Source organism: Aquarana catesbeiana, linkage group LG05, assembly GCF_042186555.1.
Source record: "Aquarana catesbeiana isolate 2022-GZ linkage group LG05, ASM4218655v1, whole genome shotgun sequence".
Classification (NCBI taxonomy): Eukaryota; Metazoa; Chordata; class Amphibia; order Anura; family Ranidae; genus Aquarana; species Aquarana catesbeiana.
This window is the reverse complement of record NC_133328.1, coordinates 372,489,867-372,620,453: the sequence shown is the minus strand read 5'-3', so window position 1 is coordinate 372,620,453 and position 130,587 is coordinate 372,489,867. Positions and strand designations below refer to the sequence as shown.

The 130,587-nt window shown below is 44.0% G+C and overlaps 2 protein-coding genes across 2 annotated transcripts in view; both read right to left on the bottom strand.

Moving 5' to 3' along the window:
* Window positions 1-15,369: 15,369 nt before the first annotated feature.
* LOC141144882 (valacyclovir hydrolase-like) lies at window positions 15,370-87,624 on the bottom strand. The gene is made up of 7 exons (XM_073630969.1): window positions 87,467-87,624; window positions 83,097-83,200; window positions 80,169-80,335; window positions 48,227-48,380; window positions 38,945-39,076; window positions 30,495-30,618; window positions 15,370-16,417 (listed from the first exon to the last, which is right to left on the bottom strand). Exons 1-7 carry the CDS (start codon window positions 87,559-87,561, stop codon window positions 16,324-16,326), a joined length of 870 nt encoding a protein of 289 aa, XP_073487070.1. The 5' UTR covers window positions 87,562-87,624; the 3' UTR covers window positions 15,370-16,323.
* Window positions 87,625-107,870: 20,246 nt separating this feature from the next.
* RIPK1 (receptor interacting serine/threonine kinase 1) overlaps window positions 107,871-130,587 on the bottom strand; it is a 63,197-nt gene continuing 40,480 nt past the window's right edge. The window contains exons 8-12 of the mRNA XM_073630968.1: window positions 124,665-124,755; window positions 117,209-117,760; window positions 113,011-113,085; window positions 111,761-111,901; window positions 107,871-110,682 (exon numbers count right to left, since the gene is read on the bottom strand). Coding sequence (XP_073487069.1) covers window positions 110,402-110,682; window positions 111,761-111,901; window positions 113,011-113,085; window positions 117,209-117,760; window positions 124,665-124,755 — 1,140 coding nt within the window. The 3' untranslated portion in view covers window positions 107,871-110,401. The remainder of the gene's footprint in view (window positions 110,683-111,760; window positions 111,902-113,010; window positions 113,086-117,208; window positions 117,761-124,664; window positions 124,756-130,587) is intronic.

Here is a 130,587-nt window from a genome sequence, read left to right as displayed (position 1 = left end):
GCAAAAGTATTCACCCCCCTTGGCATTTTTCGTGTTTTGTTGCCTCACAACCTGGAATTAGCATGGATTGTTTGAGGATTTGCATCATTTAATTTACAGAACATGCCCACAACTTTGAAGATGTTTTTTTTTTATTGTGAAGCAAACAACAAATAGGACAAAATAACAGAAAAAGTCAATGTGCATAACTATTCACCCCCCTAAAGTCAATACTTTGTAGAGCCACCTTTTGCAGGTATCACAGCTCCAAGTCGCTTTGGATAAGTCTCTATGAGCCAAGAAGTAGCAGCACTAAACCTACTAAAATTATACAGTACAAACCAATATAATTAAACAACGTGCAATAAGTGAAATAAAAGGATTAAATGATTAAATAAAAGTCCATCTTCATAAATACACAATGCTCAAACAATTGACCGGACTGTGAGTGTGATTCAATTGGTTGATTATATCCTCCACTGCACCACCAGTGCTGAACACACAAAATGCTCGCTTACCAGACGGCAAGCTGTAAAAGCTTGCGACCTATACCCGGCCAGGGCTTTTATCCAATGTAGAGCCAAACGAGTGGATTCCAGGAAAAACCCTCAAGATGGTCGTCATACAAGGTAAGGGGCCACTGCTTACATTAGTGTTTTATGCACGAAGAGGACACTGAGTGAATTGCATCCCAGACACCCCACTGTTGTTTTATTGAATACACCAGAACTTGCTTTTGCACCTTCAATGACTCTTACACTGGCACTTTAAGTTTGCTGCACTTACTGGCATGTCATTGGTCATTTGTTTTGCAGGCCAGCACAATATATTTTATATCACTATTATTGGGACATTTATTTATATTATTTATTATCCATATTGCGTTGGATTGATGTGTTTTATTTGCGATATCTAGATCACCTTTAAGCACTGGCACTTTGTACGTTTTGCACCATTTATAAGGATATGTTTTTGATGGTTATTTCTGATTTATTCTATGTATTTTTATTTAGAATTATTCACATGAAGTAGTGTTTATGTCCCTTTGTGCACCAACACATGATTATCTCAATTTATATGTTTTTAGTGTCAACACTTATTTATGCGATTTAACATGCGATTTTTTTGTCATTTAGTATATACCAATTGAAAAGGATTTTTTATGCACTTTTTTTTACATACACATGATGCTGATTATTAAGACTTTAATGTTTTTTAGTGTCAACACTTATTTATGCAATTTATTATGCGATGATGTCATCGTATGACGAAACACGCGTTGGGAGGAGCTGACATGCTGACGTCTTGCGTGTGCCGTTCGAGGGACGGGTGTTTGTATGAGCCGGCCGGCTGACTTGCTTTTAACCATTTGAAACTTTGTAAGTGACTTTCTTCTTATAAAATAAACCATGTTTATCAGTATTACACTATGGTGCCCCTTTTCTGTTTTGGGATACATCTGAATACCACCACATTCTGCCTATACTTATAATCTGTGATTGATGAGTTTGGCGGTCCCTGCCTTGTATGCCGACCATCTTGAGGGTTTTTCCTGGAATCCACTCGTTTGGCTCTCCATTGGATAAAGGCCCTGGCCGGGTATAGGATGCAAGCTTTTACAGCTTGCCGTCTGTTTGTTCAGCACTGGTGGTGCGGTGGAGGATATAATCAACCAATTGAATCACACTCACAGTCCGGTCAATTGTTTGAGCATTGTGTATTTATGAAGATGGACTTTTATTTAATCATTTAATCCTTTTATTTCACTTATTGCACTTTGTTTAATTATATTGGTTTGTACTGTATAATTTTAGTAGGTTTAGCGCTGCTACTTCTTGGCTTATTTATTGTTGTGTGTATCTCACTTTTAGCAGCAGCTTTTTTGATTTCCTTTTTACTATATATAATCAGCTTTCCTTCAGTTTACTCACAGCGTGGTATTTTTTGTTTTATAAGTCTCTATGAGCTTGCCACATGTTACCACTGGGATTTTTGCCCATTCCTCCTTGCATAACTGCCCCAGCTCCTTCAAGTTGGATGGTTTGCGCTTGTGAACAGCAATCTTTAAGTCTGACCACAGATTTTCTATTGTATTGAGGTCTGGGCGTTGACTAGGCCATACCAACACATTTACATGTTTCCCCTAAACCACTCAAGTGTTGCTTTAGCAGTGTGTTTGGGGTCATTTTCCCGCTGGAAGATTTTGCTCAAGAATATCCCTGTATTTAGCACCATCCATCTTTCCCTCAAATCTGACCAGTTTCCCAGTCCCGACTGCTGAAAAACATCCCCACAGCATGATGCTGCCACAACCATGTTTCACTGTGGGGATGGTGTTCTTTGGGTGATGTGATGTGTTGAGTTTGCGCCAGACATAGCATTTTCTTTAATGGCCAAAAAGTTCAATTTTAGTCTCATCAGACCAGAGCACCTTCCCCCATACATTTTGGGAGTCTCCCACATGCCTTTTCGCAAACTCAAAACGTGCTATTTTGTTTTTTGCTGAAAGTAATTCCTTTCTTCTGGCCACTCTGCAATAAAGCCCAACTCTATATATAATCTATATTTGATTATGATAGATTTGATGGTGCTCCTAGGGATCATCAAAGATTTGGATTTTTTTTTATAACCTAACCCTGACTTGTACTTCTCAACAACATTGTCCCTTACTTGTTTGGAGATTTTTCTTGGTCTTCATGGCAGTGTTTGGTTAGTGGTGCCTCTTGCTTAGGTGTTGCAGCCTCTGGGGCCTTTCCAAAAGGTGTGTATATGTAATGACAGATCATGTGACACTTAGATTGCACACAGGTGGACATCATTTCACTAATTATGTGACTTCTGAAGGTAATTGGTTGCACCAGAGCTTTTCATGCGCTTCATAACAAAGGGGGTGAATACATACGCACATGCCAATTATCAGTTTTTTATTTCTGAAAAATAGTTTTATGTATATATTTTTTTAATTTTACTTCACCAACTTAGACTATTGTGTTCTGATCCATCACATATAATTCAGATTAAAAAAACATTGAACTAAAGACTGTAATGTAACAAAATAGGTAAAAAGCCAAGGGGGGTGAATACTTTTGCAAGGCACTGTATAGTGTAATAAACAAGTTTACTTACCAATATACTGGAAGATGACCACTACAGACACACAGAGGCATAGACCTAGATATCTGGCACTGTGCATGTGAAATAATAACAAGAGGAAAGAGATATGCTATCTGTCACAGTGATTTAGATATACACTCAGCAACTGCAGGAACTTATTAGAACATAGGAATACTAGCATAATAGTCCCTTCTGGCTTGGAGTTTAGTAGCATGGACAGGACATGTGGCTAGGGTAGCCACCTGTCCGGGATTCACCCGGATAGTCCAGGTTCTGAATCATCTGCCCGGGCGGGGCTGATATGCATTTCAGGGGCTCTGCCTCCTTTGTCAAACAACCCGTTCATAGCTGGCATTTATACAGTGCCAGCTGGGAATAAGGTGGCAAGGTGCAAGACCAATTGGAACTACTGCATGTGCACCCGCAGCAGTGAATAATTCAGGTTTATTATACACCGATGTGGGTCAGGGCCGAATCTAGCCTGTCCAATGTGGGGGGGGGGGGGTAGTAAAAAATGTCAGGGGGCAAAGAATGGGAGGTCAGCAGGGCAGTGTACAGGGCGTCAGCAGAGCAGAAGATAAGGTCCGCAGTTTGTAGGGCAGTGTAGAGATGCTAATGGTTTTTAGGGCAGTGTACAGGAAGTCAGCAGGTCAAAGGATGGAAGGTCAGCGGGGGACGAGCTGAGGACAGGGGTAAGCAGGGTGGGGGACTGGGGTCAGTGTTGGCACGGCAGTGGACAGGGGTAACGGCTGGCAGGGAAGAAGACAGGGGTCACCCCTGCAGAGGCAGATGACGGGGATTACTGATGGAGAAGCAGAGGACAGGGATCACCATTGGCAGGATGGGGGCTACCGCTGGCAAGGCAGAGGACAGGGGTCACCACGGGAGAGGCAGGGGACAGGGAACGCCGCTGGCAGGGAAGAGGACAGGGATCACTGCTGGAGAGGCAGAGGACGGGGGTTATCGCTGGCAGGGCAGAAGACGGGGATTAGGCTGGAGAGTCAGAAGGCAGGGATCGACGCTGGAGAATCAGGGGATAGGGGTCACTGTTGGAGAGTCAGAAGACAGGGAACACCGCTGTCACGGCACTTGGCAGAGCTCCTTTCCCATCCCAGCATTGTACACAGCTCCTCCCCCCAACACTACACAGAGCTGAAATCACATTCTTTTACCTACAGCCCTGACCTTCACAGGGTGTAGCTGGCCACTATTTTGCCATTCTGACCTGTGAAATTCCCTGGTCGGAACAGCAGTGTAGCTGCAGTAGCCAGATACACCCTGCGAAGATCAAGGCTGTAAGTAAAAGAATATGATTTCAGCTCTGTGTAGTGTGGGGGAGGAGCTGTGTACAGTCCTGGGATGGGAAAGGAGCTCAGCGGCCGGGCAGAGCCAGAGTGGAGGGGGGTGGTCAGGGGGCTTTGGGGGGCGCAACTGAGATCTGGGGGGCGCAGCCGCCCCTAGATCCGACTATGCTGTAGGTCCACATGCAGTAGTTGCACTTGATCCTGCCCTTTGCTGCCTTCCTCCCCGGCCAGCAATGTATAAATGCTGGCTGTTTGTCTATGCACTGGTTGCTTGACAAAGGGGCAGAGCCCCTGAAATGCATTTCAGCCTTGCCCATCCCCAACATCACAGGTTGGATTTGACAGGGGCATGCTCTCTCTCATTGCAGCCGTACCCCCGCCAGCTTGCCCCGTCAATCCCTGACTATGCTGGATGTTCACACTGCTGCAGGTCCTGCTAGGCCATTAGCATATAATGGAGTAAAGCCCCTGTAGAACAAAATGTCAGCCAAAGAGTTCTCCTCATGTACACAGATAAGAGACCTGTTCTGGATATGAGACGTACAATATCCATAAGCCTGGGTTAACACTAGCACGATCTCAGAGATCGCATGTGATTCGCACCCGCACTGCAGGGTTGCCCCCCAGGGAGCAACAAGGGGGCAAGGTGCTTTGGGGTGGGGGTGTAGAGCCCCTCTGCCCAAAGCACCCACCCCCCGTGTTGAGGGCATGCGGTCTGGTATGGTTCAGGAGGGGGGGCCATTGGCTCGTCCCCTCCCTTTCCTGACCTGCCGGGCTGCATGCTCGCATAAGGGTCTGGTATGGTTTTTGGGGGGACCCCAGACAATAGATAACGTCGCCATCTAGTGGTGAAATAGGAAACCTATGTAATTTAGGTGGATACCGAACACAGATGGCGACGTTATCTATTGTCTCTATTCCCCTATTCCTATTAGTAGCCAATACTTAAGATGGAGTCACCACTATTTATTGTCTATGATATTGCCCTGGTTGCCAGTAGTCAAAATGGCGCTGTAGGTATATATACACCTCCACAGTGATGACACATCCATTCGGCCAATCCCCAGAAGACGTCCGCTCGTGACGAAGCACGTAGGTTGGAGCCTCTGACGATGACATCATCACGCTAGCCTTCCGCGACCGTGGTGAGACGAATGCTCTAGGAATAGGGAGAAGCGAATAAAGACACTGCAGCTTTTATGTGACACAACCGCTTATGATGACACATCGTTCCTGTAAGTGCAAACTCTTTCTTATCTTAATAAATTATACTGAACAGACATATTGCACTATGGAAGTTTCTATTTTTTATCTTTGAGCAACATTAGAAAGATCGGCTGGTCCAGATGATCATTTTAACACACGAATATGCTTTGATCTAAGCCATTCCATTGTAGCTCTGGCTGTATGTTTAGGGTCATTGTCCTGCTTGAAGGTGAACCTCTGCCCCAGTCTCACGTTTTTTGCAGACTCTAACAGGTTTTCTTCTAATGCTGCGTACACACGGTTGGACATTGCATCAGGCAAAACTCCGTTGGCATCTCCGACGGAAAAATTTAAAACAGGCTCTATATCTAAGTCCGTCGGAAATGCCGACAGAAAAAGTCAGATGGGACATACACACGGTCGGAATGTCCGATGAAAAGCTCCCATCTGACTTTTTCTGCCGGAAAGTCCGACCGTGTGTACGCGGCATAAGATTGCCCTGTGATTGCCCTGTAATTGGCTCCATCCATCTTTCCATCAACTCTGACCAGCTTCCCTGTCCCTGCTGAAGAAAAGCATCCCCACAACATGATGCTGCCACCACCATGTTTCATGGTGGGGATGGTGTGTTCAGGGTGATGTGCAGTCTTAGGTTTCAGCCACACATGCTGTTTTGCTTTTTGGCCTCATCTGACCAGAGCACCTTCTTCCACATGTTTGCTGTGTCCCCCACATGGCTTCTTGCAAACTGCAAACAGGACTTCTTATGGCTTTCTTTCAACAATGGGTTTCTTTTTGCCACTCTTCCATAAAGGCCAGATTTGTGGAGTGCACAACTAATAGTTGTCTTGTGGACAGATTCTCCCACCTGAGCTGTGGATCTCTGCAGCTCCTCCAGAGTTACCATGGGCCTCTTGGCTGCTTCTCTGATTAATGCTCTCCTTGCCCGGCGTGTCAGTTTAAGACAGCAATGTCTTGGTGGGTTTGCAGTTGTGCCATACTCTTTCCATTTTCGGGTGATAGATTTAACAGTGCTCTGTGAGATTTTCAAAGCTTGGGATATTTTTTTATAACCTAACCCTGGTTTAAACGTCTCCACAACTTTATCCCTGGCCTGTCTGGTGTGTTTCTTGGCCTTCATGATGCTGTTTGTTCACGAAGGTTCTCTAACAAACCTCTGAGGGCTTCACAGAACAGCTGTATTTACACTGAGAATAAATTACACACAGGTGGACTCTATTTACTAATTAGGTGACTTCTGAAGGCAATTGGTTCCACTAGATTTTAGTTAGGAGTATCAGAGTAAAGGGGGCTGAATACAAATGTTTGCCACACTTTTCAGATATTTATTTGTAAAAAATGTTGAAAACCATTTATCATTTTCCTTCCACTTCACAATTATGTGCCACTTTGTGTTGGTCTATCACATAAAATCCCAATAAAATACATTTACGTTTTTGGCTGTAACATGACAAAATGTGGAAAATTTCAAGGGGTATGAATTTTTTTTCAAGGCACTGTACACTGATTCCTTCTTTATAGGGCTAGATAGGTTAGGCTTATATTGTGGATGTTTGTAGATGTAGCGAGTTTAGCGTTAGGGTGGACTTATCCTTTAATGCATTCCTTGCAATAAGGTAAAAAATGTATAGGCATCAGCATCCCCCCCTCACTCCACTCTTTTATTTACCCAGGCCCTCATTCAATCCAGCGCTATGCACGTCTGCAGCTCTTTTCTCCCCTCACTTCTGGGTCTCACTTCCCGTGGGGGCACTGGACAGAGTAGAGGCTAAGAGCACCAGTGGGTGATCCGAAAAGAGGAGGTTTGCGGCCGCTTTGTGCAATTCCTTTATTCCATATACAGTAGACATGTTTATTTTTATTTTATTTTTTTTCCTTTACAATCTCTAATGCCGCATACACACAAGCGGAATGTCCATCAGAAAAAGTCCGATGGGAGCTTTTCATCGTATATTCCGACCGTGTGTATTTTTTCTGTCGAAAATTCAGAAGGACTTAGATAGAGAATATGTTCTAAATTTTTCCGACGGAACTAATTACTATCGGGAAACCCGCTCGTCTGTATGCTGTTCCGACATACCAAAAACGGCGCATGCTCTGAAGCAAGTACGAGATGGAAGTTATTGGCTACTGGATATTGAACTTCCTTTTTCTAGTGCCGTCATACATGTTGTGCGTCACCTCGTTCTGGATGGTCGGACTTTGGTGTGACCGTGTGTATGCAAGACAGCTTGAACGGAATTCCATCGGAAAAACCTTCAGAGTTTATTCCGACGACAAATCCAGTCGTGTGTACAGGGCATAAGTGTACCCTTTAACCCTGGGGGTTACATGTTCCTGCCTAGTATAGTGGCTGTGAACTTATTTGTCCCCTCAAGAAGTTGAACGCCTGTACACAATTTCAGTCGTCTCCCTTATGTACTTGGAGATAGCGTTGTCTCCCATCAGCAGGTCCTAGTATGTCCCAGTGAATTTGATAAACTTTTCTAAAATGGTTGTAAACCTAAATCCTAAAAACAACACTCTTTTGCACAATTAAGTAGATAATACTGTTATAACCTAAATTGCATGGTGTGTACTTCTTAAAAATTCCTCCTCATTCATTTATAGCTCTCATAAATCTGCTGGTCTGTGAGTCTGTCATAGCACTGGAGTTTTGAGATTGGAGACATGATGTCACACTATCCCCCTGCCAGTTATACATGAAGCGGTACCCTTGTAAGGGCTGCTGAGTGTTGTGGTCCGCCTGTCACCCTGCCCAGCCAGGCACAGGTGACAGGCCGGCCAGCCAGTCACGGTATATACAATCTCCTCTCTTTCTCCAGCACATCACTTGCTTGCAGACTATCTCTCCTCAACACCTCCAGCACGTCACTTGCTTGCACTTCCCGGACCAGCTAGTACTGATAGATAGGCCTGACACTGGCTTAGCCAGGCCCAAAGCAAATGCCATTTGCAGGCAGGGACCGCGGGCCCCTATGGTGTAGCAGAAATATGGTAGTCCTTGGTGCTAGCTGTCCTACATGTGACTACTGCTACCAGCCTCACCTCTTCAGGCACTGCCAGCCCTCCTGGCTGCAGCTACCATTTTCCACTGCCCGTGTCACCCCAATCTTCCTGACTGGCTCTGCACCCATCCCAGACTGCTCTATCCCAGTCCTCTCAGGCGTGCCTCCCACTCCTCCTGACTGTGTGAACACTCACCAACCCTCTTGTCTGCCTTTGTGGATCTCCTGGAGACCTGCTAGGCAGTGCTCTCCTGCTGTCCACTCTTGCTCCTCCTGTGCCTCCTCGTTAGGACACCTCTGTGGGTTGTAAGAGTGGGTCCCGTCCGCACCCCAGCCCAGGCCCAAGGTCACCCCCCCAGACTGGGGAGCGTCCTCCAAGGCCATGACAGCCTAACACTCTATCTCCATCTTCCACCTGATACTAACTCCTCCACAGCTAGACTGACCCTGGGTATTTAGGGAGGCCTGCCCCCTGCCAATCCAGGTTGGGGATTGTTAAGGGCTCCCCAAAACACCACAGACAGCTTCACCCTACTTCTCGTCAATCCTTTCCAGAAAACACTAGAACAATCTGGAAAGAAGTAGGAGGTCTTGGTGATGCTGCCTGTGAATCACCCAGCTCTACTCTGAGTCACTCCCAACCCAGATCAAAACACACCAGCCAAGCCTGGAAATGTACCTACTCTCACAAAACTCCAGCCATTCCACTTCTAGCACATTAGAGGGTGCTACACTCATGATCTCTCTTTTTCAGCTCTCTGTCTCTGTTTCATTTCTTGCTGTCTAACTGTGTGTCTGTCTGAATCATTGCCCACATTTACAACAGAAGGTAGAATGAGTAGAATTCATACACACACTGACAGGCTGGTAGCAGGCAAAGAAACACAACATATCTGCAAATACTGTATGTCATTATTTCCATATAAAATTATTTTAATAAACTTTTGACCTTTAGATCAGTCCAAAAGTGACACAAAGGAAGCCGAATCACCGGCTGTAATAGATTTTATTCAGGGGAAAGAAATAAGGAGCAGCAGGGACAAACTTACTTTTACACAGCTTTAATTCATGGCTCATGCACCTGTCTACCTGTCTCCTCCGCACAGTCTTTCACTCAAAGGAGAAGGGGAGGGCTGTCCCCATATATTTTCTGGTGTCAGCTTTAGTCTATTCACAAGCGCAGGGAGGATTGCAGGCGACAGGGAGTGCTTATACATACCATACTAAGCACAAATGATTAGTGCTGGTGATCTTTATTTAATTTAATGTTCAGAATTTTTCTTTTGTTTTTCAGATTTACAACCACTTTAAGAATTGTTCTACTGTAAGCCCCTACCAGTAGCCATGTTTGAAGTAAATTGGGCTGATGTTTGCTATTCTCATTGCTAGAACAGTTCCAACAAAGTTGGATATATTGTCCATATGATATACAAGGTATTAGAGTCCATGGATGTGAGCTACATGCGTGCAGTATTGTATTCACAACATTCTCAACATTGAAAAAGGGAATTCTGGCCTTGTCACTCTGCACAGTAAACTTAAGGTTGAAAGCGCCGTTACTAATTTCTACCATAAATTAAATTCCTTGATTGTGCCTGTCTTTATGAGGAATATATCATCAGTATATCTGTACCCACAGTGTCTGGGAAAGCTACTGGGACAGAACTTCATTGGCAAATAATCCCCCCCCCCCCCCGGTATAGATTGGTGCATGAGAATGCGCACAACGTCCCAGTGGGTTTTAAGGAAAGTAAAATATTTCTGAGTAAAAGTTATAAATGTAAAGAAATAGAAAAAAAAGGCTCTATAAAATGCCTAATATAAAAAAACTGAGCAGCAATTCTCTTGTATGACATAATCACATAATAAAAAAATATAGAATCGCACTACATAATCATAACAAGAAATGAATATGAAAAAACAAATTGTCCATTAGTGAATCCACAGTTTTTTGTGACAATGGTGTCATTCTCCACCATCCACCACCTTGTGAAGCAATGTCTCCACCAAAAGCTGAAAAACCTGCTTACCAGCTTCTGTAGACCCCTTATTATAGGGGGTCACTCTGCGCTTATGGCTTATAACAAAGCCCGGGCCTTTCTCCACATTGCATGGTCTTTTCCTCTCCCTGAACCCCGTTTGCAACACGGACCCATTGCAACACATTGGAAACACAGCAATACATAGAAGCCTGATTGACCTTCCTCGTAGTATACTTAGGGGGTCCATACTGGCAGGTGAGTGCATACCCTGGTGGGGGCACAGGGGTATTGCAGTTGTGCACTAGTGGATGCAGGGAGCACATATTTGAATAATATTGTGTAGATGTACAGATATTTTGGGGATCATTTTATAACCTCTTTGGATGGAGTTACAGTATCTTACAAAAGTGAGTACGCCCCTCACATTTTTGTAAATATGTTATTATATCTTTTCATGTGACAACACTGAAGAAGTGACACTTTGCTACAATGTAAAGAAGTGAGTGTACAGCTTGTATAACTGTTTCATTTTTCTGTCCTCTTAAAATAATTCAACACACAGCCATTAATGTCTAAACCACTGGCAACAAAAGTGAGTACACCCCTAAGTGAAAATGTCCAGATTGGGTCCAAAGTAATAATATTTTGTGTGGCCACTATTATTTTCCAGCACTGCCTTAACCCTCTTGGGCATGGAGTTCACCAGTGCTTCACAGGTTGCCTCTGGAGTCCTCTTCCACTCCTCCATGACGATATCATGGAGCTGTTGAATATTAGAGACCTTGCACTCCTCCACCTTCCTTTTCAGGATGCCCCACAGATGCTCAATAGGTTTTAGGTCTGAAGACATGCTTGGCCAGTCTATCACCTTCACTCTCAGGTTCTTTAGCAAAGCAGTGGTGTGTTGTGGTCGTTATGTTGAAATCCTGCCCTGCGGCCTAGTCTCCAAACGGAGGGGATCATACTCTGCTTCAGTATGTCACAGTACATGTTGGCATTCATGGTTTCCTCAATGAACTGTAGCTCCCCAGTGTCGGCAGCACTCATGCAGCTCCAGACCATGACACTCCCACCACCATGCTTGACTGTAGGCAAGACAGACTTGTCTTTGTACTCCTCGCCTGGATGCAGCCACATATGCTTGACACCATCTGAACCAAATAAGTTTATCTTGGTCTCATCAGATCACAGGACATGGTTTGGGTAATCCATGTCCTTAGTCTGTTTTCAGCAAACTGTTTGCAGGCTTTCTTGTGCATCATCTTTAGAAGATGCTTCCTTCTGGGACGACAGCCATGCAGACCAATTTGATGCAGTGTGCAGCGTATGGTCTGAGCACTGACAGGCTGACCCCCCACCCCTTCAATCTCTGCAGCATTGCTGGCAGCACTCATATGTCTATTTCTCAAAGACAACCTCTGGATATGACGCTGAGCACGTGCACTCAACTTCTTTGGTCGACTACGGCGAGGCCTGTTCTGAGTGGAACCTGTCCGGTTAAACCGCTGTATGGTCTTGGCCACCGTGCCGAAGCTCAGTTTCGCGGTCTTAGCAATCTTCTTATAGCCATCTTTATGTAGAGCAACAATTCTTTTTTTCAGATCCTCAGAGAGTTCTTTGCCATGAGGTGCCATGTTGAACTTCCAGTGACCAGTATGAGAGAGTGAGAGCGATAACACCAAATTTAAACACACCTGCTACCATAGGCGTGCGCAGCCTATGGCATTAGGGTGTGCACCCCAAAGCTTAAGCACACACCACCGATTATTTATGATGTTCATTCAGAAAAGGAAAGGGCTAGTAAATTACATTTTTACTGGCCCCTTCCCCCACTCATCCTAAAACATCCCGCAGCAACAGCCGGCGGGAGAGGTGGGAAGCTGGCAGTGCTGCGGGGGGAAGGAGGGGGAGCCAGATCAGTAGGGGGAATCTGTTCTGCACAGGGTGATTTGGGTGTGCCTGGGCACACCTGGCACACCCTGTACGCACACATATGCCTGCTACCCATTCACACCTGAGACCTTGTAACACTAACGAGTCACATGACACCAGGAAGGGAAAATGGCTAATTGGCCCCAATTTGGACATTTTCACTTAGGGGTAAACTCACTTTTGTTGCCAGCAGTTTAGACATTAATGGCTGCGTGTTGAGTTATTTTGAGGGGCAGCAAATTTACACTGTTATACAAGCTGTACACTCACTACTTTACATTGTAGCAAAGTGTAATTTCTTCAGTGTTGTCACATGAAAAGATATAATAAAATATTTACAAAAATGTGAAGGGTGTACTCACTTTTGTGAGATACTGTACATGCACTTTAGTTTTGAACGTATTTTATACACCTTATTTTGTTACTTTTTTGTATGGATTTAATGCACTTTATTTGTATTTATTGTTTGATTTATGAATTGAGCACACAGCACTGTCAGAACTTTACTTATATATTGTTTAAAAAACATAGAATTGATATGTTTGATTTGTGAGCTGAACATACAGCACTATAGCACTAGTAGCACTTTTTTTACACATAATACAGAATTGATTTGTGGAAAGGGAGCACAGCCTTTTTAAATATTTACCATTAAACAGATTGTGCCTGTGCTGTTGGGGAGCGAGGATGTTCATGAGTGGGAGTGTGCACGTGGAGATGAACTTATTGGTGAGTTGGAGCATGTGCATGGAGCTGAGCGTGTTGTTGAGTGTGAGCATGTAGAGGAGCATGGAGGTGAGTTGGAGGGTGGGGGTATAGTGTAGGTTTTATTGATATATTAGTGGGGACAGAAAGTATTCAGACCCTCTTACATTTTTCACTCTTTGTTATATTGCAGCCATTTGCTAAAATCATTTAAGTTCATTTTTTTCCTCATTAATGTACACACAGCACCCCATATTGACAGAATAAAACAGAATTGACATTTTTGCAGATTTATTAGAAATGAAAAACTGAAATATTACATGGTCCTAAGTATTCAGACCGTTTGTTCAGTATTTAGTAGAAGCACCCTTTTGATCTAATACAGCCATGAGTCTTTTTGGGAAAGATGCAACAAGTTTTTCACACCTGGATTTGGGGATCCTCTGCCATTCCTCCTTGCAGATCCTCTCCAGTTCTGTCAGGTTGGATGGTAAACATTGGTGGACAGCCATTTTTAGGTCTCTCCAGAGATGCTCAATTGGGTTTAAGTCAGGGCATTGGCTGGGCCATTCAAGAACAGTCACGGAGTTGTTGTGAAGCCACTCCTTTGTTATTTTAGTTGTGTGCTTAGGGTCATTGTCTTGTTGGAAGGTAAACCTTCGGCCCAGTCTGAGGTCCTGAGCACTCTGGAGAAGGTTTTCGTCCAGGATATCCCTGTACTTGGCCGCATTCATCTTTCCCTCGATTGCAACCAGTCGTCCTGTCCCTGCAGCTGAAAAACACCCCCACAGCATGATGCTGCCACCACCATGTTTCACTGTTGGGACTGTATTGGACAGGTGATGAGCAGTGCCTGGTTTTCTCTACACATACCACTTAGAATTAAGGCCAAAAAGTTCTATCTTGGTCTCCTCAGACCAGAGAATCTTATTTCTCGCCATCTTGCAGTCCTTCAGGTTTTTTTTAGCAAACTCCATGCGGGCTTTCATGTGTCTTGCACCAAGGAGAGGCTTCCGTCAGGCCACTTTGCCATAATGCCCGACTGGTGGAGGGCTGCAGTGATGGTTGACTTTCTACAACTTTCTTCCATCTCCCGACTACATCTCTGGAGCTCAGCCACAGTGATCTTTGGGTTCTTCTTTACCTCTCTCACCAAGGCTCTTCTCCCCCTCAATTTGGCCAGACTGCCAGCTCTAGGAAGGGTTCTGGTCATCCCAAACGTCTTCCATTTAAGGATTATGGAGGCCACTGTGCTCTTAGGAACCTTAAGTGCAGCAGAATTTTTTTGTAACCTTGGCCAGATCTGTGCTTGCCACAATTCTGTCTCTGAGCTCTTCAGGCAGTTCCTTTGACCTCATGATTCTCATTTGCTCTGACATGCACTGTGAGCTGTAAGGTCTTATATAGACAGGTGTGTGGCTTTCCTAATCAAGTCCAATCAGTATAATCAAACACAGCTGGACTCAAATGAAGGTGTAGAACCATCTCAAGGATGATCAGGAGAAATGGACAGCAATTGGGTTAAATATATGAGTGTCACAGCAAAGGGTCTGAATACTTAGGACCATGTGATATTTCAGTTTTTCTTTTTTAATAAATCTGCAAAAATGTCAAGAATTCTGTGTTTTTCTGTCAATATGGGGTGCTGTGTGTACATTAATGAGGAAAACAATGAACTTAAATGATTTTAGCAAATGGCTGCAATATAACAAAGAGTGATAAATTTAAGGGGGTCTGAATACTTTCCGCCCCCACTGTATGTGCTGTGCTGCTGTGTCAAATTCTAATTATATAGTTTTAATAAAATAAAACAAAAATTACTGGCAAAGAAAAGTGAATATTGATGCCTAAATATATCTTGGCGTGTTAATATTCTGAAAATTAGCATATATAGTGTCCACTGTCCATGCATAAACAAAATTTCATACATAATACATATTGTTCGATTTCAAACTTCACACTGGTTGGTGAAACCAAAATTCCAGTGCAAACAGTCATATTTGCTGGATTTACATGGACACTATAGATGCTAATTTTCAGATTATAACACGCCAAGATATATTTAGGAATTGATATTAGACTTCACTTTTCTATGTCTGTTTCATGCATTTAACACCTATATATATAATTAGCATTTGGCACATCGGGGGGGGGGGGTCTAATCACACACTGACCTGCTGCAGTGGTGCTGGCTGTGTGTCTGTGCCTCTGCTTGCTGAAGAGGGGGGCTCCACCAGGCTGAGTACGGACACACAGGGCACGGGAGAAATCTCAATGTGTGCAGAGCCGTGCAGCTGACAAGGAAAAGTCAGATCTGTGTGGAGGTCACACAGGACTCACTCCTGCCCACCGGACTGTGACAGAAATAGCGGAGCCGCGATGAGCAGAGCTGAATGTGTGAGCTGCACCCGGCAGAAGGGGGAGGAGGACAGTGGGATGGGGGGAGCTGGGCTTGCTCACCTCCAATGCAGGAAGTTTCCACAAACATGTGGTCCCGAGCCTGGCGATAGCTGACGAGAGGGGAGGAGGAGGCAGGGAGGGAAATCCCGAGGACACATGATTGGTTGTTAAGGACGCGGCGGCCCCGTTCCTTAACAACCAATAATTGCCATAATTTTTTTCTTTACTTTTCAGCTGTTAGCGGGGAATTCCTGCTGACAGCTGAAAGTACCAAGCACGAAGGTATTGGTTTCTCATCCCCACCCCCTTTCCTGACCTGTGGGGCTGAATGCTCAGAGAAGGGTCTGGTATGGTCTTTGACCCTGGTATGACACGAGAGCCATATGACTGTGGATCCAACTTTGCCCTGCAACTTTTATTTTTATCCCCCCCCCCCCCCAAAAATGATTTCAGTTTGTTTTTCAATTGAGTTGTACAGTTTATATGTCACATTATAGGTTCTAAAATGACTTATCTTTGTCTCATTTTTTTTATATCACAGAAACCTGACATTTTAAAAGGGGTGTGTAGAATTTTATATCCATTGTATTTGCGGATCATGTTTTTTAATTACTAATTAAGTTCATCATAGATAAGCAGTCGTTCCATCGAAGACCCGTCCTTCCCCATATATCATGATGAGAGCAGGAACTGTTCAACTAAACTGTTAAACTCTTCAGCATATCTCAGGTGAAGATTATGTTTGCCTTTTGGCATCAGATGTAATCTGAAATATATAAAAATAATTTTTTTTCAGTAATACTTCTCTTTTAGTAGCTAGGATACCAACAGAGCTTGGCAACAACTTTTCCCTAACATTCAATACAAAACTTCCAATTGACATGTTTTTTCACAATAGTACTTGATCTAGTAAATTGATTCTCACCTAAACAACAACTAGCATGTTCCCTTGATTTTAGCCTACAAACAATTGGACCTGCAAATCTCACATTTGTTCTTATTTTGCTACGCCTGTGTGGATAGAACCATTTCTGACTTTTGGAACCACCCTTTAGAGTTGTGCTCTGGCACACACGTGTAAGAAAAGGGATGCATGTTTACACACTAAATGTGTCACAGTGTTTCTCTTATGCTAGTTAAAGTATATCCAAAACCAAAACTGTATTATGACGCAGCTTACTAGTCTTTAATTTGGTGGTTGCATTCATTTTCTTTTTTCAAGCTTCTTTTGCTCTATTTTCACCTGGTAATCCTGCAAATAACACACCCTCCTGTCAATGGGTGGATACATCACTCCTCCACTGTATCGATGGAGAGAGCCATGGCTGTCACCTCAGGCTGCTTTCCTGATATGGATTCCATGTCTGTATCATCTTGATTACATGGTGACAGGGCAATTGGTAGGTTACAGAGGATAGCTAGAAGGGAAGATATTCTTCAGTGCAGGTCACAGGAAGCGACAGACACAGCATTTTGGGCAATATGAACAGGTATATTGTATTTGCTGAAAATGTTCTGAGCTTGAAATAAGGAAAATGAATGCAGCCATCATATCTAAGGACTGTAAGCTACAACGTATTGAATTTGTTTTTTCTGTTTTAGCTATCCTTTAACTGTACTGTAATGCAAGTAACATAGGTATGGAGCAGTGTAAGAATGTATCTCTTCCACCCCCAGAAGGTTCTGTCTGAGAAAAGGATTCCTACCTTCCCTAGGTCATTCCTGCAAGCACATAAAGAACTAAAAAAAAAATGTAAAAAAAAAGTACCAATTACACTTAACGGTTCCCCTTGATCCTCAGTTTGCAGAGAAGTAACTCCTGAACCTGGTACACAAGGGAAATCATTCCTCGAAAGCACTCACCTTCTAGCGTTCTATAATTTTCCCTCTTCCAACGGAGGGGAAGTAGGCCTGCCGTCCTGGAAGAATTCCTAGAAAGGTAGTTAACAGTAAGTATAACTGGTACTTTTCTTTAGTCATCTTCCAGGACGGCACACCTGAGAGGATAAGCAAGTACCTCAGGGCTTACCTTAGGGTGGGACCACTGCCTGCAAGACCCTATTGGCGAACCTCAGTTCTGCAGTGAACTTTACCTCCACTCCATATGCTTGATAAAGGTATCTTAGCTGGATCATGTGGCTGATCTGCAGGTCTGCTCCACCAATGTCCCTGCCTTCTCCGCTTCAGATGCAGGATCTAGGTGGAGTGGGCTCTTAAAGATGGAATCAGAAAACATGTTAAACTTGTAGGTTAGCAACGTTGCCTGTCTCACACGTCTAACAACCATAGCCTATTGTGCCTGTAGGTGCTACTTAGAATCACTAAAAAGATTAATCAGAGACCCGTCTTGTGGGGGCTAAGGGGCTAAGGCTTTTTAACATGTGACATCTCAAGCCAGAACTCCTGTCCCCCTCCATGGAGAAGAAGGTCTGAAATAAAAAAGGTGATATATGCATTACTAATATCACAAATTTAAAAGGCCATAGATTGTGGGCACAGCACAATAAATAGAGTTAGACAAAAGGGACACATGCATAGACAATGTTGTGTATCTGAGTGCGGCTAGCTAAACCAACATATCAAATATGGGAAGAAACCCAAATCTGAACCTTAATGTAGACAAACAGTCTTCACCGTTTGGATTTCTGATGTGCGGCCAAGATGTAAAAACAGAAAGACCCAAGCAAACCCTACATGCTGCGTATTTCTGAAGTGCAGCTAGCTAGGTCATAACTGATATAAATACAGAAAGGATGGAAAAAAAAAAAAACACACCAACTCCCATGTTGTGCATTTCTGCTGTGCCACAGGGTAAAATAATATGGAACACAAGACAATCTTTTCTGTTAAGCAGTCAGATAGAACCAAACACTGAGAAAGGACACAAGCACCTGCAGCATTGTGTTTTTCTGAAGTGCGGTAAGGCAATATGAAACTGAAGCTTGTTGGTGCTTTCTAAGTTGAGTATTTCTGCAGCAACATAAAAACAGAAAAAAACAGACAGCCTTCACAGCTGCGATCTTTCTGGTGTACTGCAAAATAAGGCAATAACTCCATGATGTGTATTCATGCTGTGTAGCAAAACCTCACCCAGAACGGACAGATAAGGTTATGGCTCCTACACCCGTGCGACCCGACCTGCAACTTGGGACTGCAAGATGCATGAGAAGTTATACACCATGGCTTCCAATGGGTACCATTCGTGTCTGTGCAACTCCAGGTCGCAACGCCTCCAAGAAATCCCTGCTCTCTGGAGCCACAGACCTAAAGATTACACAAGTCGCAGGGAAAAACTTGCAAGTTTCAGGTCGAACAAGCGAGGGTTCCCCAATGCCGTGTCTCCCTGGAGGAGTGCAGCCAACAACCCCCTGCTGTGTATCCCTAAGAAGCAGCAAGGTGAGACAATGAGAAACAGAAAAAACACCCCTCACTGCTGTGTCTTTCTGATATGCAGACGATAAGGCAGTAAATATAGGACATACAGGACACAAACAATCTTCAATCTTTGTATGTCTGTTGTGTAGCATTATAACTATTCTGAACAGAGATAGCACAACCCTAAGCCTAGGTCCATATTGAAGCGATTTGGCATGCAAAGCAACATGTCAAATCACATGCCTAAAATCGGCAGCCATTGCCGTTAATAGCACTGTCTAAATCGGCACAACACCACTTTGCGGTGCCGCACCGAATACCAAAGGCAGAATATGTACTACCCCTGGCCCAGGTTCAATGTGTATTTCTGCTGTGTAGACCAAAAACCAGGACCATCAATCTTCACTGCTGCCTGATATGCAACCAATAAGGCAGTAAATACAGGACACAAAAAAAACACACAGACCTCAATCTTGTGTATGTCTGATGTGCGGCAATATAACAATTATGAGCAGAGATGTCACAAGACACAATGATGTGCATTTCTGCCATGTGGCACAAAACCAGAAAGTACAGAGCACCTTCGCTGTTGTATTTCTCTGATCTGTAGCCAAATAAAGTAGTACATTTCGGATGTAAAAGCAAAAACAATCAATCAATCCTCAGTGTAGTGCATTTCTGATGTACAGTAATATACCCCTTATGAGCAGAGATTTCACGAATTTCAATGTGTATTTCTGATGTGCCACAACACATCCCAGCAAAGACAAACCTTCACTACTAAGCTCTACTGGTGTGCAGCCAAGAAGGAGTCATGGTGTATCCCTTTATGAAATAACCAAACAGGGGCACATTATTTCATAGGCATAGCCTGGGCTGTAGATACTAACCCTTCACCACCAGTGAAGGAACAAATTCTAAAATGAAAGTCTAAAGTGGTTGAACACCCCTCTACTATAGTAGCTGTTGTCCTACTTTACCTCCGCTCCCTGAATTTGAGCAAACGTAGCCAGCTCATACACAGGTGGGGCTAATCAAACCCTTCCAGCATCTAAGGTCTTAATGAGCCTTTAAACAAGCAATCATTAACTACCGGTTTACATATGTAGCTCTTACAGAGGTTTGCACAGAAAATCCTCAATTAAAGGTTGTAGGAAGCGATTTATGGTAAATCGCTTCTAGTTCTGCCACTGGGTGGACTGTAGTACAAACCAACAAAAAGGTTTTTCTTAACCTCCTGCAATGTAAATATATCCGCAATGTAAAGGTGGAGTGGGAGGTTAGAGCTTATGAAATGTTACCCATAGCAAGCAACCTCCAAAAGGAGAATTTGTTCACAAGGGAACCCCTAGGCTCGTTCACACAGGGGCAACACGACTTGCAGGCCGACTCTGTGAGGCGACCTGCACACGACTTCAGCTGCGACTTTCAAAACGACTTCTGTATAGAAGTCAATGCAAGTCGCCCCAAAAGTAGTACAGGAACCTTTTTCTAAGTCGGAGTGACTTGAGTCGCTCCTATTAGAACGGTTCCATAGTACAGAACGGGACGCGACTTGTCAGGAGGATAAGTCGCCTGACAAGCCCCCCCTGTGTGAACCGGGGCTTACTGTGCCTTCCCCATGCATTTTTGCTGTGCCGCACAGAAGCTTGATTTCTGCCATATCATTGAAATTTAGAAGGTCAGCTTTTAAGCATCTTGGAGCAACTTCAGATTCCTAGCAGCTGGGCTAATAGAGCCAGATTACCTAGTGCACCTGCTGACCAGGGGAGCTTACTCCTGAACCCTCCAGGTTCCTGCAAACCATTGCACAATCAACCCTACTTTAATCATTTGTTCAGTGGTATACCTGGCCTGTAAAAAAACTCTTTGTATCTACCAGGTCTCCCCTCTTCACTATATTCACCCCTACTAATGTACTACAATCGGGTTTATAGGGAGAGGCTGGCAACCTACTGTTGTGATAACCACAGCGTCTCTGATGTAAGAGGGAGCTGTGGCTGGTGGTTTTAGCAGAAGCTTCTGGGCTATCTGTATCCAGACACCAGGGGAGATTATCTCAAATGCCCAGAAACCATCTGGCTGGTATTAGGGATGTTGCAGCTAAATTCCCAAGGCAAAGGGAAGTAGTCACCGTTGTCGTCTTCCCCCTTTGCCACAGCCACTGGGCTCACTTTTCCATCCTTATGGTCCACACGCAAGGAATATAGCCGCCAAAGTGCCCCCCCACCCCTCAACTGCTGTCCCTCATAGGGAGCTGCAAGATTAGGCTGTGTCCTGCACTGCACCAGTCAGTAACTACACAAAGGGGTGAAGGGGGTAATGCCTTACCTTCCTCTTTCCCATCTGAGGTGGTTTAGGCAGACACTCGCTCCTCTGCACCACCTGTCCAGCGTAGTGAACTGGTGCCTCCTTGGGCTCTCTCTTTAGCCTCCACACTGGTCAGCATCTCCTCCAGCGCTTACCCTTCCCGGGGTTGCACCGTTGTCCTCCACTTAGAGAGGTAGACAGAAGGAGTCTGAGAGACAGAGCTGTTGAGCGGTGTATAACAGTGGCAGATTCTCACCCCAGTGACTGAATCGCTGATACAGTTTCTGGGCCACCTGTGAGAAGGCCGGAGCCTACAGGATATATTTCAGCCCCAGGCTTGCCTATACCTGCCTCACAGGGTTACCATTCGACCCTCGGTCATCTGGTTTGGAGGAAAAAAAAAAAAAAGTTTCGCTGTGTAGGGAGAAACACAATCAAAGACTCAGGATCAAGGGGAAGGGTGGGGACTTAAAAATGTCAATTGATTATGTTTCCTGTTTTCCTGTAGGGAGGAGCCTTATCTCTCATGTGTGCCATCCTGGAAAATGACTAGAGAAAATATGATAGATATACAGTGTGTATGTATATATATATATATATATATTAGTTGTGGCCCTATGATCGAGAGATGTGGATCACAAACACGCAACAAGACATACAGTGCCTTGCAAAACTATTCACCCCCCTTGGCTTTTTACCTATTTTGTTACATTACAGCCTTTAGTTCAATGCTTTTTTAATCTGAATTATATGGGATGAATCAGAACACAATAGTCTAAGTTGGTGAAGTAAAATTTGAAAAATATATACATAAAATGTTTTCAGAAATAAAAAAACTGATAATTGGCATGTGCGTATGTATTCACCCCCTTTGTTATGAAGCCCATAAAAAGCTCTGGCGCAACAAATTACCTTCAGAAGTCATATAATTAGTGAAATGATGTCACCTGTGTGTAATCCACGTGTCACATGATCTGTCATTACATATACACACCTTTTTGAAAGGCTCCAGAGGCTGCAACACCTAAGCAAGAGGCACCAAAACACTGCCATGAAGACCAAGGAACTCTCCAAACAAGTAAGGGACAATGTTCTTGAGAGGTACAAGTCAGGGTTAGGTTATAAAAAAAAATATCCAAATCTTTGATAATTACTAGGAGCACCATCAAATCTATCATAACCAAATGGAAAGAACATGGCACAACAGCAAACCTGCCAAGAGACGGCAGCACACCAAAACTCACGGACCAGGCAAGGAGGGCATTAATCAGAGAGGCAGCACAGAGACCTAAGGTAACCCTGGAGGAGCTGCAGAGTTCCACAGCAGAGACTGGAGTATCTGTACATAGGATGACAATAAGCCGTATGCTCCATAGAGTTGGGCTTTATGGCAGAGTGGCCAGAAGAAAGCCATTACTTTCAGCAAAAAACAAAATGGTACGTTTTGAGTTTGCGAAAAAGGCATGTGGGAGACTCACAAATTGTATGGAGGAAGGTCTGATGAGACTAAAATTTAACTTTTTGGCCATCAAAGAAAACGCTATGTCTGGCGCAAACCCAACACATCACATCACCCAAAGAACAACATCCCCACAGTGAAACATGGTGGTGGCAGCATGCTGTGGGGATGTTTTTCAGCAGTCGGGACTGGGAAACTGGTCGAAGTTGAGGAAAAGATGGATGGTGCTAAATACAGGGATATTCTTGAGCAAAACCTGTACCACTCTGTGTGTGATTTGAGGCGACTTGGAGCTGTGATAGCCGCAAAAGGTGGCTCTACAAAGTATTGACTTTAGGGGGGGGTGAATATTTATGCACATTGACTTTTTCTGTTATTTTCTATTTCCTATTTGTTGTTTGCTTCATAAAAAAAAAAAAAAAAAAAATCTTCAAAGTTGGGGGCATGTTCTGTAAATTAAATGATGCAAATCCTCAAACAATCCATGTTAATTCCAGGTTGTGAGGCAACAAAACATGAAAAATGCCAAGGGGGGGTGAATACTTTTGAAAGGCACTGTACAACATAAATAGACCTGAAGTGTGCCTTGGTGGTCTGGTTGGTATGCCAAGAAAAGGGGGGATACCCAAGGTAAGTAATGGGTAGTTTATGAAACAGGATGTGCTGAGAAGTGCCCTGAAAAAGGGAAAAGCGGGAGGAAATTCAGGCCACCATACTGGCCTTCTTATAATATAATATATATATATATATATATATATATATATATATTAAGTTGGGAGAGTGTTTTCGGATTTCTATTGGTTGCCAGGGTCCATAAAACAGAAATATTCAGATTCAGAATACTTTATTAATCCCAAGATATGCATCCTGTTCTCAAGAAAAGTTTGATCAAAACAAATCTACGCAACAGAGGGTAACTGTATTTGCAATATTTTCAAAGACTACACCACACCAGGGCTGGACTGGCACAAAAATGTGGCCCTGGACTTCATCCAGACCGGCCCAGGGCAAAACACATCAGGGCACGGTACAGAGCCCAGCACATCAGGGTACAGCACATCAGGGTACAGAGCCCAGCACATCAGGGCACAGCACATCAGGCCACAGCACATCAGGGTACAGAGCCCAGCACATCAGGGCACAGCACATCAGGGCACAGCACATCAGGGTACAGAGCCCAGCACATCAGGGAACAAGGCACATCAGGGCACAACACATCAGGGTACAGGACATCAGGGTACAGAGCCCAGCACATCAGCGTACAGGGCACATCAGGGCACGACACATCAGGGTACAGTGCACAGCACATCAGGGTACAGCACATTACGGCACGTCAGGGCACAGTACATCAGGGTACAGGACACAGCACATCAGGGTACAGGACACAGCACATCAGGGTACAGGACACAGCACATCAGGGTACAGCACATCAGGGCACGTCAGGGCACAGCACATCAGGGTACAGGGCACAGCACATCAGGGTACAGAGCCCAGCACATCAGGGCACAGCACATCAGGCCACAGCACATCAGGGTACAGAGCCCAGCACATCAGGGCACAGCACATCAGGGCACAGAGCCCAGCACATCAGGGAACAAGGCACATCAGGGCACAACACATTAGGGTACAGGGCACAGCACATCAGGGTACAGGACATCAGGGTACAGAGCCCAGCACATCAGCGTACAGGGCACATCAGGGCACGACACATCAGGGTACAGTGCACAGCACATCAGGGTACAGCACATTACGGCACGTCAGGGTACAGGACATCAGGGTACAGGACACAGCACATCAGGGTACAGGACACAGCACATCAGGGTACAGGACACAGCACATCAGGGTACAGGACACAGCACATCAGGGTACAGGACACAGCACATCAGGGTACAGGACACAGCACATCAGGGCACAGGACACAGCACATCAGGGCACAGGACACAGCACATCAGGGTACAGGACACAGCACATCAGGGCACAGGACACAGCACATCAGGGCACAGGACACAGCACATCAGGGCACAGTACATCAGGGTACAGTACATCAGGGTACAGGGCACAGCACATCAGGGTACAGGGCACATCAGGGCACGACACATCAGGGTACAGTGCACAGCACATCAGGGTACAGCACATTACGGCACGTCAGGGCACAGTACATCAGGGTACAGGACACAGCACATCAGGGTACAGGACACAGCACATCAGGGTACAGGACACAGCACATCAGGGTACAGGACACAGCACATCAGGGTACAGCACATCAGGGCACGTCAGGGCACAGTACATCAGGGTACAGGACACAGCACATCAGGGTACAGGGCACAGGGCACAGCACATCAGGGTACAGGGCACAGCACATCAGGGTACAGAGCCCAGCACATCAGGGCACAGCACATCAGGCCACAGCACATCAGGGTACAGAGCCCAGCACATCAGGGCACAGCACATCAGGGCACAGAGCCCAGCACATCAGGGAACAAGGCACATCAGGGCACAACACATTAGGGTACAGGGCACAGCACATCAGGGTACAGGACATCAGGGTACAGAGCCCAGCACATCAGCGTACAGGGCACATCAGGGCACGACACATCAGGGTACAGTGCACAGCACATCAGGGTACAGCACATTACGGCACGTCAGGGTACAGGACACAGCACATCAGGGTACAGGACACAGCACATCAGGGTACAGGACACAGCACATCAGGGTACAGGACACAGCACATCAGGGTACAGGACACAGCACATCAGGGTACAGGACACAGCACATCAGGGCACAGTACACAGCACATCAGGGCACAGTACATCAGGGTACAGTACATCAGGGTACAGGGCACAGCACATCAGGGTACAGTGCACAGCACATCAGGGTACAGCACATCAGGGCACGTCAGGGCACAGTACATCAGGGTACAGGACACAGCACATCAGGGTACAGGACACAGCACATCAGGGTACAGGACATCAGGGTACAGAGCCCAGCACATCAGGGCACAGCACATCAGGGTACAGAGCCCAGCACATCAGGGCACAGCACATCAGGGCACAGCACATCAGGGAACAAGGCACATCAGAGCACAACACATTAGGGTACAGGGCACAGCACATCAGGGTACAGGACATCAGGGTACAGAGCCCAGCACATCAGCGTACAGGGCACATCAGGGTACAGTGCACAGCACATCAGGGTACAGCACATTACGGCACGTCAGGGCACAGTACATCAGGGTACAGGACACAGCACATCAGGGCACAGTACATCAGGGTACAGGGCACAGCACATCAGGGTACAGGACTTAGCAAATCAGGGTACAGCACATCAGGGCACGTTAGGGCACAGTACATCAGGGTACAGGACACAGCACATCAGGGTACAGGACACAGCACATCAGGGTACAGGACACAGCACATCAGGGTACAGCACATCAGGGTACAGCACATCAGGGTACAGGGCACAGCACATCACGGTACAGGTCACAGCACATCAGGGTACAGGGCACAGCACATCAGGGTACAGGGCACAGCACATCAGGGTATAGCACATCAGGACATAACACATCAGGGTACAGGACATCAAGGCACAGGTCACAGTACATCAGGGCACATGACATTGAGGCACAGCACACCGGGGCACAGGACATGAGGGCACAGGACATCGGGGCACAGCACATCAGGGCACAAGATACATCAGGGCACGGGACACATCAGAGCATAGGACATCAGGGCACGGGACACATATCACATCAGGGTACATAGCACATCAGGGCACGGGGCACATAGCACATCAGGGCACGGGGCACATCAGGGCACATAACACATCAAGGCACGGGGCACATCAGGGCACATAGCACATCAGGGCATGGGGCACATCAGGACACGGGGCACATGGCACATCAGGGAATGGGGCACATCAGGGCACATAGCACATCAGGGCACGGGGCACATAGCACATCAGGGAATGGGGCACATCAGAGCACATAGCACATCAGGGCACACAGCATATCAGCGCACGGGGCACATCAGCGCACGGGGCACATCAGCGCACGGGGCACATCAGCGCACGGGGCACATCAGCGCACGGGGCACATCAGCGCACGGGGCACATCAGGGCACGGGGCACATCAGGGCAAGGGGCACATCAGGGCACATGGCACATCAGGGCACATCGGGCCCCAGGCACATCAGGGCACGGGGCACATCAGGGCACATGGCACATCAGGGCACATGGCACATCAGGGCATATAGCACATCAGGGCACATAGCACATCAGGGCACATAGCACATCAGGGCACATAGCACATCAGGGCACATAGCACATCAGGGCATATAGCACATTAGGGCACAGGGCACATAGCACATTAGGGCACATAGCACATCAGGGCATGGGGCACATCAGGGCACATAGCACATCAGCGCACGGGGCACATAGCACATCAGGGCACGGGGCACATAGCACATCGGGGCACATGGCACATGGGGGCACATGGCACATCAGGGCACAGGGCACATTATGGGGCACATCATCAGGGCACATGGCACAACATGGGGCACATTATGGGATTGTTTACTAGCCTGGCCAGCTTGCAGGAAGCGTCTGTCTGTAAGTTCTCTCTCTCATGTCATGCAGCGCTGCTCGCTCCCCGGCGGCCCCTCCTCTCTTCTCGTCTATCCCCATTGGCTTGTGACATCATCTGGGATAGACGAGAAGAGAGGAGGGGCCGCCGGGGAGCGAGCAGCGCTGCATGACATGAGAGAGAGAACTTACAGACAGACGCTTCCTGCGCTACTCTGCATTCTGGGCTACATCTCGATCTATCCGTCAGGCACCAGCTGTCGGCGATTGACGGGTAGATCGCCCTGGACCTTCGAGGCAATAGGAGGCTACTGAATCCGGCAGTTCCGATGGCCAGTCCATCCCTGCACCACACTGGTGTATTGTGCAAAAAGGATATCCACACATTTTAGTTTATTCAACTCCAAGACCACAGGCAGGGGAAGTAGATCTGTTAAAGTGGTATATGTGCACATAGTTCCTTTCAGACATACTTGGTAGCGCTAAGTGGCAGGTCTCCAGTTGGGTATGATTGCTGTGCTATGTTATTTGACCGCAACACCCATATTGCAAGAACATATTTTATGCTATTCTTATTGGATGCCTAGGATGAGGATGATTGCCGCATGATATAAATGTATAATGTAACTTACTAATACATAACATAGGGAACTCCTTTATTTAATAATGACTCACTAAGGAGTGATTCTAAGCCATGAAGATTGCATTATCATAATACAGTGGAACCTTGGTTTACGAGTAACGCGGTTAACGAGTGTTTTAAAAGACAAGCAACTTTTTTAAAAAAAAATCCTGACTCAGTTTGCTAGTGTTCTCTCGCAAAATGAGCAGGATTCAAGCCAATGGGGTGTGCACTACCGCATTTGGCCAGAGGTGATGGGGCGCCGGTGAACGGTTTGGAGCCTTTCGGAAATACTCCCGAGCTGTCCCCGAGTATTTCAGAGTCTCTCTGGCGCCCCCCCATCTCTGGCCACATGCGGTATTGCATGCAATAGAAGTCAATGAGGAACTAATTATCATCGTTTCTATTGACTTCTCTGGGGAAACTTGCTTTGATATGTGAGTGCGTTGGATTACAAGCATTCTCCTGAACGGATTATGCTCATAATCCAAGGTTCCACTGTAGAGCAAAGCAATTACAGCTGCAAGTCTTTTGGGGATGTCTCTGCACATCTAGAGTGACATTTTTGCCCATTCTTTGCAAAATAGCTCAAGCTCTGTCAGATTGGATGGAGAGCATCTATGAATGAACATAGTCCCCCTCATGGCTTCTCACAAATTGCAAATGGGACTTCTTATGGCTTTCTTTCAACAATCTCTTTCTTCTTGCCACTCTTTCATAAAGGCCAGATTTGTGGCATGCTCAACTAATATTTGTCCTGTGGACAGATTCTCCAACCTGAGCTGTGGATCTCTGCAGCTCCTCCAGAGTTACCATGGGCCTCTTGGCTGCTTCTCGGATTAATGCTCTCCTTGCCCGGCCTGTCAGTTTAGGTGGACGGCCATGTCTTGGTAGGTTTGCAGTTGTGCCATACTCTTTTACATTTTCAGATGATGGATTGAACAGTGCTCCGTGAGATGTTCAAAGCTTGGGATATTTTTTTTTTATAACCTAACCCTACTTTAAACTTCTCCATACTTTATCCCTGATCTGTCTGGCGTGTTCCTTGGCATTCATCATGCTGTTTGTTCACTAAGGTTCTCTAACAAACCACTGAGGGCTCCACAGAACAGCTGCATTTATACTGAGATTAGACTATTTACTAATTTGTTGGCTTCTGAAGGCAATTGGTTACACTAGATTTTAGTTAGGGGTTTCAGAGTAAAGGGGGCTGAATACACATGCACACCACACTTTTCAGATAAACATTTGTAAAAAAAAGTTTGAAAACCCTTTATCATTTTCCTTCCACTTCACAATTATGTGCCACTTTGTGTTAGTCTATCACATACAATTCCAATAAAATACATTTAAGTTTTTGGTTGTGACATGAAGAAAATTGAAAAATTTCAAAGGGTATGAATACTTTTTCAAGGCACTGTAGCTTAAACTATGGTTGCCACCTCATCCCATTAAACCCGAACACACATGAATTACACAGGTTCTGTGGCTGATTAAGATGGTAATTAAACTCACTTGGTGCCTTATCTGCATTTAATTAGCCTCAGAACCTGTGTAATTCAAAGGTGTTCGGGTTTAAAGAGATGAGGTGGCAACTCTAGCTTAAACACTGAAGTGAAATTTTGTGATGGCCTACAAAGGCATGCATCAGTGAGAGAAGGGTGGGCTAAGGCCCCATTCACACAGGGCTCATTCTATGTGGAATCCGTTCCGATCAGCAGGGGATCAGCTCATAGATCCCCTGCTTATCAGAACAGAGGGGGCAGGTAACACATCCATGTCTGCACAGTTTCTGCAGAGTGGACAAGGACAGAACCCGATCTGCTTTATGGGCAGACCGGGAGTAAGCAGACTATGCCTGTCCATTTACCCCTGCAATCCGATCTGCATGAACGAAAGTGGATGGATCCCCTTCTGTTTTTTTTATGAGCAAGCCGGATCAGACCCTGGGGTAGGCAGGTGTAAATGGACACAAGTCCATTTACACCCACCTGTCCATAGGGGTGAATAAACCATCAGATCAAGTCAGCCTGAAAAACTGACAGGTGGACCTGTTTAGACCTCCCATATAAAAGGAGCCTCATGGTTTGGTTTAGTTAATTGTTGCTCCAGGAGACTCAAAAGCATAGAAGGAATTATGTATCCTACTAGATTTATTTTGTATTCATCTCCAAGATCCTAATTCTCCCTGAGTCAGTACGGAGTCAAAAAAGGTCCTTAGCACTTAAGCCCTATCAATTACCTATGCTTCTAAAACTTATCAAACCTTGAGTAGCATGTCTGTCTGGTTATGAAAAGTCATTCTTATGGCCCCCCCCCCCCCCAGACACGCACGTGAAATTAAACGGTGCTGCAGCATGTGGCGTGTTTTTAAAAAAGGGTTGGGGACTTCTTTTCCCATGTTTCTGGCAGTACAGCAGCCCATTCAAATGTGTGCACACAAATGCACATGCACATATGTGAACCTAGCCTAGGATAGAACTTGAGTTTATTTCTTACCTTGAGTTTTTAATGTGCTGGTGAAGATAATCTGGATGAAATGATGGAACCATTGGGTCTTTAACACCATGAATAATTAATGTTGGACAATCAATTAATGGTAGCAAGTGCTGACATATATTACCTACAAGAAAAATAAATGACATCAATCTTGGGGATGGTACAGGAGGCTCTTATAACATCCGCTAATAAACCAAATATTTCAATACCGGGCACTCTTCCTGCCCAGTCCAATTTTCAGCGCTGTTGCACTTTGAATGACAAATGCGCAGTCAAACAACACCGTACCCAAACTAAATTTTTATAACTTTGTTCACACAAATAAAGCTTTCTTTTGGTGGTATTTAATCACCACTGGGTTTTTTATTTTTTGCTAAATAAATGAAAAAGACTGAAAATTTTTAATACAAAATGCGTTTGTTTCGGTTATAAAATTTTGCAAATAAATAATTGTACTTCATAAATTTGGCCCAAAATGTATTCTTCTTCATTTCTTTAGTGAAGACAACCCAAATCAGTGTATATTATTTAGACTGTATGAAAGTTATAGATGGTATATATCTGAAAATTGATCACTCCTTATGTACTGATCTAATTTCTTGAGGACCTAAAATGCCAGGACAGTAGAAATACCCCTCAAATAACCCTTTTTGGAGTAGACAGTCCAATTTACTAGAGGCATGGCGGGTTTTTTGAAGTTGTAATTTTTTTTGTCATAATTATTGGGAAAAAGAAGACATCACTTTTTTTTTTTTTTTTTTTTTTACATACTGTCACCAGTGCAGTACACCCTCATCATTTAACTGGTGTGGCAGTGATCAGGGACACTGACTGGCAGGGGCGTTGCTAGGTCTACAAAAGATCTGGGGCTAGAGCCCATAGCAGCGTACTAAAGAAAGTCATATGCTTGGGTGGGCATACACATGTATATACAGTAATATACATGTGTGTGTGTATATATATCCCCAGAGAGCCCCCCCACTTACATCAGGGTTCCCAAAGAGTCCCCCTTACATCAGGGTCCCCAGAGAGCCCCTCCTTACATCAGAGTCCTCAGAGAGCCTCTCCCTTGCATCAGGGTCCCCAGAGAGCCTCTACCTTGCATCAGGGTCCCTAGAGAGCCCCCCACTTACATTAGGGTCCCCAGAGAGCCTCCCCTTAAATCAGGGTCCCCAGAGAACCTCCCCCTTGCATCAGGGTCCCCAGAGAGCCTCCACCCTGCATCAGGGTCCCCAGAGAGCCCCCCGACTTACATCAGGGTCCCCAGAGAGCCTCCCCTCCCCTTGGAGACCCCTGCAAAGACTCAGGGCTATGGGCCCCAGATTCGGGGCTATAGCCCCAAAAGCCACCCCCCTAGCGACGCCACTGCTGACAGTACAAAAAAACACACACCATATATACTATTTTTTTTTTATTATATTACATTTTTTTAATTTTTTTTTTTTTTAACACACTGTGACCAGAGCAATATAATGTTACCATAGTAACATTGCACTGCTCTAGGGAAGTGATAAGGATGTTTTTTTTTAGTTTTTTTTACACATTATGTTTGCTTATAGCACTGTATTACATTGCTATAAGCAAGCATTTTACTGAATTAAACTGAATCATTCAGTCTGTTTTGTTGTGATTGGTCAAAGCTAATCACATGGTACAGATGGGCTGCGATTGGCCCTGTCTGTACCATGTGATCAAATTGACCAATCACAGCTAGCAATACAGTTGTACAGAATGGATGGCATGAAAGGAAGCCATCCATTGTGTACAACGGTCATGTGACCTGCTGTGATTGGTCACAGCGGCCACATAGTAGCGGCAATGACCCAGGTATGCTGATAGGTCATCGACCGTATCCCGTGTACACGGCCAGTGACAGATCATGCCACTTTTTGGACGATAATCGGCACTTTTGGTTCTGACAGCGACTCGCACATCAAATTCACGTAGTTTTAAAATGTGCCATTTCCACATTGTGTTGCATTAATGTGCTCTTTCTACATTTTGTCTCTTTATGCACCAAAATCAAAAGTGGTGCTAATTAGGACCAACTTTCTCTTGGCGTACAGAGAGAAAAACCAACAGATTTTTTAAAAGTGTTTTGAGTGCATTGTAAAAATGGCGCACCGTGAGCCAAATTCAAGTACAATTCTAGACAGGTATATGAATTTGGCGCATTTTTCACCACTTTGGGAGACACTTTTGCGAAATCTGTCTGAGCCAGTCTGAATTCCAGGAAATCTTCTGCTAAACAAACAAAATTCTTTTAGCAGTGTTTCTGACAAGAACATGATCATCTCTTGGAGTTCACTCTCCCATGAAAACAATACATCTTCCACTATTACAAGGAACTACCTACCGCGTTTCCCCGAAAATGAGACCGGCTCTTATATTATTTTGGCTACAAAAAGCACACTAGGGCTTATTTTAAGGGGATGTCTTATTTATTTGCGGTATGTATAAAAAAGGTCCTGTGTCCCCTGTTTTCTCTCCCCTCTCCCTCTGTCAGCATTATGAAATTCTGTAATCCCAAAAAATAAACCTTAAAGTCATTGTAAAATCATGTAACCCGTTCTGTAAAAAGATTATATAATGTGCAGTGTGTCTCCTTGTGTAACTTTATTGTGGAATATACCTTATTTAAAGCGCCACTGGGCACTCACGTGACCTGCCGGAGCTCTTCTTCCCTGCTCCCAATAATGCAGAGGGAGGGGCCGAAATCCCTGCTGACGTCAGCCCGCTCCAATCACTGCATAGGGAGGAGCTGCTGATGTCAGCCGGGAGGAGAGGAGCTCCGGCAGGTCATGTGAGTGCCCAGAAGCGTTGTAAATACAGTATTTTCCACAATACAGTTACACAAGGAGACACACTGCACATTATATAATCTTCTTACAGAGCCGATTACATGATTTTACAAGGACTTTAACTAGGGCTTTTTTGGGGGGTAGGGCTTATATTGCAGCCATCCCAAAAACTCACGCTAGGTCTTATTTTGGAGGTAGGGCTTATTTTTGGGGAAAAAAGGGTAGAGCACCGTGGTAGTTCATTAAGAAATACAAGCCGACAGGTGCAAGGATCCCCAGCTCGCTGTCAAAACAGGAGTTTTGGAAAGGGGGGAGGGTGGCGCGGGGGCCGATGCATCTGTAACATGTTACACCCTGAATATGGGTGTAACATGTTTCAAAAGGTGAACTTATCCTTTAACATTTGCATATAATTTTGGCTACCTTTATCTTTACTGCCCTTTACCAATGGTTTCACTGGCAGTAATCATACACTCAGTTTTGCCTAGATCTGTTAGAGCTTTACTTTAAAGTGGTTGTAAACCCTCTTGTGACAACTTTCACCTACAGGTAAGCCTAGATTAAGGCTTACCTGTAGGTGCTTGCAATATCTCCTTAACCCACAACGGCGCAGGCGCACTGAGCATGCCGTTAGTGAAGGCGAGCATGCCATCACTGATGGCTCCCGTGCGCATGCGCCGGAGTGGCGTCATCGCTGCTCCGGCCACTCACAGCGCCGGATCAGCGATACCCGGAAGTCACTCCGGGTATCATGGCGCCGAGGAAGGACATGAACGAGGGTTGCTTCGGCGGCTTCGATCTCAGGTAAGTAATTCATAATGAGCTAGTATGCTATGCATACTAGCTCAATATGCCTTTGTCTTGCAGGTTGCATGTTTTTTTTTTTCTTTAGAGGCTTTACTTCCTCTTTAATGCTTCATGCTTACTGAGCAGACCACACACACACACACACATTTCTTTTTGATTGCACAATCCACTAAGATTAGATTGAGCGATTAAAAAATACAAGTATTGTTTCTGCCAAAATACAGTATTACAATTTACTTAGCCCTAACAACTTTCATATCTCATTACCATCCTCTTTAACCCCTTGCCGACCAGCCGTGGTCATTATACTGCGGCAGGCTGTCGCGGCTGCGCGAATCGCTGCAGGTGTACGTCGGCCGCTTTAAGAGCGATAGGGGGCACGTGCGTGCCTGCGGCACGGCGCTGGAGCCGATGCGCATGGCCGCAATGTCGGCTGACCACCTGTGATCACTCCTCAGACAGCCATAACTGGGATTTGTCAATGTAAAGAGACAGATCACCGTTCTGACAGGGGAGTAGAGAGAGATCTGCTGTTCCTAGTGATCAGAAACAGCGATCTCTCTCCTCCTCTAGTCAGTACACTGCCTCCACAGTTAGAAACACCCCTCTAGGGAACACTTAACCCCTTGATCGCCCCCTAGTGTTAACCCCCTTCCCTGCCAGTGATATTTATACAGTAAAAAGTGGCTATTTTTAGCTCTGATTGCTGAATAAAGGTCACTGGTCCCAAAAAAGTGTCAAAAGCGTCCGATCTGTCCGCCGTAATGTCGCATTCCCGCTAATAATCGCAGATCGCCGCCATTACTAGTAAACAATAAATAATAAAAATGCCATAAATCTAACCCCTTATTTCATAGACACTTTTGCACAAACCAATCAATATATGCTTATTGTGATTTTTTTTACCAAAAATTTGTTTAATAAAAAAACTGCTTACATCAAGTAAGGTGGAGCCCTGGGTGGAGCCGTGTGACGTCACTTCCAGTGCTTATTGAGAGCGGAAGCGTGGTGAGGAGGCGAGTGTGTCACTACCCTCATTTTTATATTGCGGATTTTGTTTTTACTTGATATAAGCAGTTTTTTATTAAACAAGTTTTACTTTATTTGGCAATATTGCACTATGGTTGTTTTTTGTTTTCTCTGAGTGCCATCTATACAAGAAGTGGTAGTTTTTTGGAGTGAGTTTTTCTCTACATATGGAACTATCCAGGGGTGAGTGTAGGATGTATATAATAAAATCCGCGCTTAGGAAAATAGGTTGCAGCCTCCCCTAATAGGTTCCCAAGGGAACTTACAAGAGTGGATAAAAGAAATTGGGGAAATGGCGCTACCCTGTATGGCACTAAATGGTTGAAGGAAGTATGTAAATTAATTAGACTATACTCCTAAACCTGACGTAAATTATATATGGAATAGCTATGTGCGTAGTCCCAAAACTTATGAGATAAAAGTGGACGTGTAGAAAATGTACAAACCATAAAAAATGCTTAGACCGCCTTTGAGAACGTCCAGTGACGAAACACGTAAGGCGGAGCCACGCTCTTACGTCACACCCGGAAGCATCCAGCTTGGAACGCAGATGGTACGTACGCCATGGACCGGCTTCCTGCTTACCTTATCCTATGCGGTTCCTCGCTCTAGTCTACCATCGCTAGTTAGCGATTGTGTTTTAAATACTTATATTTTTTAAATAAATCTTTTTAATACTACACTATGGGAGCCCCTTGTTTTTTTTTTTCCGTGAGGATCGTGCCGCTTGCTGCGGTGGAGGAATCTAAGAAGCCCTGGTTGGAGCACACCTCGGAGTTCTATTGAACAAGGGAACAGGCTGATGGAGGTACAGATGATGTAACACAGCTATCCAAGGTGGAGATCCATACACAGTTGCCCACTCTATGCCTACTACCCCTGCAGGGGTAACTACCTTCGGTGAGTGGGGACCCATTGGGGGAGCACCAAGTCACCATACCTGCTGTGCACCGAAGTCACCTGATTTTTTGGAATTGGGGAACACATTTCTTTTTTCACTGATTGTTTTTTATACATAATTTTTTTTTTTTTATATGTCCACGTTTGTCCAGGGACTTGGACTATACATTGAACACTTATTTTTATTATGTAATTGCTGTGGACTTTATTTGCATGTCCTTTAGGATGCGTTTATAGAAATAGCGTTCACATTAATCAGGTGTGGAGAGATCTGCACTTTATTATACATTCACGTTTTCATTTATGTCTATTGGATTGGTTTATGTATGGTACAATTATAGCCTTTGGGTTGGACGGGTGAGGGTGGGTGTGCATCTCATTACTCAAGTTGAGCTGCATCCTAACCTCACTCAGACATACCCCCAACACTTATTCACTTAACAGGTATAACCCACATACCTAGTGATCTTTTAAGCATTTTTTATGGTTTGTACATTTTCTACACGTCCACTTTTATCTCATAATTTTTGGGACTACGCACATAGCTATTCCATATATAATTTACGTCAGGTTTAGGAGTATAGTCTAATTTACATACTTCCTTCAACTATTTAGTGCCATACTGAGTGCAGGATGTGTTGGTGCTAAGATTCCATTCAGCATTTCGTCTTTGCTTGGGACCGAAATGTCTCCGCTGATCCACCAGCAGGATACCCCATTTGCTATCTGATGAGCCTTGTTTGACCTTTTGGTCATTGTTGGAGGTGAGCGGCCAATCTATAAATTTTACAATCGGTGTTGGACTGATGCTTTGTTTTCCTTCTATCAAGCTACTGTTCTATGAGACTACCATTTGTTTTTACTTGGACTTTTTTTGCACTTTATTTTATTTTTGGGTTTTATGTTAACGGCACATTATATTGAATAAGCGCACCACTCCCCCCTTCTTTTTCATTTGTTTATGCAGTGATTTTGAGCACACTCCTAAGTGGTTGCAGCTGTTCATATTCATTGTTTTTCTGAGTTTATTCTGAGTTCGCTATATTCATTGTAGTTTGATGTTCTATAACATAATTTTATATATATATATATATATATATATATATATATATATATATATATATACACACATACACACACACACACACACACACACACACACACACACACACACACACACACACACTTGTCTATAAACCATAACCACAAACCTTTTTTGTAAAATGCATATATAAAAACCAAAATCATACATACACACATTCTTTTACATGCATATAATATAAAGAGAGACTGCAATATTTTGTTTTCATACCCACCATGCAATACAATTTAAACCAAGACACTACACCATGTACTCCAATGTATACAGTATATACACCCCAATATTCACAGCACTGTGCACCCCAATACACACAACAGCCCCCCACCCCAACCCTAGCACCTGCTACTGTGCAGTTAAGCTGACAATACCAGCTCACCCAACTGATTGCATCTCCATCCTTTCACCGGGTGCACGGGTCAGGATCCTCAGCTTACGTCTGACTTTGTCCAAAACACAAAGCTGTTGTCCATGCTTTCAGAGTAGCTTAAAGAAGTACTGTTTTAGTACTTGCTGGAGTGCTGATTACTTTAATTTCTAAGGTGCAGCAGAGTTGCAAGGGAGAACCAACTGCACTGCAGCCATGGAGTAGGGAATGAGGACCTTGAGCAGCTACCCAATACCCCTACTGTGGCCCTGATTATCAATGGAGTGCTTATCAGGAAGCAAATGCAATGCAGATGCTCAGTCACCCACAGGCGACTAATCACAAAAAAATATATTGCAGCTTACCAATTATTAGATGTGGTTTCTGCATTAGTTTTCTTTTGTTTGGCTTTTTCCTCTCTGTTTTCACGTGGTGATCTGGCCAGTGACACACTTTCTAAATTAGTGAGACAGATCTTTGGAGGATTGAGCATAGGAGGCACAGCAGACAGCCTCATTATCAGTCTTGGGGGAGTGGAGTGTTAAATGTGTTAGCAGATTTAGAACCACTAACAAATTGAGGCCAAACTCCAGCTCACATTTTATAATCAGTTACACTACAGCATAAAGCTATTTTCCTTTTGAGATAAAGGTGTTACATGAATAAACAAAAGCCGATCACCCCTGCTAGTGTTAGGTGGTTTGTCTCATCCATGTAAACTGATACATCCTGCTAAAGAGTTTGTGCAGTGAAAATAATAGATTTGCTGGTTGGATTACCAGATGAAAATAGAGGACAGAAAGCCTAAAAAGGAAACTAATACAGCCATCACATCTTATGCCCTGTACACGCGATCGGACATTCCGACAACAAAATCCATGGATTTTTTCCGACGGATGTTGGCTCAAACTTGTCTTGCATACACACGGTCACACAAAGTTGTCAAAAAAATCAGATCGTTCTGAACGCGGTGACGTAAAACACGTACGTCGGGACTATAAACGAGGCAGTAGCCAATAGCTTTCGGCTCTTAATTTATTCTGAGCATGCGTGACACTTTGTGCGTCAGATTTGTGTACACACGATCGGAATTTCCGACAACGGATTTTGTTGTCGGAAAATTTTATAGCAAGCTCTCAAACTTTGTATGTCGGAAATTTCCGATGGAAAATGTGTGATGGAGCCCACACACGGTCGGAATTTCCGACAACAAGGTCCTATCACACATTTTCCGTCAATAAATCCGACCGTGTGTACAGGGCATAAAAATTGTTAACTGCAATATAATAAATGTTTGCTTTTGGGTTTAATACTGCTTTAAAAAAAAGAGGATTGAGAGTGATACATCAGATCTTGTACTTCTATGATACACTAGTATCAGATATAGACAAGATGGCAAAATGACAAGCCATTTATTGACATACTTGTCATTAATGAACAAACTTACCATTCGATACATTAGGAAACTGACTGATAGCTTCAACCCAAGCAGAAAACGTGTTTGCAAAATACTCCTTTCCATACAACTCTTCCATGGGCTGTCTCATCTTTTGACTCCAGTTTGACACATCCTTTACAGCTAAATAGGTTGAAAGACAGGTTAGTGTGTTTATTGCTGTTTTGACTATCACACAGTTCATGTACCACATGTCTATATTTACAATGACAATTGCAATTAGGGTGACATTTTAAAGGGGAACTTCATCTTTACAATACATATTGCATACCACACCAACAAAAATGAAAATGGCAGAGAAGTTATATAATTTAATAATATAGCTACTATATGAACAAAAAGTTTGAAGTTACACCAGCTATATTGTGGATAATAACCTATTTAAATTATTAAAATACACATTACCATGTCATATGCATTGTATATTTTGTTCACATATGGATTGTGCACTTTTGTATACCTCTCTGCCCATGCCACTATTGTTGGTCACTTGTTTTATTACAAGTTATGCATCTTTTATCTTCTGGGGACTATAGGCATATCGCACAAACATGTATTTGACTTGACTGTTTGTGTATTTGGTCCTTTATACACAGAGGCTCTTCAGGAGTCAATATATTGTTGTGTTCAAAAGTTTGCATACCCTGGCAATACCAGCTCACAATAGGGCGGCACAGTGGTGTAGTGGGTAGCACTCTTGCCTAGCAGTTAAAAGGGTCGCTGGTTCGAATCCCAACCACACTACCGGCCTGGAGTTTGCATGTTCTCCCTGTGCCTGTGTGGGTTTCCTCTGGGTACGCCAGTTTTCCCATGTGGCCTCAGAATCTTCAAGGTGCATTTAAGGTGGTCATATGAGACTAAAATTGAATTATTTGGCCTTAACACCAGACGATATGCCTGGCGAAAATCCAATACAGCTCACCATCCAAAAAACAGCATTCCTACAGTAAACCACGGAGGTGGTAATATCATGTTATGAATGTTTTTCTCTGCAGCAAGGACTGGAGCATTTGTCAGGATAGAAGGAACAATGGATGGTGCAAAATACCATCAAATTCTTGAGGAAATCTGCTGCCCTCTGCCATAAAGTTGTCAATGGGAAAAAGGTTTACCTTCCAACATGACAATGACCCAAAGCACACAGCAATAGGTGGTTGAAGGAGAAAATGTGAATGTCCTTGCAAGGCTTAGTCAGAGCCCAGACCTAAACCCCATTGAAAACCTGTGAAATTACTTGAAGACTGCAGTCCACAAATGGTTACCATCAAATTTAACTGACCTTGAGCAGTCCTGCAAAGAATAGTGGGCAAATATTGCAGTCTAGATGTGCAAAGTTGGTAGAGATATATCCCAACAGACTAAAGGCTGTAATTAAAGTAAATTAAATATGGTCCAACAAAATACTGACATAAGAGGGGTGATCCTTTTTCCAGCTCAGTGATTCTGCTTTATTTTCTCTGACATGTTGGTGTTATATCTTTCACTTGGATGTTAGAAGTTGCACAAGTAAAGACAGCTGGATAAAACAAAAACTTTGTGTCTTCCTTTCAGGCTGCAAAGCAACAAAATGTGACTTTTTTAAAAAGAGGGATGATTCTTTTCTATTCCCACTGTATATGTGTATATGCGGTTACCTAAATGAGGTTGTAAGAAGATAATTATACAACAGAAGGGTATGTATTATTTTTCTACATTGTAGGTGAACAACCTACATGCTCTGCCTTTTCCATTCTCTTTGGTCTCACCAGATATCTAGGCTTTCAAGGAGGCAGGACTCTCATTGCTGAACTCAATGGGAATTGAGTCATTTTGCTGCCACTATTTTTACCATTATTAAATGCACTTGTTTTGATTTCAATAAAAGTCTGTAAACATTTTAGCAAAATCTTAAAGGATAACTAAATTCAAGAACAAAAAGCTTACCAGTCCTTAGATGTGGTGACTGCATATGTTTTATTTTTTTAAGCTAACAGTAACAGCAACTACACATAATAATTTCATTAGAAATCCAATGTGCTTGTCACTTTCTTTGTAATAAATGTGAAGACAGACATGTTTGAGGTCCAGCCTGGGAGGCAATCATGGGTCACTCCATAGATATAGTGGGAGAGTGAGTGTAGCCACCCAGGGACAGGAAGTGTGTTATTTGCAGGATTACCAGATGAAAACAAAGTGGGGGGCGTGCAGACGTTGATAATGCTATTTCCTGTCGCATCATGGCAGCATACACCTATGGGTTGTGGCTCCGCCCCCACAACCTGATAGGACCGCGTAGCTATTAAACTCTGAGAGAGCCCCTGCCCCAGCATTCTCCTTTTTTTCCTCACCTGTCAAGGACCGAACATGCATCCCTTACCACACTCGCCCCAGCCAGGTTCTAGCCTCTTCTGGGTGGAAGTCCTCTCCTGTACAGCCTCTAAATGAGCTTAACGGAAGGAACCCCACTCTGATGGTCTCAGGGGTATGTTATTATGCATTACAAACCTTAAATAGGTTTCTGGCTTGCAGTGGTCTCCATCTCCTCTCATGTGCACTTGTGGGTAACTTCCCCTTCTCTCTGTCTCCATAGCATCCAGCTTTGTGTCTCCTCTCCGCTCTCTGTGCTTAGCGCCCAGCGTCTCAGCTCTTCGCGCATGCGCAGACAGCGGTATCTCGTCCAGGGCATCCCCTTTCCAGCTTCCAAGATGGCGTTGAACACCTCGGAGCGCTTCTGCGCATGCGCAAGCGTGACGTCATCACTGCCGCGACGGCGGCAAGTTTAAAAACCCTGTAATGTCAGTTTTTTCTTGTCTCTTCTCTCCTGAGCCTGCAAGGAGGAATTCTGACCGGATTTTTTTGCTACACTATCCAGCTGCACTGCCCTGTCTCTTTCTTACTCTCTCCACGTCCAGGTAAGCTCTCTGGGTTCTTTTGCTTGCTCACTAACTGCTATATCTCATGCATGCTAAACTACCTATATGTTATAGGTTGGTTCATCACCTTTCATGGAGACCGCTGCCCTAGTAGACCATCGCCAGCCTACTAGGTAAGAGGGGATGATGGGTAAGTATGAAGAAAGGAAAAAGAGAGCTTTCACTAATGCTGTTTAAATTGAACAGCCCCACCAGGTCTTCCAGATCGTCATATTCAAGACGAGGGGAGCCTTCAAGAAGGAGCCGCTCAAGCCACAGGCAGAGTCGCTCAGAGCGTGGCAGAAGTCGCAGAAGCCGCTCAAGTCGCAGGAAGAGCAGATCACGCAGGAGAAGCCGATCAAAATCAAGGCATAGTCACTCCCATCACAAGAAATCCCCTGCACGCAGGAAATCTCCTGTCACCCAGTCTTCCCGTCCGCCCCGGAACTCCTGCTGGATTTGCCTTTGCTACAGCACTTCCAGACAAACTAGCCTGTCGCACGTGCTTCATTGAGGCAACTAAAGACAGAGAAACAGACACAAGGGAACTGAACGAACCATCCCTACAAATCGCAGGGCCAGAAACCAGCAGACCCATACAAAATACCTCATCCGCTGCTCCATCATCATCAAAGACGTCAGACCCTCTCTCTGACATTGATGATCTAGAGGCATCCACCGGCTTTGATTTTTCACTAATCGATCCATTTGTGAAGTCAGTAAAGGAGGCGATCGACTGGGTGGAGGAAAAAGAAACTCCTCAAAAAGTGAGGAAATACTTTCCAAACCTTAAAAAAGACCCGGAGACCTTCCCGTTCATTGACGAACTTGAGGATCTAATTAAGGATGAGTGGCAAAAGCCAGAGAAAAAAAACGGCCTCAGCAGCAGATTAGCAAAGCTCTATCCACTTAAAGAGCCTAACGTCAACCCACTAATATCTCCTCCAATGGTCGACTCCTCTCTGATGCGCCTCGCTAGGCACGTAACACTCCCAATAGAGGATGCAGTCACATTCAAAGATGTCCTGGATAGAAAGATCGATCTGGATCTTAAGAGAACCTACCTCTCGGCAGGTGGCGCTTGCAGGCCAGCAATAGCACTGGCTGCTGTCGGCAAGGCTATCTCAAGCTGGTCCACGATGGCCGAGAAGCTGGTGTCAGAAGGAGTGGAACAAGAGAAAGTCATCTCAGCCCTCCAAGAACTTAGTCTTGCAGGCGACTTTGTCGCAGAAGCCTCTGTGGATATAATTAAAACCACTTCAAGAGCAATGTTAAGCTCAGTAATGGCCAGAAGGGCGCTTTGGTTAAAACCCTGGTCGGCAGATCCCTCCTCAAAGTCCAACTGGTGTAAAATACCCTTTGATGGCATAAATCTTTTTGGAGAAAAACTGGACTCGGCCATTTCTAAAGTCACCGGAGGGAAATCGGGACTCATTCCTTCAGATAGGAGGCCCAGACAGCAGAGACCACCTGTTTCTAGAAGAAATCTCCTGGATAAATACAGGGAGGCAAGATTCTACAGGCCGGGGAAAGAGTATAGGAGGAACTGGAAGAATCCCCAGTCATCATTCCTCAAGCTCCAAAAGTCTAAGAACCCCTACCACAGGGGACCAAAAGTCTTTTTGAAGGTGCGTCCGCCCAACCAGCTATAGTGGGGTCCAGACTCATGAGATACAAGCAGGTCTGGGCGGATACAATAAAGGACCCATGGACGATAGACACTGTCCAGTTCGGGCACAAATGGAAATTCAAGACACGGTCTCCAAGAGACCAATTCTCTGTAACCAGATTACCGGCATCTTGGGAAAAAAGGACGCTACTAACAAGATACGTCCAAGATCTGTTACAAAAGGAAGCCATAGTGGAAGTCCCACTATCCCAAAGATCAACGGGATTCTACTCCCCGTTGTTTCTAGTGAAGAAAAAAACAGGGGATCTCCGTCCTGTTCTAGACTTAAAGAATCTCAATCGCTCAATCTTAGTCGAGACATTCAAAATGGAGAGCCTCCAGTCAATTCTTCGGGCCATGAATATTGGGGATTGGATGCTTTCCGTCGATTTACAAGACGCCTATCTGCCCGTCCCCATTCATATCTCATTTCAAAAGTTTCTCCGCTTTGCGGTAGGTCTTCATCATTTTCCATTCCGAAGTCTTCCGTTCGGGATCTCCACCGCTCCAAGGACATTCACAAAAGTCTTACTGCCAGTAATAGCCTTACTGAGAGAACAAGGATTGAGAGTCCATCATTACCTGGACAACATCCTCTTGCTAGCAGACAATCAGGATTCCCTTCTACGGCATCGATCCATTCTGATTACCACCCTACAAAACTTCGGCTGGATCATAAACTGGGGGAAAAGCAACTTACAGCCCACTCAGAGAATGATATTCCTGGGGGCGGAACTAGACACCCGTCTCAACACGATAGAACTTCCGCAGGGAAAAATTCCCATCTCATTCAGAAGGCAAGAAAGTTATTAGCTTCTACCACACTACCAGCCCGGGAGTACCTCAGCATACTGGGGTCATTCTCAGCAACCATCCCGATGGTACAATGGGCCCAATGGAACACCAGACCCCTGCAAGCATCACTGTTAAGACAGTGGAACGGGTGTCATTGTCTCAGCCAATCATAATCCTGAAAGAAGTAAAACAATCACTCTGGTGGTGGACCAGATTGAACAATCTGAAGAGATGCAGGCATATAGTCCCTCTTCCTCAAGAAATAATCACTTCAGATGCCAGCCTGAAGGGCTGGGGGGCACATTACCGCCATCACGCAGTCCAGGGCCTTTGGACATTCAGGACACAGAACGTGGTTTCAAATATATTGGAGATGAAAGCAGCATTCCAAGCTCTGTTAGCCTTCAGCCCCCTCCTCAGGGGGAAAGAAGTCGTGCTAAAATTGGACAACAGGGTGGCAGTTGCCTATATCAACAGGCAAGGGGGCACCAGGAGTCCCTCCATGATGCAGGAAGTCCGTCCAGTCTTCGAGTGGGAACAGCTGAACCTGTCGGGATTAACGGCAACGTATGTCCCAGGAGTTCAAAACCAACTAGCCGACTCTCTAAGTCGGACCTTTGTATCAAACAACAAGTGGGCTTTAAGTCACCAAGCCTTTACCCTCATAACCCAAACCTGGGGCATACCGAATATAGACCTGGCAGCAACACCGGTCAACACGAAATGCCAGAGGTATCTAGCCAGAATTCCTTTCCCATCGGCAGAAGGCGCGGATTGCCTACAGCACGACTGGAACTTCCGTTTGGGGTACATCTTTCCGCCAACGCCACTCATTCCAAGATTCTTACTCAGACTCAAGAGGTCGAAATCCACAGTGTTAGCAGTCCTCCCATTTTGGCCGAGACGACCATGGTTTACGACGCTCCTCCAATTGAGCACATCAGAACCACTGACACTCCCAATGACAGGGGATATACTGTTGCAGGGGCAACTCCTTCAACCATTTCCGGAGAGATTTCATCTAACAGCCTGGAGAATGAAAGGACTAGGTTCTTAGTCCAATGATGCTCCCAGAAAGTGGTAGACACTCTCCTTCAGCCAGAAAATCCATGACCAATAAAACCTATAAAAGGATCTGGGAGAGTTTTCTCTCAATCGCACAACGGCAATCCTGGAACCCGGCATCTCCATCAGTTGCTCAGATCCTCGAGTTTCTCCAGCTAGGACTAGATAAAGGTCTTATGCCGCGTACACACGGTCGGACTTTTCGTCTACAAAAGTCCAATGGACGCCGACGGACTAAAGCTGGCTGGTAATCCGTTCGTGTGTGGGCTTCTCCGGACTTTCAGCAGACTTTTTCAGCCTCAAATCCGACGGACTTTAGATTTGAAACATGCTTCAAATCTTTACGTCGTAACTACGACGGACCCGAAATCCGCTCGTCTGTGTGCTAGTCCGACGGACAAAAACCCATGCTAGGGAAGCTATTGGCTACTGGCTATGAACTTCCTTATTTTAGTCCGGTGTACGTCATCACGTACGAATCCGTCGGACTTTTGTGTGGTCGTGTGTAGGCAAGTCCGTTCGTTAGAAAGTCTGCTGCAAGTCCGCCGAAAGTCCGCCGGAAGTCTGTCGGACAGGCTGTCGGACTTTTGTAGACGAAAAGTCCGACCGTGTGTACGCGGCATAAGGTCTAGTACCCTGAAGGTACATGTATCAGCCCTGTCCGCCATGACAGGAGTGAAATGGGCTCAAGAACCTCTAATCATCCAATTTCAGAAGGCCGGCCTAAAGTTGAGGCCACCTAGAAAACCTTCCTTCCCGACATGGGATCTTTCGGTAGTGTCGGAAGCCTTATCCCATGAGCCATTTTTTCCGTTAGAGGACGTTTCCCTGTGGGACCTAACTCTCAAGGTCACCTTCCTAATAGCAATTACATCAGCCAAAAGGGTATCGGAAATTCAGGTCTTACAGGCTAAGGAACTATACCTAATGTTCTATCCAGACAAAGTAGTCTTAAAACCATCGGATCGCTTCATTCCGAAGGTGTCATCGTCTTTCCACTTTAACCAAGAGCTATGTCTCCCCACCCTCTCCACAGAACAGGGTGATCCACACCCACTTGATATAAAGACTAATATCCAGGCCTACCTCTTGGCAACCAGCGATCTGAGGAAGACAGAGAACCTACTAGTCATTCCTCATGGCTTTAGAAGAGGACAAGCAGCAACCTCTCGCACCATCGCAGCATGGTTGGTGAAGATCATTAAAAGAGCTTACGCATCTAACAACACACAAGTACCTGAGGGCTTAAGGGCACACTCCACAAGGGCAATGGCGACCTCCTGGGCGGCCTACTGCAGGGTATCAGCCGAAACCATCTGTAAAGCAGCCACTTGGTCTTCAAAAACCACCTTTATTTCTCATTATAAAGTGGACTCCGCTAGATTGTCCAATTTGGGAGAGCAATTATTCAGGCTAACTCCTCAATACCTTCTAAATAAAACTTATCTTTTGCTCATACCCACCCAGTTTGCGAGTTATTCCCCATAGGTGTATGCTGCCATGATGCGACAGGAAAACGGAAAATTGTATACTCACCTTTCCGTAATTTTCCTTTCCTGTCGCATCTCATGGCAGCATACAAATGCCCACCCATCTGAGGTGAGTTATATATATACGGAGAATGCTGGGGCAGAGGCTCTCTCAGAGTTTAATAGCTACGCGGTCCTATCAGGTTGCGGGGGCGGAGCCACAACCCATAGGTGTATGCTGCCATGAGATGCGACAGGAAAGGAAAATTACGGAAAGGTGAGTATACAATTTTCCGTATTATAGTCTATGAGGAAATTACCATTTTCCCAGGGAGCTACACTGGAAGTATATTCAGATGCAAGAGTGTATCCTCCCTGCAACATGGAGAAAGTTTAAATGAACCTTCACTGCCAGGATCGACAGGTACTTTTATGAAATAAAATACCCTACAATACACTACTTGGTAATTTTAATTTTTGGCCAGACATACTTTTTAACCTTTTTTTTAACTGTTTCACTTCTGTATCATCAGCCACGTGCATTTTCCTATTATACACATGGAACCTACCAGACACAAATTCCCAGACAGTGTTTGTTGAACATCTTTATGTTTGCATCAGTCTTGCAGTATACTGTGTTATATTGGGATTTCTGCAATTCCTCATGCGCATTGTGTGCTTTTATTATTTTCCTTCCCAATTACCCCACCCCATTTTTTTATTAATTCTCCACACTTCCACATATAGTCTTGCTTACTGTAAAACAGCAGGTTCTGTCTGCATGTACAGCCAGGGTATCATGAGTGAGGACAGAACTCCTACCATTCAAACAAATGCCATACATCCTTTTACGTGGAAGTGTGCATGACAGCCTTATCTAACTAATAAAAATATTTATAGTGACAAATTGGTGCAATGAAAGGGAAAGGATTGACTATTTTTAAATCACATGCGGCCCCTGTGGCTAGGGATTTAACTCTCCTGAAGCAGTCAAATATACTACCAATTTCAGAGGCATAATGCAAGTAAATAAAAATAAAAAGAATGTATCGAAAGTAAGTAAGCATTTACAAAATGTGACTGTGTTGTGCTTTTACCTGCCTTATGTGAAGTTTGTAGCAGAGCTCAAGGCAATTGTAGCCACAATACCACTGCAACAAAACATTATATAACAAAACATTGGAGTGCTGGGAACATTCTAGTGATCTGCCCCAATCATATTTAGTCCTCTTCCAGTATTATGCCTGATTATATCAGGCTGGTGGGCCCCATACACTGTGAAACACTACTCTAAGGGGTGTGAATGTATCCCTATATGAATACATTAGGTTGGTATATAACATCATAAAAAGATATTGGCCGTAATATTGTTTTTTAACTTTACCATTATACATTTTCAGATCTTCTTCAGTCACATAGGCATTGGCTCCCCAGATAACAAGTTTATTGATTAGAGATGGGTAAATTCCCGCAGCAATCAATGCAGTTATGCCTCCATCACTCCATCCTAGCAATGAAAATTTCTTGAATTGTAGGTACTACAACAAAAAATATGTGTTCACAAGTTCAGTACAGAAATATAGTATATACACCATATACAGGTACAGTCAGGTCCATAAATATTGGGACATCGACACAATTCTAATCTTTTTAGCTTTATACACCACCACAATGGATTTGAAATGAAACAAACAGGATGTGCTTTAACTGCAGACTTTCAGCTTTAATTTGAGGGTATTTACATCCGATTCAGCTGAAGGGTGTAGGAATTACAACAGTTTGTATATGCGCCTCCCACTTTTTAAAGGGACCAAAAGTAATGGGACAATTGGCTGCTCAGCTGTTACATGGCCAGGTGTGTGTTATTCCCTCATTATCCCATTTACAAGGAGCAGATAAAAGGTCCAGAGTTCATTTCAAGTGTGCTATTTGCATTTGGAATCGGTTGCTGTCAACTCTCAATATGAGATCCAAAGAGCTGTCACTATCAGTGAAGCAAGCCATCATTAGGCTGAAAAAACAAAACAAACCCATCAGAGAGATAGCAAAAACATTAGGTGTGGCCAAATCAACTGTTTGGAACATCCTCAAAAAGAAAGAACGCACCGGTGAGCTCAGCAACACCAAAAGACCCAGAAGACCACGGAAAACAACTGTGGTGGATGACCGAGAATTCTTTCTCTGGTGAAGAAAACACCCTTCACAACAGTTGGCCAGATCAAGAACACTCTCCAGGAGGTAGGTGTATGTGTGTCAAAGTCAACAATCAAGAGAAGACTTCACCAGAGTGAATACAGAGGGTTCACCACAAGATATAAACCATTGGTGAACCTCAAAAACAGGAAGGCCAAATTAGAGTTTGCCAAACAACATCTAAAAAGCCTTCACAGTTCTGGAACAACATCCTATGGACAGATGAGACCAAGATCAACTTGTACCAGAGTGATGGGAAGAGAAGAGTATGGAGAAGGAAAGGAACTGCTCATGATCCAAAGCATACCACCTCATCAGTGAAGCATGGTGGTGGTAGTGTCATGGCGTGGGCATGTATGGCTGCCAATGGAACTGGTTCTGTTGTATTTATTGATGATGTGACTGCTGACAAAAGCAGCAGGATGAATTCTGAAGTGTTTCGGGCAATATTATCTGCTCATATTCAGCAAAATGCTTCAGAACTCTTTTGGAAGGCGCTTCACAGTGCAGATGGACAATGACCCGAAGCATACTGCGAAAGCAATCAAAGAGGTTTTTTTAAGGGAAAGAAGTGGAATGTTATGCAATGGCCAAGTCAATCACCTGACCTGAATCCGACTGGGCATGCATTTCACTTGCTGAAGACAAAACTGAAGAGGCCTAGCAGAGCATCACCAGGGATGAAACCCAGCATCTGGTGATGTCTATGCGTTCCAGACTTCAGGCTGTAATTGACTGCAAAGGATTTGCAACCAAGTATTGGTCCCTTAAAAAAGGGGAGGCACATATACAAACTGTTGTAATTCCTACACTGTTCACCTGATTTGGATGTAAATACCCTCAAATTAAAGCTGAAAGTCTGCAGTTAAAGCACATCTTGTTCGTTTCATTTCAAATCCATTGTGGTGGTGTATAGAGCCAAAAAGATTAGAATTGTGTCAAAGTCCCAATATTTATGGACTTGACTGTATATATTTGAACACAGGCACAATTTTAGTTTTTTTCAGTTATTTACCAAAACATATTCAAGCTATAATTATATAATGGATATGGGTTGAAAGCGCAAATAATTTTATGTTATTTTCATCCAAATCGAAGGAAGGGTTTGGGAGTTACAGCCCTTAAGAATAGCCAACCCCCTTTTTCAAGGGACCAAAAGTAATTGGACAATTGAATCAAAAGCTGTTTCATGGCCAGATGTGGGCTACTTTTTTGTTATTTCTTCAATTAAGCGGGTAAAAGGTCTGGAGTTCATTGTAAGTGTGGTATTTGCATTTGGAATCTATTGCTGTGAATCTACATCATGCGTTCAAAGGAGCTGTTTATGCAAGTGAAACAGGCCATTGTAAGGCTTCAAAAATGAAACAAATCCATCAGAGAGATAGCAGCAACATAAGTGGTGGCCAAATCAACAGTTTGGTACATTCTGTGGAAAAAAGAACACACTGGTGAGCTCAGCAACATAAAAAGGCCTGGACGTCCACAGAAGACAACAGTGGTGGGTGATCGTAGGATCCTCTCTATGGTAAAGAAAAACCCATTTACAACAGCCAGACAAGTGAAGGACACTCTCCAGGAGGTGGGTGTATCATTGTCAAAGTCTACAATCAAGAGAAGACTTCACGAGCGCAAATATAAAGGGTTCTCTACAAGGTGTAAACCATTCAGAAGCCTAAAGAATTGAAAAGCCAGATTAGACTTTGCCAAAAAAAATAAAAAAAAGCCATACCAGTTCTGGAAAAGCATTCTTTGGACAGATTAAACCAAGAATAATCTGTACCAGAATGACGGTAAGAAAAAAGTGTGGAGAAGGCTTGGAACAGCTCATGATCCAAAGTACACAACGTCATCTGTAAAACATGGTGGAGGCAGCGTGATGGCATAGACATGCATGGCTTCCAGTGGCACTGGGTCATTGGTCTTTATTGATGATTTGACAGAAGACAGAAGCAGCCGGATGAATTCTGCATTGTTTAGAGATATACTATCAGCCCAGATTCAACCAAATGCAGCAAAGTTGATTGTATGGTGATTCACAGTACAGATGGACAATGATCAGTGGCGGTGCATCCATAAGGGTGCACGGGCACCGCCCCCTCTCTCCAGCCACCTCCTCTATGACCAATGGATAGATTCATGCATAGCATAAATCTATCCATGGCTGCCGCTGGCACCCCCTATTCAGGCGCCTGGCCCCTTTTCGGCACCTGAATTACAGCAGCAGGGGGGTGTTTTTGAAGCACATAAGCTCTAATAGGCGTCAAAAAAAGGTGACCTGCGAGCGCGATGCTTGGCGCTCGCAGTTCACACAGGTGTGTTAGAACAGCGAATGAATATTCGCTTTCCTAACACTGAACCGCCTCTCCGCCAATCAGGTGCTCGGGTCTGTTACCGTCACCTGATTGGCTTAAACGACAGGCGCTGTGATTTGACACCTGACTGGAGAAGAAGAAGGCAGAAGAGAACGGGAGAGACGCATGGAGGACACCGCTCGCCGTCACCCGCTGCCCCACTGAGACAGGGTAAGTGGTGGGCAGACGGCGAGCAGGTGGGGGGGTCACAGTGGCGACATTCGATGGCACAGTGGCAGCATTTGATGGGCACAGTGACAGCATTTGATGGCACAGTGGCTGCGTTTGATGGGCACAGTGGCTGCATTTGATGAGCACAGTGGCAGCATTTGAAGGGCACAGTGTCAGCATATGATGGGCACAATGGCAGCATTTGATGGGAACAGTGGCTGCGTTTGATGGCACAGTGGCTGCGTTTGATGGCACAGTGGCGGCGATTAATGTTTTTTTTTCAGTATTTTTCAGTTTGTTTGCACCCCCCAGAAATTTTGAGCACCAGGCGCCACTGACAATGATCCAAAACACACTGCAAAAGCAACCCAGGAGCTTTTGAAGGAAAAGAAGTGGAATATTCTGCAATGGCCGAGTCAATCACCTGATCTCCACCCAATTGAGCATGCATTTCACTTGCTGAAGGCAAAACTAAAAGGAAGAAAGACCCACAAAGAACAACTGAAGACAGCTGCAGTTAGAGCCTGGCAAAGCATCAGAAAGGAGGAAACCCAGTCTTTGGTAATGTTCATGGGTTCCAGACTCCAGGACTCATTGCCAGTAAAGTATTCTCAACAAAATAATAAAAATTAACATTTTATTTATGATTATATTCATTTTTCCAAGTACATTTGAGCCATGAAAATGGGGAGACTGTGTATACAAATGGTTGCAGTTCCTAAAATAGTTATTTGATATTTATGTTCAACCCCTTGAATTAAAGATGAAAGTCTTCACTTTAAATTAACTTGGATTGTTTCCTTTTCATTTTATTCTGGTGGCATACAGAGCCAAAGGTATAAAAATTGTGCCTGTGTCCAAATATATATAGACCTAACTGTCTGTGAACTGCTTACCTTCCAAACAGTTAATAATTCTGGTCACTACTGCCAGACAGCATAGCCAAGTCAGTGACCTCCCTTTTCTCTACTGTACTTAAAGCTAACTACAGGGAGATTCAAAAAATACACAAATAATGTGGTTCTGCATGCACGAATACATCCTGAAATGTATATATTTTTTTTTTATGGTAAGCAGTGTAGGTTTCTGTAATTTGACTAAGTATCAGCTTCCCGCAGTCCCTCTACAGCATGTGTGTAGAATCCAGCATGTGTTTTTATTCATTCTGATCACCATAAAGTATATATTCATTATCTCACTGTTGCTTTAAATTGGTATCCATTACTGACAGGAACTTTAGCATATTACGCCCACTTCCTGCCCAGCAGACATTTTGCCTAATACTTTCTGCAGTGAAGAAGTATGAGAATAGCTCCACTATTTCTTTGAAGCATAAGTCTTTTTACTGTTCTGCCCTCACTATGTGTTTAAAGTACAAGGCTTGGCAGACGGCTAACAGCTTCCCAATAAAAACTTAGGAAGAAGGGCTAAATAATCTTTACTGAAAATTAGCTTTTTGCAGTTTTACAAAAAAAAAAAATCTAATTCTCAGTAAAGATTACAACTGTTAGCCCTTCCTCCTGAGTCTTTATGAGGAAGCTGTTTGAAGTACAAGGCTTGGCAGACAGCTAACACATAGTGAGGGCCGAACACATCAAAATACATCTATAACATCTGTGGGTGAACTGACCTGTTAGCTTTTATTTTCTAGATCTAGAGTGCCTGTCATACTAGATAATAATAAGGGGGTGGGCTGCCAATATTGACCTCCTCCTCCAAATTCTACCTGCAATGCTGTAATTCTGAACCTCTGGCTTTAATACTTTGACTCAGAAGTATGTCAATAACGAGAGTTGGAGAAAAGTCTGAATTCTTTATTTACATACTTGTTCCAGCTCTTCTCTAAAGCCCCATACACACTATTAGATTTTCTGCAGATTTTTGTCTTCAGATTTACCAAAACCATGTAGTGCAAGGGCCTGCCAGATTGCATACAAATTGAAACTCCTAAGGTTTCACCTCTTATTATATGGTTTTGGTAAATCTGAAGACAAAAATCTGCAGAAAATCTAATAGTGTGTATGGGGCTTAAGGGCTGGTTCACACCACAAAAACGAATTCTGGATGTGTCTTTGCTTACAGTTCACACCGCAAAGACTCACTCCAGATGCGTTTCTGCATAAGCATTTTCGATGAGTTCCAGTGCATTTTTTCCCCATCTTGTTTTTTCTGTTTTTTCCCCAAGGTTTCCTGGGGATTTTTTTCACGTTATGCATTCCAGTTTGTTTTTGATGCGTTTTGCAGTTCCAATACAGTTCCGTGCAGAAAAAATGCTGCATGTTCTACTTTTTTTTTCCTGCACTGGAACTGACTGCACTGGTGTGAACTATGCCATTGGAATGCATATAATATACTGATCATGTGTCTTTGATGCAAAAAAAAATGCAGTGGGCTGCATCTGGCGTGAACTGGCCCTTAATATTGAATAATAATAGGCATCGTGATAACCAGGCACCAAACATCTTCAGAAGCAGAGGTCAGTAATGGCAGCTTACACTTTTTCTCATGACATGTATTCTCAAAGTACTTACATTTCCATTGTATTGTATATGGCAACCAAAACTAACATGTCATTTGGTGCTTAGGATATAATTAATAATTTAACTGAACTTAAAGCAGAAAGGTAGGCAAAACTTTTTTTTTTCCATTTTGGATAGAGTAAGGGAGGGTTATAACCCCTGTCAGATTTTTTTTTTTCGCCATCTGTGTCCCATTGCAGAGATTTCCCTTTACCTACTGTCCCATAGCCAAACAGGAAGTGAGAGGAAATCCCTGCAAAGTAAAGGAATTCCTTGGGGGCCCCCAGGTCACCAGAACTAGTCTCCCCATTGGAAGATTACTTTTCTGGGGACAACCAAAAATTTTAGCTTTTTTTTTCCTTTCAATTTCAAAGATAATGGTAAACAGGACAAATAGAGAGGTGAATCTCCTTAATGGGGGTATTTCATCAGATTTGGCGACCCGTCAGAATGTGTAACGGAAGTGACGTTACGTCGCCGCCATTTTGCTATCTTGCTACACCCCGCACTCGCCCACAGTAAGGATAGAGTGAGAAGGGGGCAAGTGGACATCTTGTTACACCCACCGTAGTTTGGCATTTTACACTTATTTTTAACAGTAAACTGAGGTTATATGTTGAAATACAGTACTTAGAACTACGTTTGACTGTTTAGATGTTGAATTTTTTTTTTTTTTTTTAAACAATAATGTTTATTCAGTTTTGGATTTACAGAAAATAAGACAAAAACCAGGAACATTATTTAGCATACTTCTACCGATATTATTGACTATGATAAAAATTAAGGAAAGAAAAACAAACAAAAGAAAAAGAGGGGAGGGAAAAGGTAAGTAAAACAAAAGGGGAGAATAACAACTCTCAGGGTAGTACTTTAACTTACAGTTACATTGTCCCAGCCTGGTTCATAGGAACTATACCTTATGCAGATGGCACTGTTTTCCTCCGCCCGTCACCCCCTTGGGAGCTTGCTGTGACTGGGCGGAGGTGCAGTTCCTACAATGCAATATTTATTTGTTTGCTTTTAACGTTTTTGTTCCTGTTATCAGCTAAACCCTCGAACCAGACTAGGAAAAGGAAGTGTCAATGTTCATTATCAGTATGAGGACTTTTAGTAACTGTATAGGACTCTACTGTTAAGTTATGATATTATTATAGCATGTGTACTACCCGACTTATATAATATTTTACACAACTATATGGGTTAAGTTCAAAACGAGTCATCAGTCCGTTAAAGGAAAACAGTCGTAGCAAAGAACCTGAGAAGAGAAAGAGAAAAGAGAAATAGAAAGGAAAAAAGGGGGGAAAGTGAGACCGTGGGAGGGGGTAAGGGATGAGGAGGTGGTGTGGATGCGCTCCTGCACGCCGCGGATGCTATAATGGTCCGGCATCCTACGTATTAGTAAGGTACCTTATCCAGGGATCCCATATTTTATTAAATCCAGTAATCCTATCCTTCAAGATTGCCGTAAGGCGTTCATTTACCATTATCCATGATAGTTTGGCTTTTAGTAAGTAAAAGGGGACTGTGTGGGACCTCCAAGACTTGGCTATTGAAATCCTGGCCGCCACAAATATGAATGTGATTAGTCTGCACATTGACTTTGATGCCCCCTCCACTGGGCGTCCCAGCAGCGCGTGCAGAGGTGATTTAACTAGATTCACTTGCGTGAGGGAGTATATAAGATTATACGTGCGTATCCAAAATCTCCTCACTTTGGGGCACGTCCACCAAGTGTGGAACATAGTGCCGTTTACATTACATCCTCTGAAGCACTGGGGAGACGCCCCCGGAACGAAAGTTGCTATCCTCTCTGGGACCATGTACCATCACATCATTACTTTATAGTTTGCCTCTATCAGGGAGGTATTAACAAGCGACTTAGATGCATTCTGTATTATTTTGCTCCATTCTTTCATATCCAGATCCATATCCATGTCTTGCTCCCATTTATGCATATAGTACAGTTTAGAGGTAGATAAAGTCAAGATGTTGTATATCTGTGATATGTGACCAGTGTGCTTATCAAAATTCCTACAGAGGCTTTCCATTGGGGTGAATGTGGTGAGATCAGAAGTGCGATTCAATGTCGCCAAGAAATGCCTTATCTGGGTAAAGCGAAAAAGTTCTGAATTTGGAAAGTTATATTTCTCCTGTAACGTTGATTTCGACAAAGCACCCCTGTGGTCACAAAAATCTGCAATGCGCATTAAACCTTTATTGGTCCACCACAAAAAATTTTGGGGTTGGAGACCCGGAGTGAACAGTGCATTTCCAAATAGAGAGGCCAATGGGGTGTGTTGGGACTTAAACCTGTGGGCTGTCAACAGTCTGTCCCACAAGTTCAGGGAGAACGATAAGCTCGGGCACATCATGACCGGCCTGTCCTTCGCCTTCATCCACATTAAATGGCTAATCTCTCTATCAGGGTACAGAGAAGATTCGATTGACATCCAGAGCGGTCTAGGCTGTTTTGTGTGGAATTTGATTAATTGGGACAGTTGTGCTGCTTGAAAGTATTTAAGTAAATCGGGCATTCCCAGGCCCCCTCTCAGCTTTGGTGTATATAGTGTACGCCTGTTCACTCTGGGTCTCTTGTGTCCCCACACATAGTCCAACAATCTCCTCTGGAATTTCTGTAAGTCTTTCCTTACTATTGCTATTGGGAGAGTCCTAAACAGGTATAGCACCTTCGGTAAGACCGTCATTTTAATCGAGCACAGCCTTCCAAACCATGACGGAGGGTTATTCGACCATTTTTTGAGATCATCTAGTATTTTCCGAAATAGTGGGGCATAGTTATGTTTGTACAGTGTAGTGAGGGTAGGAGTGAGGAAGATGCCCAAATATGGCATTGTCTCCTTCTGCCATTTAAAAGGGTAGGATTGTTGCAAGGCTTGAATTATGTGTGTTTGTAGAGAGACGTTAAGCGCCTGAGTTTTAGAGTGATTCACTTTGAGTCCCGAGAATTCTGTGAAGTGTCGCAATACTACCTGTAGATTGGGTAAGGAGGTGACCGGGGAGGAGAGAAGTAGTAAGATGTCGTCCGCGAACATTGCACATTTGTGCTCGCGGTCGCCACATCTCACCCCCAGTATATCCTGATGTTCCCGGATTTTAATGGCCAGTGGCTCCAGGGCTAAAATAAATAATAGATGTTGAATTTTAAAAGCAGCGGCAAGCCTGCTGATCTCACAGGTTTTCTAATCTGACAGAAGTTCACTGCTTTTAAAATTCGACATCTAAACTGTCAGACGGAGTTCTAAGTACTGTATTTCTCTATATAACCTCAGTTTACAGTTAAAAATATGTGTAAGATGCAAAACTCCAGTGGGTGTAACAAGATGTCTGCTTCCCCCCTTCTCAGAGTATCCTTACTGTGGGCGAGTGCGGGGTGTAGCAAGATGGCGGTGACGAAACGTCACTTCCGTTACACATTCTGACGGGTTGCCAAATCTGATGAAACAGGGGCACGGACAGAAAAAAAAAAAAACTGACAAGCATTCTAATCTCTCTCAACTCTATCCAAAACTAAAAAAAAAAAAAAAAAGGTTTGCTTTTAGTTATACATTAACAATGAAAGGCTATTTTGCAAAATACAATACAGACAGTTCTTCCATCAGACACACATGCACAATATTAGTGCCCATGCATTTTTTATAATCTGAATACTATAAACTGTGCATTATCTAAGACTCTCATGCATATGGTCATAATTAAGCATAAAATATACATAGCATATATGCATACAACATATTTTACCAAACATGGAAATGTTGATGCATAAAGGCATCAGCGTTTATATGAGTACAGGAGTGTACAGCCATTCACTTCTATGGCCGGCTGTACGCTCCATCTGCAGCTACACAGTCATGGGAAATCAACATGTTTTTTATGATAGATACATTTTATTTACATCTGTGCATGAGGCCCTAACGGTGTATTTGGCAGTAAGTACCACATTTCATTGTTCAGTAATCCAAGTTTAACAACTCATACAGTTTTTATAATTATTTGCAAATATATGTATTTTTTATTGTCACTCTTAATATTATATTATATTAACAGATAATGCTTCATTTTACGAGACACTTGTGTAAGAACGCCACCCTTTATATTGGTATTGAAAGAACGCTTAGCAGGATGCCATGCCCAGCAACATTCATGTATGGTATATGTCTTCTGCTTCAAGGGATTCATGACTTTACAGACTCACTGACCTACTGCCTGGTACACCCAACCAATGGCTATCTAATTTTAAACACACAGTACAACTGTAAAGGTGGTTAGGGTCGTTTGGAGGACTGGCATACGATATTGTTACTAGAATAGTAATGTAGGTACTGGCAATATTTTCTTTCAATATATTTGTTCAGCTAGAATGGTGGGAACTTATTAGAATGTCATTTGATCATCATGTGCTGTGCGCTTTGTTTGGACTTTACAAGTCTATTTAATGAGACAAAAAGCAAAGCCTGGAACAGATCACAAATCATCTTTCAGTCATCTAACTAAAATGAAAATTTGTCTGTTATGGGTTACTGCCCTTTTGATTACAATTTTCTTCTCTGCATTAATATTAGTAAATCTGCATTGTGGTTTATTCTCAAATGTTAACAGTTCCCGCAGAAGTGTGCTGTCATCACATCACGCTTATTGTCAAATAAGTTATTCAAGATGGTAGCTCTGCAATAGAGAGCCCAACATTTAGGATGTAAGGGTCACCATGTTAAGGGGCAATTTAAAGCAGAAATGTAGGTATGGCAATTTTTACATCATCTTGGACCAATGTAACAATGTATGTGCCACACCTGTGGCATTCCTGTGGAAACTGGAAATTACTGTGGTAGGCACCGCTACTCCCTTAGGTTCCAGGTCCTGTGCAGAGAGACTGCCTGCTGCATTCTGAACACAGGTCAGCATTCAGAGAACACTTTGCATTCTTCAAAGCTATGCAAAGCATTCTCTGAATGGACAAGGTGGAGATTGTGATGTCACTGTCCAACTCGTCCAATGAGAGAATGCTTTGCATTCACTGAGAAAATGCAATGTGTTTCCTAAATGATGCCCGTGCCGAGCGGCCAACCTCCTGTGTTCATTAAGGAGAATGGCAGCGGCTCTGCATGGGACCAGAAAGCTAGTGTTGATTACTGTAGTAGCTGTGCCTAGTACAGTGATTTCCAGATTCCACAGGGATCCCACAGGTATGGCACAAACATACTTAAATCTGTCAAAGCTGGACAAATGCAACTATTTAAAAATTGCCATACCTAAACTTTAAAAACTGGAACAGGGGTGGGGACTCAGAATAATGCAAAATATTCTTACCCTGCAATATAGTGGATAAACTGACAAAATGTATACTCAAACATGAATATGATTACCGTTAACCTGATGCTGTTAGAGCAATAGAGAATTACAATCTACCAGCATTTCAGAAGACACATGTCACCTGACAGCGGACACATTGGTGCCATGCCTGGCTCCCTCTCTCTCTTGATACAAGCAATGGGGGGAAAAGCAAACTTAGGACTTTAATTGGGACGCAAGTGAAAGTTTGCGCCCCCATCCTTAATATCATGAAAAAGAGGGGGGGTTGGGACTTTAAATGAGGTGCGCATGATGCAATCCAATCACACTCACAGAGGTGCAAACATATGTATGTTTATTAAGGACCTATGATCAACATGGCATAAAAACGCATTGCATACATCAGACGTAAAATAATCGCATATAGACAATAAATCTATGTATATACAACCATGGGACATGGGTAGGTACAATTATGCATCTTAATCCCCCAAGCAAGATAAAAGTCATGTGAAGTAAAAAACATCTGAAAATTGGTCAATGTGTGTTTGATGCATCAAAGGTAGGCCCGACGCTGCGTTTCATGGACTTCAATCCACTCTTCAGGAGCCAGATCATCTAAATTCTATAAAAAATGTATGAAAAGCAATATAGTTTCATGGGTCTAACAAAATCAGCAGAAAAGGGGGAAATTTGGGCATAATGGGCCATGCCAAAAAGGTTACTCACATGATAGCCAAAACTGGGACCATGCGACAAAACAAACCCAGGGGTAAGCCATGGAGCCTGGCCCAGGAGCTGAGAGGGGGACCTCAACGAGGAACACCGGACCGCACACACCAACACCCCGCAGTGGAGGGGACTTCTATAATGTAGGAAATATATAAAATCTATCTATGATGATACAAGTAACAAAAAACAAGATGATATAAGCTGCAGATATCACCAAGGTGATTGAAAAAAGCACCCGGAAGATTACCTTGAAAAATACATGTGATGTTTGAAGCCACATAGATAGGAGAGGATCAGGGTGTGCATAGGTTGTATCAGCACCATCTCTGAATACCATGAAGCAGGGAGTGAGATGAAGCCCCAGCATGGAACGCCAGCTCCCCCTCAGCGTCACGCAGGCACGACACAGTGGAGCAAAACCTCGGTGAACACCAGAGAAGCTCACCGCATGTCAGCCCAGCTGATATACCGGATGTCTGTGTGTGCGACGCCCAACCAAGGAAGTCACATGCAGAGTGCCGGGGGCGTGGCGCCGATGCACGGAGGAAAGATCCGCCCAGCCACTCACCCCCAACCCTGTAGAGGGGAGGTAGGAGGGCGGACACCAGCATGCATCGCAGCTCCCGGGAAACAGGACATCTGCCCACCCACCGAAAATGAGTCACACAAACCCTGTCTGGCCACAGGGAGTAAAAAATGTATAAGATAGTGAAAGATCAAAGTATGTGAACTGTCAGTGCAATGAACGTTCCATATAAAGCATGCTGAATTAGGGCCGTACCCGGTAGGAATCCGCCATAAGAGAGCGATGGGCTACAATCATGAGCACCTCCATCCCTAATCAATCTCTCTCTTGATAGAACACAATGAAATAACTTCCCTGGCAAAAAAATCCAACTAAAGAAATAAAGACACGTGGGGACATCTAGTGGTGAAAAGTAAATAAAAAAAAAAAGGCACTACATGCCTAACACCTCACTATACTGACATGCAATCTACATTTACAAACTGTGCACAAAGGCAGCTCCCAAAACATCGATTGGCGAGTTTGAAGTGGAGGGACTTGAGTGGCGAGCACAGAGCCCTGACCTCAAAGCTACTGAACTCCTGTGAGATGAATTAGAATTTTAGACTGAAAGAAAGGTCTTCTAGGCCAACATCTGCACCTGACCAAAATGCTATGTATGGGCACTAGGGCTGCAAATAACGATTATTTTCATAATCTATTAGTTGGCTGCTTATTGTTTCGATTAATCAATTAATAACCTTAAAAAAGTGTGGTGTATAATTGAGTTAATATGTAAAGTTTAAAAAAAAGGCAATTTATTCTTAAATATTAATAACCAACTATATGGTTAGGGAGCAAAATCTTTAATCCACTCTGAGAATAACAGACAGAAGAGATATACTGTATAAACACTATTAGAGATTGAAGCTGGTAAATATCATCAGACTCAGATCAAATTTTTTCATTTAAAGAAAAAAAAAAAAAGTTAAAGACTGTTTTGCAGATTTTCAAAGAGAACTGTAATATATTATATGCTGGCCATACAAAAACAATGTCTTCACTCAAAAAAAAAAAAAAAGGATTTTAAGAACTTTTGTTCGATTATCTAATCAACGTTTGTTTTCAACCACAGTGACGAGAAAATTTAGAAATAATAGAAATAATAGAAAATGTTAAAAGCAAGTGAGATTTTCAAACAACATTCTTTCATTCAGCGAATGTACAAAAATTTTTCGTATGAATATTCTCGTCTGAAAATTGTTCCGTGTGGCCAGCATAAGGCACGGTGCACATCTATGCAGCTTGCTTTTGATCTGTTTCTGCAGTGCTTTTTGCTGTGCGTTTTGATTTTTGCAAACGTGATTTTGCGTTTTTGCAATTTTTTTAAGCTTTTTTTTGGCCAATTTGTTGTGGGTCAGATAAAAAAAAACACAAATTGCTGCAAAAACACACTACATGCTTTTCTGCAGCTTCTCCATTAAAGTGTATTCAACCACAAAAGCACCGTTTTGCTTTAAAAAAAGTCCTTGACCCTTTCCAAATACGCAGCGGCTGAAAAAAAAGCATAGATGTGAATGTGTCCCATAGGAAACCATGTTAAATGAACTGTAGTGTGTTTCTGCAAAAAGCACCAAAAAACACAAAGGTGTGAACCAGGCCTAAGACGTTTAGTAAAAAATTGGGGTTAAAAAAAATAAAATTAACCCTTTATAGTAGAAAAAGAGCAAATCGCTACTGTAAGGGGTTCATATTTTTTTACTGTGGAACAGTGAAAGTAGTATTTACAGTAGTGATTATTTGCTCTTTTTGTACTATAAAGGGCTAATTTTAGTTTTTTTAACCCCATTATGTTACTGAAATTAAAGCGGATATGTCCTTCGCGCTACTGTTGAGTAAATACAGTAAGAGTGCACAAAGTAAAAATGTGTGATGATATCTATAAAGATAGCAGCAAAATCTAAAAAGTGTTCACACTACACCAATATGAAATGTAAGATAAAAGTGATCTCGCGCGGTCAAATCTATTCACACATAATAAAGTGACTTAAACGTATATAAAGTGCATAGCAATAAATGACATCACAATAAAATGTGTATAATATAATAAAGGATAAATAGATATAAAGGTGCTCTCTATTTGTGCAATAAAAGTGAAAAATCGGAAATGGATAGGTAAAGGGCTCAGTTCAAGCAGTAAGAACTGCATAAAGTGACTTAGTGAACACTAAAATGGGCTGGCCAAAGTTCATGTATGTCTTCATAGATGATCTCCTATTAGCATCAGTCTCTCAGAACTCTCACCTTAGTGTGTGTTGAAACAAGCATTGTTTGTTGGCATCAAATTGTAGATCTGTGTACAGCGTCAGAGTGAAGCCCAGATGGTCCTCATCCATTCACCCCGGCTTGGACAATTTCCTCTCTGCTCCCAATACAGCTCACTTGCCTGTCACAATATATACCACCGAGGCACAAATTGCCCGGTGGTACAAGAGGAAAAAAGAAAGCCTCCAATAGTGTAGTATGTAAGGTAAATAAAGGTGAATTTATTTTATTCAGATGAAGTCACGAGCAGTGACGTAACGCGTAGGGAGTGGCCGTGGACAGACGTAAACCGTAAGTCACGTGAGGAGGCGCTCTAGAACGCCGCTGTATCTGTATTTTCCTTGTTTTTAACTGATTTCATGTGAGAGTACATTAAAAAACAAAAATTCTGCGCTTACTCAGTTAAGATAGCAGCTCACACAACAAAAAAGAAAATTTGTAAAGGAAACAGGTGCATAAAGAGTGTAGCGCTACTTATAATGAAAGTATTTACAGTTGTAATGTTACATACAGCATAAACATTGGAAACAGATAAATGCATATGTCACACACTTCGTACAACACCAAGTGTGAAATACCCTGGCAGATATCTGTTAGATGTGAATCAAGTTGTAAAGAAAAAGATTATATAGTCCCATGCTGTGGATACAATAATTCCATTCACCACGTGAGTAGCTGGTGAGACAACGAACAAATATGGTGGATCCCCCACGTGGAAGCAATGCAGGCTTACCAGATAAGTTGGACTCATACAAACATATGTTTAATGAGTCGATAAGGCTTATATTACCAACCGGCAATAGAGTAGAGTAGTTCAGCCAAACAGTGATGTGGTCCGGATTGGAACAAGGACATTACTAAGGACTCTCCAACATATAGCTTGGTCTCTGTGAAGATAGCCCATAAAGAAAAAAAGGGGGCCATATAGTGTAATAACGTTTGGTATAACCAATTTATTAAAAGGTAAAACACTTAAATTTTCCAAGATAAAAAAGCGCTTGTAATAAAATTGTGGCAGGCAGTGGAGTCTCCCGACGCGTTTCGTCTAATCAGACTTCATCTGGGGTACCCTACCACTGCTGCCATACTCCTTTATAAAGGTACTGTGACCCCCCATAATGAGAATCCAGCTCGTGTCCATTAATTGAGTGCACTTCCGGGTATCGCCAAAATGGCGGACCCGCGTGCGTTTCAAGCCTCTTTCTTAGTGTATAGTGTGCGTTCCAGCACTCCTATCTTAATACTGAGTAGTAATATGTATGTCATTTTCCCACATGAATAACATTTAGAAGACTCCTTGTATTTAGAAAAAAGAAGGTGCATGTAAAGTGTCATAAGTAAAGCAAAAGGGGCATTATTTAAATCCATCTACGAAGATCCGTTCCGGATCATACGCAGGAAGTAGATGGAGCTGGGCGGTCCGTTCCGGATGACGTAAAGAACGTCACGCTCCGCCGCGTCTTCCGCCTGCATGGAACGCAAGTGAAGTCGCCGTCAGTCACGTGTATACCCCGCCCCCTTACCAAGGGAGACGTGGCGCGATGTGGTCACGTGCGCTCAGCATGACAGCGCGTCCCTGTCATATTGTGATATCCACATAACACTGTATGCAAGGGATGGGCACAGACTGACCCCACAAGAGAAAGCAGTTTTGTGTGTGTGAAGTGATCCTTTAGTGTTGCCTCAATGTTGAAACACCGAGACAGAACAACTTAAGTGGCCAGTTGTGATAAAATTAACAAAAGAAGTCTTAAATTTAAAGACTACTAGGGCGTACACACGGTCGGACTTTGTTCGGACATTCCGACAACAAAATCCTAGGATTTTTTCCGACGGATGTTGGCTCAAACTTGTTTTGCCTACACATGGTCGCACAAAGTTGTCGGAATTTCCGATCGACAACCACGCGGTCACGTACACCACGTACGACGAGACTAGAAAAGGCCGGTTCAGAACCAAGCGCGGCACCCTTTGGGCTCCTTTTGCTAATCTCGTGTTAGTAAAAGTTTGGTGAGAGACGATTCGCGCTTTTTCAGATTTGTGGCTTTCAGATCGTTTTCTGCCGTTCAGTTTGTGCTTGTGGGTTTGTATCTGCTCTTCAGTGCGTGCAGTCAGTTCGTATCAGAGTTTTCTGTGTGATCTTGCCTGCTCGTTGCTATTTTTCAGGTCGCTCTTCACAGGCCTTGCTGTTCTTCAGTGCGTTCTGTTACTTCGTTCTGAGCAGCCGACCGTTTTCTAGCCATGTTTCGTATGCGTACTCCTCATAGGGTTCGTGCTGTGCGGGGGCTTGGTGTTGGGGTCCTGACCTTGACACAAGTCCAGTCCATGAACAGGGTGGGGAGGAGTTCATGGACCAAGAATTGGTTGCTTCAGCGTGACCAGTTCTGTCATATGCCTTTGCTCCGTGAGATCCGTGAGAATAATCCTGATGATTTCAGGAACTTTCTCAGGATGACGGACCCCGTGTTTCACCGTTTGTTGGCTTCGCTGACCCCCTATATTAGCAGGCAGGATACCTGCATGAGGCAAGCCATCACTGCAGAGCAGAGGTTGGTCGCTACCTTGTGGTATTTGGCCACAGGGAGAAGCCTGCAGGACCTCAAGTTCTCGACAGGCATCTCCCCCCAGGCTCTGGGGATCATTATCCCAGAGACCTGTTCTGCCATCATCCAGGTCCTGCAGAAGGAGTATATGAAGGTAAGATTTTTTTCCTTTTATATCACATTTTATTGTATTGAATGTTTGCTAATATATTGTATTTCTTTCCTCATTCCCTAATTACCATGATTGTAATATGCTGTGAATGTCCCCTTTGTTCTCATGCATGCTGGATTTTTATGTAATTATTATTTTATGTCCTTCATACATATTTGCCCTTCAATAACCTCTCCAGCATGGTGTCTCCTGCCCCTATATTCACCTCATGTAGTCACTTAACAATGTATTTTATCAGCTCTATAGTAGTGCTTTACCCCAAACACCCCCTAAAATGTTTGGAAATGTTATTTTTGATTTAAATTCAGGCAGAGTGCCAGAGGCTTTTTTTTGTGGTGTCCCCAAATTTTTTGTAACCCTCCCTCCCCCAACTGCTAAATCAGCTGATCCCAATTCTCTATCCTCAATCATCTATCTGCTGACTTTGCCAAACCCATACACACTATACCCACCTCTTTACTGGTCAGATTTATGGATGAATTCCCCAAAGCATGTAGTGCAAGGGCCTGCCTGTATACTTTCCAATGGTACTGTTTAAAGTTTTTGTATCCTATTATTATCTTGATAGGTAATAGCAGAATGTTCAAATGTGCTCAAATGTGTACAGTGTGTATTTATATCTTTGTATTATGACACTTCTTACCTGTCCAGTGGTCTGCCAATAGTGTAACTAAGGAGGGGCTGTTCCAAGTAATACCCTGTATTTAGGCATTCATCTCTCAATGAAGTGAAGAGGGTAACCTGTCCAAGAGTTCCCCCCCTATAATGTTAGAAATGGCCCATGGGGGGGGGGGGGGGGGGATATGATAGGTGTACCTTATACTTTGTTGTTGTTAAATTCCCCTTAATAAATGCTATATGGAGGTTGCCCCATAATGTTTGTGTATAATCTGCTTGCCATGTTTCTGTGAAAAAATAGTAATGTTTATTGTTTTTTCCTCAACAGTTTCCTTCAACGCCACAGGAATGGCAGACTGTGGCCTCCCACTTTTCCCAGCGGTGGGACTTTCCTAACTGCGGAGGGGCAATTGATGGGAAACACGTCCACATCGTCCCACCACCCAACTCGGGGTCATACTATTATAATTACAAGGGGTTTAATAGTATAGTGATGTTGGCGGTGGTGTCGGCTAATTACGAGTTCTTGTATGTGGACGTGGGGAAGAATGGCCGGATGTCCGATGGTGGAGTCATCGCCCAGACGGAGTTCTACAGGTGTCTCCAGAATGGCAGCTTGGACTTGCCACCTCCAGAGGACAATGTTGAAGGTCTCCCATTTGTGTTCGTTGCTGATGAAGCATTTGCGCTGGGGGACCACCTGATGCGGCCATTCCCGATGAGGACCCTCACCCCGGAACAGAGGGTTTTTAATTACCGGCTGGCCAGAGCCCGAAGAGTGGTGGAGAACACATTTGGAATCCTGGCCAGCCGGTTCCGATTATTTCTGACACCCATCCATATGGCGGAGTATAAACTGAACCATATAATACTTGCCTGCTGTGTTCTCCATAATTTTTTAAGAAAACATTCAGCCAACTATGCTGGCTCAGTTGGGCCTGAGGCCGGAATCCCAAATCCATCAACACTGACGGCTTGAAAGTGGCCGTCCTGGCTTGCCCTCCCTGAGTGCCCGTGATGTCCGGTTACGATACCTGGAGTTCTTTGTGGGTAGGGGGGCTATCAATATGCCAGACAATCTGTGAAACCTTTTTCAAATAAAAAACAACCAAAAGAAATTCTTTGTGGACATTTACTGCTTGTGTTTGTTTTAGCTGACCCTGACAGAAATGTGTTGAGTGCAGAAAATGTCGTGATTGGGTAACCTTATAAAAAACAGTGTTGGCTGGTACTTCCTAAATGCAAAAACACATTTCACTACAAGTGCACTTGCAACTGCACTGAACCTGCACTTGTAGTGCAAAGTGGATTTGCCCTTAGGAAATAACCCCCATTTTTGCATAAAACAGCAATTACATCACCCCAAAAGTGTTGTAGTGTTGAGACAATAATCCACACATTCTTGAGTAAGCCACTTTTTTATACCTGCACAATCACATGTGCATTTACGAAAGGTTTTTAAAACAAACCAACATGTTTGTTGTATAACAATTTTTGCAGTAGCATTATCAAAAATCGAAATATCCATTTCAGATAAAACAGGCCTGTGTAAAACCAACAAGAAAGCCAAAAAACTTGAACTTACAAAGTTCACATTAGGTAAAACCTGAAGGCTATATCAGACATCAGTATTTAGGAACTGGGTTTGATATAGCGTTCAGATGGGTGGAAATCACCCCTGGAAAAGCCAAATTTGGAAGATGCACACCAATTTACGAATGTCAACATGTGCTATCTGCCATCAGGGGGGACCAAGGGACGTGTTTTGGGGGAGCAAGCCCTTCCTCAACGCGACTTTATTATTGAGGAAGGGGTTGCACCCCCAAAACGCGTCCATTGATCTCCCGTGATGGCAGATAGCACATGTTGGCACACTGTGTGCGTCCTCCAAATTTGGCTTTTCTAAACATTGAAAAAATTTTTGGAAGATTGGACCACAATAAAACAGGTGATTTTGTGGGGTTTCAATTCGCCCCAAAACATCAATGATGTTATTATTTTTTTTAATAACATCACTGATTTGTTGCTGTATGTTGTGCAATTCGAGATTACACCCCATGATCTCCGCGATCAGTATCTGGGCACTTTCAGATGTGAAACGTTCTCTCTCCCTCACATCACGATCACCTAAAAAAAGCTAAAGAACAAAAAAAAAGGTCTCAAAAATCTGCCAACATCCATCTCTTTTACCTGAGCCTGTGGTCGCAGACACTCACCTGTTGTGGTGCCAATCTCCACCACATCTTCTTCTTCCTCCTGCTCAGCTTCTTGTGTTGGTGTTATTTCCCCTTCTTCCAGAGGTGGGGGGTCTGTGTTCTCCTGGGATGAGGGGTGTCCTCCGAGTCTTTTCTCCCCTATGTAAAACAAAAATGGTATACTTAGCACACAGATATTTGATGGCAGAACTAGAAATAGGAAACATTGCTTGGAAGTGGGGTACAATTGTCTATTTTAGCCGAGTTCCAAGATGTATATTTTTTATTGCCCTTTGTCAAGCTGCAATACTTTACCTGTTTGGTACAAGCTTCACAGATGTAGCCCCCCTATAGTATACACTGGAGCACCTGTGTGCCCCCCCTAATAAAAACGGTGTTCTTGTGTCCCACACTAGTGCTCCAGTGTCCAGATGTGAAAACAGCTGCTCAGTGTCCTCTCCTTACACACAATCTAGTTGGCATTTCATTCTAGTAACAAACCCATCTACACAAACAAATATTTGGCATCCAAGTAGGCCCCAAAAAATGTGTGAAAATGCATATGGCCTAAACAATGGTGTTCTAGAGGCCGAAAGAAAAATGTTTGATACGAACGAATAATGGGCCCATGAACATTAAAGTTGCCCTTTTAAACGTTACAATTAATAAAAGCATATGGAGCAGAATGAACGGAATAAAGACAGAAAGAATAGGAACACAGCACAACTACTTACTTTTTTGCAGCACTCTCCGGATCTTTCGGTACTGCTCTGGCTCTCTCAACTTCAGGTCCGACCACCGCTTCCTGAGCTGATCTTTAGATCTTCGTACCCCGAAATTCCTGTGAAGGCTTTTGATCACTTTAGCAATGATTTTGGCCTTTCGGATGTTGGGGTGGGAGTAAGGCCCATATTTTCCATCATAGTCGGACTTCCTCATGATGTCGACCATCTCCAACATCTCCCCAAACGACATATTTGTGGCCTTAAAACGTCTCCTTCTGGATCGGGACGTGCCTGGATCCAGGCTTTCCCCCTCCTCCTCCTCGTTGCTAGAATTAGCATGCACCTGCTGTAACTCCGCCATCATGCTCTTCACCCACTGCGCCGAACGAAAAGGGGCGGGGAATAGACTAGAAAGAACGTCTGGGGCGGGCGGAGTTACACGCATGCGCAGTGTGTATAAAGCGTAACACGCGTGCGTATTACGTACGATCTGTGAGCGGAGGAAGGAGCATTGGACGCGCCGATCGTAAGAACGAAGGTAAGAGACAAACTTGTGCCTATACTGCTTCTAGATTGAGGCCTATATTGTAACAAGATTAGGAGAGTTTTGTGTGACATTAGGCTTTGTCTTGTGTTGTGTCTTGCAGTGAACATGGATATCTTAATGAAAGACAATGACTTCATGTCAGTATTCGTAGAGATGCTAAGTGAGCTGCCCTGTCTGTGGGAGATTACCCACCCCCATTTCAAGAACCAAGCAAAGAGGAAGGCAGCACTGGAGCAATTGTGTGCAATTGTGAAGCAGGTGATCCCCACGGCAGACATCACCTATTTAAAGATTTTCATTGGTGGCCTGAGGAGCACATATCTGGGGGAGCGCAAGAAAGTCCTGGATTCGCAGAGATCCGGAGCAGCAGATGACATCTATGTCCCCAGGATGTTGTACTACGACAGGCTGCACTTTCTGGCAGGCCAGACTGAACCCAGGCCATCCCTCTCCAGTCTTCCTTCCACGCTTCCTTCCCCCCTGGCTGAGGCTTCTGACGCCCAACTTGAGGAGCCCAGCTTGAGCCAGGTATAGCATTCCTCTAAATATTTCTGCTTGTCCAATCAATGATGTTAACTAGATGTTAGTTTGGAGTACTAATTTAGGATTGTGATTGATGAAGCAAAACATTACAACTATGTCCCTTTTTCATACACAGGGAAGTCTCAGCCAGGAGGTGGCCGGGCCGAGCCGGCTGGCTGATCTGCAGGTCCCTCCACCCCCCCTGAAAAGAGAAAGTGGCAGTATGAGGAATACCCTAGAGGAGGCTGCTATAGCATTCTTTTGGAGGGCTACAGAGGTCCTGGGAGCACCCAACACCATGGAGGAGAACATTGCTGCCTTCATAGCCTATAAAATGCAGAGGATGGAGGAGGGCCAAAAAGTCTGGTGTGAGGCCCTCATATCGGAGGCTCTGGAGAAAGGTATGAGGGGCCAAATTACACCTCAGACACATCTTTGGGATGGTCCTCGTTCCTCCTCCTGCAGGTCCTCCTCCTCCTCCTCCCTCTCCTCCAGGTCCTCCCAGTCCTCCTCCAGGTCCCCCCAGTCCTCCTCCAGGTCCCCCCAGTCCTCCTCCTCCTCCAGGTCCTACTCCTCCTCCTGCCACATCTCCAACTGCACAGCCACAGCCCGGAAGGAAGCGTGGAAGGAAGACCAGACAGTGATTGCCCTGGGTTCAGTCTGGTCAGCCAAAAAATGCAGCCTCTTGTGGTACCACAGCCTGGGGACACAGATGTCATCTGCTGCTATCCAGATCTCTGCGAATCCCGGACCAGACTGCCCTCCCTTAGATATGGACTCCTCAGGCCACCAATTTTGATGTTGAAGAATTTTTGTCTGCCGTGGGGGTCCCAGGCTTCGCTAATTTATGCTGTTGATCCAGTGTTGCCTCCCTCTTTGTTTGGTTCTGATCCCTTAATAAAGGATTTTTGTTTTGAATTATACTCTCCTATGTGTTTTACTTCAAAAATGACAGCTTGTTTGTGAGGATTCAGGTACATTTCTAATATACAATGTGAAATGAACAAGGGACACCAACACCAAACAATCTTCTTGAGATTAAGTAATAAAAGATATCAATGGTGTTGGGGTAACTTGACACACAAAACACACACAAAAATATTCTGGAGTAAAAATAAAAATAACATTGAACAAAGATCAGCCTTGGAAAAAATCCAAACATTAAAGAAAAAAAAAAGGCTTAAAATCCAAAAAAAAAAAAAAATAAAAAATATAAAACTGTCAGATGTGACAACTAATAACAATATATTCAGGGAATCCCACTAAAAAAACACAAATAAAAGTTTGTGAGAAGTGTGTGTGAATATGAGCAGCAAAACTACTTAATTCTTGTCACATTATAAAGAAGAAGAGAGTGCGCTGTATTAAACCATTTTTAACATTGCAGCGTGACGAAAGTGCTGTATCCATTGCGAACGCTAAGTTTACCAGAACGAGCTGTCCCGTGTCGGAATTTCTTCTGAGCATGCGTGGCACTTTGTGCGTCGGAACAGGCCACACACGGTCGGAATTGACGCGATCGGATTTTGTTGTCGGAAAATTTTATCTCCTGCTCTCCAACTTTGTGTGTCGGAAAATCCGATGGAAAATGTCCGATGGCGCCCACACACGATCGGAATTTCCGACAACACGCTCCGATCGGACATTGTCCATCGGAAAATCCGACCGTGTGTACGGGGCATTACAGTGATATAAAAAAACGAATATTGTGTGTATGTATTATCATAATTTGATTATAAGTGTATTACATATACATATAAGGTTTCCATAGAATGTGAAAGTATATTGTACCTGTACTCATAAATGTGAAATAAAGTCTGCATTATAATAGGTGTAACCAAAGACGTTACAAAATAGTGACCAGTCAAATAAATAATTTGAGCCAAGTGTCCATAATTAAAGTGAAAATTTGTGATAGTTATGGGAATTTAAATAAAAAAAAAAAATTATATATATAAAGATCCGAGAGGGATTCTCATTGGGTGATCCAGACCCATAGTAATATATGTACAACATACCATATGATGAAACTGCATAAAAAATGCATAAAAAAATTACATATAAGAAATACAGAAGAAATAAAAAAAAGGTCCCACCAGCTAATTGAATCCTATGATTCATTAATAAAGGCATTAATATCTAATTCCATATTCATACCCTGTGGGTGAAGAGACCGTAATTCGTGTATCCAGAACGTTTCTAGACGAGAAACGCCTCTGGTCATGGCCCCACCCCTCCATGGAGGAATGTATTTATCTATCACCAAAAATAATGAACCTGCGGGGCTACTATTATGAAATTGTTTATAGTGTCTAGGAACACTATGTTTCGAGTCCCTACCTTTGATGAGACTAATGTGTTCACTCACTCTCACAGTGAAAGTTCTAGTTGTTCGGCCAACGTATTGTTTGCCACAAGGACAAACGATTAAGTATACTACATACTTAGAGCTGCATGTACAAAACGGTTTGATAGTATACCTCTTCCCTGTGACAGTAGATGCAAATTCTGTCAATTTGCGTCTTATTGGTACATTATGTTGACAAACAACACATTTCTTACAGGGGTAGAATCCCGTCCAATCATGGAAAAAAGACGGACGCACAGGGGGATTGACAACATTGGGTGCTACATGCCCCTGTAGGGATGGTGCTCCTCTGAAGACGATTTTGGCCTGTTCCGGTAGCAATTTCCCCAATATGTTGTCTTTTCTAAGGATACCCCAGTGTTTTCTCATAATGTTCTTAATTTGTTTATGTTGTATTGAATAAGTAGTCAACATGGCCCATTTGAATGTGGTATCCGGTTCTCTCTCTGGTTTAGTTATAAGGAGGGTGTTCCTATCAGTGTTAATAACTCTCTGAAGTTCAACATCTAAGTCAACCATATTGTATCCTTTATCAAGGAATCTCTGTCTTTGGACCTCCGCTTGAGTGATGAATGTTTCCGTATCTGTACAATTCCTACAAAGCCTGAGGAATTGACTCCGGGGGACTGCATTGAGCCAAGAGCTGTGATGGCAGCTGTCTCTAGGGATAAAGCTATTTCGATCTGTTGACTTGAAATAGGTATTAAATTTGAATTGTCTATTGACAATCCCAATTTCCAAATCTAGAAAATGAATCCCGGTTTCACTAGCTTCATATGTAAGGGAAATCCCCCTATCATTGGAATTAAGGTCCTCAAAGAACTTTTTCAAAGTCTCGAAGGGTACCGCAGATGAAGTCTGATTAGACGAAACGCGTCGGGAGACTCCACTGCCTGCCACAATTTTATTACAAGCGCTTTTTTATCTTGGAAAATGTAAGTGTTTTACCTTTTAATAAATTGGTTATACCAAACGTTATTACACTATATGGCCCCCTTTTTTCTTTATGGGCTATCTTCACCGAGACCACGCTATATGTTGGAGAGTCCCTAGTAAAGTCCTTGATGCAATCCGGACCACATCACTGTTTGGCTGAACTACTCTACTCTATTGCCAGTTGGTAATACAAGCCTTATTAACTCATTAAACATATGTTTGTATGAGTCCAACTTATCTGGTAAGCCTGCATTGCTTCCACGTGGGGGATCCACCATATTTGTTCGTTGTCTCACCAGCTACTCACGTGGTGAACGGAATTATTGTATCCACAGCATGGGACTATATAAAATTTTTCTTTACAACTTGATTCACATCTAACAGATATCTGCTAGGGTATTTCACACTTGGTGTCGTACGAAGTGTGTGACATATGCATTTATCTGTTTCCAATGTTTATGCTGTATGTAACATTACAACTGTATATACTTTCATTATAAGTAGCGCTACACTCTTTATGCACCTGTTTCCTTTACAAATTTCCTGTTTTGTTGTGTGAGCTGCTATCTTAACTGAGTAAGCGCAGAGTTTTTGTTTTTTAATTTACTGCTGTTATTTATTGGAATATACACTGCTGCTACTCTCTCTTTTGTTGTTAAATATTTTCCTTCATGATGGATGTTTTTGATTACCGGGCTTCCCATAAAGTTAATACTGAGGGAGTTTTCATAGCCACTGGGAGTGATACAGAGGTGGGAGGTTAATTTTTGAGGTTGAAAAATGTCATGACCACTGAACTTCATCTACAATGGGATCTGGCATTTTTACAACAGTATATTTCAGAACAGATGGTACCTAGGAGCCTACGATGGGAGGTACAACCCCAACAAGGTGAAACGGATCTAGATTCATGGTTCAAATATTTTAATGATGCAGGTATCAGCTTTCTGAATGTCCTTATCTCTAAGAAAAATAGTAGGCTCCTCTCTCTGGATAGAGAGATTAAAGAGCTGAAGGATAAATTATTAATGCATAAAAACTCCCAAGAATATAGCTCTTTGTCCTCTAATCTCCTAAATCATTTGGAGAAAGAGGATAAGGAACAAAAATACAAGAAACAGAAAAAATATTCCAGAGATGTGGGTGACTATAGAACCAACACAGTTTTTGGGTGGCAAAAACTATTTAATGTCACTCCCTCTATGGAAGCCTCAACAAGTGATATGGAGGTAAATTTACCATCAAATGTACAGGTAGCTCCGACAACTCGGGCCTCTCAACCCAATTTAAATGGGGGTCGGACACCAAGGGGTAGAGAGAAACACAGTGAGGCACCACATTTCTCACAACCCAGAATACGACACTTTAGTCCACAGACCCCTGGACGCCCCTCAAGGGGTAGAGGTAATTATAGGGGGAAACATGGAAATAGGGGTAACTTTAGAGGCAACACTCAGCATTCTAATATACATCTTCATCGTGAATATGAGAATCAGCCTTATTGTGACTATGAGAATCAGCCCCAATACCATTCCCCAATGACACATGAGATACGTCATGACCCCTACTATGGAGAGAGTTCATACTATCGCCTACTCATAATAGATACTCACCACTCAGAGATACATATAACTCTAGCAATAGGAGAGATAATTATGGTGAACCTCCATATGCGCATAATTCCAATGCCTATGAAAATCAGGGTTTTCGCGAGGACCGCCACGCCAAAAAACGAGGTCCAGACCCAAGAGAGGGTGTCAAGGGGGTAGGAGATTACAGAGGAGAAAAGCGAAAAAGAGTTCAGTAGGACAGGGCATATTTAATTTAAGTACTCAATCACTTACTCAAAGTGAAATATCAGTGTTAGACAAAGGCCTCAAATATGCTCCACCAAATAAATTAAATAAGTTTCACACTTTTATAGATATTCACAAATACATCCGTAGGATTAATATTCAAAGGTATTTAGTTACCAATCCTATGAGGATGGACTATCCGGCAACAACTTCAGGAACTGTACATTCAGGACTGTCCAACCCCTCCCTTTTTACCCCCCCTGTCCCCATGGCACCAGCAGTTAAAATTTTCAAGGATCTCGTATTGGAGGACCTTGCAAAATTACCAGAGAAACGCATCCAATATCCCCCAGAACCAAAAGAAGGATTACAGTCTTTGTGTTCGCGGAAAAATATAGTTGTCCGCCCGGCGGACAAAGGGGGGGTATAGTGGTGTTGGACAAAAATAAGTATGAGGAAGAGATGTACCGGATCTTGAGTGAACCGGGTACTTATACCGAACTCCCCAATAATCCCACTAATATTTATAAAAAACGACTCCAGAAACTTGTGACTAAAGGTTATGACCAAAAAATCTTAAATAAGAAAGAAAAAGCATTTATGATACCTAAGGCACCCAGAATTCCCACCATCTATTACTTGCCAAAGATCCACAAAAATCCTGTATGTCCTCCAGGCAGACCTATTGTGAGTGGGATTAATTCCATTACCTCAGGAATAGGCAAATACATAGATTTCTATCTGCAACCTATGGTCAAAAAAACACCCTCCTTTTTAAAAGACACAAGCTCTACGATTAGACTTTTAGAAAGTATAGAATTACAGGATGGCTACATCCTAGCTACGGTGGATGTAGCATCTTTGTATACATGTATACCACATGAAAGAGGGATAGAGGCGGTAAAACATTTCTTGGATCAGGAACAGTCCTTGGCATCCTTTCAGGGTGAATATTTGATAGAGCTCCTGGAATTCGCAACTAAACACAACTATATTTGGTTCAACCAGCGCTACTATCTCCAGCAGCGTGGCGTAGCCATGGGAGCTAAGTTCGCTCCAAGTCTTGCGAATCTTTTTATGGCTAAATGGGAGGAGGATGTCGTCTATGCCCACCATACCACTTCATTGGTGTTGTGGGCGAGGTATATAGACGACATCCTCCTCCTATGGAGTGGGACCTTCGAGACTTTGAAAAAGTTATTTGAGGACCTTAATTCCAATGATAGGGGGATTTCCCTTACATATGAAGCTAGTGAAACCGGGATTCATTTTCTAGATTTGGAAATTGGGATTGTCAATAGACAATTCAAATTTAATACCTATTTCAAGTCAACAGATCGAAATAGCTTTATCCCTAGAGACAGCTGCCATCACAGCTCTTGGCTCAATGCAGTCCCCCGGAGTCAATTCCTCAGGCTTCGTAGGAATTGTACAGATACGGAAACATTCATCACTCAAGCGGATTTCCTAAAACAGAGATTCCTTGATAAAGGATACAATATGGTTGACTTAGATGTTGAACTTCAGAGAGTTATTAACACTGATAGGAACACCCTCCTTATAACTAAACCAGACAGAGAACCGGATACCACATTCAAATGGGCCATGTTGACTACTTATTCAATACAACATAAACAAATTAAAAACATTATGAGAAAACACTGGAGTGTCCTTAGACAAGACAACATATTGGGGAAATTGCTACCGGAACAGGCCAAAATCGTCTTCAGAGGAGCACCATCTCTACAGGGGCATGTAGCACCCAATGTTGTCAATCCCCCTGTGCGTCCGTCTTTTTTCCATGATTGGACGGGATTCTATCCCTGTAAGAAATGTGTTGTTTGTCAACATAATGTACCAATAAGACGCAAATTGACAGAATTTGCATCTACTGTCACAGGGAAGAGGTATACTATCAAACCGTTTTGTACATGCAGCTCTAAGTATGTAGTATACTTAATCGTTTGTCCTTGTGGCAAACAATACGTTGGCCGAACAACTAGAACTTTCACTGTGAGAGTGAGTGAACACATTAGTCTCATCAAAGGTAGGGACTCGAAACATAGTGTTCCTAGACACTATAAACAATTTCATAATAGTAGCCCCGCAGGTCCATTATTTTTGGTGATAGATAAATACACTCCTCCATGGAGGGGTGGGGCCATGACCAGAGGTGTTTCTCGTCTAGAAAAGTTCTGTATACACGAATTACGGTCTCTTCCCCCACAGGGTATGAATATGGAATTAGATATTAATGTCTTTATTAATGAATCATAGGATCCAATTAGCTGGTGGGACCTTTTTCTATTTCTTCTGTAATTCTTATATGTAATTTTTTATGCATTTTTTATGCAGTTTCATCATATGGTATGTTGTACATATATTACTATGCTTCTGGATCACCCAATGAGAATCCCTCTCGGATCTTTATATATATAATTTTTTTTTAATTTAAATTCCCATAACTATCATAAATTTTCACTTTAATTATGGACACTTGGGTCAAATTATTTATTTGACTGGTCACTATTTTGCAACGTCTTTGGTTACACCTATTATAATGCAGACTTTATTTCACATTTATGAGTACAGGTACAATATACTTTCACATTCTATGGAAACCTTATATGTATATGTAATACACTTATAATCAAATTATGATAATACATACACACAATATTCATTTTTTTATATCACTGTAAGTCTTATAATTTAAGACTTCCTTTGTTAATTTTATCACAACTGGCCACTTAAGTTGTTCTGTCTCGGTGTTTCAACATTGAGGCAACACTAAAGGATCACTTCACACACACAAAACTTCTTTTTCTTGTGGGGTCAGTCTGTGCCCATCCCTTGCATACAGTGTTATGTGGATATCACAATATGACACTCCGTTTCCAGGGACGCGCTGTCATGCTGAGCGCACGTGACCACATCGCGCTTGTGACGACATCGCGCCACGTCTCCCTTGGTAAGGGGGCGGGGTATACACGTGACTGACGGCGGCTTCGCTTGCGTTCCATGCAGGCGGAAGACACGGCGGATCGTGATGTTCTTTACGTCATCCGGAACGGACCGCCCAGATCCATCTACTTCCTGCGTATGATCCGGAACGGATCTTCATAGATGGAGTTAAATTATGCCCCTTTTGCTTTACTTATGACACTTTACATGCACCTTCTTTTTTCTAAATACAAGGAGTCTTCTAAATGTTATTCATGTGGGAAAATGACATACATATTACTACTCAGTATTAAGATAGGAGTGCTGGAACGCACACTATACACTAAGAAAGAGGCTTGAAACGCACGCGGGTCTGCCATTTTGGCGATACCCGGAAGTGCACTCAATTAATGGACACGAGCTGGATTCTCATTATGGGGGGTCACAGTGCCTTTATAAAGGAGTATGGCAGCAGTGGTAGGGTACCCCAGATGAAGTCTGATTAGACGAAACGCGTCGGGAGACTCCACTGCCTGCCACAATTTTATTACAAGCGCTTTTTTACCTTGGAAAATGTAAGTGTTTTGCCTTTTAATAAATTGGTTATACCAAATGTTATTACACTATATGGCCCCCTTTTTTTCTTTATGGGCTATCTTCACCGAGACCAAGCTATATGTTGGAGAGTCCCTAGTAAAGTCCTTGATGCAATCCGGACCACATCACTGGCTGAACTACTCTACTCTATTGCCGGTTGGTAATACAAGCCTTATCGACTCATTAAACATATGTTTGTATGAGTCCAACTTATCTGGTAAGCCTGCATTGCTTCCACGTGGGGGATCCACCATATTTGTTCGTTGTCTCACCAGCTACTCACGTGGTGAACGGAATTATTGTATCCACAGCATGGGACTATATAATCTTTTTCTTTACAACTTGATTCACATCTAACAGATATCTGCCAGGGTATTTCACACTTGGTGTCGTACGAAGTGTGTGACATATGCATTTATCTGTTTCCAATGTTTATGCTGTATGTAACATTACAACTGTATGTACTTTCATTATAAGTAGCGCTACACTCTTTATGCACATGTGAGAGTACACCTTGAAGCCCTTAATAAATTCACCTTTATTCACTCTGACGCTGTACACAGATCTATAATTTGATGCCAACAAACAATGCTTGTTTCAACACACACTAAGGTGAGAGTTCTGAGAGACTGATGCTAATAGGAGATCATCTATGAAGACATACATGAACTTTGGCCAGCCCATTTTAGTATTCACTAAGTCACTTTATGCAGTCCTTACTGCTTGAACTGAGCCCTTTACCTATCTATTTCCGAGTTTTCACTTTTATTGCACAAATAGAGAGCTCCTTTATTATATTATATACATTTTATTGTGATGTCATTTATTGCTATGCACTTTATATACGTTTAAGTCACTTTATTATGTGTGAATAGATTTGACCGCGCGAGATCACTTTTATCTTACATTATGTTACTGGTCGATTAATCGATTATGAAAATAGTAATCGATTAATTTCATAACTGATTAGTTGTTTTGGCCCTAATAGGCACAAATTCCCACCAACACACCCCACACTCTTGTGGCAAGCGAAGAGTGGAGGCTGTTATAACCACAAAGAGGTGTTATCTTTATATCAATGCCTATGTTTTGGAGATGTACAAACAAGCTCATACAGATGTCCACAAACCTTCCATGTAGTTAATTAGTGGAAACTTACATGCTCAAAGTGTCCAGTGTCAACATAGCAGAAGATGGAAACCTCTCATTTAATTAGCTTTCTTCTATATGAAGTATGTCTGACTCATAGAAGATATATTACCTGCATCAAGTCTACAGCATCTTTTGCATCTCTTTCAAAAAAGTCCATAGGATAGTCTCGATATGGTGGAATGGAGAGTCCATATCCTCGAGGGTCCCATGCAATTAGTGTAAAAGCATTTTTATTAAGTTGTTTAAGCTGAGGTTGAAAGTCTGTCTGACCGCTACCTGTGTAAAAAAAGTACAAGAACACTAAACAAAATATTACGGTTGGTTGGTTACGATGTTACAAACAAAATTTACAATTTACATTTTAATAGCTGAAGTCCAGGCAGATATGTATTCCTTGAATGATCAAATGTATTACTACATACAGCAAGTATAATATCTTAAAGTACAGCAGGAGATGACAATACCATCACCAGGACCTTACTGACAGGAGGAGGAAGCAAAGTAAGAAAAGTAATGAATTCATCCAGCATTAGCTGTGCAGCAGTACAAAAACTTAATTGCTTAACTACACGGAAGAAACACAAAGTCATTAACCTAGCCGTGTTGTCTTTCTGACGGCTTGTAGTTCTCAATGAAATGTAAGGGCGATGCCAAACCCTGGCAGGTGTCGCAGACTCAAACAAGACGTGGAGTCTAAGCACCTGGTGAAAATGTTTTTTGCTGTGCGATGGGACCAGGTTGCGACCCTCAGTATTGTCCCATCAAGAGGTGAGCGGGGACAGGAAGGCTACAGTTAGGAGACAGCACACTAAACTTTAGGCAAAGGTGTAATTAGATCCAGGAAGAGGTCTTGAGCAGGCGGCAGGCAAGAGAGTGGTCAGGTCCAGGCAAAAGTTGTGTGCAAGCAGCCGGCAAGAGTATGGTCAAGTTAAAGCAGAGGTCATGAGCCGTCAAGAGGTTAGGTCAACACGGGCCAACAACAAAACAAGTAATCAGAAGTACAATACAACTCTTTTGCATAAAGAAGGGTAGCTGGCAAATAAACACATCACCAACCCCTTCCAAGGCAGATGCTTAAATTCGCCTGTTCCCACAATGCAGTAAGGCTCTGTTTCCACTAGTGCGACTTTTCATGCGACTTGGGACTGAAAAGTCGCATGACAAATTGTTTCCCATGATTTCCAATGAGTACCGTTCATATCTGTGCGACTTCAAGTCGCAGCGACTTCAAAGTAGTCCCTGCACTACTTTGGTCCCACTTTGATGCGACTTGAGGTCTATAGATACAGGCATTGCTTCAAATCGCGGTAAAAAGTCGCGGTAAAATCGCGGTAAAAAATCGCGGCAAAATCGCGCGACTTTGGGGACGCACTAGTGGAAACCTAGCCTTAGTGTGAGCGAAGCCTGAAAGTCCTGGCAGGGATTCTGAAAGTAGGAGTTCTGAAGGTGCTGGTGGACCTAAAGGTAGTAATACCTGTATTATTTGCTCATAAAGGTGCGTATAAAGCAATTTCTTGTCTTATATATAAAAATCAATTGCAGAGTAATTTTCCCTACTTTGTTCAAAATCTGTAATGATTTTTATTAAACACCAGTTTTATAACTGTGAGCAGCTACAAAAACGGTAGCTGCTGACTTTTAATAAAGAGACACTCACCTGTCCCAGGATCCAGCGATGTGCTAATCCCAGCTGTTCCTTCCATCTGTGTTCTGTCCCTGACTCCGGCATCTCAGTGGTGGGTACCTGGCTGTGACAGCTTGTGGCTTCAAAGCCAGGTGCCCACTGTGCATTCGCAAGTGCGCTGCACATTGTGAATGGACCTGCAACTTGTCCCAGAAGACTGTGGGGAGGGAAGGGGGAGGAGAACTCGGTCGGATTGCCTAGGCGGTTAGAGCGGAAGTGGGAGCGGGTACATGTCAAAACCAGGTCCCCCCCCCAAAAAAAGTGCCATTATGTAAAAAGAGGGGAGGAGGCCTTGAAGAGGAGTTTTTCCTTTTGGATGGAGCTCCACTTTAAGTAGTTCAGTAAAAAAAATAAAGAAACACAAACTAAAAAAAAAAAATTCACTTCATCTTTAAAGTACATGCACATACCCTATGTTTTATTCGTTCACAAATCCTGCAGGTACGAAAAATCCCTCTTGAACTAGAAGAAATCCAGTGTGCACCTAACTTCCTCTTTGTGCTAACAACACTCAACCCCACAATCCCAAACTGTGTGGTCAGCCATGCCAAATTCTTTCAATTTGGCAGAATTCCTCCAACCTCTCCTCATCCCTTTAACATATGGAGAAGGAGTTCCGTAGTCTTTTGGGGGAGAACTGGGGTAAGGCTAATAGCACTGGGACACTTGGGATTTTTGTACAACAGAGGCAGAGTTGTCAGATCAAACAGGAAGTTAAGAGTTTGCTGATTTTCTTACAGGATCAACAGGTAGTTAGTTTTCTATACTTGCAGAGTTTATATAAACACACAACACAGGAAAATGTGTATGTATTGCAGAGATGTAGTGAATATATTCTACCTTTTATATTGCCCATTCACTTTAAAAAAGATGATCTCTGCAATAATCCATTTCCTATGTGGAATGGTACACTACCACAAGAAAATCTATCTACCAACTACGAGGTTCTTTCCCCCTCCTTTAGGTTGCTCCATTTTGCCAACTGTGGGCTCATGCTTGGTGTACAGGTTTCTCTGTTTATTTGCACCTCCTTACCTCCTCCTATCCTTTGTCACTGTTGTTCTACTTGCAGTTTATTTGCATTTACACATCTCAAGTCCCTGTTCTCTGTACCGTGGGAACATAGCCTCAAAGGTCCTTCTATCTATGCTTCCTTCTTTGATAGCAGTTCCATGTACATTTATTATATGTATATATATGCACAAGGCATACAGACTAAACAACTGAAGTTCTGATTTTTTTTATGCCTCCATATTTTAGTCCTTTTATTCTGGACTGCTGTTTGTAGTAGCACTGATTCGTATGCACTATTGTAAACTGAAAAATCCAATACCTATATATATAGCACCATACCTAGTACTCCAGGCAGTAACAGGACTCCATGAGCACCGCCACCCGTGCGCTGGTAATGTATATTGACACCATTTATTTGCACTCTTTCCGAAGTGACTGAAGTACTGTAGGGAGACATATTTCTGTCAAAACACAGTTAATAAAGTATATCCTCATTCACTTTTGCAATAAATCCCAAAACGCGATGTAAGTAATCAGAGAAGAACACATTGCAGATGGAGGACACAAATCATAGAAAACTTTTTCATTAAGCCAGCCATAGATTAGATAGGTTTTAATCCCAGCGGGTTCAGCAGGGACCCGCCAAGATTCGAACCTTGTAATGGTTTGACTCTGGTACAACCAGTATGTTGGATTTTTGCATGCAATTATTGCCAGTGGCTATAGCCGCTATCAATAATCACTGTGTTCTCCCTGCAGGGATGGCCCCCCATGGCCCCCACTGGGAGAACACAATAGCTCCATGGGAGGAATTCCCCTATCAACACTCACTGTATTGATGGGGGAATCAAAGGATTTTCTTTCCGTGGTAAAATCGCTGCAAAATCAGTGAAAGCTCCTCTTCTTTACTCCCCTCCCCTTACCACTCCTACCCGACCCCTCAGCTCTCCCCTTTTCCCCTCCCCCTTTATTTTTTTGCTTCTTTTTCTTTCTCTCCCCCTTTTTTTCCTTCTTCTCAAGAAGCCACCAAGCATACCATGATTTAAATTGCTGAAATACAGCTCCCTTCAGAGGCATTAAAAAAGGAAAACGGATCCGAAAGTAAGGTCTTATATTGGCATGTGGCGGGGCCATCCGCTGACGTCACCCAGAGCCCCACCCATTTGTGACGTCACCACCCAGGGCATGATGGGGCGATGACGCCACAGGGGGTGGGACCTCCGAATGATGTCAGTGGATGGCCCTGCCCCATGCCAACATAAGTCATTGCACCTGGCGGACCCAGCATTACATGGGGAGATCGCGTCATATCAACATCGGAAGAAGAACAGAGGGAAAAGACCCGTCAAAAGAGCGAGAAGACAGCAGAGAGCGAAGACAGGGCAGAGAGAAGAACCAGAGAGAGAGAAGGATCCGCAGAGGGAGAAGATGTTGCCAGAAGAGGGAGAAGAGCCAGAGAGGGGAGAAGAAATCGGAAGAGACCCCGGAGCTGCCTTAATAAAATACTTTAAAAAACCTGTGTATTGTGTTTATTTTTGACACTTTTTTGGTAAATGGGTACGGGTACACTGTACCCCATACACATTCACATAGGGTGGGGTTTCCAAGATCTGGGGGCCCCCTTGTTAAGGGGGGCTTCCAGATTCTGATAAGCCCCCACCTGCAGACCCCAACAAGCACCTGGCCAGGGTTGTCAGGAAGAGGCCCTTGTCCTCATCAACATGGGGACAATGTTGATGAAAGCACCCACCCCCCCATGTTGAGGGCATGTGGCCTGGAATGGTCCAGGGGGGGCGCTCGCTCACCCCCCCCTTTCCTGACCTGCCGGGCTGCGTGCTCGGATAAGGGTCTGGTATGGATTCTGGGGGGACCCCATGCCATTGTTATTGGTGTGGGGGTTCCCCTTAAAATCCATATCAGACCGAAGGGTCTGGTATCATCCTGGGAGGAACCCCATGCCAATTTTTTTTTTTGTTTCATTTTGGCGGGGGTTCCCCTTCAAGATCCTCAGCACACAAATCGCTCCGCAAGTCGGATCATCATGATTCGACTTCTGGTGTGACTTCTATTCAAATCAATGGGCTCCCATAGCAAACCATTAATTTTGAATAGAGGCAGAGAAATGCAGCTAAAAGCTAGCATAGGCGCATTGACGTCAATGCAAAACGCTGATGAAATCAAGTTTTTAACGCCGCTTTTTTCCTGTCGTGGGTACTAGCTTTACAGCTTGTTTTTAACCAGTTCAATACAGGGCATTCCCCCCCCCCTTCCTGCCCAAGCCAATTTTCAGTTTTCAGCGCTGTAGCAATTTGAATGACGATTGTGCGGTCATGTAACACTGTACCTAAATGAAATTTTTATAATTTTTTCCCCCACAAATAAAGCTTTCTTTTGGTGGTATTTGATCATCTCTGCGGTTTTTATTTTTTGCGCTATAAACAAAAGAAGAGTGAAAAGTTTGAAAAAAACACAATATTTTTTACTTTTTGCTATAATAAATATCACAATTTTTTTTAAAAAAATAAATTTTTTCCTCGGTTTAGGCCGATATGTATTCTTCTACATGTTTTTGGTAAAAAAAAAATCACAATAAGCGTATATTGATTGGTTTGCGCAAAAGTTATAGGGGATAGTTTTATGGCATTTTTATTATTTTTCAAATTTTTTACTAGTAATGGCGGCGATCTGCGATTTTTATTGTGACTGCGACATTGCAGCGGACATATCGGACACTTTTGACACCATTTTGGGACCACTGACATTTATACAGCGATCAATGCTATACAAATGCACTGATTACTCTATAAATGTTACTGGCAGGGAAGGGGTTAACACTAGGGGGTGATCGAGGGGTTAATTGTGTTACCTAGGGAGTCATTCTAACTGTAGGGGGAGGGGACTGACAAGGGGAGGAGACCAATCGGTGTTCCTCTGTACTGGGAACACATGATCGGTCTCCTCTCACCTGACAGGAGGAACACACAGATCCACGGTCCTGCTCTGTTAACGGCAATCGCGGGTGCCCGGCGGACACGTGCATCGGCTCCTGAGTGACACAGCTGCAGTGCGCGCGCACCCCCCAGACGGCCGGGAAGCCCAGGACGTCATTTGACACCCACCCAGGATGGGAGATCCCTCCTGCGGATGTCATATGATAATGGGCGGGATGGGAAGTGGTTAATAATGCCCATGGGCATGAGGCCTTATTTTTATTCTTTTTTTCCCTAGACCACGGGTCTCTAAACTTTCCAAACAAAGGACCAGTTTACTGTCCTTCAGACTTTGAAGCAGAACTGTGGCCAGTGTGAGTAGAAAATGCCCTGGCATCAATAGGAGTAAAGAATGCCCCATCATTGGTATTAGTGGGAGAAACAGTGACACCTTTTTGGCATCAGGGGAAGGAACAGTACCCCATCATTGGTGTCAGTGGGAAAAACAGTGCCCTACTGTGGTATCAGTGGAAGGAATACTGCCCCATCATTGGACTCAGTGAGAGAAATGGTGCCTCATTGTCGCTGTCAGTGGGAGAAATGGTGCAGGAATGGTGGCCCATTATTGTTGTCAGTGGGAGGAATGGTGCCCCATTTTTGGTGTCAGTGGGAAGAATGGTACCCCATTTTTGGTGACAGTGGCAGGAATTATACCCCATTGTTGGTGTCATTGGGATGAATGGTGCCCCATTTTTGGTGTCAGTGGAAGAATGGTACCCCATTTTTGGTGACAGTGGCAGGAATTATACCCCATTGTTGGTGTCATTGGGATGAATGGTGCCTTGCATCAATGGGAGAAATTGTGCCCCAAGGATAAAGGCAAACAAAGGGCTGCAGTTTGGAGACCACTGCCCGAGACTGTCAGGACCTCCCTAATACAGGTTCCCCCTATTTTTTAAAACAATTTGGATACAGCCCCCTGAGATCACCCATTCCTACCGGGGACAATTTCGCTTTCAAGTCCTTGTCATTACTCCCTACCCTCCCACAACACATGACTCACTCATAGTCCACCCAAGCTAGAGAAAACAGGACACTCTTGGGTCTCTCCACATGGCGGCTATTTAAGGTCCTGCAGCGAGCACCAGGGGTTCCTGCTGGACTCTTGGACTGCTGTGGGGGGAGATTGGGAGTCCATTTGAGCTATTTCCCAGGTCTACTCAACTGTCCATCCACAGTAATATCCTCTTGTTTTTTTTGGAACTGAGATATTTTGAGTTTTTTTGTCTAGTTATTTACGGTTTGTTAACGTACTCTTCCATATACAACAAATACTTTGTATACTGCTGACAATTCTGATCTTTTGGCTGTACGTCTGTTGGAAGTATGCTATGGATTTCTTTATGTATATACTCTCTGCATTTCTTTATGTATATACCTGTTGTATTTGTGAAGCAATTTCAATAAAAAAAAAAAGGAAAAAAAAAAGCAAACCGATCTGAATGCTGCATTTTTGTTTGGGGTTCCAACACTAAGCTCTGCAGGGGGTCTAAAAAATTAGTTTGTTTCAGGGAGTCCAGGAAACCCTGTGTACACCTGAAATGAGAGCAAAGCATATTAATCATCCACAAATAAAAGATCACAGCTCCCTCTATTGTAAACTAAGCTGTAATAAGTCTTTTCAGCCTGCGTAAGCCATGGCTTCCAGTGCAGTTACTATCTGTTACTGGGCATTACAGGATAGTCCCCATTTGTTATGAAGAGGTGCAGGGTCTTTACCAGAGAGGTGCAGCAAGCCTGTGAGGTAATGCAATCCTCAGTGTACAGCGCAGGAGCTGATCAGTAGAACGCTGCAGTACACACGACAAAGCCATGTTCTTGTAGCACTTCTCTCTTCTTATATATTAAACTGACACACTTCCTGTATAACACAACCTCTTATTACTAATCACTGCCCCCTACAGGTAACTCATATACAGTACTGTATCTGTACTAAACCACTGAGCCAGTCTCCTCACCTTCTGCAGAGAGTGCCTGTCATGAATTCCATGAGTTCAGGGTCTCTGCTACTAAGAACCACTAATGCCGCGTACACACGGTCGGATTTTTCGTCTACAAAAGTCCGACGAACGCCGACGGACCAAAGCCGGCTGACAATCCGATCGTGTGTGGGCTTCCCCGGACTTTCGACGGACTTTTCCAGCCACAAATCTGACGGACTTTAGATTTAGAACATGCTTCAAATCTTTACGTCGTAACTCCACCGGACCCAGAAATCCGCTCGTCTGTATGCTAGTCCAACGGACAAAAACCCACACTAGGGCAGCTATTGGCTACTGGCTATCAACTTCCTTATTTTAGTCCAGTGTACGTCATCACGTACGAATCCGTCGGACTTTTGTGTGATCGTATGTAGGCAAGTCCGTTCATTAGAAAGTCTGCCGCAAGTCCGCCAAAAGTCCGTCGAAAGTCTGTCGGACGGGCTGTCGGACTTTTGTAGCCGAAAAGTCCGACCGTGTGTACGCGGCATAAGACATGTACAGGCTCCTTTTCCCTATGTTTTAAAGTGTACAAAATGTGACAGACTATTAACAAAAAATAAGTAACAGATATTTGTTAGCTTTAGGTTTAAAGTGATTCTAAAGTAAGGTGACCAGATTTTCAAAATGAAATCTGGGGACATATTTTTTATTTTATTGGCAAATGGCAAAATATTTTCTAAACATATTTTCCTCAAATTATATATGCAGTGTATGTGGTATGTGTTTATGGAATTATTGCATGATATATACATTATTTCTCACATTTCGTCCATGAGATTAAAAAAAAAGAAAGATACTTCTTACCACCGTCCAGAGCAGCACTGTGTACATTATAGGCCTCCTCTCAGACCACCGTCCAGAGCACTGTGTACATTACAGACCTCCTCTCAGACCACCGTCCAGAGCACTGTGTACATTACAGGCCTCCTCTCAGACCACTGTGTACATTACAGGCCTCCTCTCAGGCCACCACCCAAAACACTGTGTACATTACAGGCCTCCTCTCAGACCACCGTCCAGAGCACTGTGTACATTACAGGCCTCCTCTTAGACCACCACCCAGAACACTGTGTACATTACAGGCCTCCTCTCAGACCACCACCCAGAACACTGTGTACATTACAGACCTCAACTCAGACCACCGCCCAGAGCACTGTGTATATTACAGGTCTCCCCTCATACCACCGTCCAGAGCACTGTGTACATTACAGGCCTCCCCTCATACCACCGTCCAGAGCACTGTGTATATTACAGGCCTCCCTTCATACCACCGTCCAGAGCACTGTGTACATTACAGGTTTCCCATCATACCACTGTCCAGAGCATGGTGTACATTACAGGCCTCCTCTCAGACCACTGTGTACATTACAGGTCTCCCCTCATACCACCGTCCAGAGCACTGTGTACATTACAGGTCTCCCCTCATACCACCGTCCAGAGTACTGTGTACATTACAGGTCTCCCCTCATACCACCATCCAGAGCACTGTGTACATTACGGACCTCCTCTTAGACCACCGCCCAGAGCACTGTGTACATTACAGGTCTCCCCTCATACCACCGTCCAGAGCACTGTGTACATTACAGGTTTCCCCTCATACCACTGTCCAGAGCACTGTGTACATTACAGGTCTCCCATCATACCACTGTCCAGAGCACTGTGTACATTACAGGCCTCCTCTCAGAGCACTGTGTACATTACAGGTCTCCCCTCATACCACCGTCCAGAGCACTGTGTACATTACAGGTCTCCCCTCATACCACTGTCCAGAGCACTTTGTACATTACAGGCCTCCTCTCAGACCACCGTGTACATTACAAGTCTCCTCTCATACCACCATCCAGAGCACAGTGTAGGCCCCAGTCTGCACAATTCCCCACCAGTAAGCACAATCCTCCCCCAGTCTGCACATTCCCCCCCTCAGTCTGCATAATCCCTCCCAGTCAGCACAACCCCCCTAGTCAGCACAATCCCCCCCCCCAGTCAGCACCATACCCCCAAGTCTGCACAATCCCCCCCAGTCAGCACCATATCGCCTCAGTCACTACAATCCCCCCCAGTCAACTCCCCAGTCACCACCATATCCCCCCCAGTCAGCACAATCCCCCCCATGTCTGCACAACCCCCCCAGTCAGCACCATATCCCCACAGTCAGCACAATCCCCCCCCAGTCAGCACAACCCCCCCAATAAGCACAACCCCCCCAATGAGCACAATCCCCCCCAATCAGCATAACCCCCCCAGACTGCACAATCCCCCTAGTCAGCACAATCCCTCCCCCCAGTCTGCACAATCCCCCCCCCAGTCAGCACAATATCCCCCAGTGGGCACAATCCACCCCCCCCCAGTCAGCACCATATCCACCCAGTCAGCACATTCCCTTCCAAGTCAGCGCAAAATCCCCCCCTAATCACCACAACCCCCCTAATCAGCACAATTCCCCCCCCAATCAGCATAACCCCCCCAGCCTGCACAATCCCCCCCCAGTCAGCACAACCCCCCCCAATCAGCACAATTCCCCCCAAACAGCATACCCCCCCCCCAGTCTGCACAATCTCACCCCCCCAGTCAGCACAATCCCCCCCCAGTCAGCACCATATCCTCCCAGTCAGCACAATCCTCCCCCCATTCAGCACAGGGGGAGAACGAAATGAGAAGGGAAAGAGGCAAAGCAAAGAGGTCTGGTGAGAGAGGAGAGCTGTTCGTGGAGAGGATGGCTCACTCACCAATTATGCCTCCCCTCTCAGGCTGGTTTTCACAGGTAGGTTGAGCACAGTGTATGCATTGCATGCAGGAGGCTGGAGTGTGGGAGGGGTTGGGTGGACACCAATTTGAGGTGGAGTGTCTGATTGGACAGGCGGCGGAGTTAGGGAGGAGCCAGGAAGTGCTGATGGGATGGGCTGTTGCCGATACAGCCCAACTCCTGGGTGGCCGGCCTGGAGCTAAAATGCGGATGCTCCTGAGACAGAGCAACTGAAAATAGTACCATGGCTGCTACGGCGCCAATCCGTGGACAAAACCGGGGACAAATTCGGTCCGGGGAGAGCGTCCCCAATCCGGGGACTGTCACTGGAAAATGGGGACGTCTGGTCAGCCTATTCTAAAGGCTATTTTTTTGTTAATAATAAACATATCATATCTACCTCCTCTGTGCAATGGTTTTGCACAGAGCAGCCCTGATCCTCCCCTTTTCGGGTCCCCTGCCAGCGCTCCTGGCTCCTCCCCCCTGCTAAGTGCCCCCATAGCAAGCGGTTTGCTATGGGGGCACTCGTGCATGCTCGCTCCAAAGCGCAACTTGGCCTTGCTCTCCGCTCTCCTCCCTGGTTGTGATTAACAGCAGCAGGAGCCAATGGCTCCCACTGCTGCCTCTCTGCCCAATGAGGAGAGGAAGAGCTGTTGCTCTTGTGCACGGCACTAGATAAAGATCAGGCTTAGGGGGAGCTGCATGCAGAAGGTTTTTCACCTTAAAGTGATAACAAAGTCTTGTTTGTTTTTTTGGGGAAAAATAACAAACATGTCATGCTTGCCTGCTCCATGTAGTGGTTTCGCACAGAGCAGCCCAGATCCTCCTCTTCTCGGGTCCCTCTTCGGTTCTCCTGCCCCTCCCCCACTATTGAGTGCACCCACAGCAAGCAGCTTGCTATGGGGGCACCTGAGCCAAGCCGCAGCTCCCTGTGTCCATTCAGACACAGAGCCCTGACCCAGCCCCCTCTCTCTCCTCATTGGCTCACTGACTTTGATTGACAGCAGTGGGAGCCAATGGCACTTTGCGGCTGTCTCAGCCAATGAGGGGGGAGAGGCCAGGACAACCGAGTCTCTCGTGCAACATTGCTGAAACGGAGGAGGCTCAGATAAGTATTAGGGGGCTGCTGCACACAGAAGGTTTTTTTTTATCTTAATGCACAGAATGCATTATGATAAAAAAAACCTCCTGCCTTTACAACACCTTTTAATACATCAAATCACTTTAATAATGAATACAATCATAAAATAATAAATAAGCATTTCTTTCTTTTAATATTGATGATTATGGCTTACAACTAGTGAAAACCCAAAATTCTGTATCTCAGAAAATTAGATTATTATATAAGACCAATTTAAAAAAGGATTTTTAATACAGAGATGTTGCTTACTGAAAAGCATGTCCATGTACAGTATAGTATGCACTATACCAATACTTGGTCGGGGCTCCTTTTGCATGAATTACTGCATCAATGCGGCATGGCATGGAGGCGATCAGCCCGTGGCCCTGCTGAGGTGTTATGGAAGCCCAGGTTTCTTTGATAGTGGCCTTCAGCTCATCTGCATTGTTGGGTCTGGTGTCTCTAATCTTCCGCTTGACAATACCCCACAGATTTTCTATGGGGTTTAGGTCAGGCAAGTTTGCTGGCCAATCAAGCACAGTGATGCTATCATCATTAAACAAGGTATTGGTACCTTTGGCAGTTCGGGCAGGTGCCAAGTCCTGCTGGAAAATGAAATCAGCATCTTCATAAAGCTGGTCAGCAGAGGGAAGCATGAAGTGCTCTAGAATTTAATGTTAAAGGGCTGCACTGACTTTGGACTTGATAAAACACAGTGGACCAACACCGGCAGATGACATAGTACTTGGTTTCCCCCAGGTCTTATATGCAATGCTATAGTGCCTGGCCACCACGCCAGGGCAGGCGCAAACTGAGCAAAGCAAACAGGTACTTGCGGTTAGCAGACAGGTAGCATGGTTCTATGACAGTCTGAGTAAAAGGCAGGCTGAGTTCAGGGAATAGTCCAAAATCCAATACAATGTCATACACAGGGAAATCCAATCTAGCAGAGCAGGGCAGACAGACAGGGGGCTTGATCAGGAATAACACACGTATCAATCTCTATCACAAGCACACGAGTGTAGGTTTGGCTTGCTTATAACAGGTATGATTTCTACCCAGAGTCTGATCACATTAATAACATTGCAGGTGGACAGACAGACAAGAAGAGTGCCATAGCTAAAACCCCGGATGCTGGAGCGAGGAGCAGGAGCACTAGATGCTCCTGACATTACCCACCTCTGAGGAGGGGCCCCTGGACCCTTAAAGATGAGCTGGACATCCAGCACAGGACCGTCAGACTGGGCAGAGGTCAGTGAATCCGCAAGGTCAGGTTGGTTAGCAGGTGACGTGTCACAGGAGTCAAGCCAGATAGCTGAAACACAAGCAGATTGAAGAGAGGCTTGAAAAAATGATTGAAAGCCCCACCTGGCCGAATGATGCAGTCTATCCAAAGGATTGATTGAACTTCTTAGACAGGTTTGAAAGGATGTAGTAGAAGGGCGCGGCCAGGTTCCAGAAAGTCCCGAATAAGAAAAAGCAGACTCAATGGGCATGGGCTGAACCGGGATAACTGGTTCAGAGGCAGACTGGACTGCATCACCAGGTGTAGCGGCTGACTGCACCGCATCGCCAGGTGTAGCGGCAGTAGGCCTTGAGGATAAGTTAGCCTAGATATGCATTCAAGGGAGTTTAGGGACAGGCAAAGGTAGGGGTAATCGAGGGAACTTGACTTCTCAGGACTTAGAGGAAGTTTCCAAACAGGACTCAAGGCTGGGAGACAGCAGGTAAGTTTGGCTTCTAGGAGTAGAAGATTCAGGCTGTGGCAATTGGCAGGAGAGGTGACCTGTAGGGAATTCAATAAACTGGCACATGGTTATGCAAACTGGAGTCACACTTGGAAAAATTGTCATTATCAGGATCCCAATAATAGGCATGACAATCGCTATTATTGTCCCTCCTGTCCTGACCAACCTGGTCTCTGCATCAGGGACTGTTTCTGTCGCTACCACACCCTAGTGGAGTATTAGCATAGGGTACAACATGGCACAGTCCTATGGCACACTTTCAAACAGGGTCTCGAAAGATGAGATGGCCATCGCATTTTGAGAGACCCGAACTTGGAACCTTTACAGTTACAAATAAAGTGTAATAAAAAAAAATATAAAATGAAAAAGCCAAAAATAGTTGTTTTATTGTTCTCTCTCTATTGTTCTGCTCTGTTTTACTGTATTTTGTGCTTAACTGTAATGTTTTATTGTTACTGTGTTTTATCATGTTTGCTTTGCAGGTATGTCATTCTACTGTTATACTGTACATATACTGTACATTTAATGACTTCGGTTTCGCCGTATATAAACAGCACCATTGGGAAATAGGGAAAGCATCTTATCACACCGATCTTGGTGTGGTCAGATGTTTTAAGGGCTGAGGAGAGATCTGGAGTCTAATAGGCCCAACATTTTTCAAAAAAGAGTACCTTTCACTACATATTGCTATCATAGGGGATATTTACATTCCCTGTGATAACAATGAAAATGATAAAAAAATAAATAAAAAAAATTAAAGCACCCCTGTCCCCCCATGCATGGCGAATGGAAGCATCAGTCTTGTGTCATATGTAAACAGGAATTGCACCATGCATGTGAGGTATCACCGCGAACGTCAGATCGAGGGCAGTCATTCTAGCAGTAGACCTTCTCTGTAAATCTAAAGTGGTAACCTGTAAAGGCTTTTAAAAATGTATATAGTTTGTCGCCGCTGCACGGGTGTCCGTAATTTTAAAGCATGTCCTGTTTGGTATCTATGTACTCGGCATAAGATCATATTTTATATTTCACCAAACATTTGGGCAATATAGTGTGTTTTTGTGCATTAAAATGCAAAAGGTGTTTTTTTCCCCAAAGAATTGTGTTTGAAAAAACGCTGCGCAAATTCTTTGTGAAAAAAAAAATTGCAACACCCACCATTTTAATCTGTAGGGCCTCTGCTTTAAAAAAATATATAATGTTTGGGGGTTCAAATTAATTTTCTAGCAAAAAAAAAATATTTTTTCGCAGCTAGACTCCCAAAAGGTCTCACACGTGTGGTATCTCTGTACTCAGGAGAAGCAGCAGAATGTATTTTGGGGTGTCATTTCTCATATACCCATGGCATGTTTGAGCAATATATCATTTAGTGACAACTTTGTGTAAAAGAAAAAAAAAATTGTAATTTTCCTGAAACTTGTGGCAAAATATTAAATATTCCATGGACTCAACATGCATCTCAGCAAATAGCTTGGGGTGTCTACTTACCAAAAAGGGGTCATTTGGGGGAGTTTTGTGCTATCTTGACATTTCATGGCCTCCGAAACTGTGATAGGTAGTGAGGAGTGAAGTCAAAAATTTACTCCCTTAGAAACCCTGAAGGCAGTAATTGGTTTTCAGGGTCCTGTAGGTATCTAGATTCCCAAAAAGTCTCTCATATGTGGTATCACCGTACGCCGTACATGTTTGAGCGATATATAATTTAGTGATAACTTTGTGTAATAAAAAAAGAAAATTTGTGTCATTTTTCAATCACTTGTGACAAAAAAATAAAATATTCAATGGGCTCAACAAGCCTTTTAGCAATTTCCTTGGGGTGTCTACTCTCCAAAAAGTTGTAATTTGGGGGGGATTTTGTACTGCCCTGCCATTTTAGCACCTCAAGAAATGAGATAGGCAGTCATAAACTAAAAGCTCCGTAAATTCCAGTAAATGTACCATTGACTGTAGATGCTATAACTTTTGCGCAAACTAATAAATATACCCTTATTGAATTTTTTTTACTCAAAACATGTGGCTGAATACATTTTGGCCTAATTGTATGACTAAAATCGAGTTTATTGGATTTTTTTTAGAACAAAAAGTAGAAAATATAATTTTTTTTCAAAAATTTTCATTTATATCGCAAAAACTAAAAATCCCAGAGGTGATCAAATGCCACCAAAAGAAATCTCTATTTGTGCGAAAAAAGGATGCAAATCTAGTTTGTGTATAGCATTGCATGACCGCGCAATTACCAGTTAAAACAGTGCAGTGCCAAATTGTAAAACATGCTCTGGTCATTAAGGGGGTAAAACCTTCAGGGGCTGATGTGGTTAAAGTGGTACCAAATATTTTTTTTCCTTTAACAATAATAAACATGTTATACTTACCTGCTTTCTTCAATGGTTTTGCACAGAGCAGTCCAGACCCTCCCCTTTGGTGCTCCTGGCTCCTCCCTCCTGTCGAGTGTCCCCACAGCAAGCAGCTTGCTATGGGGGCACCCAAGCCGAGCCACAGCTCCATGTGGGTCTATTCAGACACGGAGCCACTGTATGGCCCCACCCCCTCCTACTCCTGATTGGCTAACTGACTTTAATTGACAGCAGCGGGAGCCAATGGCGACGCTGCTCTGTCTCTGCCAATCAGGAGGGAGAGTCTTGGACAGCCAAGGCACTCGTGCAACATCGCTGGACAGAGATGGGGCTCATGTAAGTATTAAGCTACACACAGGTTTTTTTATCTTAAAGCAAAGAATGCATTAAGATAAAAAAACCTGCTGCCTTTACGACCACTTTAAAAATGAGGATAAAACTGAAATTAATGTGTCCCGGAGGAGCTGAACATATGGATGAATTGAATTTAAAAGTCTCTGGCTGACACTGTATGGTGGAGGTGAGGCTGCCTCTGGAGTGGGCTGGGAACCCGACCAGTGAAACAACAAGAAGAGATGGGGTGGAGGAGGTGCCAAGCCGCCAATAGTGTAGCACTGTTTATTGAGTACCGTAATTGACATTAAAAACATAAGTAATGCACTCACAAAACATTCAAGTGACAGGCATATAATCTCTCAAATGAGTCCACTTGAGGGGTTCTGGTCCGTGCTGTGGCAGATGTGAAGCCAGATCCACCACAGGAGAAATGCAGGAAGCCGGGTAAACAGAGACAAAGACACAGAGCTGTCAAGGAGCTGTCAGACCTAGGAGTGAATTGGCCAATCAGAGCGCGTTTCGGAGGCATATTTTTTAAACATTATTGTATATTTTTTAACAAATGATTTTTTTATACATATGTCTTGATATATTTTCATACATATATTTATATTTCTTGTGAATATGGCTTGTCATGCAATTGTTTTTTCGTTATATTGGTTCAGTTCTGGTTATCAGTAATTGTTGCTAATGTTTGCTTTTAATGACATAATACTGTTACTAGCCCAGCTGCAGTTCTCTCCACATCCCACAGTTCTCCCCTGGGTAGTGTAGGGTAATTGCTGCTTATACTTGAACCTGGAGGTCAGCTTAGCCAGCAGGCTGATGATTGAGGCTTGGCCCTGCCTCTGAAACGCGTTCTAATTGGCCAATTCACTTCCAGGTCTGACAGCTGCCTGACAGCTCTGTATCATCATGGCGGTTCCAGCTCCCTGCATCATCTCCCACAATGGATGCCGCTTCATGGCGGCCACAGCACAGACCAGAACCCCTTGAGTGGACTCATTTGAGAGATTATATGCCTGTCACCTTGGATGTTTTGTGAGTGCATTACTTATGTTTTTAATGTCAATTACTCAATAAAAAGTGCTACACTATTGGTGGCTTGGTGCCTCTTCCTCCCCATCCCTTCCTAATGAATGTGGTGAAATTTGATTTTGAAAGGAAAATCAGGAGAATAAAAAATAAACAGCATTCTTGCTTGCACGTAATTGGATGACAGAAATCAGCAGAGCTTCACCTTATTTACTAAGCTCTGGGGAAAATTCCTTTGCAAAGTTCAACCTCCCTTGCAAACTGAACTGCCTATAGTAAATCAATCCCACTATATCATTGTAGAGATTACACAATATATATATATATATATATATATATATATATATATATATATATATATATATATATATATATCTCCTTTGTAAAATAAAGTAATAAAATAAAGTTTTTTAACAGCTTAAAAAGCAGCACTTACAAAATTCAGTATGGTCAGTGTAAGGTACAGCAGATATACAGTGGGGACGGAAAGTATTCAGACCCCCATACATTTTTCACTCTTTGTTATATTGCAGCCATTTGCTAAAATCATTTAAGTTACCGTATTTATCGGCGTAAAGCACGCACTGGCGTATAACACGCACCCCAATTTAGGAGGGAATTTTAAGGAAAAAAAAACTTTTAGGAGGGAAGTTGAAGGGAAAAAAACTTACATTTAAATGCCCATCATTGCAGCCTTCTCAGTGCAGCCTTGCCAGTGCAGCCATGTCAGTGCAGCCATGTCAGTGCAGCCTTGTCAGGGCAGCCTTCCCCAGTGTCCATTGCAGCCTTGCCCCAGTGCAGCCTTGCCCCAGTCCAGCCTTGCCCCAGTGCAGCCTTGCAGCTCGCTGAGCTTCAAAATCGCCGACCGCGATTTGAAAATGGCGCCGCCGGCGCTGAAATACACAGAGCCGGTCCTCGGCTCTTCTCGTTCACTTTCGGCTCCACTCGGGATGGGCGTGACGGTGAGTACACTCGCACAGAATTGTTGACATTTTTGCAGATTTATTAAAAAAGAAAAACTGAAATATCACATGGTCCTAAGTATTCAGACTCTTTGCTCAGTATTTAGTAGAAGCACCCTTTGATCCAATACAGCCATGAGTATTTTTGGGAAAGATGCAACAAGTTTTTCACACCTGGATTTTGGGATTCTCTGCCATTCCTCCTTGCAGATCCTCTCCAGTTCTGTCAGGTTGGATGGTAAACGGTGGACAGCCATTTTTAGGTCTCTCCAGAGATGCTCAATTGGGTTTAAGTCAGGGCTCTGGCTGGGCCAGTCACGGAGTTGTTGTGAAGCCACTCCTTCATTATTTTAGCTGTGTGCTTAGGGTCATTGTCTTGTTGGAAGGTAAACCTTCGGCCCAGTCTGAGGTCCTGAGCACTCTGGAGGTTATCGTCCAGTATCCCTGTACTTGGCCGCATTCATCTTTCCCTCGATTGCAACCAGTCGTCCTGTCCCTGCAGCTGAAACCCCCCCCCACAGCATGATGCTGCAACCACCATGCTTCACTGTTGGGACTGTATTGGACAGGTGATGAGCAGTGCCTGGTTTTCTCCACACATACCGCTTAGAATTAAGGCTGGATTCACACCTATGCATTTTTAGTGCTTTTTGCATTTTGCAGATTTGTACTACAGAACGTGTTCCATAGGAAACCATGTTAAATGGATTGTAGTGCAAATCTGCAAAATGCAAAAAGCACTAAAAATGCATAGGTGTGAATCCAGCCTAAGGCCAAAAAGTTCTATCTTGGCCTCATCAGACCAGAGAATCTTATTTCTCACCATCTTGGAGTCCTTCAGGTGTTTTTTTAGCAAACTCCATGTTTCATGTGTCTTGCACTGAGGAGAGGCTTCCGTCGGGCCACTCTGCCATAAAGCCCCGACTGGTGGAGGGCTGCAGTGATGGTTGACTTTCTACAACTTTCTCCCATCTCCCGACTGCATCTCTGGAGCTCAGCCACAGTGATCTTTGGGTTCTTCTTTACCTCTCTCACCAAGGCTCTTCTCCCCCGATAGCTCAGTTTGGCCAGATGGCCAGCTCTAGGAAGGGTTCTGGTCGTCCCAAACGTCTTCCATTTAAGGATTATGGAGGACACTGTGCTCTTAGGAACCTTAAATGCAGCAGAATTTTTTTGTAACCTTGGCCACATCTGTGCCTTGCCACAATTCTATCTCTGAGCTCTTCAGGCAGTTCCTTTGACCTCATAATTCTCATTTGCTCTGACATGCAATGTGAGCTGTAATATAGACAGGTGTGTGACTTTCCTAATCAAGTCAAATCAGTACAATCAAACACAGCTGTACTCAAATAAAGGTGTAGAACCATCTCAAGGATGATCAGAAGAAATGGACAGCACCTGAGTTAAATATATAAGTGTCACAGCAAAGGGTCTGAATACTTAGGACCATGTGATATTTCATATTTCAGTTTTTTTTTTTTAATAAATCTGCAAAAATGTCAACAATTCTGTGTTTTTCTGTCAATATGGGGTGCTGTGTGTACATTAACCGGTTCCTGACCGATGCACGCCGATGTACGTCGGCAGAATGGCAAGGCTGGGCAAATGGGCGTACCCGTACGTCCATTTGAATTCCCCGCCGTGCCATTGCGTGCGCGCCGGCCGGGAGCTCCGTGAGTCGGACTCGATTGCCACGGGGATACCCGCGATCGCCTCATGGAGAGGACGAATGGGGAGATGCCGTTGTAAACAGCATCTCCCCGTTCTGCCTAGTGACAAGTGTCACTCGATCTCTGCTCCCTGTCATCGGAGCAGAGATCAGTGACGTCACCCACACAGCCCATCCTCCTACAGTTAGTAATCACTCCCTAGGACACACTTAACCCCTCCCCGCCCCCTAGTGGTTAACCCCTTCACTGCCAGTGTCATTTACACAGTAATCAGTGCATTTTTAATCGCACTGATTGCTGTATAAATGACAATGGTCCCAAAAATGTGTCAAAAATGTCCGACATGTCCGCCATAACGTCGCAGTCACAATAAAAATCGCTGATTACCGCCATTACTAGTAAAAAAAAAAATATTAATAAAAATGCCATAAAACTATCCCCTATTTAGTAAACACTATAACGTTTGCGCAAACCAATTAATAAATGCTTATTGCGACTTTTTTTTACCAAAAATATGTAGAAGAATACGATCCGCTTAAACTGAAGAAAAAAAATGTTTTTTTTATATATTTTTGGGGGATATTTATTATAGCAAAATGTAAAAAAAAATGCGTTTTTTTTCAAAATTGTCTTATTTTGTTTATAGCGCAAAAAATAAAAATCGCAGAGGCGATCAAATACCACCAAAAGAAAGCTCTATTTGTGGGAAAAAAAAGGACGTCAATTTTGTTTGGGAGCCACGTCGTACGACCGCGCAATTGTCAGTTAAAGCGACGCAGTGCCGAATCGCAAAAAGCGCTCTGGTCAGGAAGGGGGTAAATCCTTCCGGGGCTGAAGTGGTTAATGAGGAAAAAAATGAACTTAACCACTTGACGACCGCCTCACGCCGATGTACGTCGGCAAAGTGGCACGGACAGGCAAAATCACGTACAGGGTACGTGATTTGCCTTCCGCGGGTGGGGGGTCCGATCGGACCCCCCCCCGGTGCCCGAGGCGGTCGTCTTTTGTCCAGCGGCGATCGGTGATGAGGGGGAGACCATCCGTTCGTGGCCCCCCCCTCGCGATCGCCGCCGGCCAATGAAAACACTCCTTTGCTGCTGTATGCTAAACAGCAGCAAAGGAAGTGATGTCATCTCCCCTCGGGTCGGTATTTTCCGTTCCGGCCCGAGGAGAGAAGACATCTATGTGAGTGCACCAACACACACACACACAGTAGAACATGCCAGGCACACAAAACACCCCGATCCCCCCCCCGATCGCCCCCCGATCCCCCCCCAATCACCCCCCCCCCCCCTGTCACAAACTGACACCAGCAGTTTTTTTTTGTTTTTTTTTCTGATTACTGCATAGTGTCAGTTTGTGACAGTTACAGTGTTGGGACAGTTACTGTTACCCCCCTGTAGGTCTAGGGTACCCCCCTAACCCCCCCTAATAAAGTTTTAACCCCTTGATCACCCCCTGTCACCAGTGTCACTAAGCGATCATTTTTCTGATCGCTGTATTAGTGTCGCTGGTGACGCTAGTTAGTGAGGTAAATATTTAGGTTCGCCGTCAGCGTTTTATAGCGTCAGGGACCCCCATATACTACCTAATAAATGTTTTAACCCCTTGATTGCCCCCTAGTTAACCCTTTCACCACTGATCACCGTATAACCGTTACGGATGACGCTGGTTAGTTCGTTTATTTTTTATAGTGTCAGGGCACCCGCCGTTTATTACCAAATAAAGGTTTAGCCCCCTGATCGCCTGGCGGTGATATGCGTCGCCCCAGGCAGCGTCAGATTAGCGCCAGTACCGCTAACACCCACGCATGCAGCATACGCCTCCCTTAGTGGTATAGTATCTGAACAGATCAATATCTGATCCGATCAGATCTATACTAGCGTCCCCAGCAGTTTAGGGTTCCCAAAAACGCAGTGTTAGCGGGATCAGCCCAGATACCTGCTAGCACCTGCGTTTTGTGCCTCCACCCAGCCCACCCAAGTGCAGTATCGATCGATCACTGTCACTTACAAAACACTAAACGCATAACTGCAGCGTTCGCAGAGTCAGGCCTGATCCCTGCGATCGCTAACAGTTTTTTTGGTAGCATTTTGGTGAACTGGCAAGCACCAGCCCCAGGTGTCAGGTTAGCGCCAGTACCGCTAACACCCACGCACGCACCGTACACCTCCCTTAGTGGTATAGTATCTGATCGCATCAATATCTGATCCGATCAGATCTATACTAGCGTCACCAGCAGTTTAGGGTTCCCAAAAACGCAGTGTTAGCGGGATCAGCCCAGATACCTGCTAGCACCTGCGTTTTGCCCCTCCGCCCGGCCCGGCCCAGCCCACCCAAGTGCAGTATCGATCGATCACTGACACTTACAAAACACTAAACGCATAACTGCAGCGTTCGCAGAGTCAGGCCTGATCCCTGCGATCGCTAACGTTTTTTGGTAGCGTTTTGGTGAACTGGCAAGCGCCAGCGGCCTAGTACACCCCGGTCGTAGTCAAACCAGCACTGCAGTAACACTTGGTGACGTGGCGAGTCCCATAAGTGCAGTTCAAGCTGGTGAGGTGGCAAGCACAAGTAGTGTCCCGCTGCCACCAAGAAGACAAACACAGGCCCATCGTGCCCATAGTGCCCTTCCTGCTGCATTCGCCAATCCTAATTGGGAACCCACCACTTCTGCAGCGCCCGTACTTCCCCCATTCACATCCCCAACCAAATGCAGTCGGCTGCATGAGAGGCATTTTCTTTATGTCCTCCCGAGTACCCCTACCCAGCGAACCCCCCCAAAAAAGATGTGTCTGCAGCAAGCGCGGATATAGGCGTGACACCCGCTATTATTGTCCCTCCTGTCCTGACAATCCTGGTCTTTGCATTGGTGAATGTTTTGAACGCTACCATTCACTAGTTGAGTATTAGCGTAGGGTACAGCATTGCACAGACTAGGCACACTTTCACAGGGTCTCCCAAGATGCCATCGCATTTTGAGAGACCCGAACCTGGAACCGGTTACAGTTATAAAAGTTAGTTACAAAAAAAGTGTAAAAAAAAAAAAAAATATGAAATAAAAAAAAATAGTTGTTGTTTTATTGTTCTCTCTCTCTCTATTCTCTCTCTCTATTGTTCTGCTCTTTTTTACTGTATTCTATTCTGCAATGTTTTATTGTTATTGTTATTATGTTTTATCATGTTTGTTTTTCAGGTGTGTAATTATTTACACTTTACTGTGCTTTATTGTTAACCATTGTTAACCATTTTTTTGTCTTCAATACGCCATTCACGACTTTGAGTGGTTATACCAGAATGATGCCTGCAGGTTTAGGTATCATCTTGGTATCATTCTTTTCAGCCAGCGGTCGGCTTTCATGTAAAAGCAATCCTAGCGGCTAATTAGCCTCTAGACTGCTTTTACAAGCCGTGGGAGGGAATGCCCCCCCCCCCCCCCCCACCGTCTTCCGTGTTTTTCTCTGGCTCTCCTGTCTCAACAGGGAACCTGAGAATGCAGCCGGTGATTCAGCCAGCTGACCATAGAGCTGATCAGAGACCAGAGTGGCTCCAAACATCTCTATGGCCTAAGAAACCGGAAGCTACGAGTATTTCATGACTTAGATTTCGCCGGATGTAAATAGCGCCATTGGGAAATTGGGGAAGCATTTTATCACACCGATCTTGGTGTGGTCAGATGCTTTGAGGGCAGAGGAGAGATCTAGGGTCTAATAGACCACAATTTTTTCAAAAAAGAGTACCTGTCACTACCTATTGCTATCATAGGGGATATTTACATTCCCCGAGATAACAATAAAAATGATTAAAAAAAAAAATATGAAAGGAACAGTTTAAAAGTAAGATTAAAAAAGCAAAAAAATAATAAAGAAAAAAAAAAAAAAAAAAAAAAACACCCCTGTCGCCCCCTGCTCTCGCGCTAAGGCGAACGCAAGCGGCGGTCTGTCGTCAAACATAAACAGCAATTGCACCATGCATGTGAGGTATCACCGCGAAGGCCAGATCGAGTGCAGTAATTTTTCCAGTAGACCTCCTCTGTAAATCTAAAGTGGTAACCTGTAAAGGCTTTTGAAGGCTTTTAAACATGTATTTATTTTGTTGCCACTGCACGTTTGTGCGCAATTTTAAAGCATGTCATGTTTGGTATCCATGTACTCGGCCTAAGATCATCTTTTTTATTTCATCAAACATTTGGGCAATATAGCGTGTTTTAGTGCATTAAAATTAAAAAAAGTGTGTTTTTTCCCCAAAAAATGCGTTTGAAAAATCGCTGCGCAATTACTGTGTGAAAAAAAAAAATGAAACACCCACCATTTTAATCTGTAGGGCATTTGCTTTAAAAAAATATATAATGTTTGGGGGTTCAAAGTAATTTTTTTGCAAAAAAAAAAAACTTTTTCATGTAAACAATAAGTGTCAGAAAGGGCTTTGTCTTCAAGTGGTTAGAAGAGTGGGTGATGTGTGACATAAGCTTCTAAATGTTGTGCATAAAATGCCAGGACAGTTCAAAACCCCCCCAAATGACCCCATTTTGGAAAGTAGACACCCCAAGCTATTTGCTGAGAGGCATGTCGAGTCCATGGAATATTTTATATTGCGACACAAGTTGCGGGAAAGAGACATATTTTTTTTTTTTTTTGCACAAAGTTGTCACTAAATGATATATTGCTCAAACATGCCATGGAAATATGTGAAATTACACCCCAAAATACATTCTGCTGCTTCTCCTGAGTACGGGGATACCACATGTGTGAGACTTTTTGGGAGCCTAGCCGCGTACGGGACCCCGAAAACCAAGCACCGCCTTCAGGCTTTCTAAGGGCGTGAATTTTTGATTTCACTCTTCACTGCCTATCACAGTTTCGGAGGCCATGGAATGCCCAGGTGGCACAAAACCCCCCCAAATGACCCCATTTTGGAAAGTAGACACCCCAAGCTATTTGCTGAGAGGTATAGTGAGTATTTTGCAGACCTCACTTTTTGTCACAAAGTTTTGAAAATTGAAAAAAGAAAAAAAAAAAATGTTTTTTCTTGTCTTTCTTCATTTTCAAAAACAAATGAGAGCTGCAAAATACTCACCATGCCTTTCAGCAAATAGCTTGGGGTGTCTACTTTCCAAAATGGGGTCATTTGGGGGGGTTTTGTGCCACCTGGGCATTCCATGGCCTCCGAAACTGTGATAGGCAGTAAAGAGTGAAATCAAAAATTTTCACCCTTAGAAATCCTGAAGGCAGTGATTGGTTTTCGGGGTCCAGTACGCGGCTAGGCTCCCAAAAAGTCCCACACATGTGGTATCCCCATACTCAGGAGAAGCAGCTAAATGTATTTTGGGGTGCAATTCCACATATGCCCATGGCCTGTGTGAGCAATATATCATTTAGTGACAACTTTATGAAAAAAAAAAAAAAAAAAAAAAAAAAGTGTCACTTTCCCGCAACTTGTGTCAAAATATAAAATATTCCATGGACTCAATATGCCTCTCAGCAAATAGCTTGGGGTGTCTACTTTCCAAAATGGGGTCATTTTGGGGGGTTTTGTGCCACCTGGGCATTCCATGGCCTCCGAAACTGTGATAGGCAGTGAAGAGTGAAAGCAAAAATTTACACCCTTAGAAATCCTGAAGGCGGTGATTGGTTTTCGGGGCCCCGTACGCGGCTAGGCTCCCAAAAAGTCCCACACATGTGGTATCCCCATACTCAGGAGAAGCAGCTAAATGTATTTTGGGGTGCAATTCCACATAGGCCCATGGCCTGTGTGAGCAATATATCATTTAGTGACGACTTTTTGTAAATATTTTTTTTTTTTTTTTTTTTTGTCATTTTTCAATCACTTGGGACAAAAAAAATAAATATTCAATGGGTTCAACATGCCTCTCAGCAATTTCCTTGGGGTGTCTACTTTCCAAAATGGGGTCATTTGGGGGGGTTTTGTACTGCCCTGCCATTTTAGCACCTCAAGAAATGACATAGGCAGTCATAAACTAAAAGCTGTGTAAATTCCAGAAAATGTACCCTAGTTTGTAGACGCTATAACTTTTGCGCAAACCAATAAATATACGCTTATTGACATTTTTTTTACCAAAGACATGTGGCCGAATACATTTTGGCCTAAATGTATGACTAAAATTTAGTTTATTGGATTTTTTTTATAACAAAAAGTAGAAAATATCATTTTTTTTCAAAATTTTCGGTCTTTTTCCGTTTATAGCGCAAAAAATAAAAACCGCAGAGGTGATCAAATACCATCAAAAGAAAGCTCTATTTGTGGGAAGAAAAGGACGCAAATTTCGTTTGGGTACAGCATTGCATGACCGCGCAATTAGCAGTTAAAGCGACGCAGTGCCAAATTGGAAAAAGACCTCTGGTCCTTAGGCAGCATAATGGTCCGGGGCTCAAGTGGTTAAATGATTTTAGCAAATGGCTGCAATATAACAAACAGTGAACAATTTAAGGGGGTCTGAATACTTTTCGTTCCCACTGTAAAAGATGCAGCTACGGAGAAGAGCAGAAGCCAGTTAGACAACATTCGAGTGTTCGTAGTGCTCGGCGTGCGTCTCAGCTGTAATCCATCCATGCATTTCCTGATGACGCGCGCTTGAGCGTGAAATGATGAAAACCTGAAGCTTTGTATAACTAAAAAGTAAGTTTCAGCCACCCACTGGCTTGTATACAATTTTGAAGAAATTTTTAGGCATTTTGCCAAGGCACCCCTGAAGAAACCTCAAGGCACCCCAGGGTGCCTGGGCACCCTGGCTGAAAAGGCTGGTTTAGATGGATAATCAGTACCTGGACAACGTAGTAGTCCAAGATGAGATTACACACATGTTTTGGTCATGTGATCTTTACGCAGTTGCACTGTAAAGCTGTAGGATATGTTGTAAATAGATGGTTGAGGTTGACCTCCACACTTGTATTTAAAACAAATTATCATTGCAGTATTGCATTTACCAGGTTTTCGTCGATATTAATATGATGATTAACATAATGCAATAATGTAGTGCATGACCATTCTGGCTCTAGGTAGAAAAAGTTTCACTTTGGAATGTACCTACATACTGTGAAATTCTATTGTGATGACTCTCATGCTTTAGTATCTTCTCAGTCACTGATTCAGAACAAGCATGCAGAAAGCCAGAAGTCCTTATCTTGTTCAATGTCAGTGACTCAATGTACATAAATAAAACAAGCATTCAACCAGCATTTTAAAGCTGGCCATAGATGGATTGAATTACATCTATGACCAGGCTGGTTGTACTGAAGTTGATCTATCAATTGCCTTCAGTACAACCAGCCTTTCTGGGGTTTTTTTTGTGCGATTGTTGCACAGCAATGATCATTGTATTCCAATGGCGGGGAAACCTCCCACTATCAGATTACAATAGCGTAGCACACTAACACCAATGCCCTGTACACACGATAGGATTTTCCTATGGAAAATGTGTGATAGGACCTTGTTGTCGGAAATGTATAGGCTCCATCACACATTTTCCATAGGAATTTCCGACACACAAAGTTTGAGAGCTTGCTATAAAATTTTCCGACAACAAAATCCGTTGTCGGAAATTCCGATCGTGTGTACACAAATCCGACACACAAAGTGCCATGCATGCTCAGAATAAATGAAGAAACGAAAGCTATTGGCTACTGCCCCATTTATAGTCCCAACGTACGTGTTTTACGTCACCGCGTTCAGAACGATCAGATTTTCCGCCAACTTTGTGTGACCGTGTGTATGCAAGACAAGTTCGAGCCAACATCCGTCGGAAAAAATCCATGGATTTTGTTGTCGGAATGTCCGATCAATGTCCGACCGTGTGTACAGGGCATAACAGTGTTGATGGGGGAATCAAGCGATTTTCTTTCCTTCAACCCATGGTTGAAGGAAAGAAAATTGCTTAATCTATGGGTAGCCTAAGGAAGAGGAGGTCAGCAACGGTGGCATTCGTATTTCTCTCGTACAATGTTTCCATTAATCTGAGTTCTCTATAATCCTCTACACACAGCATACACAGACCACTTCACAGGGTCAGTATAAAGGCAGTAGAGTGTACGCCCTGTAAATTACACCTGTTTGTTAGCAATCAGGTACATGAGGACCACAACCTCTGTTCTGTACATGGTCCTTCGACTTTCAGACATTTCTATTTCATCTGTTTTACTAGCAAAAGACCTGCATGCACATTGTAAATAAAATATATTTTATCAGATTTTCCATGCCTCCATTAATCATAACAACAACATGATTGATCTCATTACCAGTCTTAACAAATTCAGTGTCATTAATAACAAGTAAAAACGTTTGTAACCCATTTGCTGTTGGTTGTAATTTTCCTTAGTAGGGCAAACTTACAATATTACTATATCTCCCAACTGTCCCCTGATTGGAGGGACTGTCCCTCCTTGAGACCAAATCCCTCTGTCCCTCGTGCAGTCTTAGTTGTTTATCTTTTTAGTCTGACATGTACATCTTTATACAAAATGTGCTATTTTACAGCCAAAAATGTTATGCTGTACTAAACTTTGTATCCAACCTCTTTATTGCTGCATTTGTTATTTAAAAAAACAATATAAAAAAAAGCACCTGTGTGGTTTAGCCCTTATTTTCTGCAATTTAGATCGTTGTGGTCTACGTAACCAGTGCTTTGCCTACATACCGTGTGCTAAAAGGTGTCCCTCCTTATAATTTCTTAAAACTAGGAGGTATGGTATTAATACCAGAATAGCATGCTGCAATATAATGGATGTCCTATATGATACTGGAGGATTTTTTTTTACTGTGCCATAGTGGACATTTGAACTTAGGGTGGTGCTTTTTATTGGCTAATGAAATACATCATAGTGGAAGCTTTCAAAGCACACTGGCCCCTTCTTTAGGCATTTTTTAAAACTTCCTCTTTTGTTGATGACTAATACAATACAGAAAGAGTCCGATGGGAGCTTTTCATTTTATATTCCGACCGTGTGTATGCTCCATCGGACTCTTTCTGTCGAAAACTCAGACGGACTTAGATAGAGAACATGTTCTATATTTTTCCGACGGAACAAACGCTCGTCTGTATGCTGTTCTGACGCACCAAAAACTATGCATGCTCTGAAGCAAGTACGAGACGGAAGCTATTGGCTACTGACTACTGAACTTCCGTTTCCTAGTCCCGTTGTACGTGTTGTATGTCACCGCGTTCTGGACAGTCGGAATTTGGTGTGACCGTGTGTATGCAAGACAGCTTGAGCGGAATTCCGTCGGAAAAAACCTTCAGAGTTTATTCTGACGACAAAACCGGTCCTGTGTACAGGGCATTAGAGACAGTGGGGGACAGATGCAGCATTGCATTGATGCTGCATCCACCTAGGCAAGACAGTATGTTAAAAAAAAAAACACTTCTCTTTTAAACAGCTTCTCACATTTAAACACTGCCAGATCTAGACTGGTTTTAAACTAAAGATAGGGATTAAGGTGTACATCTATTGCTAAACCACATAATATCTAACCATATAAAAATACACTGTTTCTAGAACTAGACATTCCTAAATATATGTGTATTTCAGTTACCTCATATAATATAAAATTCTCTGTAAGTTTACCACTATTCAAAAAATATATTTGTCCAAATTACATACAAAAAGGTAGAAGAGGATCCAATTTGTTACAATTTTATAAAAGGCAGCTAGTCTAGGACCAAAATGCATTAGTCAATGATATGCTTTCGCCAAGATCTTTCTGTAATGGGTACGGCCCAGTGATTAGTGTGAGGCAAACTTAGCTAAGCGTGTCCAAATCTATTTGGTGCCATGGGGGAGATTTACTAAAGCTGGTGCACTCAGAATCTGGCGTAGTTGTACATGGTAGCCAATCAGCTTCTAATTTCAGCTTGTTCAATAAAGCTTTGGCAATAAAACCTGGAAGCTGATTGGTTTCTATGCACGGTTGAGCCAATCCCCCCCCCCCCCCATAAGCTGCAAAAGGCAGCAAGCAGTGGTGTTTACATGCTACAGTAACGATGCTTCACGCCCATGGTAAAGTTTATCTGATATTTAGCGATCGACAGGTGGCAAGCGTGCCAAATGCTACACATTCAAGCAAATAGGGCAGCGCCACATGCGCCCCACAATGCACGTGGTTGCGGCATATTTGTCAGCAAAAATGGGGATAAAACAGGTGGCGAGGATGCATCACATTGCTACCCCACCTCCTGTCAGTAGTCTCTGAAGCACGATTCAAACGTGGATTGGGCTTTAGCGGAAAAGGAGATTTAGGTGCATGTCTAAATCTACCCTTACACTGTTAACTTTATAAGCATTAGAAAATCTTTATTGGAAAGTCATTGCAGATCTTGGAAGGATTTTTTTCATTATCAGAAGACAACCAATTTGTGATGAAGATTCAACAGTCAAATGATATCATACTTTGAGCCAAGTACCTAAAATACCTTAAAACAGACAATGCTGGCTAAAGCTGGCACATTCACACTCACAGTCTGTTGTAGTTCATTATGCATAGTGGGTATTTCATGTAAACGCATCTGGCCTTTCCAATCACAATGCCTCATAATAAACCATTTTGTTCCAATTAGCCTCATTTTGTCTGCCTTTGCTGTTTGAGTTTTAGAAAAGTAATAAGCTAAGTGGCATATTGTGATCCTTGTCAGGTTTGTCTTAAGATTCACAAACATTTCGTTCAAGTTAGGCTTTCTACAAGTGTTTACACAGTTTAATTCAGCTGAATGAGTTGATTGAGAAGGTCTTTTTCTCCCAAATCCCGTAGGGCTTTAGCAATCTCTCCAACTGTAACATATTTAGATCCGACTTTCATTTGCCACTTGTGCAACATTTGGAAAACTTTTTCTTTTAGTCCATCTCTTTCATAGTCATGGTCAATTTCGTCAATTTCTGGTTGTCGAAACCCAACTTTGCGTGCAAACTCCTTCCATTTCCTGGACAGGTTATCTCCCAGAAGCTGAAGCTGGTGCTCCTTTGCTGATGAAGTGTCCTCTGAAACACACAAAAAAAAACACTGAATAGGGAGGTGGTCACTGACCATTTCGCTTTCTGAAATTGCTAGTTGCCTGGATGTGTTGGTGAACCTTTGGCTGAAATACTTTCTGAACCATTGACTCAGAGTGGGTTAGTTGTGTTGACTTCACTATGACCTGGCTGACTATGGCTGTATGCAACTTGGGAATTAATTACTTAAAATGTGGTAGCCACAGACAGCCAGGCAACTAGAATTTTTGAAGGGAGCCTAATTATGGCAGCAACACACATTTGAAGTATGGGGTAAGTCAAACGAAACTGGAGGTATCAACTCATATTTGATATACTGTGAAATCACATACTCTGAAGTGCTTAATTTGCTTTGATGCAAAAAAAAGAAAAAAAAAAAAAAAAACACAAGAATTGCAGTCTTAAGTACCTGTAAATGGGCAAAGAGGTGATGATGTGCCAAGGGCACTAACCCATTTCAGATTTTAGTTTAGTGAAATTAGGTCTGTAGTGGATTATTTCTTATAGTCTGCTGCAGGTACCGCACCTTCCCACTTAAAACATATTTGCAAATAAAATCATTATATTTTAGTTCAACAGTGTGAACACTAATTTCAACCAACCTTTAGCCCTGGTTCACACTGGTGTGATTTGTCATGCAATTTGACAGTTCCAAATCACATGACAAGTCGCACCCCATTGCCAGCAATGAAACCGTTCAAACCACCACGACTCATGTCACAGCTACTTTGAAAAAGGTTCCTGCACTACTTTTCCCCGATTTCATTGCGACTTGCATAGACTTCTGTTAAATGAAGTTGCAAGCTGCAATGAAATCGGAGGTGCAAATTGTACTGATCTGCAGCTTTGATTTCACGCTAAAGTAGCAATATTTCAAAGCTGCACTGGTGTGAACCGGGGGTTAAAATTCAATAATGAGATTGCAACATATAATTGCTCCTCAACTACTTCTAGAAATGTGTTCAGTTCAGTAACCTGGCTGGTATTGCTTTGATCAATATAATTAAGCAGAAAGGAGAAACAATTGTGATGTGGTTAAATCCAATAAACAACAACCAATACATACCAAACACATGTTGATACTGCTTGTCAGTCAAATTGTTAGCAATGTGCCTGTTTATTGCTCTTGGTTCCTCAACCGCCATGTAATTACCGTTTCCAATCTGAATGGCTCTACTATTTGATATAGTCAGATTGACAGATTTATCTAAAGAAAGGCAAAACAAACAGAATAATAATCAGTCACACCTGCACAATTAGGTGCAAATACTTGACAAAGTATAGATTTGTATCTCAGTTTACACACCAGGATCCTGTTAAAGGAAGCCTTTTGAAAATGCTAGTGTTCTGGCTGCCTATGAACTCATTACAAGTCAATACAAGTCCTTTTAAACTGTAGAAGCAGCAATTGTATTGCATAGAGCAGTCCCTTATCTCCTCTTCTGGAGTCCCTCGCCAGTGCTCTCCACTGCTTTTCTTCTGCGTGTGACCCCATAGCAAGCTGTGTGCTATAGTGGCACATGTGCGGGCGTGCTCCCAAGCAAGGCTGTGTGCATCCATAGACACACACAGTGCGACTCGGCCCTGCACCTTTCTCACAGGATTTGACTGACAGCAGAAGGAGCCAATCGCTGCTCTCAGAACCTCTTATGAGAGCAGGGAGTGAAGAAATACCAGATGCAGCTGAGCACAGCACTGGATTGACAGAAGACTCAGGTATATGTCTGTGGGTGGGGGCACACAGCAAGTGCTAAAACATTTTTTACCTTATTGCAGGGAATGCATTAGGTTAAAAAACATTTTAACTTTACAACCACTTTAATGTTAGGCTATACACATTCCTGTGTTCTATGCCATTGAGACAAAGTATGCCCTCACTTAAAGCTCTTTCACGTGGGTAGTAATGCTTACCACTTGCAGGGTGATATACAAGGAACTGGGATGTGTTCAAAAGGCACTACTGCTGTTTCCTGATGCCTGTTTGTTTACTTTTTGAACAGAAATTTTACATTGTGGAACTGCGCTGCAATTGAGGGCCAAGCGTTTTGCTTGCAGTTATGCTGAGGCCCAATTGATCTTAATGGGTGAGTTTGGCTGGCAGCACTTCCTGCAGCCTGATTTAAAACTTCTGCATCCACATCATGTGAAAAATCAAAAAAATGCACCCAGACAAGCAAGATAAAGGTAAGGATATATAATTCAAAGTAGTTACATTTAAATGTTATAGGTCATTTTAATTTGAAGTAGTTACATTTAAATGTTATAGGTCATTTTAGAATCAGAATATATTATGTATGTTCTTCTCTTGGACCTTACCTGGAATGTAACCGTCCAGACTATGATTTCCTGGATAGCCAAAGTTTCCCTTGAAAATAGGATTCCCAGGTGTGTCTAAACAGAACAAAAAACATAAATGGGAAACATGAAAACAGAGATCAACCATAACCTGAAAATGGATAAGTAAAAGGTAAATATGATCAATAAAGCTTTCATCCTTAATTACAGAGCAACACCATGCTGATGTATTAAATTAACATTTAAAAACAATACATGGTGAAGGCAAGCTATAGGTCCTAGCAGTCCTGCAGCACGATAGATAGACATTACAGTTGTGCTTATAAGTTTACATACCCTGCTAGAATTTATGATTTCTTGCCCATTTTTCAGAGAATATGAATGATAACACAAAAAAAATTTTCACTCATGGTTAGTGTTTGGCTGAAGCCATTTATTGTCAAGCAACTGTGTTTACTCTTTTTAAATCATAATCACAACAGAAACTACCCAAATGACCCTGATCAAAAGTTTACATACCCTGGTGATTTTGGCCTGATAACATGCACACAAGTTGACACAAAGGGGTTTGAATGGCCATTAAAAGGTAACCATCCTCACCTGTGATCTGTTTGCTTGTAATTATTGTGTGTATAAAAAGGTCAATGCGGTTCTGGACTCCTTACAGACCCTTGCATCTTTCATCCAGTGCTGCACTGACGTTTCTGGATTCTGAGTCATGGGGAAAGCAAAAGAATTGTCAAAGGATCTGTGGGAAAAGGATGTTGAACTGTATAAATACAGGAAAGGGATATAAAATGATATCCAAGGAATTGAGAATGCCAATCAGCAGTGTTCAAACTCTAATCAAGAAGTGGAAAATGAGGGGTTCTGTTGAAACCAAACCACGGTCAGGTAGACCAACTAAAATGTTAGCCACAACAGGAAAATTGTTCGGGATGCAAAGAAAAACCTCCAAATAACTTCAGGTGAAATACAGGACTCTCTGAAAACATGTGGTGTGGCTGTTTCAAGATGCACAATAAGGAGGCACTTGAAGAAAGATGGGCTGCATGGTCGAGTCACCAGAAGAAAGCCATTACTACGCAAATGCCACAAAGTATCCCGCTTACAATACGCCAAACAGCACAGAGACAAGCCTCAAACCTTCTGGCAGAAAGTCATTTGGAGTGATGAGACCAAAATTGAGCTTTTTCGCCACAACCATAAACGCTTCATTTGCAGAGGAGTCAACAAGGCCTATGATGAAAAGTACACCATTCCTACTGTGAAACACGGAGGTGGATCGCTGATGTTTTGGGGATGTGTGAGCTACAAAAAGCACAGGAAATGTGGTAAAAATTTATGTCAAGATGAATGCAGTACGTTATCAAAAAATACTGAAGGAACATTTGCATTCATCAGCCAGGAAGCTGCGCATGGGACGTACTTGAACATTCCAACATGACAATGATCCAAAACACAAGGCCAAGTCGACCTGTCATTGGCTACAGCAGAATAAAGTGAAGGTTGTGAAGTGGCCATCTCAGTCTCCTGACCTCAATATCATTAAGCCACTTTGGGGAGATCTTAAATGTGCAGTTCATGCAAGACTGCCCAAGAATTTACAGGAACTGGAGACTTTTTGCCAAGAGGAATGGGCAGCTTTACCATCTGAGCAGATAAAGAGCCTCATCCACAAATACCACAAAAGACTTCAAGCTGTTATTGATGTTAAAGGGGGCAATACACAGTATTAAGAACTGAGGTATGTAAACTTTTGATCAGGGTCATTTGGGCAGTTTCTGTTGTGATTATGATTTAAAAAGAGTAAAAACAGTTGATGGATAATAAATGGCTTCAGCCAAACACTAAGCGTTAGTGAAAGAAACATTCTGCCAGGGTATGTAAACTTAACTTATGAGCACAACTATATTTTTTATATATATATATATATATATGGGATTTAAGTGACTTTGAACGTGGCATGGTTGTTGGTGCCAGATGGGTTGGTCTGAGTATTTTAAAAACTGCTGATCGACTGAGATTTTCAAGCACAGCCATCTCTAGGGTTTACAGAGAATGGTCCAAAAAAGAGAAAATATCCAGTGAGCGATAGTTGGATGGAGGAAAATGCCTTGTTGAGGTCAAAGGAGAATGGGCAGACTTGTTTGAGATGATAGAAAGGCAACAGTAACTCAAATAACCACTTCTTACAACCAAGGTATGCAGAATACCATCTCTGAATGTACAAAACATCAAACTTTGATGCAGATGGGCTACAGCGGCAGAAGACCACACCGGGTGCCACTTCTGTCAGCTACGAACAGGAAACTGAGGCTACAATTCGTACAGGCTCACCAAAATTGGACAATAGAAGACTGGAAAAACGTTGCCTGGTCTGATGAGTCCCGATTTTAGATACAACATTCAGATGGTAGGGTCAGAATTTGGCATAAACCACATGAAAGCATGGATCCATCGTGCCTTGTATCAACAGTTCAGGCTGGTGGTGGTGTAATGGTGTGGGGGATATTTTCTTTGCATACCTTGGGTCCCTTGAGCATCATTTAAACAAATATTATTGCTGACCATGTCCATCCCTTTATGACTACAGTGCACCCATCTTCTGATGGCTACTTCCAGCAGGATAATGCACCATGTCACAAAGCTTAAATCATCTCACCACTGGTTTCTTGAACATAACAATGAGTTCACTGTACTCCAATGGCTTCCATAGTCCCCAGATCTCAATCCAATAGAGCACCTTTGGGATGTGGTGGAACGGGGGATTTGCATCAGGGATGTGCAGCTGACAAATCTGCAGCAACTGTGTGATGCTATCATGTCAATATGGACCAAAATTTAAAAGTGTTTCGAACACCTTGTTGAATCTATGCCACGAAGAATTAAGGCAGTTCTGGAGGCAAAAGGGGGGTCCAACCCGGTACTAGCAAGGTGTACCTAATAAAGTGGCCGGTGTGTGTGTGTATATGTATATGTATATGTATGTATGTATGTATGTATGTATGTATGTATGTATGTATGTATGTATGTATGTATATATATATATATATATATATATATATATATATATATATATATATATATATACATATACACATACATACATACATACATACATACATTCTCTCAGTACAGGCTTGCTCTTAAGAGGAAATGTTAGAGGCAATTTAGGTCTCTTTGTCAGGAGTGACATAGTACAAATCAAGTCTTTTAAAGATGCGTCAATAATCTCAGTCTTAAAATTAACAGTTAAAAGTATTTACTTTAACTCTACAATACTACTACTTCTACAAAGGGCTACAACTTTGCAGTCTTTCAGGCTTAGGTCAGCCATACATGGTTCGAATCTCGTGGGTTCAGCAGTAACCAGCCGAGATTCAAAATGTTAATGGGCAGGCTGAATGTACCCAGTTGACCTATCAACTTAGGTACAACAACCAGCCTGCCGGATTCTCTTAGGATTATTGCTAGAGGCTGCTATAGCCGCTAGGGATAATCACTGTCTTCTTCCAGCAGGGATGACTTCCCCCACTTCCCCCCACCAGTAGAAGACAATGGCTCGGCAGGAAAGATTCCCACATCAACATTGTCTGTGTTGATGGGGAAATTGAGCAAATTTCTCATGGTTGCAGGAAAGAAATTTGCCCTGTGTATGGCCTTACTGTACAATTTGAAAAAGGACAACATTGCTCTCATGTTCTCTCAAAATCCTTCTGATACATGTGTCACTTTGATTGCAGTGCTGAAAAACTGGCAGAGGAGTTGGAGCAAAGGGGCCCTAAAGGTTCAGTGTACACAGTGCAAGTGCCCCACTTACCGTTCGTTAAACCTTTGTGTGGGGGTAAATACTACATCTAAGCTCGCCATACACAGAGCGAATGTTGGCCGGTTCCTGATGATCCACCTGCAACTTGGACTGTGGGCGGACCTACTGGCATTACTCAGCCTGACATCCTTCGATCTGAAAATTGAAGGAGACGGACAGAAAATTGTCAGCCAAACAGTAACTGCACCTCATCAGCTGCAGTCACTCTTTGGTTATTTTGACAGCTACAGGTGCCAGCTGTCAGAATAAAATAGCCAGCAGCCGGAAATGTATTCATCTACACTCTTTAGCATGGATTGGGAATCAATACATTTCTCTTGTTCAGGCCGCAGGCCTGAATGGTACATGTATCCACAATGCAGTAAGGAAAGCTGCAAACACACTTACCTCCTGTGTAACTAGCATATAGATAGCTTGGATGATGTGGGTAAAGAATTGGCATCTCAGATTCTGCAACAGGAACTTTAGTAGAATCATATGGCATAACACCAGGCAATCCATGCCAACCGTCAAGTTGCCCATGAGGATATGCCCCTGATTCAGGTGTAGTTGGTGGCATAGTTGAAATATGTGGACTGAACATTCTTTGGTGTTCATTAGGCATGTACATGGAACCTGGGTCCCCCTGAGTAGGTTGCTCAGGGCTGTATAGTCCATTGGCAGGTATAAAATTCCCTGGATTATGTGGATTCACATCACATGGTTCATTAAACACTTTACGACTTCTGCGCTCACTTAGAGCACCTGGGTTGGAAGGGTTAGTCACATTATCAATACGACTGCCAGTCTGATGATAATTCATTTCTTCTTGCAGTTTCCGCTGTAAGTCATCATGTTTTTCTTCCTCACTCTCTTCTGGCTCATTTGAAGCCCTGAACAAATGCTCACTTATGTTTCCGTGTCCCAAGCCCAGGTTGCTATGAAGAGACTGGGGTGTATCTAGAAAAAGACAAAACATGTCAGACCTGACATAATAGTGATTAAATAAAAGTGGCCCCTTTTGGGGGAGAGGGGGGGAGCAGGTACTTGGTTTTGACAGATACCCGCTCCCACTTCCAGCTGAGTCCGGCCCCCCTCCTCCTTCTCCTGCAGCTGGCCCAATCAGAGAGCACAGCGTGCTTCATGCATGGGCATTAGGGAACCGTAAGTGAAGCTGCAATTCTTCACTGGCGGTTTCCCTTAGTGGAGATGGCGGCAGCACCCGATAGCCGATTGAAAAATCGGCTCGGGTGAAGATACTACTGGATTCCTGGACAGGTAAGTGTCCTAATATAAAAAGTCAGCAGCTACAGTATTTAATTTTTCTGCAGGAGCCTGGAGCTGCTCTTTAACACAGGGTTTCCCACAGAGGGATTTCAGCTTTACACAGCAGGACAAGTAACAGAAACAAAAACGCCAAGCCACCTGGCTGTCCTGTTAGCAGGACCACCTGGTTCCTTACACTGGTCTCCAAGACCATTGGTTCTTCAGGCTCACTTAACCTTTATTCACAGCACCTTGCTGTACCAGCCCACTCCTGCCCTCTGGATAGGGTTTTCCAGCCCAGAGAGCTTTGTCTCTCTAGAGACTTACAGATTCCCTCCAGCCCACTGGACCCGCTAGCTGCCTCAGCTTTCCCGGCCTCCAAGACCCACATAGCTGTCTGGATTTTCCCAGTCTTTAGGCAAGGAATCCCCCTCACAAGGGATGCAGTCTACAGCAGTGGTGTATTTAGGTTTTGTGCTGCCCTAGGCCTGACTAAACTCATGCACCCCCCTAATTTAAATACGACCCACCCCTTGCTGCCGAGGCCACACCCCTTCCTGCCGAGGCCACACCCCTTCATGTTTAAGACCCGCCCTATAATCTGTAAACCACACCCCTTCCTCTTTAGGCTCATTTGGCACCTTTCAGGGGGGAGGGGGGAACAGGTACCCTTCCCCACTCCCTGGAGACTGCAACTAAATGTGGACTGTTTAAAGGGTTTGCATTGATTTTAGCATGCATGGAGCACTTTGCACATGCCAGTGGCGGCTGGTGCTCAAAATTTTTGCGGGGGTGCAAACAAACTAAGAAATTCAGAAAAAAATACATCAATTGCAGCCTCACTGTGCCCCATCAAATGCAGCCACTGTTCCATCAAACGCAGCCACTGTGCCCACCAAACGCAGCCACTGTGCCCACCAAACGCAACCACTGTGCCCACCAAACGCAACCACTGTGCCCACCAAATGCAGACACTGTGCCCCATCAAACGCAGCCACTGAGCCCACCAAACGCAGACACTGTGCCCCACCAAACGCAGCCACTGTGCCCCACCAAACGCAGCCACTGTGCCCATCAATTGCAGCCACTGTGCCATCAAACGCAGCCACTGTGCCATCAAACGCAGCCACTGTGTCCACCAAACACAGCCACTGTGCCCATCAATTGCAGCCACTGTGCCCACCAAACGCAGCCACTGTGCCCACCAAACGCAGCCACTGTGCCCACCAAACGCAGCCACTGTGCCCACCAAATGCAGCCACTGTGCCCACCATTTGCAGCCACTGTGCCATCAAATGCAGCCATTGTGCCCCATCAAACGCTGTCACTGTGCCCATCATTTGCAGCCACTGTGCCTTTAAACGCAGCCATTGTGCCCCATCAAACGCTGTCACTGTGCCCCATCATTTGCAGCCACTGTGCCTTTAAACGCAGCCATTGTGCCCCATCAAACGCTGTCACTGTGCCCCATCATTTGCAGCCACTGTGCCTTTAAACGCAGCCATTGTGCCCCATCAAACGCTGTCACTGTGCCCCATCAATTGCAGCCACTGTGCCTTTAAATGCAGCCATTGTGCCCCATCAAACGCTGTCACTGTGCCCCATCATTTTGCAGCCACTGTGCCTTTAAACGCAGCTATTGTGCCCCATCAAACGCTGTCACTGTGCCCCATCAATTGCAGCCACTGTGCCTTTAAACGCAGTCATTGTGCCCCATTAAATGTGTCACTGTGCCCATCATTTGCAGCCACTGTGCCCCATCAAACGCTGTCATTGTGCCCCATCAAATGTGTCACTGTGCCCATCATTTGCAGCCACTGTGCCCCATCAAACGCTGTCACTGTGCCCCATCAATTGTAGCCACTGTGCCATCAAATGCCAACACTGTTCCCATAAAACTCTTATAATTTTTTTCAATAACTTTACCTGCTGTGCCGAGGAGAAGGGTCAAGCAGTGTGGAGGAGGGTAGGCGGAGCATAAGGCTCCACCTCCACCAGTCATCGGCCGCTTATGGGGGCATGAGTCACACGCCGCCCCCCGCATGAGAGAAAGTCCCCCCACCCGTCTTCCTGATTCCCGGCACCCGCGCCCGCCCCCAGCCCACGGCAGCCGCCTTGCTGTAGCGGGCGGCGCTGCTGTGTATGGGCGTGCTCGTCAGAGGGTGGAGGGGCGTGAGCTCTGCTAAGCACGCCCATACACACGCCCCTCCACTCTCTGCCAAGCACGCCCATACACAACAGCGCCGCTACAGCAAGGCGGCTGCCGTGGGCTGCATGTGTGTGCGGGGGGCGGCCGCGGGAGCTGGGAATCGGGTGGGGGGACTTTCTCTCATGCGGGGGGGCGGCTTTTTTTGCCGCCCCCCGCAAAGTGCCGCCCTAGGCCTAGGCCTTGTCGGCCTAGGCCAAAACACAGCCCTGGTCTACAGCAGTAACTCCCAGTTCTTCTGACAGGGTTCTGTCTTCAAATGTCAGCCATTGCAACTCCTATTTCAACTGCTGTAGCTCTAATCAGGCTTATAACAACTCTGCACACTGGCTGCAGGTGTCTCGCAAAGTCCAGACACAGGATTAAGGTTCCTTCCCACCCAAGACACTTCGGAACCTTCAAACTTCATTACCGAACCTGGAGAAAGCTTAAGTGGTTGTAAAGGCTCAAGGTTTTTTACCTTCATGCATGAAGGTAAAAAAAATCTTCTGTGTGCATGTGCAGCAGCTTCCCCGCCCCCCCCCCCCCCAATACTTACCTACTCGATACAGAAATGTGCAAGAGAGCAGCAGCCCTCCTGGGTCAGTTTCTCCTCATGAACCATTGGCTCCCGCTACTGTCAATCACAGCCAGTGAGCCCATAAAGAGATAGCAGGGGCGGGGCTGAGCCACGCTCTATATGTGAATGGACACAGTGCAGCGACTCGGAAGCTGCTTGCTATAGGGGCACTTGGCAGGAGGGACCAGGAGCTCTGGCAATGGACCCGAGGAGAGGAGGATTGGGGTTGCTTTGTGCAAAACCACTGCACAAAGCAGGTTAGTATGACATGTTTTTTTTTTGTTTGCCTTAATATCACTTTAAAGGATAAGTTCACCTTTCATAGCATGTTACATCCATGTGTGTGTATATATATATATATATATATATATATATATATATATATATATATATATATATATATATATATATATATATAATGTCACAATTTAAAAAAAACACGCAGGCCACGTTACTCAGTAACAGTGTTCTGTAAATAGAAAACTACAAGTTTGACAGTTTTAGCAGCGGTCGGCTTGTAGTTCTCAATGAACTACCACAGCGCTGTGAGTGCCATGGTAGTTTATTGATTCTTCCTGTCAGAATGTATCGGCTTGCTCGTATGAGGTACGAGCAAGCAGATACACTGACAGATCTGCAGGAGACTTGCATGGCATCAGGGTTCTGTTGATCCCTGGTGGAATGCTTTACAAAAAACATCCTTTAAAACAGAGCTTTCCCCGCCTACAATCCACACGCTGAAGCTTCTCAGGCTGAACCTTTGAGAGTCCTGTGTAATCTCTGTACCAATTTACTAAACTCATACCACATGTCCACAACAACCCATGCAATCCATACATAAAAAGAAACCAAAACAAATACGTTCAGAAATTAAGTCGTGTGATAAAATGGAATGACACAGGGAAAAAGTATTGAACACGCTAACTGAAATGTATTTAATACTTGGTACAAAATCGTTTGATGGTAATGACAGCTTCAAGACACCTCCTGTATGGAGAAACTAGTCACCTGCATTACTCGGGTGTGAATCTGGAAGATTCCATGGGCCTCTTCTATGAGTTCTGATCTTTAGTTCTTTCCATATATTTTCTATTGGATTCAAGTCAGGTGATTGGCTGGACCATTCTAGCAGCTTTATTTTCTTTCTTTGAAACAACTGGGAGCTTCCTTGGCTTTGTGTTTGGGATCATTGTTATGCTGAAATGTCCACCCTCGTTTCATTTTTATGATGCTGGTAGATGACAGCAGATTTTTATCAAGAATGCCTTGGTACGTTTTTCCATTCATGCTTCCTTCAATTACATGAAGTTTCCCGGTACCGTATGCTAAACTTCACTGTGGGTATGGTGTTTTTGGGGTGATGTGCAGTGCCATATGACATCCAAACATGGCAGAGGCGTAACTAGAACCTTCAGGGCCCCGGTGCAAGAAACAATGATAGCCCCCCTTCCATCCAACCCCGGGCTTTCAATTTTGGGAGGGTGTCCATGGGCATCCTCCCAAAACCGTGCTTCCCGCATGACCCCCGGGACGTGCATCCAGCGCAATCACAGTGGCCCTTTACCATGTGATGTCAGCTGATCACATGTAAACAGACTTGCCGGTTATCCGCAGCCCTTTCCTCCCGTGCTATGTCTGTGTGAGGAAAGGACTGCCATTAACTGTCAAGAATGTCAGTAAATTGTTTACACTGATAATCAGTGCCCCAATCATCAGTGCCATGTATCAGTGCCCATCAATGCCGCCTACAAGTGTTACCTATCAGTGCTCATTAATGCTGCCTATTAGTGCCCATCAAATCTGCCTATCAGCATCACCTATCGGTGCTCTTTTTTGCAGCGTCTATCCGTGCCACCTATCGGTACTCTTCAATACTGCCTTAGTTCTGCCTATCAGTGTTCCTCAGTGCCCATCTGTGCAGCCTATGAGTTTTGCCTATCAGTGCTCATCAATGCCCATCATTGCCTCCTATCATTGCAGCCTATCAGTGCTCCCCTTCAGTGCCTCCTATCAGTGCCTTCTTAGTGCCCCCTATCAGTGCCTCCCTTCAGACCCCACTCAGTGCAGACCCCCACCCCATCAATGCAGACCCCACTCAGTGCAGACCCCCACCCCATCAACGCAGAACCCCTCAGTGCAGACCCCCCTCAGTGCAGACTCCCACCCCATCAATGCAGACCCCCCCTCAGTGCAGACCACCGCCCCTCCATCAGTGCAGACCCCCCTCCCATAGCGTTCCCCCCCCCCAGCACACGTCTGTTTGGATAAAAACGTTACAGACCTCAGAACAGCGTGGTATGGGTAGAGCTGAATGTGTCCCTCGGACTCCTCCTCTTCCGTAAACAGAGAGGAGGGGGAGGCGGCTTCGGTCTGCTCCACTGTGCACAGGGATGTGTAGGGGTGAGGACAGTGCGACGTGCGGTGCCGCTGCCCACAGGTGTCACCCCTCTGGCGGGTGTCACCCGGTGCGGCCCGCCCCCCCCTCCCCCCCTGGCAATGCCTGTGCTGTCTCATGTAACAGCAGCGCAGGCATCGATAGTTTTATTTCCCTCTCCGTGCGTCCTCTCTCGCAGGACACACAGCTGATCTTCTCCCCTCTCCTGTGTGCTCCGCGGGCAGTCAAGTGTGAAGCTAAGGAGCTCACATTTCCTGTGGAGCACAGAGGAGAGAGGAGGGGGGAGAAGATCAGCTGTGTGTCCTGTGAGAGAGGACGCACGGAGAGGGAAATAAAACTATCGATGCCTGTGCCCTGTGAATAGCAACCCCGCTGGGCCCCCCCCACAGTGGCGGAATGCCGGGCCCCGTCCCAAGTGCGACTGTGGCGACCCCGGTAATTCCGCCACTGAAACATGGTATGTATTATGGCATCCAAAGAGTTCCATTTTTTTATCTCATCTCCGCAGGCGATATTCTCCCAGTGTTTCACAGGCTTGTCTAAATGTTGTGCAGCACACTTTAAAACAAGCTTAAACATGCTTTTTCTTTTTCAGCAATGGAGTCTTGCGTGGTGAGCGAGCGTACAGGCCATGGTGGCTGAGTGCATTACTTATTGTTTTCTTTGAAATAATTGTACTTGCTAATTCTAGGTCTTTCTGAAGCTCTCCACTAGTGGTCCTTGACTCTTGGACAACTCTTCCGATAATTACCGTATTTTCCCTCCTCTGTCAGAAATCTTGCCAGGAGCACCTGGTCGTGGCCGGTTTATGGTGAAATGATGTTCTTTCCACTTCCGGATTAGGGCCCCAACAGTGCTCACTGGAACATTCAGAAGTTTAGAAATCCTTCTGTAACCAATGCCATCAGTATGTTTTGCAACAATAAGGTTGTAAAGGTCTTAAGAGAGCTCTTTGTTTTTACCTATCATGAGATGTTTGTGTGACACCTTGGTAATGAGACACTGTTTTATAGGCCATCAGTTGAGACTGAAACAGCTGATATTAATTTGTACTGACAAGGGGCAGGATTGCTTTCTATTTACTGATAAATTTTAGCTTGTGTCTTGGCTTTCCATGCCTTTTTGCACTTCCCTTTCTTCATGTGTTCAATACTTTTTCCCTGTGTCCTTCCATTTTATTACACATAACTTAATTTCTGAACATATTTGTTTTGGTTTCTTTGTATGTATAGATTGCATGGGTTGTTACTGACGTGGAGAAAATTCCATGTCAATAGCACCTTTAGAAATATATTTACCTAGAAAAATGGTGACGTGTTCAATACTTATTTTACCCGCTGTACATATACACAGTAATGGCATTGTATTATTGTATTAGGCTTCTAATGTTCTGAGGTCCTTTTTTATAAGGCTGTAATATATAGGGAAGGCAACATACCTCTTGGTTGCATACTGGGAGGTTCTGCATCACAGTCTAACTGCAAAGATGCCATCCTTTGAATAAATTCTTCTGGCTTCGGGTAATCTTTCTAAATGCACGAAAGAAGTCTAATGAAATATAATTCACAGCACTATACAGGAGTAAATTTTAGATGGAGACGCGCAGTACAAAATTGGGAGGCAACCATTTAAAATAAAAGTATAGGGTGTGCCAACAAAATGTATACACAATTTGGATGATTATAAAGTCAGTATTTATTACCATACAGTTAACTTTCAAATTTTTAAATATTATACATAAATGTACTTCTTTATACATAGCGTCTGTTCTCAAACTGATAACCATTTTGGTCCAGGCAATGCTGATAACTAGTCATTCAGATTGTGTATATACAATTTTTGGGACACCCTGTATTTTACAGCCTTACAAGAATGTTGGAACGACACCATTTAAGGCCCCTTTTCACACAGGGTGAACCGCGGCTGTGATCCGCTTGCTGAGCAGGCAGATGACAGGCCTGTGTCTGGTCCGCTCAGGCAGAGACACAGACTGCTCTCCCCTATTGGCAGCTGGATGTAAACGAACCGCCTGTCTGTTTACACCCGACTGCCATCTGATCCGCTATCACCAGGGATCTCCAAACTATTGTATTGTATCCCCACTCATATAGACCCACTCGGTGGGTCTCACCCAATCCTCCCACCCTTGGGGACTGGATATTTCTGAATATTTTTTGAATAGCTTTGAAAAATTAACCACCTCAATACAGGGCACGTACACCCCCTTCCTGCCCAAGCCATTTTTCAGTTTTCAGCGCTGTCGCACTTTGAATGACAATTGCGCGGTCATGTTACACTGCACCTTAATTAAATTTTTATCATTTTTTTCCCACAAATAGAGCTTTCTTTTGGTGGTATTTGATCACCTCTGCGGTTTTTATTTCTTGCGCTATAAACAAAAGAAGAGGGACAATTTTGAAAAAACACAATATTTTTTACTTTTTGCTATAATAAATATCCAATTTTTTTTTTAACAAATTTTTTCCTCAGTTTAGGCCGATACGTATTCTTCTACATATTTTTGGTAAAAAAAAATTGCGATAAGCGTATATTGATTGGTTTGCGCAAAAGTTATAGCGTCTACAAAATACGGGATAGATTTATAGCATTTTTATTATTTATTTATTTTTTACTAGTAATGGCGGCGATCTGCAATTTTTATTGTGACTGCGATATTGCGGCGGACACATCGGACACTTTTGACACATTTTTGGGACCATTCACATTTATACAGCGATCAATGCTATAAAATTGCATTGATTACTGTGTAAATGTGACTGGCAGGGAAGGGGTTAACACTAGGGGGCGCTCGAGGGGTTAATGTATTACCTAAGGAGGTGATTCTAACTGTGGGGGGAGGGGACTGACTGGGGGAGGTGACCGATCGCTGTCCCTATGTACAAGGGACACGCCATCGGTCTCCTCTCCTCTCTGACAGGACGTGGATCTGTGTTTACATGCACAGATCCACGCTCCTGCTGTGTTACCCGGCAATCGCGGGTGCCCGGCGGACATCGCGCCCGCCGGGCACGCGCACCGGGTCCCGAGTGACACGGCGGGCGCGCGCGTGCGCCGCCGGCGGCGCGCGCGCCCCCTAGTGGCTCCGGAAGGCGAGGACGTCATATGACGTCCTCCCAGAATAACAGAAGCCTCGTCCAGCCGTCATATGACGGTGGGCGGTGGCTTAGTGGTTAAATAATGAATCAAATGTATTGATGATGTTATTGCTCTGTCAGACAAACTGACTTCAATCTTCTTTTTTTTTTATGTTTGTTATTGTTTTTTGTGTTTTTGCTTCTTTTTTTTTCTTTTTCTGTTCTTTTTTTTATATATTTGTTGTTATGAAAACTTTATTGGAGTTGTAAAGGCAAAAGGTTTTTTATCTTAATGCATTCTATGCATTAAGATAAAAAAACTTGTGCGTAGCAGCCTCTCCAACACCCCCCCTAATTACTTACCTGAGCCCCATCTCTCTCTCCAGCAATGTCCACAAATGTCTAAGTCGTCCAGGACACTCCTCCTGATACACAGCAGCGGCACCATTGGCTCCCGTGGTTGTCAAAGTCAGTCAGCCAATCAGGGGAGAGAGGGTGTATTTGAATGAACACATGGAGCTGTGACTCGGCTCCAGTGCCCCCATAGGAAGCTGCTAAATGAGGAGGCGCTTGATAGGTGGGAGGGGCCAGGAGCAGCAAAGAGGGACAAGGAGAGGAGGATCCAGGCTGCTCTTTGCAAAACCAACTGCACAGAGGAGGTAAATTTTAGGGTTGTCCCGATACCACTTTTTTAAGACCTAGTACAAGTACCGATACTTTTTTTCAAGTACTCGCCAATACCGATTACCAATACTTTTATTTTTAATGTCACGTGACAGTGTTTGTTTTTATTTTACAATTTTTTTTTTGTTTTTTACAATGCTTTCTTCTTTTTTTTTTTTTTTTGTAATCAGCCCTGTGGGGGCTTTGGTGAAGTGTCAGGGGTCTTAACAGACCCCTGATATCTGCCCCTTGAGACAGAGTAAGAGACCGAGGATAGAGATTCCCCAGTCCCTTTCTCTGCAGCCTCAGCTGCACTGAAAATGAATGGAGAGAAGACAGCGGCTCCTCTCCATTCATAAACTGAGACATCGTAATCACAGGAGGCTACAATGTTTCAGTTATGTGAATGGACAGAGTCAACTGTCTATACAGAAAAGGAAGGAGGAGGACACGGAGGGGGACAGCAGAACGGAGGGGGACAGCAGAACAGAACGGAGGGGGACAGCAGAACGGAGGGGGACAGCAGAACGGAGGGGGACAGGAGGGGGCATTGAGGATTCGGTGACAGTCAGCGGTGATCACGTGTGGGGGAGTTACAAGCACCGATCACCGCTGTATGGATTTCACTAAAGCAGCTGAAAGCCGCGTGGGTAGAAGCTTGTAACTCCCCCACGCGCCGATCACTGCTGACTGTCCAGGTATCGGGTGAAGCATCAGGAGCATTTGCCCGAGTACAAGTACTTGGGCAAATGCTCGCTATCGGTGCCGATACCGATACTAGTATCGGTATCGGGACAACCCTAGTAAATATAACATGTTTGTTATTATTATGTATTTTATTTTTTTAAATGAGACTTTACAATCACTTTAATAAAATCAGAGGGGAAAAAAATATATAAAAAGATGATGTTATGCCGAGGAAATAGATATCTTACATATTACGCTGTATAATTGTGTACGCCTGTGGAATGGTGCTAAACTACAGTACCTACAAATTTCCATAGACAATGCTTTAAAAGCCTTTACATGTACTTTTTCTGCTCTTCCCCATCATACCAGTTCTGACTTTTTGGGAACCTAAATCTATGTGGGTTATATTTACCTCCTCTGTGCAGTTGGTTTTGCAAAGAGCAGCCCGGATCCTCCTCTCCTCGTCCCTCTTTGCTGCTCCTGGCCCCTCCCTCCTATCAAGTGCCTCCACATTCAGCAGCTTCCTATGGGGGCACTGGAGCCGAGTCACAGCTCCGTGTGTCCATTCAAACAACTAAACCCATATAACTTTCTAGGTTCCCCACCCTCTCTTATTTGAGATTGAATTTCAGCATTGTGGTCTTACACAGGTGACTTTTAACCCAGTTGGCACACCCCTATAATTTGCTGAGTCAAAGACATGGCAAAATGTTTCTAAACCTTCCTATGCCTTTCTGCACACTGTATAACTGCTTAAATATGATATCTCCAGAGACATTATGAACATAAGCTATATACTGTAAGCTTGTCACTCTAATACTACAAGTTGTTTTTTTCTTTTGTTTTTTTTTTTAATATAAGTGACTACTCTGGTTTATAGTGAACTGCAGTGGCGGCCCGTCCATAGGGGGCGCCTGGGCACCGCCCCCCCCCCCCCCCCCTCCAGGCAGCAAAAAGAAGTAAAAAAAAAAATAAAAATTTTTTTTTACTACTGGTCCTTTAAAAAGGAAAAAAAAAGGTCCTTAAGTGCACTGTGTTCGGACGCTGTGTTGGTGCACTTATAGGAAGCGCCACGTCTATGCAATCATGAGATTGCAGACGTGGCGCTGCATTTGCGGGCGTTTAGCCCGCCTTGGGGCATTTTCTGAAACGCCAAGTAGCTTCCGCCCGGCCATAGTAATACATACTACAGGCACCAGGCGGAAGCTACTTGGCACTTCAGATTTGATTGACATCTGCCCTGAGTCAGATGTCACTTCCTGGTTCTCTCTCTCATTGCGCCCGAGAGAGGAAACAGGAAGAATGCTGCTGCCAGTGTGAGGAGGAGGACACCGCAGGAGACTGAAGGTAAGTACTGTTGTGTGGAGAATGGGGGGACACCTGCTGTGGGGGGCTCTGATGGGGGACACCTGCTGTGGGGGGCTCTGATGGGGGACACCTGCTGTGGGGGGCTCTGATGGGGGACACCTGCTGTGGGGGGCTCTGATGGGGGACACCTGCTGTGGGGGGCTCTGATGGGGGACACCTGCTGTGGGGGGCTCTGATGGGGGACACCTGCTGTGGGGGGCTCTGATGGGGGACACCTGCTGTGGGGGGCTCTGATGGGGGACACCTGCTGTGGGGGGCTCTGATGGGGGACACCTGCTGTGGGGGGCTCTGATGGGGACACCTGCTGTGGGGGCTCTGATGGGGACTCCTGTTTTGGGCAGACTCTGATGGAGACACCTGCTGTGGGGGGACTCTGATTGAGACACCTGCTTTGGGGGACACCTGCTCTTGGGGGCTCTGATGGGGGACACATGCTGTGGGGGACTCTGATGGGGGACACATGCTGTGGGGGACTCTGATGGGGGACACCTGCTGTGGGGGGCTCTGATGGGGGACACCTGCTGTGGGGGGCTCTGATGGGGGACACATGCTGTGGGGGGCTCTGATGGGGGACACATGCTGTGGGGGGCTCTGATGGGGGACACATGCTGTGGGGGGCTCTGATGGGAGACACATGCTGTGGGGGGACTCTGATGGGGGACACATGCTGTGGGGGGCTCTGATGGGGGACACCTGCTGTGGGGGGCTCTGATGGGGGACACCTGCTGTGGGGGGCTCTGATGGGGGACACCTGCTGTGGGGGGACTCTGATGGGGGACACCTGCTGTGGGGGGCTTTGATAGGGGACACCTGCTGTGGGGGGCTCTGGTGGGGGGCTCTGATGGGGGACTCTGATGGGGGACACCTGCTGTGGGGGGACTTTGATGGGGGACACCTGCTGTGGGGGGACTTTGATGGGGGCTCTGGTGGGGGGCCCTGATACGGGACTCTGATGGGGGACACCTGCTGTGGGGGGACTCTGATGGGGGACACCTGCTGTGGGGGGACTCTGATTGGGGACACCTGCTGTGGGGGGGCTCTGATGGGGGACACCTGCTGTGGGGGGACTCTGATGGGGGACACCTGCTGTGGGGGGACTCTGATGGGGGACACCTGCTGTGGGGGGCTTTGATGGGGGACATCTGCTGTGGGGGGCTCTGGTGGGGGACTCTGATGGTGGACACATGCTGTGTGGGGACACTGATGGCAACTCTGATGAAGGGGACAGAGGCTGTATTTGGGGGGGGGCAGAGGCTGCATTTTATGTGACAGAGGCTGCATTTGGGGGGGACAGAGGCTGCATTTGGGGGGGACAGAGGCTGCATTTGATGTGACAGAGGCTGCATGTAAGGACGGACTGCTGGGGACACCTGATGGCATCTGGTTGTAGGCGACGTGGCTAGTGACACACTCGGGGCTCCCACTGATTCTGCATTATGGTGAGTTGAATGATTTCATTTTATATTACAATGTAACAATAGAAACAATGCGCTTCAATCATCCTGACACCATAACAACCATGGTGCCGGGATGATTGAAGCGCTA

What these genes read in the sequence shown, in the direction of transcription:
- LOC141144882 (XM_073630969.1), bottom strand. Translation starts at nt 87,561, where the DNA reads ATGGCTTTGTCGTGTGTACTGCAGCGTTCTACTGATCAGCTCCTGCGC. An exon ending in AGGCTTGCTGCACCTCTCTG is followed by an intron (nt 83,201 to 87,466) that starts GTAAAGACCCTG and finishes GTCTCCCTACAG; the next exon opens with TACTTCAGTCACTTCGGAAA. An exon ending in ATGCTGTAGACTTGATGCAG is followed by an intron (nt 48,381 to 80,168) that starts GTAATATATCTT and finishes TTTTTGTTGTAG; the next exon opens with TACCTACAATTCAAGAAATT.